Source organism: Crotalus tigris, unplaced genomic scaffold (genome assembly GCF_016545835.1).
Source record: "Crotalus tigris isolate CLP2741 ecotype Arizona unplaced genomic scaffold, ASM1654583v1 scf7180000017952.28453644438:3035480, whole genome shotgun sequence".
Taxonomy (NCBI): Eukaryota; Metazoa; Chordata; class Lepidosauria; order Squamata; family Viperidae; genus Crotalus; species Crotalus tigris.
Window position 1 is genome coordinate 1,125,862 of NW_024096741.1, and position 116,215 is coordinate 1,242,076.

Sequence of the window (116,215 nt, forward strand, 5' to 3'; positions counted from 1 at the left end):
AAACATTTCTTTCCTTCAAGTATATTAAAATGGCAATTTTGGAAAGAGATCATTTGCTTTAGTAAGGTCAAGCAAGGGTTTGATTTTGTAACATCCCATTCTTACTTTCCAGATGTGGTCACCTCTGACAGTTCCTTCAGCCTACAGAAAAAATAGACAGTTCAACTATATTTTCAACATCAGAGCCAAAGAAGTTAAAGAAAACCCAAGCTATTCTATTTTACCATTTTATTTCAGGGCATAATGCCATAGCTAGCATCTATAAGTACATTTTAGTAACTAAGTTATATGGAGTAAAGTTATATATAATCAAATTTAAGCACAAAGCAACTTAGGAAAAAGCATGAAAAAATCAAAAAGATGTAGAAAAGTGTTGTAAAACAGGAAAGAAAATGCAAAGAGAGAAAGAGAAATGAATACATACATACATACATACTTGCATACATGAGAAAATTGAGAGCAAGGGCTAAATGTTAATATTTAGCTCAATGGTTCTCAACCTATGGTCCGTGGACCTTTGTGGGGGTACAATGTCATCACAGGGGGTGCAAAGGCTTGAAGAAATGATTTAAATCTTGAATTAAGTCTTGAAGGTCTGTAGCCATGCTCCATGGCTACAAAAGGTATTTAAAGGGGATCCATGATGAAGAAAAGGTTGAGAATCATTGCTTTAGCTTCCATAACTTTATTATATATTAAAACAGAAAGAGACCAATTTCAGAAATATGTCAGAGGTGGTTTATCAGACTGAGGACTTTTAAGCTGTCCATTTATCTGGCTGCTATAAGGTTCATTTGGCATGGTAATAGGTGCTCATTATGAGCATTTTAACTTTTGATTTATTTTTTTCTCAGATTGGAGAGAAATGTAAATCTGTATCCTCCATATTGAAAACCTGCAGGTGCAGTTTGAGATGCATGTAACTAATTTCACCATCATCTAAGAATACTCTGACTAAAATTTCTTCTTTAATTATGTACTATCTTGAAGAAAATTGTCCTTAATTATGCATAAGTATATTTTTGAAATGTCCTGAATTTAAAAGTTACACCACCGGAAAACAATTATTCAAGCTCATATCATTCAGCTCACTATTTTATTTTCCTTATTTCATGATGTCTTTTTTTTTAAAAAAAAATCATTCCATAATTCATGGACAGAAATATATTTATTGATAATCCCTTGTTGAATAGTTGAGCAATGATTAATCAATGCATAGATTCAAAACAAAAACTAAAGTTTTGTTTTCTGGTTTGCTGTAATGACATACTAAATTTAAGGTTAGGTTACTTCTAATTAAGTGGTTATCTGCTTATGTTTTAATTGCTTCACTGCTTAATTGGTAAACATAAAACTAATTAGTGGCACCTTTCTTATGGATCCAAAATCAAGAAGACAGAGAAAACAAAAGTCTCTTCCTCCACTGTTACTTGCTCATGGGAAAAATGTTTTCTAAACTGGCATTAGACCAGCTGACACTTTTAGTTGAGTTAGCTTGAAAGAAATGAGCTTCTGTCTATATGAAAAATTCTTGCCTATGGTATACAATTTTTTAGAATGAACAGATCTGTATTTATCAAAATTATTATGGATAAGATGAATCACAAACTTTAAATCAGATATTTGATATTTGTTTGGCTTGTTAAATGAGTACACTGATCAACATTCAACCTCACTAAGTAAAAACCTAGAAAGTTAACAATATAATAATAAAAACAAAAGGAATAAAAGATGGGAAAATCAGGCAACAACAATAGACAGACTTACACAATGCAGAAATTGCAGTGGGCAAGCGAGATAAACCAAAACCATCCCCCCTCCCTCAGTCCATGGAAAAATTGTCTTTCATAAAACCGGTCTCTGTGCTAAAAAGGTTGGGAATGGCTGCTATAGGAGATAGCATAAGATGTAACCAATAATTATGCACTATGCCACCATAAATATAAAAAATGGCAGAATTGAAAAGTGTCATGATTGATTCACATGGTAATAATTGATATACCTGGTAATAATGTTATTTAATTGATTCCAAGAAGTGTATTATAGTTTTGCATAAGAGATTAAGGTTGAAATTCTCTAACTACATGCAGATTTGACAGTAAACCTTGTTAAATTGAATGGGGTTAAGATCTGAAATCTAGAGAACAGGAGATCATTTATTCCACCGAAGCAGATGTTTATAGCTCAGCATCACAATCCATACTGAACTGATATCCCATTGCTTCATTTTGGTAAGGACAATAATTCTTTATCACTCCAATAATTCCAGCAAAAGAAAACCAATAGTTTCCACTTTAAAAAATAACAAGTGGTATAAATCAGTATAAAGAAAATTTTTATCCCTATTTATATAGGCTAGGTGCAATGCCTTACTAGTAAATTTAAAAAGGTGTATAATTTGTATAGACAGTTACTATTGTTAATAAATATGCTGATGTTGATATATAACAAACAGCACAATAATATGAAGAAAATGGATGCTTCTGCTGATCAAAATCCCTTCTGACTGTTTTTTGGGTGTTTTTTTGTTTGTTTGTTTTTTGACAACTTAGTTGTGGCAGCAGCTTAAGGAAAAAACAGTTCCTTGGACTTTCATAGTTTCAAGCCAACTATCAGGTTTTTTATTGTAGCCTGAGGGAAACCTGTGTCAGATCAAAGCAATAAAATATATCCCTTTTAAGTAAGTTAATTCCATCAGTCTTGTTTCTGTTGCCTTGATAGATTTAACTGGAAATATTAAGGCTTTTCCATTCCTGGCTACATGACTTACAAATCTATGAAGCCAAGTCCTTAAAACTGCCAGTGTAGTTTTAAACCATTACAATCCAGAAGCAGTAGTTCTGAATGCCTTCATATGGATGAAATTCTTGGTACATTGTCAGAAAATACTCTAAAATGTTTTGTCTTGGCCAAGGCAGAGGTGATGTTTGATTTTTTAAAATGGAAACAAAGAATACCCACATAAGATTCCAGTTCAGATGAGAATCACAGCAGCAACACTGAAAGATGGATAAATTTATTTATTCATTGGATTTATATCCCAGTGTTATCAAAGAAAGACTCTCAGCAACTCACAATAAAAACTTTCTTCCCATAGTGTTTTCAAATAAACTTTGATTGGCTATACTGAGATATTATGTTTGAATAGTAGATCATTTTAGATCCAGTATTTACTGCAATCACCTTATGAGGACATTCCTTTATAAGGCCATAAGTGGTGTGTGTGTGTGTGTGTGTGTGTGTGTATGCTCATCTGGGTATGTATGTGTGTGTGTGTGTGTGTGTGTGTGTGTGTGTGTGTGTATATATATATATATATATATATATATACACATACATACATACATACATACATACATACATACATACATACTGTTGAGTCTGTGGCGGGAAAACAGACACGAGAAGCAGCTGGAGTTCTCAGTTTCATTTATTCAGCGTTCAGCTTACAGGAAGATGGCTTCAGCCTCGCCCAAACGCCTCGCAGCCTCTTATATAGGCAACTCCCGGGTAAATGGGTTACTTTTCCCGCGCCAGCACCCGCGCATGCGCACGGCGCTGGCGACAGCCTGTCTGGTCCCGGGCAGCTTTGCACCTGCCCGGGACTGCCTGCAAACACCCGAGCCGTTTGCAAGGCTCGGGACATAACACCCCTTTCCCCCGGGCTAAAACTACTACCAACATACAACATTTATTTTATATGACATTTTGCTCCCCAGTGCTCCCACTGATTACTGGCTTTTGCCTTGCCAGCAATGTTATGTAATCTTCTAGGTACTTGGGAGATTTCTTTGCTCTCTGTGACCTTCTTAGCTCTGGGTTACTGGCATAAGTCCCCTGACTGGAGGGAGGCGTGAGCCTGTTCTCTCTATTGTGTCCTGGTGTCTTCCAAGGACTGTGCCCCGATGCCTGGCCTGCTTGCTTGCCCACCGGGCTCGTCAGGCCAGGGCTTCTGTTACTTTGTGACCTGGTTGACCTACCTAGCTGTAGACCCTCAGGCCCCTTGAAGTGATAGCCGCTGCTGGGCGTCTCTGTAGAACCTCCTAGGTCAGTCCAAGACCTGTCAGGAGGCTGTCCATTCCCTGAACCCCATTCTGTGTTCGGGCTCGTGTGGGTTTCTGTACTTTCCCAAAACTCAGGTGTTCCCTGATTTGTGCTAGGGTGTTGTAGTCGGGACTTGGTTCCTCGACTAGCTCTGTGTATGTTTGACCCCCTGTAGGATTTGGGGTAAGGTCAGGCCAACCTTGGGAATTGTGTGCCAGCTCTCTTGCGGGGAATGATTTGTTGGGATGCCCCCGGGTATCCTCCGTTGCTGGAGTGCTGTGTGATGTGTGTGGAAAGTGAGTATGCCCCCGGGGTGACTCCCTGGCTGGAGTAGGCGTGAGTGCCTGTTGTGTGGGTAAGCTCCATGACTTTCCTTTTCGGAGCAATTGCAGAACCTTGGGACGAGCCGTTTGTGGCTCCCTCAGTGGAGATGGGCAGTAGCTCTTGCCCTTCCCTTTGCTCCAAAGGGTCCCCCTCCCCCCCTGGAAAAGACCCAGGAGTCTCAGCAGAAAAGTCTCGCCTAGAGCGAAGTTGGTCGATGTGCCGACGCAGGACACGACCGTTGTCCAGGGCAACCTCGTAGGAGAGAGGACCTGTGATCCTGGACACAGAAGCGGGGACCCATGTATGACCAGGCCCGTAATTGCGAGCCCAAACCGGGGCACCCACAAGTAGTTGTCTAGGTGCCCTAGGATGTGAGGTAGATGAAGGCAGTCTGTCCGGATGCAACCGGTCAAGTCTAGTAGTAAGTTGGCGCCCCCAACGAAGTTCAGCTGGACTTCTCCCTGTAGAAGTGGACGGTGTGGTGCGATAAGAAAGGAGAAAGTCAGCCAACCTGTGATGCCAGTCCCCGTAGGTGAGTCTCTTCAAGGCGTCCTTTGCGATGCGCACCATGCGTTCAGCCATACCGTTGGTGGACGGGTGAAAAGGCGCAGACGTGGCATGACGAATCAGGTTTGCCTGTAAGAAAGCTTGGAATTCGGAGGAGGTGAATTGAGGGCCGTTGTCGGACACAATGACATCTGGCAGCCCGTGTGCAGCAAAAATCCCCCTCAGTACCTGAATAGTCTTTGCAGTGGTGGTGGATGAGACAGGCACAACCTCAAGCCATTTTGAATGGCTGTCAACAAGGACCAAGAAGAACTGGCCCTGAAAGGGCCCAGCGTAGTCAATGTGCACCCTAGACCATGGGGACTGTGTTTCCTCCCATCTATGCACAGGAGCTTGGGGCATCTCTGGGCGAGATCGTTGGCACAGGTGGCATGTGTGTACCTTAGCCTCAATATCTTTATCTAAAGCAGGCCACCACAAGTGGCTGCGTGCAAGAGCCTTCATACGAACAATGCCAGGATGACCCTCGTGGAGGGATTCTAAGACCCTAGTCCTCATTGAGGTGGGAATGACAACTCTGTTTCCCCAAAGCAGACAACCCTGAGAAAGGGACAGTTCGTTTCTTTTGGACCAGAAACTCTGAAACTCAGGACTAGGGCAGTGCTCAGGCCACCCGGACAGGACCCAGGAGCGGACACGTGAAAGTGTGTGATCTGTACCCGTTTCAGCGGTAACATCCCTGGCACTAAGAGGGAGCTCGGGCAAGGCTTGGATTGATAGAATGTTGACAGCTGGCGCGGGGTCAGCTTCTACTACTGGCAGAGGCAATCTACTGAGGCCATCAGCATGGCCCATTTCTTTCCCAGACTTGTGGAGTAATGAAAAATCATATGCAGACAAGAAAATAGACCACCTAAGCATTCTAGGGGAAATGATGTGGGGAGTCTGCTTACGTGTGGTAAACAGTCCCAGCAGAGGCTTATGGTCAGTGAAGACCGTGAAATGCCTGCCATATAGAAAATCGTGGAATTTTTTAATTCCAGCAACAACAGCCAGAGCCTCCCTGTCTATCTGAGCGTAGTTGCGCTCGGCAGAAGACAGTGTTCTGGAGTAGTATGCAATAGGAACCTGAGTTCCATCAGACCTGAGGTGACTCAGGACAGCTCCAACCCCGTAGGGGGACGCATCACAAGCGATGCACACAGGGAGAGACTCGTTGAAATGTGCAAGAACACTGTTAGAAGTGAGCAAGGCCTTGACTTCTTTAAAGCAAGCCTCATGCGCTTGTGACCACAGCCACACAGCCTGTTTGTCTAGTAGCCTGTGAAGAGGCTCAGCTACACTAGCTTTATGTGGAAGAAAAGAATTGTAGAAATTCAGGAGGCCTAGGAAGGCCTGAAGTTCGGCCTTAGACTTTGGCCTGGGTGCTTCTAAAATAGCAGTTAGTTTGGATTCAGCAGGATGAATCCCAGCAGCATCAATTTTGAATCCCAGAAATTCAGTAGAAGGCACCCCAATCTGGCATTTGTCTTTTCTGAGCTTGAGGCCTGATTTCCTGAATCTTAACAGGACAGCCCTAAGCCTTTCAGCTAGAATGTGTGTGGAGTCTCCTGCAATCAAGACATCGTCAAAGTAGGGGCAGACCCCTGGTATACCTCGTAGTGTGTTTTCCATTACGCTTTGGAAAATCCCAGGAGCGACATTTCACTCCAAACTGTAGCCTTTTTACTTTAAAGGCTCCCCTGTGGGTCACAATGGTCTGAGCTATGGCAGCATCATCATCAACAGGCAGCTGTTGATATGCTTGAGCTAGGTCAAGCTTTGCAAAAACACGCCCCCCCTTGAGAGAGGCCAGGATGTGACTGACCACAGGAACAGGATAGGCATGTTGCTGCAATGCCTTATTGAGTGTGCATTTGTAATCAGCACAAATGCGAATGTCCCCATTTGCCTTTAGAGGCGTGACAATGGGGGTCTCCCACGGGCTGGAATCAACAGGTTCTAGGATTCCCTGTTGGATTAGTTTGTCTAGTTCAGTGTCAATCTTACTTTTTAAAGCAAAAGGGACCCTTCTTGCTTTAATCCTAATGGGAGTGACAGTGGGGTCTAGCTTTAAGGACACAGGTGGTCCTTTGAATGTGCCCAGCTGGGGGCTGAAAACATCTGCAAATTCTTTGCAGACTTCCTGTAGGTCGAGTGTTTGTAAGCTGTTGAGTCCTGTGACGTGTATCCCCAGGGCCTCAAACCAATCGAGTCCTATGAGACTCGTTCGTTCACCCCCTACTACTAATAAGTCTAGTGGACCTTCAAAACTCTTGTATTGCACGTTAAGGGTGGCCTCCCCCTTAACACACACTCTTGAGTTCTGAAAATCTGTTAATACAATATCAGAAGGCCTTAACTTGGCCTTAGACCCACTTCTGGAACAAATCTTCCTAAATGTATGCAATGAAATGATGGACAGGGCAGACCCTGTGTCTAGTTCCATAGATAATGGAACCCCTTGTAGCTTCACGTTGAGTGACAGCTTTTTCTTCATGGGCTTGTGTGTGCCTGTTCTACAGATGCTTCTTCGCGAAGCGCAAAAACCTACCCTATTCTGGCTGGGGAATCTGGTACCCTTCAGGCGTTCTTCTTGGGGTTGTGCCTTTCGTCGGCCCAGGCACACAGCTGCAATGTGCCCTTGTTTACCGCATGCCCGGCAGGTAGCGGAGCGGAACTTGCAGTCGGTTCTCCTGTGGCGACCTCCACAGCCGATGCACTTGAGCGGAGCCGAAGAGCTTCCCTTCTGGTTCTCTTCCCTCGCGGGGTGTAGACGGTCGACTTCCTCGTCCGGATCCTCCTCGGAGTTTCGTCGGACGTCTTCCTGGTGCACGGACGCACCCTCTGCACTGTTTCTGATCGGCCGCATGTTTTTGACGGCGCCGCCTGCTGCTTCTTCTGCGGTGACTTCCCTTAAGGCGTCTTGGAAGGATAATTCTTCCTTTGCGAAAAGTCTCTGTTGTAGCTCGTGATGCCTTAACCCGCACACGAATCGGTCCCTCAGTCGTTCCTCGAGGTCCTTGAACTCGCAGGGCTTGGCGGCCTTCCGTAACGCGGCGATGTATTCCTTGGCTGACTCACCGGACCGTTGATCCCTTTGTTCGAAGGTGTGGCGCCATGAGATAACGGACACCTTGGGGTGGAAGTGCTCCTTCAGCAGCTTCTTCAGGTCTGCGTAGCTTACAGACTCTACTGGGACAGGTGCTGCAAGGTTTTCTGCGATTTCGAAGGCGTCTTGGCCGCAAACGCAAAGCAGGGTGGCCGCCTTCAAGCTATCTTCCCTCACTTGGTTTGCCTTGAAGTAGTTCTCCATTCTGGATACGTAGGACTCCCACCGCTCTGGATGTGAGACGTCGAATTCCGAAAGCCTTCCGATTTTCGCCATCTTCGGATCTTCAGGAGACGGGTCTATCAGCCAGCCTACCCCCGAATGCGCACCGGATTGGCGGGCAGCTGCCGAGTCGACACCGTTCCTCTTTCGCCGCTCAGGACTCCTTGGGTAAGCTTACACTTCTTCCTTTCCAGGTAGTGCAAGGCATCCCACCTTCGTCGCCAGTGTTGAGTCCGTGGCGGGAAAACAGACACGAGAAGCAGCTGGAGTTCTCAGTTTCATTTATTCAGCGTTCAGCTTACAGGAAGATGGCTTCAGCCTCGCCCAAACGCCTCGCAGCCTCTTATATAGGCAACTCCCGGGTAAATGGGTTACTTTTCCCGCGCCAGCACCCGCGCATGCGCACGGCGCTGGCGACAGCCTGTCTGGTCCCGGGCAGCTTTGCACCTGCCCGGGACTGCCTGCAAACGCCCGAGCCGTTTGCAAGGCTCGGGACATAACACATACATACATACATATATACAGTGGTGGGATTCAAATATGAGAACAACCAGTTCTTTGTGAGGATGCTGCTTCCGGAAGTCCACTCTGGGCTTGGGCAAAAAAAATTAGCTACCAGTTCTGCCGAACTGGTGCAAACTGGCTGAATCCCACCACTGGTACATATACACATGCAATATATGTATTGACAACTGATTATTTTGGTTATCCTGGTATTGTAAGTCATAACAAAAATATTTAATGATTGAAAAGTTGATGTTTTTTGGATTTGATTATACTGTAGATAAGGGATGGGATATGGAATGAAGAGATACCCTGTTTAACTTTATAAATTAAATTGGTTTATACTGGCTGAGATGAAAGTTGAAAGTCACTTCTTTATATAATTTTTTTCTTTTTCTTTGTTCTTTCTTTCCCTTTTTTCTTCGTTCCTGCATTTTTTATTCTTTCTTCCCATTCTCTTTTCTTTTTCTGTTTCCTTTATATTAGTTTTTACTATTGTAATTTACATTCTTAATACAATAATATTTTATTTCATAAAATAAAATTAGAAAAATAGAGATAGATAGATAGATAGATAGATAGATAGATAGATAGATAGATAGATAGATAGATACGTTTAAGTCAAATCTGACCCACTAGAGTGGGGAGGCAATGAATGTTGTGGGTCCCATCCCCTAAGGAGATGCTTCTGGAAGCAGGGCTTTCTCCATGGTAGCTCCCTCTCTCTAAAACATTATTCTCCCAGAGTTTAGACTTGGCCCCACTCTACCTCTCTCTCTAAAACATTATTCTCCCAGAGTTTAGACTTGGCCCCACTCTACCTCTCTTTCAGAAGGTGCTGAAGACCTGGTTCTGCCAGTGGGCCTGGGAACCCGGAGCAGAATATAACCTGGCAAATGGATAGTTTAATGTGTGTTGTTGCTGGGGTGGGGGATGGGGGTTGTTACATTATTGTATTATTTTCCTCTTATTATTTTATTTTTATAGGGTGTTTTTCTACTTATGTAAGCCACCTTGAATCGGCCTGTGCAAGCAGGCAGCAATGCAAATTTTCTAAATAAATAAATAAATAAAACACATTAACAGTATGAATAAATTCTGTTTTCATATTGTGCCTAACATAATTGCCTAACATCCAGTGACAACTGCAAGTGGTGGTATATGGGAACAAAGTCAGCAAGATGATAGTTGAAGCGCTCTGATACAAGGCTCATCCTGTTATATGCATACCAGAATCAAAAGGTACTACCATGCTTCCATTTATTTATATTTAAGTATATCTGAAAAAAACATATTATTAAAAAAATCAGACATTCCCTTCAGGCTACCTTTTCACAAATTTTATATGCACCTAAGAAAACTAATTCAAATTGCTTACTTGGTTTGAAGACCGTCAATGTGGAGTAATGCATCCAATTGGTCATAGTTCAGCTTTTGAAAACCTATGGTGATATTGCAAAAATGTGCTTACAAAAGAATTGTTTACAAGAAAACTATATTTAAAAAGGAGGAATGATTGAGCTAAACTATAAGTAACTATATGGACCTTAGCAAATATTGTTACTATCAAAGCTGCAGAAGTTGAGAAAATAATAGCCGAACTATTGAAAACCCTGTAAGATAATGACATTAATCTGCTAGTTGTGGCCTGTAAATAAGTATGTAAAATTCAGCAATGGCCAAAAGCCAGTAAAATATTATTAACCTATGGACAGACTTAATTATAGTTTCAACTGGGAAACTATTACCATCCTGAACTAAATACATAAACACCTTTTACATACTGTGCAACAGAGATAATCAATAAGCCAAAAAGGGAACAAAAAGACCAAAACACCTTCCCACCAGCAATACCCAGATGAGATAGAAATAAGATAGAAAAATGTGGGTTAGACAATATCACCACCAGATGGATTCGTAGCTGGCTGACTGGCCATACTCAGCATGTGGTCCTCAATTGCATCTACATGGAGGGAAGTGTGTAGTGGGTTGCCCCAGGGCTCTGTTCTGGGCCCAGTGCTCTTCAACATCTTCATCAACAATTTGGATGAGGGGATAGATAGGGAACTCATCAAATTTGCAGATGACACCAAGCTGGCAGGAATAGCCAACACTCCAGAAGACAGGTTTAAGATACAGAAGGATCGTGACAGACTTGAACACTGGGCATTATCTAACAAAATGAAATTCAATGGTGAAAAAAGTAAGGTTCTACATTTAGGCAAGAAAAACCAAATGCACAGGTATAGTATGGGTGGTACCTTGCTCAATAGTAGTAACTGTGAGAAGGATCTTGGAGTCCTAGTGGATAATCACTTAAATATGAGCCAGCAGTGTGCTGCAGCTACCCAAAAAGCCAACCCAGTGCTAGGCGGCATTAACAGAGGGATAGAATCAAGATCATGTGAAGTGTTAATAGCACTTTACAAAGTCTTGGTAAGGCAACACTTGGAATACTGCATCCAGTTTTGGTCACCACAATGTAAAAAAGATGTTGAGATTCTACAAAGAGTACAAAGAAGAGCAACAAAGATGATTAGGGGACTGGAGGCTAAAACATATAAGGAATGGTTGCTGTAATTGGGCATGAAGAGAAGGACTAGGGGTGACATGATAGCAGTGTTCCAATATCTCAGGGGCTGCCACAAAGAAGAGGAAGTCAAGCTATTCTCCAAAACGTCTGAAGGCAGGACAAGAAGCAACAGATGGAAATTAATCAAGGAGAGAAGCAACCTAGAACTAAGGAGAAACTTCCTGACAGAACAATTAACCAGTGGAACAACCTGCCTCCAGAAGCAGTGAATGCTCCAACAGTGGAAGTTTTTAAGAAGAGACTGGACAGCCATTTGTCTAAATGGTATAGGGTTTCCTATCTGAGCAGGGGTTTGGACTAGATGACTTTCAAGATCCTTTCCAACTTTGTTATTGTTATTGTTATTATTGTTATTGTTATGAGCATAGATTAACTCCAATATAAATATGAGAACAACAATCAAGAAGTAAACAATACCCAATCAAGGAACTGCCAAACAAGCTAACAGTAAACAAAGAACCAAAGAACCTTCAAGACCACTCCCACAAACACTGATAGGGCAAGCCACTAGAATATAAACTGACAGTAAACCCAACTCATTAGCACTGATGATGTTATCTAGTTTGGGTAATAAAATGTCTGCAAGAAAATAACTAAGCTCAGAGAGTATCGAGTACCCCTCATTTCAACCCTGAACTACAAATATTCTTTATCAGAATAAATAAATGGTTGAATATGTAATTCTCTAACAATCTTTTTTCCTTCACTTAATATACATATAACATTACTGATCTAGAACTTTTTAATATGCAATGCAAATACTAGCTATTAGGGGTGTGCAGAACTTCAAAGCTATGATGAAGCTTTGAATAATGCACAACCCCCTGAGCATCTGCCCACTTCCAAGCAGCCAAGTACAGTGGCTGTACACATCACAACACAGAAAGTACCTTCTGCACAGGGACAACCAATACACAGAAGCTTATTTCTTTGAAGCAAGGCCACATATTTTATTCATCTATCTATACATTCATACATATAAAATATTTCTGTACTTTTTTATTTTAAAAATTTGGTTGATAGTTAAAAAAAGGTAATTAAAGCTTTACAACACAAAAGCATTTAATAAAATAAGAAAGTCAAAATAAGGAATAAGATATAGTATCAGCAGAAGGTTAAAAATCATAGCAGCACTATTATCAAAAAAATATTTAGTAGTATGAAAATATATTTGCCAGGCATCAAAAAGATAATAGAGATGGTTCCAGACATATCCTGTCTGAATGGGCAGTCTAAGACTGGGATCATTACCAAACACATCCAAGGAAGTCCTCAGTCTCATATCAGCCAATGGCAGGAATATCTAGGGAATGTCCAAAATCCATTATTGAAACCTCATCCCTTTTTACATGTGTGTCACCTGTAAAAAGAGACAAGGGTTTGCTCCCATGCTGCAGCCCCATCTCCAGCCTTCTCTGTCAATGGTATCACACCCTTAAATGGTGGCATTTTCCCAACTTTCTCTCAGCAGCGATAATCTACCTGAGCATCCAAAGCAGTTCCAGTGGCAAAACTAGTAAGGTGACCAACCGTCCTCCTTTAGGGAGGACAGTCCTCCTTTTGTAAGTTCTGTCCTCCCTCAAAAAGTGTCCTCCTTCATGTCCTCCTTTTCAATATTTGAAGACTAATCTACAGGGCTTTTTTTTCCCCTCATAGAACACTCAGAACGGCATTCCAGCACCTTTTTTTGATGGGGTTTTTTTTTCAACTTTTGCATGAGCTGTGCTACTCCCACTATTGGCTTTCCAAAGCCAATAGGAATTGCTGCTGAGTGCACCAAAACACCCGGCTGGCAAACTTTGCACATGCAAGTTGTCTGTATTGTTGTTGCAATGAATAAAATGTTTCTTTTATTTACGATATTTTTTTCTTCAATTTATTTGTGTCCTCCTTTTCATTGTAAAAAAGTTGGTCACTTTAAAACTAGGCCTAAAATTTCATTGAAATTGATCTAGAAAACCTAGTTCAGCCAAAAGGATCTGGGTAGATTTGATCAGCTATGATATGTTCAAGCATCTTGTTGGCCAACCATCTTTAACATGTATCTTTACCAACTCAAGCCAACTGAGAGACAATATGATTCGGGAAGATTAGATGTAATCAGTGATTTTTTTTCTAAAAAAAAAAAAAAAGTGCCGGAACTCACACACATCATACAACCCGCCTTGCCTACCCTACAAGGTTCCATGCCAAAAAGGTGCCGGAACTCCGTTCTGGGCATTCTATGAGAAAAAAAGCCCTGGATGTAATAAACCATAAGTGATATGGTGGATTACTTCATTTGTTCATTTTTATATGGCTTAGAAATAGATTATATATTGGACTGGAGACAGACAAAAGAAACAGATTTCCTTCCTTCAAGATGTGAATAGAACGGTATGAAAGGATGTGGATAAAATAGAAAAGTAAATGTACAGGTTTCCCCTGTCCAGCCATGTCCAGCTCTAGGGGGAGTGTTATGTCTCGAGCCTTGCAAACGGGCTCGGGGCATTTGCAGGCAGTCCCGGGCAGGTGCAAGCTGCCCGGGACCAGACAGGCTGTCGCCAGCGCCTGTGCGCATGCGCGGGTGCTGGCGCGGGAAAAGTAACACTTGACCCGGGAATTGCCTATATAAGAAGCTGGGAGCTTTTGGGCATTGCTGAAGCCTTCACCTATAAGCTGAACACAGAATAAAAGAAAACCTGAGAACTACAACTGCTTCTCGTGTCTGCTTTTCGCCAAGGACTCAACACTGGCGACGAGGATGGGATGCCTTACATCGTCTGGAAAGGAAGAGGTGTAAGCTTACCCAAGTGAGTCCTGAGTGGCGGAACGGAGTTGACTCAGAAGCTACCCGCCAATCCAGTGCGCATTCGGGGGTAGGCTGGCTGATAGACCCGTCTCCAGAAGATGGCAAAGGTTGGAAGGCTTTCGGAGTTCGACGTCTCACATCCAGAGCGGTGGGACTCCTACGTAGCCAGGGTGGAAAACTACCTCAAGGTGAACCAAGTGAGGGAAGATAGCTTGAAGGCTGCCACCCTGCTTTGTGTCTGCGGCCAAGACGCCTTCGAAATCGCAGAGAACCTTGCAGCACCTGTTCCATTAGAGTCTGTCAGCTACACAGATCTAAAGAAGCTATTGAAGGAGCACTTCCAGCCCAAGATGTCCGTCATCGCATGGCGCCACACCTTCAAGCAGAGGGATCAACGATCCGGAGAGTCGGCCAAAGAGTACATCGCCGCATTGAGGAAGGCCGCCAAGCACTGCAAGTTCAAGGACCTCGAAAACGACTGAGGGACCGATTCGTGTGCGGCTTAAGGCATCGAGATTTACAACAGAGGCTTTTCGCCAAAGAAGACTTGTCCTTCCAAGATGCCTTAAGAGAGGTCACCACAGAAGAAGCAGCAGGCGGCACCGTCAAGAACATGCGGCCGATCAAGAACAGTCCAGATGTTGCATCCGTGCACCAAGAGGATGTCCAAGGGAACTCCGAGGAGAATCCGGACGAGGAAGTCGACCGCCTCCACCCCGCAAAAGAAGGGAATCAGAAAGGAAGCTCTTCAGTTCCCCTCAAGTGCATCGGTTGTGGAGGTCGCCACAGGAGAATCGACTGCAAGTTCCGCTCCACTATCTGCCGGGCGTGCGGAAAGCAAGGACATATTGCAGCTGTGTGTCTGGGCCGACAAAAGGTACAACCTCAGGAAGAACTGCGCCTGAAAGGTACCAGGGTCCCCAGCCAGAATAGGGTAGGTTTTTGCGCTTCGCGAAGGAGCATCTTCAGGACAGGCACACACAAGCCCATCAAGAAAAAGCTGTCACTCAAGGTGAAGCTACAAGGGGTTCCATTAACTATGGAACTAGACACGGGGTCTGCCCTTTCAATCATATCCTTACATACATTTAGGAAGATTTGTTCCGGCAGTGGAACTCAGGCTAAATTAAGGCCTTCTGACATTGTGTTAACAGACTTTCAAAATTCGAGAGTGTGTGTTAAGGGGGAGGCCACCCTTAACGTACAGTATAAGAATTTTGAAGGTCCACTAGACCTATTAGTAGTAGGGGGTGAACGAACGAGTCTCATAGGACTCGATTGGTTTGAAGCCTTGGGGATACACGTCACGGGGCTCAACAGCTTACAAACACTCGACCTACAGGAAGTCTTCAAAGAATTTGCAGATGTCTTCAGCCCCCAGCTGGGCACATTCAAGGGACCCCCTGTGTCCTTAAAACTAGACCCCACTGTCACTCTCATTAGAATTAAAGCAAGAAGGGTCCCTTTTGCTTTAAAGAGTAAAATTGACACTGAGTTAGACAAACTGATCCAACAGGGAATTCTAGAACCTGTTGATTCCAGCCCTTGGAAGACCCCCATTGTCACGCCTCTAAAGGCAAATGGGGACATTCGCATTTGTGCTGACTACAAATGCACTCTTAATAAGGCATTGCAGCAACATGCCTATCCTGTTCCTGTGATCAGTCATATTCTGGCCTCCCTCAAGGGGGGGGGCGTTTTTGCAAAGCTTGACCTAGCTCAAGCGTATCAACAGCTGCCTGTTGATGATGATGCTGCTATAGCTCAGACTATTGTGACCCACAGGGGAGCCTTTAAGGTAAAAAGGCTACAGTTTGGAGTGAATGTTGCTCCTGGGATTTTCCAAAGCGTAATGGAAAACACACTACGGGGCATACCGGGGGTTTGCCCCTACTTTGATGATGTCTTAATTGCAGGAGACTCCACACACATTCTAGCTGAAAGGCTAAGGGCTGTTCTGTTAAGGTTCAGGAAAACAGGCCTCAAGCTCAAAAAAGACAAATGCAAAATTGGGGTGCCTTCTACTGAATTTCTGGGATTCAAAATTGATGCTGCTGGGATTCACCCTGCTGAATCCAAACTAACTGCCATTTTAGAAGCACCTAGGCCAAAGTCTAAGGCCGAACTTCAGGCCTTTCTGGGCCTCCTGAATTTCTACAATTCCTTTCTTCCACATAAAGCTAGTGTAGCTGAGCCTCTTCACAGGCTATTAGACAAACAAGCAGTGTGGCAGTGGTCACAAACACATGAGGCTAGTTTCAATGAGGTCAAGGCCTTACTCACTTCTAACAGTGTACTTGCACACTTCAATGAGTCCCTTCCTGTGTGCATCGCTTGTGATGCTTCCCCTTACGGGGTAGGAGCCGTCCTGAGCCACCTCAGGTCTGATGGAACTCAGGTTCCTGTTGCATATTACTCCAGAACACTGTCTTCTGCTGAGCGCAACTACGCTCAGATAGACAGGGAGGCTCTGGCTGTTGTTGCTGGAATTAAAAAATTCCATGATTTTTTGTATGGCAGGCATTTCACGGTCTTCACTGACCATAAGCCTCTGCTGGGACTGTTTACCACACGTAAACAAACTCCCCAAATCATTTCCCCTAGAATGCTTAGGTGGTCTATTTTTCTGTCTGCATATGATTTTTCCTTACTCCACAAGCCTGGGAAAGAAATGGGCCATGCTGATGGCCTCAGTAGATTGCCCCTGCCAGTAGTAGAAGCTGACCCTGCGCCAGCTGTCAACATTCTATCCATCCAAGCCTTGCCCGAGTCCCCTCTGAATGCCAGGGATTTGCCGCTGAAACAGGCACAGATCACACACTTTCACGTGTCCTTTCTTGGGTTTTGTCTGGATGGCCTGAGCACTGCCCTAGTCCTGAGTTTCAGAGTTTCTGGTCCAAAAGGAACGAGTTGTCCACTTCTCAGGGTTGTCTGCTTTGGGGAAACAGAGTTGTCATTCCCACCTCAATGAGGACTAGGATCTTAGAGTCCCTCCACGAGGGTCATCCTGGCATTGTTCGCATGAAGGCCCTTGCGCGCAGCCACTTGTGGTGGCCTGGTTTAGATAAGGACATTGAGGCTAAGGTGCATGCATGCCACCTGTGCCAGCGCTCTCGCCCAGAGATGCCCCAAGCTCCTGTGCATAGATGGGAGGATACACAGTCCCCATGGTCTAGGGTGCACATTGACTACGCTGGGCCCTTTCAGGGCCAGTTCTTCTTGGTCCTCGTTGACAGTCATTCAAAATGGCTTGAGGTTGTACCTGTCTCATCCACCACCACTGCAAAGACTATCCAGGTACTGAGGGTGATTTTTGCTGCACACGGGCTCCCAGATGTCATCGTGTCTGACAACGGCCCTCAATTTACTTCCTCCGAATTCCAAGCTTTCTTACAGGCTAACATGATTCGTCATGCCACGTCTGTACCCTTCCACCCATCCACCAACGGTATGGCTAAACGCATGGTCCGCATCACAAAGGACGCCTTGAAAAGACTCACCTATGGGGACTGGCATCACAGGTTGGCTGACTTTCTCCTTTCTTACTGTACCACACCGTCCACTTCTACAGGGAGAAGCCCAGCTGAACTTCGCTGTGGGCGCAAACTTACTACGAAGCTTGACCGGTTGCATCTGGACAGACTGCCTTCATCTACCTCACATCCTAGGGCACCTAGACAACTACTTGTGGGTGCCCCGGTTTGGACTTGCAATTACGGGCCTGGTCATACATGGGTCCCCGCTTCTATTTCCAGGGTCACAGGTCCTCTATCCTATGAGGTAGCCCTGGACAACGGTCGTGTCCTGCGCCGGCACATCGACCAACTCCGCCTAGGCGGGATCTTCCAGCTGAGACTCCTGGATCTTTTCCAGGTGGGGAGGGGGACCCTTTGGAGCAAAGGGAAGGGCACGAGCTGCTGCCCACCTCCAATGATGGAGCCACAAACGGCCCATTCCAAGATTCCGCGAGTGCCCCAAACAGGAATTCATGGGGCTTACCCAATCATCAGGCATTCACGCCTACTCCAGCCAGGGAGTCACCCTGGGGGCACAATCACTATCCATCTACACCACACAGCACTCCAGTCAGGGAGGATACCCGGGAGCGTCCCAATAAAGCATACCCCGCAAGAGAGCTGGCACATAATCCCCAGAGTTGGCCTGACCTTACCCCAAGTCCTACAGGGGGTCAAACATACAGGGAGGTGGTCGAGGAACCAAGTCCCGACCATAACACCTCTAGCCCAAATCAGGGAGTAACTGAGTTTTGGGAAGGCACAGAAACCCACACAAGCCCGGACACAGAACGGGGCTTAGGGGATGGACAGCCTCCTGACAGGTCTTGGACGGACCTAGGAGGTTCTACAGAGACGCCCAGCAGTGGCTATCACTTCAAGGGGCCCGAGGGCCTACAGCTAGGCGGGTCAACCAGGTCACAAAGTGACAGAAGCCCTGGCCTGACGAGCCCGGTGGGCAAGCAAGCAGGCCAGGCATTGGGGCACAGTCCTTGGAAGGCACCAAGGCATGATAAGGAGAACAGGCTCACGTCTCCCCTCAGTCAGGAACACCTGTCAGAAACCCAGAGCTGAGAAGGTCACAGAGAGCAAGGAAATCTCCTACGTACTTAGAGGATTACATAACATTGCTGGCTAAACAAAAGCCAGCAAACAGTAGGAGCACTGGGGAATAGAACATTGCATCAAGAAACAATTGTATGTTGGTAGTAGTCTTAGCCCGGGGGAAAGGGGTGTTATGTCCCCAGCCTTGCAAATGGGCTCGGGGCGTTTGCAGGCAGTCCCGGGCAGGTGCAAGCTGCCAGGGACCAGACAGGCTGTCGCCAGCGCCTGTGCGCATGCACGGGTGCTGGCACGGGAAAAGTAACACATTGACCCGGGAATTGCCTATATAAGAAGCTGGGAGCTTTTTGGCGTTGCTGAAGCCTTCACCTGTAAGCTGAACACAGAATAAAAGAAAACCTGAGAACTACAACTGCTTCTCGTGTCTGCTTTTCGCCAAGGACTCAACAGGGAGGTACTCATCTTAGCCAAGGGAGCCAGTGTTTTCCATGATCATATGATCAGCAAGTAATGGGAGCTCACCCCATCGCACAGCGCTTGGGTCTTTCCACCTGACAAGCTCAGCATCTTCAACCACTGAGCCACCATGTCTCCTTGGATAAACAATAAACACTATTTATTGAACACGTTGATATTATCTAAAAGGATAGAATTCAAATAGCGTGGAAAGTTACAAGGTTGTCAATTTTAATAGCTTATCAAAAACAGTCCAGTGAAAGGGTCACATGGTGATTTACTTTCTTTCTTTATGTAGTGTAAATTACTCAACATATATACTCTGTAGCCTTGTTTTATTTCCAGCTCTCTCCTGCAAGTTTGGCACTCCAGCAATCCCTTTATACATTCCAAAAATATATATACTTGCATCTAGCTCCAATTATTTTGGTTTCTTATTTAAGTGAGCATTTTTCTCACAACAGTGGCAAGGGGCAAGAAACACTGTGACTGATCAAACCCACTCACCTGGTTCACATCTAAAATTCCATATGAAAACAAATTGAACTTTGAAACGTATACAAGTTGAACTGCCATAATTAGAGATTCAGTTGTGAAAATTATATCAGTTTTGCCCTCAACATGTTTAACCCCATGTTACAACAAGTTGCCAAAGGTGCTATAAAATGTGATATTTTGAAGATTTCAAATGCCATTCAGCATAACTCCAATAGATGATAGTGAGATAGTGATAGTGAGAAGACACAACAGCAGAACAAAGAATTGATGTTATGCCCTTTACTTTGTTACACAGTAGAATCAGTAGTGAGCTCTTAGTACTCATTACTGATGATGAGTACTGATGAGCTCTCCTGATTTGCTACACTGCTGTTAAGTGAGATGTTTAATAAAAGGGCTGAAAAAGCCCTATACCATTCTCAGATATGATCATGTCAACTGCCTTGACCATCTCTATATTCCATAGGGAAGTGAAACTATTGACAGACTGCATATCTACTGTCTGGAAAATCCCCCAGAGCCTTCTGAAGTCCACAGAAATCCAGTAACTTCTAAGGACAGTCCATTTCGTTAGGTCTCCCACTTTTCTAGAAAGGAATAGTACCGTAAATCTGAATCCCAACTGCAAGTGTGTGTGTGTGTGTGTGTATTGTGTGTTGTGTGTATTTATGTTTTGTGTATTTGTGTGTGAAAGAATGTTTGTGTGACTTGTTAGGTGCATTGACTTTCATGACTGTGAAATCCTGAGTAGCCCTAATTAAATCTGTTCCCGCATAGATATTGAACTATTGCAGAATTAAATTCTAAATATTCACAATAGCAGTTTCACAACCATCTCTGCCAGCTTCAGTAAGGAGATTGAAAGACAGTAGGATGATAAAGCAGAAGTAGAATTCCCTCCCTTGTCTGAGTACAGATTGCAAGATACATATCCCCTAAATTGGTCTTTGTATGGATCAGGGACTGTGTTCAACTCTTCACAAGGAAAAGACTTTACCACCATTGCATAAAGCATCAAGATGAAGCACTTTCTCTAAACTACTATAAAATATAACTATTCTCTCAAGTGAGAATTTTAGCTTTCTGAAAATGTTAACTGTTTTCTCATTCCATGAGTTCATGTGAAAGATCATTGACCTTTCCTAGGGATTATATTTTTGCCATGAAATAATATATTAATTCAATTATAAACATTTTCCTATGACAGATAGAGATGTTCATAATTCGTATTTGAGCAGCACTGACATTCAGAGTCCTGGATGTTTGCATTTTCAACACTATATGCAGTTTGGAAATAGAAGTTTTGCACATGGATAAACAAAACAATCTTTTGGAACAATACAGTCTATCCCTCAGTGTTAAACTCAATTTGCAAAGATCCATTTGGATTCCTTTGTACTGTGAACAGAACATTATTGTGGATACAGTACCTGAAGATGAATAACTTTATGCTTCTGTGTCCAAAGAAGGGAGGATTGAATGTGACATGTTGAAAGAAAGGTTTTGGGAAGCATGGAAGACTAAATTGGCGCAGATGCTTAATTGCCTCAGGTGCTCTGGGCACACAGCAGGCATCTTAATGAAGCAATACTTGCAGAGCCTTTGGATTTTTGCAACACATTTGGCTGCCTCAAATTATTGCCGAAAATAATTCAGTCTATAAATGATACAGAATGATTGCCAGCAATGCGTCACTGAAGGTGCAAATGCACATTTAAAAAAAAAAATAGGAAGAAGACAGACTGAAAGAGCTTCACCCTTCTTCCTGCGCTGTCAAAAATTCTTGTTCAAAATATGTAATCTCAAAATTACTTTTGGCAGGGGCAGGTTGCTAATGTTAAAACTAACATTTCCTATTCGTATTCACAATTCCTCACTAGGAACAAATTAAATTCATTTTAATTCCAGTAGATTAGTTTTATAGTCTAATCCTTCTTAGCAGCTCCGTCTTGACAGATGGAAAGCTATAGCATCTCATCATAGATTTTATGTTTTCATAGGGCTTTTCTGAATAAAAAAATGTATTTGATGATTGCCCAGTTCACTTTTAACAAAAATTGGCTCTTAACTGAGTCCACTGAGTGTCTGCTCAGAGTATAAGTAAATACTACTCTTGCCAAAGGGCACTATTAGAACTAAACCCTAAATAGCCCAAAGAGTCTATAAATCATTTACAATTGTCAGTGAATCATCTCCCTCCCAAATCATATCCTAAGGATAATGAGCAAACAGTAAGAATAATGTTATAATGAACTAAAAAATGAATGGAAAATGCAACAACTTCCCATATACAAATCCTAAATACATACCTGTTTCTACATTGATTTAATACTTATGAATCATTTTCTTAAAAGACCACTATTTATACATATATGTACTGTAACAGTCTCGATTTCTCTGGCGGTCTTCAAATGTGTTGGACAATTCCTATATACAGTATGCAATTATTTAGGTGTACACAAATATAAACAGAACTAAAAAGCAGTGATAAAGCCTATTAAAGGCTTCTAAAAAGCAAGATTGGTAATATTAGTGGTTTTATGTATTATAGAAAAAATGGGCTTAAATAGACAGTTTGTATCATAGAGAAAATAAGATGACAATGCTTGGGAAGTATCCTATGAACGATTGAGTCAAATCTAATTTCATAGAATAGTACGATACTGTAAACCTTTGCAAAAAGACTGGAATTTTCCAGGTGATAATCCATGTATTATGATAAGTCTTTAAACTTCTTCCTTAGTATATGCCATGTTCCATTTCAGCCTTTTAGGGCTCTTCCCTACAATAATATTAACATGCATTCTTCTAGTCCTTAAATCAGAAGAAAAATATGCTGTCAAATTGCTGTGCTGATTTTTTTTATCTTATCTATTTATATCCCCCCCCTTTATGGATTACTGCCTTGTCGTGGCGAAGGGGCTTGCGTAACTCAATGAAGCTATAAGCTATGCCGTGCAGGGCCACCCAAGACGGACAGATCATAGCAGAGAGTTCAGACAAAATGTGATCCACTGGAGAAGGAAATGGCAAACCACTCCAGTATCTTTGCCATGAAAACCCCATGGACAGTACTAAAAGGCAAAAAGATATGACACTGGAAGATGAGCCCCTCAGGTCGGAAGGTGTCCAATATGCTACTGGGGAAGAGCGGAGGGCTAGTACTAGTAGCGCCAGAAAGAATGAAGCGACTGGGCCAAAGCCGAAAGGACGCTCAGCTGTGGATATATCTGGTGGTGAAAGGAAAGTCCGATGCTGTAAAGATTTTTTATCCATAGGAACCTGGAATGTAAGATCCATGAATCAAGGCAAGCTAGACGTAGTCAAAAAAGAGGTGACAAGACTGAACATCGACATCTTAGGAATCAGCGAACTAAAATGGACAGGAATGGGTGAATTTAACTCAGATGACCATCAGGTATACTACTGTGGGCAAGAATCCCTCAGAAGAAATGGAGTAGCCTTCATAGTCAATAAAAGAATAGGAAAAGCAATACTGGGATACAATCCCCAAAATGAAAGAATGATCTCAATTCGAATCCAAGGCAAACCATTCAATATCACAATAATCCAAATCTATGCCCCAACCACTGGTGCTGAAGAGGATGAAATTGACCGTTTCTATGAAGCCCTACAGCACCTTATAGAATTAACACCCAAAAATGATGTCCTTATCATCATGGGGGATTGGAATGCTAAGGTAGGAAGCCAAAAGATAACCGGAATAACAGGCAAGTTTGGTCTTGGAGTACAAAATGAAGCAGGGCACAGGCTAATAGAATTTTGTCAAGAGAATACGATGGTCATAACAAACACTCTTTTCCAACCACCCAAGAGACGGCTCTACACATGGACATCACCAGACGGTCAACATAGAAATCAGATTGACTATGTGCTCTGCAGCCAAAGATGGAGAAGCTCTATACAGTCAGTAAAAACAAGACCAGGAGCTGACTGTGGCTCAGATCATGAGCTTCTCGTTGCAAAATTTAGGCTTAAATTGAAAAAGTAGGGAAAAGCACTGGGCCACTCAGGTATGAACTAAATCATATTCCTGATGAATATACAGTAGAGGTGACATTTAGATTTAAGGAACTGGATCTGATAGACAGAGTGCCTGAAGAACTATGGATGGAAGTTCGCAACATTGTACAAGAGGTAGCAGCTAAAACCATCCCAAAGAAAAAGAAATGCAAGAAAGCAAAATGGCTGTCTGAGGAAGCTTTGCAAATAGCTGAGGAAAGAAAGGAAGCGAAAGGCAAAGGAGAAAGAGAAAGATACACCCAATTGAATGCAGAATTCCAGAGAGTAGCTAGAAGAGATAAGAATGCCTTCTTAAATGAACAGTGCAAAGAAATAGAAGAAAACAACAGAATAGGGAGGACCAGAGATCTCTTCAAGAAAATTGGAGATATGAAGGGAACGTTTCATACAAAGATGGGCAGGATAAAGGACCAAAATGGCAGAGACCTAACAGAGGCAGAAGAGATTAAGAAGAGATGGCAAAACTACACAGAAGAACTATACAAGAATGAGCTTAACATCCCAGATAACCACAATGAGATGGTCATTGACCTCGAACCAGACATCCTAGAATGTGAAGTGAAATGGGCCTTAGAAAATCTGAGCAACAACAAAGCTAGTGGATGTGACAGTATTCCAGCTGAGTTATTCAAAATCTTAAAAGACAAAGCAGTAAAAGTGCTACACTCAATTTGCCAGCAAATTTGGAAAACTCAACAATGGCCACAGGATTGGAAAAGGTCAGTTTACATTCCAATTCCAAAGAAAGGCAATGCCAAAGAATGTTCAAACTATCGCACCATTGCACTCAATTCACATGCTAGTAAAGTTATGCTTAAAATCCTACAAGCTAGACTCCAGCAGTATGTGGATCGAGAACTACCAGAAGTACAGGCAGGATTTCAAAGAGGCAGAGGAACTAGAGATCAAATTGCCAACATACGCTGGATCATGGAGAAAGCTAGGGAGTTCCAGAAAAAACATCTACTTCTGCTTCATTGACTATGCTAAAGCCTTTGATTGTGTGGATCACAACAAATTGTGGCAAGTTCTTAAAGAGATGGAGTACCAGACCATCTCATTTGTCTCTTGAGAAACTTATATGCGGGTCAAGAAGCAACAGTGAGAACTGGACACGGAACCACTGATTGGTTCAAAATTGGAAAAGGAGTCCGGCAAGGCTGTATACTGTCGCCCTGCCTATTTAACTTATATGCAGAGCACATCATGAAAAAGGCAGGGCTAGATGAATCAAAAGTTGGAATTAAGATTGCCGGGAGAAATATGAACAACCTAAGATATGCAGATGATACCACTCTAATGGCAGAAAGTGAAGAGGAACTAAAGAGCCTCTTGATGCGGGTGAAGAAGGAGAGTGCAAAAGTTGGCTTGAAACTCAACATTAAGAAAACCAAAATCATGGCATTCAGCCCTCTCAATTCCTGGCAAATAGATGGGGAAGAAATGGAGGTAGTGACAGATTTTATTTTTCTGGGCTCCAAGATCACCTCAGATGGGGGCTGCAGCCAAGAAATTAAAAGACGCTTGCTCCTGGGGAGGAAAGCTATGGCAAATCTAGACAGCATTCTAAAAAGCAGAATAATGCGTATAGTCCAGGCCATGGTTTTCCCAGTTGCAATGTATGGCTGTGAAAGTTGGACCATAAGAAAGGCTGAGTGCAAAAGAATTGAGGCCTTTGAACTATGGTGCTGGAGAAGACTCCTGTGAGTCCCCTGGACTGCAAGGTGATCAAACCGATCAGTCCTAGAAGAGATCAACCCTGACTGCTTTTTAGAAGGCCAAATCCTAAAGTTGAAACTCAAGTACTTTGGCCACCTCATGAGAAGGAAGGACTCACTGGAGAAGAGCCTAATGCTGGGAAAGATTGAGGGCAATAGAAGAAGGGGACGACAGAGAATGAGATGGTTGGATGGAGTCACTGAAGCAGTAAGTGTGAATTTAAATGGACTCCAGAAGATGGTAGAGGACAGGAAGACCTGGAGGAATGTTGTCCATGGGGTCGCGATGGGTCGGACACGACTTCGCAATTAACAACAACAACAAATTTATATCCCACCTTACTATTTTAACAAAACTGAAGGTAGTGAACATATCCAATATACCTCTCTCTGCCTATTTCCCCCACAACAACAACCCTGTGAGATGGGTTGGCAAAGAATGATCACTTCAAAGTTACCAACTGGCTTTCATGAGTGGCTTTCAAGGCAGGACCTGAACTCTGGCTGGCTTCCTACTGACTTTGCTTGCCAGAAATCAGCTTAAAAAGTCACAAATGGTAATCACATGACCTTGGGATTCTGCAATCATCATAAATACATGACATTTGCCAAGCACCCAACTTTTGATCATTTCAGTGCTTTGTAACTTTGAATGATCACTAAACAAATGGTTGTAAATCAAGGTCTATCTGTAATAAATGCACTTGCTATCTTCTCTCTAATCAAACATGTTAATTTTGCAATTTCTGTGAATTCTGTCATCTTTACTAACCATTCCTCCATTGTGGATATTTCAGAATCTTTCCATCTTTGTGCATATAGCAATCTCGCTGCAATACCAGGTACAAAAACAATCTCCCACAAGTCTTTTCCCATTGACTAAACAAGAAAAATTCTGGTTTCATATGTATATTAATCTTTATATTTTTATATCACTGCACTGTATGTATTTGTATCCAGAATTTTCTAGCCTTTTTACAAGTCCACCATGCATAGCAAAGAAGGAAACAGGTTCTTTGAATAGTAAAAAAAGCATAATAGTAAAAAAATATATAGGAATCCTAGTTACAAGAAACTACTTTTTGACAGAAGCAGGTGAGAACTCGATGCAATTCCTTTGGAACAGAATCAGCAGCATGTAACTGGCACAACTGAGCTTTCTTTTCCAGTTCAATTGTCTTTTTGAAGCTGTACTGTTCAGAAGTACTTATCCTGTTTTTTAAAGAAAAATATAAAATCCTTTCAGAAGAATACTAAACCCATGTTTAACAATGTGGTCCAGCACTTTTTCAAAAGTGCTATCTATAAGGACCCTGGTGAGAATTTGGTGAGAACTGCAAAATACTGGTGAGAACTGGAAGATGTGTTTCTGGAAACAGGTACATGGTCTATTCGCATTTCAAGGCCAAATTAAAAGTAGTGCCCAGTGACAGGAAGGAAAGACACATCCTTCCAGGAAGTAGCTAAATTTTGCTGGGCAAATGCCAATGTCCAACTGTACCATCATGAAAATTGTCAGTAAAGTGACATAGATTAATTAATTAATTAATTAATTAAATTTATTGCCTGCCAACTCCACATCATTCTTCTACTAGTCTTGGGGAAAGAGAAAAATGGAAGCCCTATATATGAATGTAAGGCACTTCCACTGTGAACTGAGGATGAACCATAGGCTATATCATGAGGATGTGACCTTGAAAAAATAGCTAATGAGGCCTCTTCACAATTAGTGCAACATAAGGATAAGCCAACAGCTTCTTTTAATTAATTTACAAAGCAATTTAGAACAATATATAACAAAGCACAAGCTCAAACAATATATAAATTTCCAAGAATATTTCCAGGTCTCCATAGAGAAACCTATTTAGAAAAAGTAAACAATGATGGCTTTATATGAAAATATTTGTGCCTGCTAAATTGATATTTTGTGGTTAGTCATGCACTTGATGGCAATTCTGTTTTGAGAGGATCCATCATATCGCTTGAGATTTTCATACACACCTAACTTGCCTAAAAGTATAGATCCCAGTATGGCTGATGGATTGGTGTAGCCTCGCAGGTCACAAATTGAACAAATTATTTCCTTGAATGTATTGAATAATAGCTTTGCTATTTCCCAAGGTAAAGATCACAGAAAAACAATCAATGATATTAGAGTTATCTGATCCCAGTGTACCTTCTCAATAATCTTTAAGAAAATACTGCATTTTGAGTACGACTCCATAAATCTCAAAGTTCTGTAACAAACTTTAAGAAGAAACAAAAACATACCAGTTAGCATTTTTAGATGTATGGGAAGAGAAAAATGTGATGCTGTTTTCTTCTGAAGTAATCCTAGTAGAATCTTAGCTGAAATTCTAAGAATTTTGAAGTATTTATGCATGAAGTCACAAAAGAGAAAATGAAGGCATAATCATTTGAAGTATAGAGGCAGTCAATAGTCTTATTAACAGTGCAAAATATGCACTGCATGTCAAAATGCAGAAGAGAATTATTCTCACATTCATTTTCAAAGATCTTTTCAAAGACATTTTTTCCACATTAAACAAATCCTACGGCATCTAATAATTAAATCTTTTATTGCAGCCAATGCTTGTTTGTATAGATATACTGTTAGTTAGGACTAGACAACACATCAGATTTAAAGGCAAAATGTGGTCCAGAAAGGCTGGGAAATGAAGCTAGCAAAGTTTCAGAAAGGTAGAGTGCAGATTTTCAATCAGTATATAAAACAATAATGAGTCATGAAATATATGAGCTTGCCTGACATATACAATCAGGTTCCAGTCACGGATGAAAACATGTTTTGATCCTAAGCTTACCATGGTTGCTTGCCATCCTCATACATTTGAGATGGCCAGTTTACATACATACATACATACATACATACATACATACATACATACATACATACATGTCTTTTACCTTGGATCCCAGCCACATAAACAACAGCATAGGATTATACAGCATACAGTATCTGTTGCTTATACAGTACAAAATTCAAAACATTTACACCTTCAATATAACATAATGAAAAGTTGTTGACTATGTGTCACAACTCAGTTATAGCTGCTTGCATATGTCCAGCCTTTGCTTATAGCCAGCTCTTCAGGGGCAATAAGAAGAGTAACTATAGTGCCATCTTGGCCACCATCTTGAATTTGTGACATTCCCCACCTTCCCCAAAAAATGCCCTTGTAGTCTCTGCTTACTTTAATTTCTATGTGAGTTGTACCTCATATTCTAGACTTTCCTTTTCAATAGTACTAAACTTCCAACCTTTTTTGGAATACTAGTTTAGCAGGATGTTAAATTGATCTAACTTAGCATTTATTTCCCATCTGGAAAAGCATGCAAATGGTTAGCATGTTTGCCTCCAAATCCTTTTGATTCCAATTTAAACACATCCAAACTGATCAAGACTGTTTTGATTTTTTTTCCAATAGCACAATATTATGATCATAGGATGTGTGCCTATGTCATAGTATAGAAAATTGACAATTGACCATCACTTTCCTTTTCTGCCCAACAGTTCAGTGAGAACAGTCAGATAGCCAGTGATGGCTTGTTGGCCAGTGATTCAAAGCTTTCTCTTAGCCTTTCAGGTCTTTCCAGAAAATTCTCACAAAAATTAAACAACATACGTTTCTAATGTTCTCCATGATAGTAATATGCCAGCAATTCAACATTTGGGTTCTTTTACCAAGACATGAAAGCTTGCAACTTCAGCAGATTTTAGGGCCTGTGTAGCACTGAGGTAGGGCCCCAGAAATTGATAATTTTAGCATATTTTTTCTGTTTTGATATTATCAATCAGAGTAACTCTTGTGGCTCCCTTTTTCTGTTTTCTTAAAGGGTCACTAATGTTATCGAGCCCATCAAGGTGTGATTTCCTGAGAAACATTGTAAAATTTCACATTGTTAAATAAAATATTCTAAGTATGTGATAGACAAGAAAGAACTATTTTGTGTCAGTAATTGCTACTCCATTTCACCTCAAATAATCTGTGGCTATTCCTCCTTTCATCTTAATTATTACCTAGTAAAAAGTGTTCTTCAAGTAATTCATATGGTGACAATTAAATGATCACCTCTTGAAAATTGCTTTGACTTTCAGTTAACCTCCTATAATTCACTTTTTTGTTGATAATATGAAATTGTTGCAAGAAAAATATATGCAGCAAAATAAAAAATAATGATATTTTTCTTCTCAGATAAATAATCAGAACATTATCTGATGAAGATGAAATTCAGTTTCCGTAGACATAAAACTTTACTGTTTCTTTCATGGATGAAATGTTTGCTATTTGAATTCCTTATGTGGCTTTAATTCTATAACTGCCTTTCAGGTGTTTTTAGTAACAAAAGCAAAGGGGCATAAATTCTCATAGAATGATGGATTAATGAAATAATTGTTTCCTTTGAATTTTATCTTTGACCAATGAATGATAGTAAGCAGAAGAGCACACAGATAAAAGCTATGGATAAATACTTTTTAAATTAGAAATTATGAGATTTATTTCAGAAGTGCATGTTAGTAATGAACAATTTGGCCCACATAAAAGCATAGATAATAGTTTTAAAGGATATGAGATATCCTACACCATTACCTTGAAAATGGAAAGATGAATGCTATTGGAGTCATAAATGTCATTTCTATCTTTCGTTTCCTCTTTCTTCTCCTCACTCTCAGTACTCTGAGAACATTTGGAAGTAAGCATTGAGGAACATTAAGACCTAACCATTTTTCTCCCTGAAATTCTATTTGGAATATGTTTCCCTGCAATCTGCCATACTTCCTCACACTTAAGGGGTTTAAGTTAATTAGTAATTCTGCTGAAGAAAAAAAACAGATTCTCTGCCTCAGAGTTCATCTTTTCTTGTAAAATACATGCTCTTTGGAAATTTAAACCACTTGCACACACATATAAACATAGAGATACTTTCTTCATTATTAATAAAGAGGTTTAGTAATGCTGTTGCTTCCATTATTTACGATTTTTTTCTCCGTAATGGACATGGTCATTTTTTAAAATTATGGAAGAAAAGTTGAGGAAACATAGGAAGATTAGACCAAGGAGATTATACCACCTGCAACTGTTTGAAAGTCTATGAAAGAGAGAACACATTTGCACAGTTAACACATTTGTCTTCTGAAAGGCAAGGTTAGAAAGGGAAAAAACGAATCATAAGAAATCCTGCTTTCCAAATGTTCAATAGTCAAAGGTAATTTCATTCAAGGAAAACAGAGACAAATAATCCACAACATGTAGTCATATATTCCCATTTGGAAGCCATCTAGCATCCTATACATCATTCTACTATTTCACCCATGATTCACTATGGGATAGAAAGGGAAAGCACAGCCTATGAAGTTAGAGTGTTGGAGGTTGCTCTAAGGCAGTGTTTCTCAACCTTGACCATTTTAAGGCATGTGGACTTCAACTTCCAACTTCAATGCTGGCTGTGGAATTCTGGGAGTTGAAGTCCACATGCCTTAAAATGGTCAAGGTTGAGAAAAACTGCTCTAAGGCTAGCCATGTTTGATTTTCACTATGATTTCTTCAATATGCTATACTGTTATCAGTTAAGACATTAGCCATACTCACAAACTGAGCAATTTTATATTCTGTGGTTTGCAAGAGACAGTGATGGGTTCATTTAATACTTTACGTATAGGAGATATGTAATAATAAATGCATACGGTTTTGGTATAGTTTCAAAAATGTGCACAGCCATATAAATCCCTTATCACAAAGTCTTTTAAGTTACATGGGATACTGTTGTACTATGATTTAGAGTAGACAAACAGAGACAGAGAATGCTGTATACTGCAAATGCAGGCAAAGACTATTTACGGTATGTCATCAGCTAAATATTTTAAAAATGAAAAAGGCTTGGTTTAAAAGGCAACAATTTAATTCTCAGATTTTTAAAAAAAATAGTAAATATTTGTGAATTCAGTTAAAAATATTGAGGATGGTAGAAAGTTCAGAGGCATGCATGAACTTTTTTCATGCATATATCTTAAATCTAACATGGAAATTTAGTATTAAGCTACATCAGACTAATTACCAGTGGCAGATATAGAGGTGGTATGGCTGGGCCTAGACCAGGGGTAGACAACCTTGGCTCTTTTATGACTCATGGACTTCAATTCCCAGAATTCCTGAGCCAGCATAACTGGCTCAGGAATTCTGGGAGTTGAAGTCCATGAGTCTAAAAGAGCCAAGGTTGCCTATCCCTGGCCTAGACCAATGCTTCAACAGGGTGCAAAATTATATTTGCTACCACCTGTTTTACCTTCATAAAAAACATTTCATTTTAATAAGGACAATAGTTTCAATTGTGCAATTTTGAACAATAAGTTTCAATTTTCTAGACACGAGCTTAATGTTTATAAACTGGCTTCCCAGAAGACTCACTGACACAATATGTGTTTCTTTATTATAGTCAAAAATGAAATCTTATCTGATCAACCAATACCTATTGGTTACCTACTCTACCTATTTATACCAGTTATATTGTGCACTAGACCACATAAGATAGAAAGAATGGAAGGGAAGGAGGGAGAGTTTGGATACAACTCTTCCAGTTGCTTGATAAAGATTGGATCTGCAGGCAATGTGGCAATATTCTATACTGAGATAAGTCTTCTTTTCACTGCTTCATCCAGAAACATGTCAAGTGGAAGATATGAATTAATGGCAGACTCCTTTGATGATCACAAAGGAACACTTGGGTATAGTTAAAGATTTACTCTATTTCCCCTCTTTTTCTATCACTCTTCTGATCTTTGTTTTATATCATTACAGATCTCAGCCACTTCCTTTTTTCTCAAGTAAACTATTCTTTGTACAAAGCAAATGCTCTATGATTCTCTTCCAGGTAGGATATAGGTAGCTATATGTAGCGCTAGCTCTCACCTATCTCTAGAATTTATAAAGTGTAAATAAATCTCTTTTTCTTATTATTATAAAACCTGCCTTGCTCTCTCACAGATTCTTGCTCTCACAAAGATGCAAATACTTCAGCCTCCAACAAAAAATTTCAAAAAAACCCTTTCTATGTGACTGAAATATGAACAGAGGACCAATGCCTTGTACATAGTCAAATTGTTCATAATTCAAACTAACTATAACAACTTACCAGAATTTCAGGCATTCTAGTTCTGTCTGCAGACACCAAAGATGGAACATGGAATTTCTGCATCTGTTGATAGTCGTTCCATACAACACTGATTTAGGGAGAATTATTATTACTTTAAGCATTTTCATCCTGGTTATTGTAGATATGGAATAGCTATGCAGAGCTGAAGAAAAAGCAGTGGATATGTAATAAATGAATATGCAAGCATAATCTGAGATGTTCCAATGTTTTTAAATGCTCTTCTGTAATCTATTTTAAAATAAATTAGCATAAACTTTTGCTGCTTCTGATCTTCAGAACTGATTTTAACTACTTTAAGATTATATCTTTCCTTACTTTCTTTAACTTTAGCAATCTGAAGAGAAGGTGCTTCAAAAAGGGAGGGAATGATTAACCAAGGTAATGAGAAAACAACCTTAGATTTACCTGTGGCTGTAATTATGAGCCTGTTCTACATGCTAAGAAGAATCCTTAAAGTAATTTGTTTTGTATACTTGATTATTCTGTCTTGCTATATATACTTTACTCCTTATCTGGCTTTAACTTCATCTTATTTAAAACATTTCTTAAAATGAAAGACTCTCTTTTATAAATTGGTGTTTTTCAGATGTGTGCCTGATCAATAAATTAAAACATCTTTCCTAATATGGAGTTGTCCAAGGATACTGGCCTTCTACCACCATCATTTCTGAATGCATGCCCAAAAATATATTTTCTTGCCAAGAAATATGAGACCCAAAGTCCAACACTTCTAGAAGCATCAGTTGGAAAAGAATGCTCTGTTTGTCTGATCTAACTTCCTGAAGTTTCTATAATGCTGAAAGGAGAAAGCTGAGGTTCATTTTACAAAGAGATCTAACAAAAAAGATCAAGCTTGAGGTAACTTTGCAACTTACTATATGATGGGCAAGGAAGGACACAATAGATTAGCAGATTTGGAAAACTGTGCATTAGAGAAATGATTTTCCCCTCAAATCAAGCTTTTTAGCAACCGGTGCTTATTTCCAGTTCATCCTACCAGCGGTTTCTATCCATGATTAGAACAGCATCAGGGAAAGCTGAACTTTGGTACTGTCAATTGTCTCTAAAAATCCCATAGTTGAGACTTTTAATACTTCTTTATTGAATAGATTGAGGGAACTCATTTATAAATGACCTGTCCAGTTCCAAATGCAGTACTATCATTATATACAATTTTCTGTTCTACCAAAGGGGCTTTAACGCAAATCTATTGTGGCAAAAAAACTATTGCCATCTTCATTTTAGCTCTTTCCATTAGAAAATTACCTTGTGGAGTAATTGTGCCCTAAAGGTTAATGAACATTCATTACAGTGAAGTAAATGGATAATGAAAAGACAAAATGAGCTTTTAGCTCATGAATTTAAGAGAAGAAATTGGGACTTCTGCATTGGAAGCATTACAATTACATGAGGTGTTGAAAGCAATTTTTGGGTGGAAGCATATTATTCATGAATGGAAAAATTCTGAAAACTGTACAGTCCTACTGCTTATCTGTAGTCACACCTTGCCACTTCAATTAAAATTTTAATAAACCAATATTACTGGACTTTTAACACTGCTGAAAATCTGTGTTACATATAACTTTTCAGAATAGATTTATTGTTTTGCTTCCAGTTTACAAGCTGTTATTATAAGAAATAATTTAGGGATGAGATTTGGCACAGAAAGATACTCATTTGCATTCAGGAAGTTATTAAAAATAATTTACTACATTTTCCAGATGTATTATTGAAAAAGTGCTCCATCTGCAGGCTAAGCCAAGTTTATAAAATTACTATGGACAAAGAAGAGGAAAAGAAAAAGTAACAAGAGCAGGAAATAAGATTAATAATTTAAGAAAAAGCAATTTGAATGACTGTCTTGATTTGTCTTAATTTGAGTTTTCTAACACTCCCCATTATGCCTGTCAAATCCCTGTTCCTAATTAGATTTTAGATCAGGATTGTCTTTCTTGGGGATTTTCATGGTAAAACATGGGCAAGCATTTGTCAAGTCATTCTCTGAAGGCTGCCTTATCAGTTAATATAGTAGCAAATGCTAAAATCAGATTACATTTCTTTTTAATGGTCTGAAAAATGTGTACTTAGTATGCTTCTTCTGCTGTTTTAGCCTCCTCTCATCCATAGTTTTTAAATGCATCAAAGCTGCGAATTATACAAAAAGACTAGAAAGTAAGACCTTTTGAACATAATAAGATATATATTTGTAGTTAAATATGTTCAATATTAGAAATCTACCATATAAGAACCATTTGAATTCATTTCTACTCCTACCCCTCATCCCCCAGTATTCTGGTAACATGCATTTTGTAATTCTTCATAAATATAGAACAATTCTCTGTTCTCTAGAGAAACACAGAAACTATAAGTTGTTTGATGTCTACTGAAGTTTAAGATACTTGCATGTACTAAATGAATGAAATCTTATTAAAGTCTGGCTTCAAGGACAGCACCTTAAATAATTATTTTGCATTGAATAGTTACAATTTTTACTATGCATACATTGCAAAAAAAAGCATGCAATATGTCAAAGTAGACAACAAAAGCTCTCGAAAATACATTTATGAGATTGCAAAAATATATTACGCATATTTCCATGAATGTGATAAGGTTTGAGGTTTGTAGCTAGCTGAGATATCAGATCCTAAAGTGTGCCTACATTAATTGAGCCTGCAGACACTTGCCTTCTGCCCCAATGGTTCCCTGACTCAAGTTTTTTTCATTTAAGATTATTTTATTTAAAAATAAATGGAAATTTTGCATTGCTGCTCTCCTCATGCACCTCCTCAGAAAATAAACAAGGTAAGCAGCCGCAGTGCAAAATATATGTGGAAATGAGCTCACTAGCAAATAAAACAAATCCCTGAATGTTGATCAGAGAGTAGTAGGGAGCATTCTGGGGACTCCACTAGGTGATGTCTCCCTCTGAGAAATGTTCAGAAGGTCCCTTTGTGAACTGACAAGTTCCTGGGTTGTGGCAGCTCTATTAGTCTTCCTATGAGGACAGCTCATGTATAATGATTGAATTCCTCCACTACCTGAAAAGGAAACAACTGCTTGAATAAATATATAGATGTATCTGAGCAAAGAACCTCAGTCGTAGTAACTGAAAGTCAAGAAATGGGCATATTACAATGGCATTCATATCCAAAGAAGCCAGTGACCCAGTGACAGTTGCCTCATGGGATGGAAAGTATAATTCTATTACATTTATTGAGCATATTAAAGGAGAAAAATAAACTGTTACCCAATTTATAAAGAAAACTATGGAGGTACATAATATGTGGAGAGTTATCTACATTGGTCGATAAAGTAATGTCCCAAGCTTGACTTATCACCAAAGAAATATCCAGAATTGTGTGGAACAAATAAAGATTCATCAGTTTTATTATAATGCCATACAACATTAGAAGAAAATCTAATGTAAATAGCGAACTATTTTTTATAAGAACAAGAAATTACATTATTTATTAATAACACATAATAAAGGTGATGACTGTATCAGTTTATCCTAAGCATCAGATACATAGAAATAAGCTGGCCTTGAATCATTTAGATAATAAGGTTCTACACAACTTTATCAAGTGTAAAGTGTAGTACCAAAGCTATTCTTAAAGTGAAGGCATAGTTAGCCTGATACCACTGCAGCATGTGCAGTCATACCACTGCAACCTGTTTTAGGCATTTGGGAGTTGTCCACCATATCGATGAGAAGCTCAGCCATATCATCACTCTGAGACACTAAGTCAGTGGTTCTCAATCTGTGGGTCGGGACCCCATTTGGGTTCGAACAACCATTTCACGGGGGTCGCCAAACAACGCAGTCCGCCATTTTTTCCCCCTTTTCCTTAGCTGTGCTACTCCCTTTTATTCTATTGGCTTTTGAAAGCCAATAGAATAGACTCTCTTGAATAGAGTCTAATTCTATTGGCTTTCAAAAGCCAATAGGAATTGTCCAGGCTGTCTCTGCCCTGCTGAGCCTGCCAAAAGTCCCATTCTGCAAACGGTGCTGCACCAGTTGAGTAGTCCTCGACTTACGACCGGGTGAGTAGTCCTCGACTTATGACCGGTTGGGGGTCGCGGCATTAAAAAGGTTGAGAACCACTGCACTAAGTGAATGGGACCTTGGCAGAATAACTAGCCATCACTTTCTCTTACTCAATGGAGTCTGAGGAGAGGGAAGGACGCTTAGTCCATTATTAGTCCTGCCTTTTAATTAACCTTCCTAATGTACTACCCTTCCTTAGGCAACCACCCCCAAAGGATTGAGAATTATTGGAGCAGCAGGAGTTAAATATGACTTAAGAACATGTTTATTCAATATTTTAATTTAGCACATATGAAAGAGCTCATCCTGAGGAATTTACAAACTATTTTCCAGTTCACAAAAATTTGTCCAAGTTTGAAATTCCTGTGGTAGATTTATTCTTCTTGTGGATTCAATGCTTGTATTATCAGTATTTTTCTGCTTCAAATTATCATTGCAGAGTTGGAAGGGACCTTGTAGGTCAGTGGTGGCGAGCCTATAGCACGGGTGCCAGAGGCAGCACTCAGAGCCCTTATTGTGGGCACGTGCGCCATCGCCCCAGTCCTAGGCCTTCAGCTAGGTTTTATAAAAACTTTTCACTTTAGGTCTCTGCCACCGTGTACAAAAAAAAAAGTTCAATCAATCAGTCAATTTCAACTTCTCACAGGGGAAAAAAAAATCTTGCAAAGTTGGAATTGATTGATTGAACTTTTTAGTCCCACCCAGTCTGCTGTTACCACTGCAGCCATGCCCACCCAATGGGCCACACCCACCCGGCACCCAACGATGCATAAGTGGGTTTTAGGTTGCAGTTTGGGCACTCAGTCTCTAAAAGGTTCACCATCACTATTGTAGGTCATCTAATCCAAACCCCTGCTCAGGCAGGAAACCCTATACCATTTCAGACAAATGGTTGTCCAACCCCTTAGATATTGGAACACTACTATCATGTCACCCCTTGTCCTTCTCTTCATTAAACTAGAAATACCCAATTCCAGCAGCTGTTCCTTATATATTTTAGCCTCCAGTCCCCTAATCATCTTTGTTGCTCTTCTCTGTACTCTTTCTTGGCTGTGTTGTAGGAACCATGGACTACATAGTCTTCTAATAGATTTATTTTCTAGTGAAGATTTATATAAATAAAACCAGTTACCACAACCAGCTAAATGTGTTCTGAATTCTGCAACTGAAGATTGCATTTTATCACATTGTATTCCCCTAACAGTAAATACTGGAATGCAAACTGTATTTCTTAAAGATTTTCCAGAAATTTATAATTATGAATTGTTCATTTTCTTGCAAATCAGTGTATTAAAAGTTCCAAAATGTTTTTCAAGAACTTACAGTCCAATCCTAAGCATAAAGACAGAAGTTATTTTGACACACTTAGAAATGTAGCTTTAGTATTCATTTAATCAACTATACATAAACATATTTCAAAAAAGTAAGATCAGAAATACAACCTTTGCAGCCCATCCAAAGTATAGCTATGTCACATTTCCCTAGTCTCAAAGACTGACATAAATCACTGATGCAGAAAGATCTCTTCTCCACAAAACCAGTTAAGCTCCACCTATCCATGTCAAACTGACATCTGCTAAGCCATTGTGATGAGGGAGTAGAAACACACACACACACAAACACACACACACACAGAGAGAGAGAGAGAGAGAGAGAGAGAGAGAGAGAGAGAGAGAGAGAAAGAGAGAGAGAGAGAGAGAGAGAGAGAGAGAGCAGTGCAACACCACTATAAGCAAAAGTAATGCACATCAGATCTGAGTCTTTTTTCAGAAGAACGATGGGACCAAGTAAAATGTGAGTTTTGTGATAAAAATGGTGGCTTGGAGCTCATGAAGAAAGTAAGCAATAAAGTGCATCAGGCAGACTCTCAAGAAATGTCCATTGGACAAAAATCATTTAAATAAAATAAAACAAGATTATAACAAACTGTGAAGGACAGCAAAAGATTATAAAACTATTCAGAATCAGGACACTCTTCACCAATGTAACTGAGGCTTAATTTACATTTCCTTACTCCTATAATGTGTGTGTGTTTATCCCAGATTTTTTTTTCTCTATATAATAAGTATGGGAAAAAATTAATCAGTCTTCTGCAAAGCAAAGTGCATCCATTTATATCTGTAAACCCATTAAAGAGCTAGAAAAACATATAAGACAGCCCAGAGTAGAAAAATTATAAAACATATTATCTTAGCAAAACTAGCAGAAATTGTAATGAAGTAATATAGGATAGAGTATTTTTTAAAAGGAAATTGCAGGATATATTTTAGCTAATAAAATAACAATTGCTTGGCATTCATTTCTCCAGAGGTTTAGTCTGGAGAGTAAAAAAAAAAAAAAAAGGTTAAAATAGCTGCTGTGCTCTGGAGAAAGCAACAGTGGTAAAGAATCTGAGTATCATATGCCATTTTTTGAGTTCCATTATGTCTAATAACTAAACCTGAATTTAAACTAAAAAAGTCATTCTTTAGAATTTTTATAAAGTTTCTCAGATATCCAGTTATGTCTGATAAAAAGAGAAAAAGGATTAAATGCGACCACTACACAGCCACTATTAAATAGTGAGACTATTTTTTTTTTTTAGTTATCTTGCTGCTGTTAAGACTACAGTTGTAAAAATACTTAAACAGCAAAGAAGCCTCATTAAACACAGGGGGTCCTACATCTAAATAAATATGCAAAGATTTTGAAAATGCTGCAAGCTTTCAAAGATAATGTGTCTGTTAATCATTTTGTTCTTTTGTTTTGGGGAAAAATAGAAAAAAAATCAGCATTGTTTTCCCGCTAGAATGTAAAATAGCTAAGCCTGACTCAGAGATCATCCCAACATTTAACATTCTTCATTACTTGGGGGATATGTGGCATTTCAGATGAAGTTGGGCAATTAAATGAAGACTTGAACATGAGGAGGCAGCTTTGTACAAAAAGTTTGTTTGTACAAATAACATAACTATACCTCTTAATTTTTGTCTTGTTTTATCAAACAGACTTTTCATCCTTTATTCAATTCTTATTTCTTCTAGAGATTTATTCCACAAATGTTAACTAAAAATACCAAGAATAGAATATGGACATCATCTCCATTTTAAAGAGAGGTAATATAATACTTGTATTCAGGGTATCTGAGGAACCATCTTGCCCTGATGGGATAAATACCCCACTCATTCCAGCAGAAAGGACCCACCTTTCATTTCTAGAAGGGCAGTCCCTAAGAAAGCAATAGCTTTTTTTCCCAATTGTCTGTTAATTGTCATTATGTTTTATCATGCTTTAGTAGTTGTACAAAATTAGACCAGATACATACTGATCCTCAATCTGTACGTTGAATTTAAGCTGATAAACTGGCAGATTAATCCTATTTTAACATATGCATTAAGTCAGCAAATCAGAAGTCAACAAGGTCATGTAGTGGACACAAGATAACTTTATCAGACAGAATCTGCTATCTTGTGACATCTTTTTACAACTCCTAGTCTGTCAATATCTGCTGCTTTAAAGTAGCTGTTTTACTTTGCTTACTGATCCATTGTTTAGGCTGTGGATTATGGCAACAGCTTAAACAATGGATAAACAAATGGGGATGATGAAGAATTCTCTGTTTCCACTCTTTTTCATTTCCTTTTCCATCAGTGGGGCTCATTATTGTCGGTGTCTGAATGGACTGGGACAAATAAATGTCTCTGTTTTGAAACTGGTTGTATAGGATGACTTACTTTAAGAATAAAAACTCCATCATACTGCCTTCCTATACTTGTCAAACATGAACAGCTTTTAGTTAGTAGTTATACTGGCCAGAGTCAGCATTGTTAAGAAGCTAATTGGATACAGACCAGCCACCTTGCCTCCTGCAACATTAATCTTCTTACTTAACAGTAGGTCAGGATATTCAATTAATTGAAGTGCTTTTGGTGTGTTCACTAGATGAGAAATATAGCTAAATAGCTATTGGGTATAAAAGACCACCAAATAGGGAGGCAGGTTAATCACTTGCTACACAGACATAGTTCAGGGGAAAAAATGAAAGAAAAGGTGATGGAACAAGTTATTTCATTTGTAAGAGCCTATCAGGTTCATTATGATCTGATTATTGTTTTTGAATGGAAACTCAGATGGTTTTCAAAAGATTAATTTTATTAGTCGCAGTCTAAACCAATATAACATTCACTAGTCATAAATGTCAGTAATTATTAACAAGTCCCCCAAAACATTTCCTATTAATATCTATTACATTGATTTCTCATGCATTTTAAATATGCATGAGACACAGTACAGAGTGTCATATTAGAAGAAAGCTAAAACTTCAAGGGCAGAGGGGACTTCATTTAAGTTCATCAAAACTCTGCACAAAACAGTGCCTCTCTTATAATTCTGTGTTATGCTACAGAGATATTGCATTTTTAAAAAATCAAGACAATATGTTCCAAGAAAATTCATTAACATATGTTCCTCATAAAAAGAATGTGCATTTACATACACACAGAAGCAACACTCTTAGCTCACCCAGTCTCTACCTGAATTTACTATTACTGCTTCTGCTTCCTCCATTTAAATTTCAAATTCATTGGAAACTGCTGATTCCTCTAACCATGTCAGGATGGCAATCTCTGGGAGACATGAGAAATAATGCTTTCCAAAATTCTGGCTATTCCCATATACAGATAGTCCTTGAGTTACAACCACAATTGAGCCCTAAATTTCCATGCTAAATAACAATTTGTTAAGTGAGTTTTACCCCATTTTATGACCTTTCTTCCTAAAGTTGCTAAGTGAATCACTGCAGGTGTTAAGTTAGTAACAAGGTTGTTAAGTGAATCTGGCTTCTCTATTGATTGCTTGTCAGACGTTTGCAAAAGATGAACACATAGCCTCAGGACACTGCAACCATCATAAATATGAGATAGTTACCAAACATCTGAATTATGATCATATGACCACAAAGATGCCACAAATGGTCGTAAGTGAGAAAAAGTCATAGGTCACTTTTTTCCAATGCCACTGTAACTTTGAACAGCCATTAAACAAACTGTTGTAAGTCAAGGACTACCTGTCTAGAGCCCCTCCAAATATAACAAATGTGGATAAAATTCATCATACATATACTGCAGATGAGAACTATTTTGCAGATAGAATACAAGACTTCTATCTTTGATTTGATATCTTCATGTAGGATTTTATAAACATAAATCATTTTGAATGAGCTTTATCTTCTTAAGTGATAAGCCAGCACAGTGAAGTTTGGGCTATATTATTCTTCTCAAACTGGGTAATTAAACTGTAGCAAAAGAATTTATATAGTTTTAACATAGTTTATGTTGGATTGTATTAATCTTTAATCTGAAATATTCAAACTATATAATTACAACCCAAGTTTACAAATTTTCCTTTCTTAGAGGCACATGTATCAGAATAACAAAACAAAATAATTCTAATGAATTCATGTAGTCTATTATTATGGAGACCCAAAATTATTGACTACTTTCCTTTATTCACTTTATCTCAATGCATTTTTAATTAAAACTTTATCTGCACAATACCACAAATTGATGCTGAGCAATACTGTAATACTACAGCAAAAAGATATGCAAAATAATTGGGCATCCATTGGTTGTTGTTTTTTTTTATTATTCTAAAATCTCAAAGCACATTTTCAGGATAAATCTATAAGTAATACCACAATTAAAAGAAAAAGAAAAAAAGAAACTATGCCAAGAAAAGCAATCACTTGGATAGGCTATCTTTGCAGGAGATTATGACGTACTCTACAAAACTAAGCTCTGATTAAACATCTAATTGGTTTGAATAATACTGGTCAGAAAAGTTAAATGCCTTTAGCATTTAATTACAAATGACCACAGTTTTTACAGATCTCTGTGAACAAATATGTTCAGTAAATTAAAACGAAAATTCACCAAAGTGCTACCCAAATTAGCAGAGGAAAATGTGAACGAGAACTCTCTAGAGCCATCATCACAGCCTTCACTGGTAGGTATCTGATTGCATTTTTTTGATATTATATTTGTTTCTGGAGAAGACTTCTACTGGATATTATCATTCACAGACTTTTACAAATGTTTGCTAATTGAATTAGAATACAACTTTAGCCGAGCTTATTTTATACAGCTTATTCAGAAATAAATTCCCCTGAACTGAATGAAAATTATTTGAAGACTTTTAATACCAGATATAGTCTTGATTGACATTATATTGATTGTTGTTGTTGTTATAGCTGTTGTTATAGATATAGCTATCTGCCTCCAAATGTTGATTTCTAATAAACTCTAATAAAGAAAATTCAACTTCATATGAGTCTTCCTAATAGCATAGATTGCTTTGTAACAATAAAATGTGGCAAAATTGTTTCTTCTATGTAATTATTAAAATCCTGACAAATCTTACTTTAGTGTCATAACTGTTGTTGAAAAGAGGTTAGGCATTACTTAGCTAGATTTCATTTGGGTACAATATGTTTGGATGCAGTAACAGCATAAGCCATCCTGTAGGGAAGCAAGTTAGCCCAACTGTTTCCCTAATGCAGTTAGTGTTTGTTATTTTTATTTTTGTTGATGTTTGTGTTTGATTTAATTTTATGCTAGCTATCCAGAGTCATGTTTTGTAAGCAAGGCAGCCCTATAAATGGACTAAATAAACAAATAAATGCTATGACAGAATAATTAAGCTGTTGCATTCACATTTTAATGTAATCTTACCCTCTTTGTTGTCATTGTTGGCAATGATAATGATTTCATTGTGTTTGCACACAAAAGTAAAAAAAAGGTCAAGCAAACCAAAAAGGGGGGGGGGACACCAGGAATATATTTCATTAAATATGATACAAACTTGTACACTGGCCAACTCCTAGTGACAAAATATTATTTAGTCCAATATTTTAGACAGATCATGCAATCCTAATCATAATAAGACCGTTTTTTACATTTCATTGACAGCCAGTTTATAATCAACAAGTAGATATAGGTCATTGAATCTAAAATTAGTGTCATTATCTTTTCTATACTAAAGGTGTTTGAGTTTGAGGTTGTTCTTGTTGGTTTTGCTAAACTCCATGTTAATTGGCAAATCTCTAGTCTTTCAAATCCCAAATTTTTGGTAGGTACTTCAACATCATACCTATTAATTGACTGATAAATTAATCAAAAAATGGCATAAATTACATGGTAAGTTTCTGCTTCCTATTTTCAAATTTCAATACGGTGTAGCTAACAACTAATCTTTCTTAAACCTTATCTGAAAGTCTACAATATATGAAAAGAAATAATTTGTTGATTAATGCAGATTATAAAAAATATTTTACATTTTGAAAACCCTTTATTAACAGATTTGGTAAAAAAAAATATCCCACATCACCAATCTAAGCTCTTGTACATAATTAATATGTACCTTAAATATCCTATTTATTTAAAAACACCATAAGCTTAAAATCATTTAAAACATATACTATTATTAACAGTAGTTCAGCAACTTTAGTTTTTGCATATATATTGAACCAAACAGTGAAATCAAATTATATTTTAAATGAAAATATTGCAATTTTGCCATTTCCTCTTTCAGCAACTCAAATTACCAGAACCAACTAACAATTATATGAATTTTTAAATTGCAGTTTTCTCAAAATGTAACTTTCTCGTATGAATAGATCAGAATTATGCTTCACTGACAAAGAAATAATTCAATTTTTATATTGCATCTTAATCTGATTAATTAAAAAAAAGGAAAGCCACATTTGACCAAAATTGGCTTAATATTTTTTTAACCATATCAAGGGTCTTTTCTACATCTAGTCAAATCACACTGCTAACTTCAACTTTTCTTAATGTGTATTTGGAATATTAATTAATATTTTAATATTATCAAACACTTGTTGATCTTTTAGAACTCCAGACAGTAAGAAATCATTGGTAGTATGATTTGTAATCTGCATGCTAGTTGGTTCTCAATATCTTGGCATTAGCATTTAACAAGGAAATCAGTTAAGGGCTTCTATAATCAATAGCATATTTAAATCATTTATGTAAACCTGAAAAAAAGGAGAAGAAACTATTAAAAATCATAATTGTAAGCCTCAAAAGGCACTGAATCAAAGAAATGCACTATTATAGCATTCAATGGATAACAGTCAGGAGCTCTTCCTATTGCAGGATCCAATCTGGGTCACAGGGACCAGACGTTTAGTCTCCCAGCTTATGGACTCATACTGGAGCCCATCCTCAAGGAATTTCTCTCTCTCTCTAGCAGAACATTAGAGAGAAGCTCTAGCTCTCCCTGTATTTGTAGATATGTTGGACTCAATTATTTCTTGGTGAGATAAAGTAGACAGATTCATTGAGGGGATTTTTTGGTTAGGTACATTTGACTCAGTATTATGCAATTAAGTATAATTTTAAAAAAGAGATGTTGATCTATTAAATAAGGCACATGCTTTGCCCTGAAATTTTTAATATTATAAATCATTTTAGTACTAATATTAGAAATAATATTATTTTGTAGTAACTGTTTCAAATGGAAGGCCAGTAATTTATCAACTTTTTAACCTTGCTCCTAATGTCTAATTCAGTGAATATTTTAATAATAATAATAATAATAAAGTTGGAAGGGATCTTGGAGGTCATCTAGTCCAACCCCCTGCTCAGGAAGGAAACTCTATACCATTTCGGACAAATGGCTGTCCAGTCTCTTCTTAAAAACTTCCAGTGTTGGAGCATTCACCGCTTCTGGAGGCAGATTGTTCCACTGGTTAATTGTTCTAACTGTCAGGAAGTTTCTCCTTAGTTCTAGGTTACTTCTCTCCTTGATTAGTTTCCATCCGTTGCTTCTTGTCCTGCCTTCAGGGCTTTGGAGAATAGCTTCACTCCCTCTTCTTTATGGCAGACCCTGAGATATTGGAACACTGTATTGAAGCTAGTTTCCTTTTCAGCACTCATAAAAACTTTACTTACTGAGGAAAAAGCAATTAGTGCAATGGCATTTGAATTTATCTTAAACATCAAGATCTGAAGCTGACAGTCCTGTTTCATAAATTTATAATGTAAAGTTTTTACTTCGTTTAACAGCTTTCCTTATTGTTGCTTTAAAGGAATCTTAGATTAATTTAAAGGATTATTCAACTACTTATAAATTTAATAAGAAGCTAAAGAGTAGCATTTGTATCCTTTGTTATAACAATCAAGACAATTTGGATTGCTGTAAATCTGGTAGACCAGCTATACAAACCAAAGAGCCATAAAACAACTTGATTAACTGTACCACTAGGATGAACCAAAAAAAAAAAAAAAATGTAGTTAGCTCTGAGCTGTTCCTCTTAATTGCTTCCTTGTGAGCAAAGGAAGCTGTGCTTCTGTTGGTTAAAGTCATTTAATTAAGGCTGTAATCCCAAACAGGCTTATGAAATGGATAACTTTATTGGAAGGAAGAGAGCATATTTCCCAATAAATGTGTTTATTGTTACTATCTAAAAGTATGGAAAGCATCTGATGGCCTATCTACTCCCAAATGTGAGATAAAACTGATTGCCAAACTCCATAAAAATTTACCCTGATATTAATTTAACCATAAGCCTTAATAAATTCTAACCCAACCCTAACTTTACCCTACTCCTTACTCTAGTGCTTATTTCCAACTATATCACAAACCTAAGATTATTATACTTAAATGTAACATAAAGGTTACCATTAATTTTTGACTATATATTACTTTTAACCATACAATTAGATTTAAACCATCAAAACTCACTCATTAATTAAATTCCATTACAATCCATTACATTAAACATTATCATAAATCTCTTACCATTAATAACATAAACTTTAATAAAAATATTTACCTTTTATCACTAATCCTTGAAAATATATATTTATGTGTTCATTAAGAACTGACATTGACTTGATACATAATCAATCAGTCAAGTCACACTAAACAATAATATAAACCTAAGACTACTGCAATAAATTTTAACATAGAAAAATGAGTTCTAACTTTCCCCAGATATTTTAGTTTTAATATATGTATATGCTAACCTAACGTGCAATCCAAATAGCATAAATCTAATAAGCCAGTTTCCTAATTCCAGCCCCCCAATATAATTATAAATCTCAAGCATATCCCTAATCGTAAGTATGGTAATACCAATATAAAGATTTACCCAACTCTTTTCCTCCAATACTCATTCCAAACCATAATACAAACCCATAATATAAATCTAGGACAGTGATGGCAAACCTTTTAGAGACAAAGTTCCCAAACTGCAACCCAAAACCCACTTATTTATCACCAGGGGCCAGGTGGGCATGGCTGTGGTGTCATGGCAGACTGGGTGGGTGTGGCCAAGGTGGGCATGGTCACCTCAATGTTGCTCATGGGGAGGGATGCCTAGGGGGGCTGGGCAGGGTTGGGGAAGATCCAGGGGATCTCTGGCAGATGGGGTGGTGGACAGGAGACTCATTCTGCAGAGTGAGGCAAGGCCAGGCAGAGCAGGGGTGCCATTGTCCCAGGGCAAGGCGAGGCAGGGGCCGGGGCGGCTTCTGCCTAACACCATTGCCCCCCCGCACATAGAGGCCAGCGAACACATGGGGCTGACAGCCTGCCATCCCCTCAACCGGTGCACTCTGGGGTTCTGCAGCCCACACCAGCAGTTCAGAGAAGTTGCTCTGAGCTGGATGGATAGCCGACAGCTGAGGAGGCAATGCAGTGGGTCATGCCCAGGAAAAGGAGAGTGTGCAAGGCTAGAAGGGATGGGATGGAGGGGAGGGAAACCAGCCGTGCTGGGATGCATCCAGCCATGTGGGACCTTGGTGAGTTAGTGGGCACCTGGTTGAAGAGTTGCCATCTCTGGGGCATGGTGCGCATGCCCACAGAGAGGGCTCTGAGTGCCGCCTCTGGCACGCGTGCCATATGTTCGTCACCACTGACCTAGGACCACCACAAAACTAACCAACTTGTCCAGTGTTAACACTGACAGTAAACATTACCATCAGACACAAAGAAGATTAACTTTAATCCTAATTTCACCCTTACACCAATACAAATGTTTAGCCTAGCATTTACTACATCACTAATTCTCAGTGATAATCAATTTTTTCTTAAATAATCCATACATTATTCAAATAAGATTAAATGGCCAAACTAGACATAACTAGATAACCCATGACCCATTGGGTAAATGCTTCAGAGATACATCCTTACCTAAATAGAAAAACAGAATGACCGTGAGCATGGGGGGGGGGGAATCAGTGAGAGCAGGAGTTAGTTCAATCTTCATATGGCTTCTGCACTGAGTTTCCTGGAGGGAAGCTGGCAGTCAGCATCAAAAATTACCCTCCTTTCCTCCTTCCTTCCATCCATCCCTCCCTCATTCCATCCTTTCCATCAGACAGGTAAGTGGCTGCCACCAGGTGTGGGAGGGAGCAAGGAAGTGTGTAGTGGCTGGTGCAGAACAAACACAAAGGGACTAGACCAGGGGTCAGCAACCTTAAACAGTCAAACAGCCATTTGGACCCATTTTACCAGAGAAAAGAAAACACTGAGAGCTGCAAAACTTGTGCGCACACACACATGAGGAGGGGAGCTTGATTGAAGAGTTTAATTAAAAAGAAATAGAGGCTGCTGTGCATGAGTTTTCTCTCTCTCCCTCTCTCTCTCTCCTTCTCTTTGATTCCCTCCCTCTCACTCCCCCCTCTCTCTCCCTCTCTCCAATCTTCTGCTCACCTGGCAAGCTGGCTTCTTCATGCTGTTCTCCGACAAGCTGACACACATTCTTATTGGGCTGGCTCTCTCTTGCCCTTGATCTGCCAGTCATCTTCCCCCACTCAGTGTGTGTGTGTGTGTGTGTGTGAGAGAGAGAGAGAGAGAGAGAGAGAGAGAGAGAGCTGCTGCTTTCTGCTTTCTACTGCTTCCTGCTGAGACACAGCAAAGGCAGGAGCCCTGCCCAATAAGCTTGTCAGCTTGTCCGAGAACAATGTGAGACCACTCTCCTTTTCACACACACACACACACACACACACACAGAGAGAGAGAGAGAGAGAGAGAGAGAGAGAGAGAGAGAAGGGAAGCGCAAGTGCCTCTTTCTGTCTATGTCTGTCTCTCTGCAAATGGCAGAGCCACAGGAGAAGGCTCAAAGAGCCACATGGGATCTGGATTGCCGACCCATGGACTAGACCATTTCTCCACTGACTTTTTCCCTGCAAGCTTCCCACAAGCAAAGTCTGCTAATGGACAGGTGAGAATGTGCATAAGAGTGTCAGTAATCCTATCCGTTTCTTTTGGCTTTCCCTTTGCCTTGTAAGAACCTGTCATGGAGCACTGAAAATGAGATCATGGGATGACAGCAGCCACACAATAGCACTAAAGTGGCCAAAAATATATATATCAAATTTTATTTCCTTGGGAGTAGAGAGATCCAATATTCTGTAAATTATCCCATTTGAAGTACCTTCCTTGACAAAGCTTTGACCTATGATGCAGCTTTCCTTTTTAATAGTTACAAATATCCAACAGAAATGAGAGCTTTAATAGTATACAGATAAGGAATAGACAGAGATATGAATATTTGTCTTACTTTATAGAGGTGTTCTGTCTCATGAAACCTAGCAAACATGCTTCTCCCTCAGCATCAAGATAGATGCTCTTACTTTGAATCTTTCCTCATGTTCTTTTGTGTTCCCAACTGCCTCTTCCAAGTGCAGTTAGCCTTAGGGGAGAAGAAAAGGCTTTTGCTTAGAAGCCTTGGGGCATGTGAAGATTCACAGGATAAACAGGACCAGCCTTAAGCATTTTGTTGCTTGAGGCAAAGGACAAATATCACATTCTACTTTCCAGATGGACAAAACAGGTGGAGTGCCACTTAATCTTACCTCAGTCAGGGCAATGGAAGAAGACTTTCTTTACAGCTAAAGGCAGCAGATCACTAAAGGCAGAGGGGAATTGCCAGGCAGATGCCCTCACCCATAAGATATCTACTATCTGAGACAACTGATTAATTCTAGCAAACACCTATAAATAAATATTACTGAAAAACTAAATATTTCTGTCACCTCCAGTCTTTCTATTTTATTCCTCTACCCAATTCCATAGCAACTTGGCATTTAAAAATCAATGACAGGAAATCCATCACAAATGTTGATACGGGAAAGCTGTTGGTCTTATCAGTCATTGAAAAAAGAAAAAAATGCTCCCAACTCTGACTTATCTTGTAATACATAGCATAAAAGTCAGTCTCTGTTACCAATATGCTTCTTATATATCAATAAAATGGGGCAATATCTTCCTCATTGGAGTCAGTTATCTTTTCCAAGCCCTTTACCAGCTTTATTTCAATGAAATAAAGAAACATGTTGGATTTCTTTTGTCCCTGTGTTTCTACATTTCCCTCCTCATTTTTATTTGTTTAATTAATTGATTCATAGTCTTGGACCAAGAGAACAATAAAAACTTACATAAGTCCAATGACGCAAATAGCAATAGAATGAATCTGGTTATAAGAGGCAAAAAGAAAAGTAACAGAAACTTTATTGTTGTGAGCTGCCCAGAGTTGTGTTTTAAGATGGAGAGGCCATAACAATCGTTTAAATAAATAAACACATTTTACACCAACAATAATTTGTTTCATAGGAATTGGTCCAATCTTATGAAATCCAGTGTCTTCTGATTATAATAGTGAACATTTTCATAACTTTTATGGAGAGCATAAATCAATTCAATAAGCAATGTAAATTCTATATATTCAGCTATATAGATAGGCAAATTATAGATTACAGGTTATTTTTTTTAAAAAAACTTGTTTACTGTGCTGGAATGATGATTTTATTCAAAATTTATTATCTGTGCATATACCCTGAGTACTTTTGTTATCTTTCGGGCAGGAAAAAAATAAGAAAAATGATGTTGAAAATGGGAACTTGAAAAAAGAAGAAGAAAACATGGCACAATCAGTCCCCAAGCAACGAAGTGAGTAATATAAACTGAGAGCTGGAAAAAAAAGGTGTAATGTGTTAATTATGCATGGACATGTAGATTTGTTGACAATAGCACAGAAGTGGTTGACACTGCTTTCTTTCTTGATATTTTGTCAACTTCCTAGACTAGAACTAAAATCCTGAGATTTCTCAGTAGTTTTGTACCTAAGTGCTGAATAGATTCTACTTAGTAGGGTTTTTTTTTTTATTAGCCAAGCTATAAAAGGTGTTCCATCTATTCTACCTATGTTGAACTGTTGCTACATTAAGAACATAAAACACGTAAGCAATGAGCTGCTGGATCAGACCCCTGGCCCATCTTTTCCACCGATCTGTTTTCACAGTGGCCAAGCAACTGCATAGGTAATCCCACTAGTCTCCCAGGTGATGACCTATGTAGGCCGTCACATTGTCATTAAGGTAATAGCTATTAATTCCCAAGACTTCCATTCATTAAGTAGTTATAAGTATAATTTTACAGAACCGTTGGAGCTATTTATGCAGAATTTAATTATTTGAAAACACTAGCAGTTTAAAACTATGGAGATTGCATTATTGAAATAATGAACAGTCCCCATTCAGTAAAGGATGAAGGTTTTTAAAAGCAAAGGTATATTTTCCTATGTTACAAACATTTATTTCAGAGTTGTTTATTGCAGATCAGTTCAAGCAAGCCTCTTATGATGATGGCAGTCCTTTGGTTTTTGGTATTTTGGGGCATGTTGTTTTATGGGGCTTGTCTTCTGATTGGTTGTATTCTCTTTTTTATTTTTGGTATTTTCTTTTTACTTCTCTTTAATTGTAAACTGCCAAGAATAATTTGGAGCTGGAATATTTCAAAATGGAAATATTGAATTAAATATTAAATGTAATGAAACCTAAAATTTTATTTTAAGGCCTTTTTTGTGGAGGGGAGACAGAATGTGATTTTTCTTAATTATTTTCTTCTTTGTGTTTATTTGGACAGTAAGTGTGCAATATCTTTCAAATCTTGTAAAGTTTTAGCATCCAGGAATATTGACATAAATCTTTGTTTCCAGCTTTGAAAGTTTGCAGGCACATTTGGTTATTAGTGAATACCTGGTTACATTTTTATCTCAAATCACATAAGACACTGTGGAATAATTCACATTTGAAACTAGCAAAGATGTTTTGGTGGGAATATTTAGGTTAAACCAGAAATAAACTATTTAAATCAATTGATTTCTAATGGTCGTTTTAAAGTTTTTTAAAAGATTGTTTGTTGTCTATAGCCTATCTACAATATTTGCTTTGCAATATATATAATTCAAGCATGTATTCAGTCTAGCAGTCTGAAATCCCTATAGTTTGACTTCCTGACAAAATGCCATACTTGAACAGAATCATCAACTAAATTTTAAGGAATAATAAAAAGCAAAATGAAAGCTAGTCATAAATCTGAATTGTGGAATGAAAAGTTGGAATATCCAATTTTGGAGTTTACAGATATGAAATACATTTCTTGTGATTTAAAAAAATAAAATTAATTCATCAGAAAATATTTCATGTTTCTTGGACCTTAAAAATGTTATGTTGGTGTTACAAGAAATATGAAGGTTCTAAAAAATAAATGTATTGTTGACTTGGATTCCAATTACTACAATTAAGTACTTATTTCTGAAATATTAGAGTATAGTATTATATTTTATGTAATAATTAAGCTACTACTAAAATATAGAAACTATTATCTCACAGATTCTTGGCTTTCTAAAAATTAGGACATGGAAAAGAAGATAGTTTTATATAACTAGAAAGAAATTTATTGTCTTGATTTTTTTTTAAAGGATCTAGGATACGAGTTTGTTATCTATTTTTGAATAGTCTTTTGTCCTAAAATACAGAAGGTGATGTAATGTGTTCCTATAAAATTTAGATTAAGGATAAGATTAAGGATTATTTTTTTAATTTAATATCTATATATTATCTAGATTTTTTCCTGTTAATTAGAATTTAGGCAAGCTGGCTTTTGTTTGTTATTTTTTGTTAGATTATATTTATTCGTTCATTTTTTATTTGTTTTGGTCAGGTTTGATTCATTTGAATTACTAACTTTTTTCTGTTTTGTTTTCTTTTTTACTTTATAATCTTTATAATTCTTCCTCTTGGTCTTATAGGGTTTTTTCCTTTATTTTCTTTTTGATGTTTCACCATTAAGGGTATTTTTTAAAAATAAAAAGTAACCAAACAAGTAAAAAGTCTTTTAGGGAGAGGAAATTGTTGGATGTTCTACCCTGTGTAACAGCAGAAAGCTAATACCATGGAGTTCAAAATATGTAAGGCTCTAGCTAAAAAAAATATGGAAAACAGAAGGTATCATCTAATGAAATAATATGGTTGACTAAAGAAGTGTAGTCTATTTCTGATCTTCATGAATCTGTATGGAAAGATGAAGCAGATTGGAAGGTGTATTCTATATTAGCCTACACAACAATGCATGTGCAACAGTTTTTGCACTGCATATCAATCCTATTTAATTAGAAGGGCCCTGAACCTTTTAGAGACTCATAAAATAGGAAGGCAGTATCCATACAACTAGAACTCTATAATTGCTGAAATACAATATAAAATGACTTAGAAGGAAAAGGTTATTATGCTAATATTCTTGAACAGCTGAAAAGCATGAACATGCTTATACTATATAGCTACATTGTCCCTGAAATGACCTTGTGGTTAGAAAAATTGTTCTTAAGGCAATTAAAATGAGCACAACTCTGTTATAAACATTTCACATATACTAAGCCTATTTTCTGAAAACCACATCAAAAATGGTCTTATATAGAAGATATTACAATGACATAATCATTGAATAGAACAATGTTTGATTGAATGTACCTATATAACAACAAACTGAAGGAGTGAATATTTATCGTGATGTGTGCTACTACGTTCCAGTGAGCAAGGACTGGTATTATAGAATTCAGGCCAGAAACAACAAGTACCAGGAATATTGCTTGTCCAGATTTCATGCCATCTTCAATAAAATGAATTGACAATCTCCACAAAGCAGATCAGCCTTGATATTCATTAAAAGATAAAAGGACATGAAAGTAAGAGCATTATAGGTTTGATCAATAACCCGATTTCTTTCTTCTCCTTAAAAGAAAGCCCTTAAGATAAACAAATCAAAACTGTAGAGAAGTATAAGAAGATATTTGTTGTCCCAGGAAGACAAATGTTAAACCATAACGGGTTTCAATTTGTAGCCTTGAAGGATGCACCAGCTGAGTCAAAACTATTCCAAATATTGTTGAAAATCTCAATATTGGCAGAAGGGGGGGATTGTGGCTATTTTGAGGGAGTTTCACCTCTAAGCTTCTTTTTTGTTGCTGGAAACTGTAAAGATTGAATGGGTCTAAATGAAATTATTATTTAGAAGCCAGAATAATTTCATGTGAATGACCATACCATCAAACAAAGCAGGAATGTGTATCTTTTGTGTGATAAAGTCATGATTCACGTGGTCATTACTACCCTCAGAGATGTCATGGATCTGAACACCTTTTTATACTGCTGTAATATTGTAAATGAAGATATAACAAACTTGGCTAGAGACAAAGAATTAGAGTAATTATTCAACATTGTCATCCTTTAGCCAACTTGATGTGAAACTGGGGGAATCAGTTAAAAAGTCAATGGAGTAACAGCTGTGGCCTCTTTAAGACTTTCACAGAATTTCTAAGCACAATAAAAATACATTAGTGATAGAGCTCTTTCTTGAACTGTTTTACAAAGACAGTCCTTGAGAACATGATTTATTTGATTTAAAAAAAAACAATGAGAGATTAATTAGAAAATCCAACCTGACAACTGACAACTGAAAATTAGATCTACCATACCATCTCCATACTGACCTGACTTTTTTCAAGAAGAAACTGCTGCTAATTATGTAGATGTGAAAATTAAAGCAATAAGTAACAGATATTTTCTGTTTAATGTCAGATAATGCACACAGCAATTACAAATTGCAAATTTTGGTGCCCTGGCCGCTGTCTTTTCAAAGAAGTGAGAGTAGCCTCTGGTGTCCAATTAAGCTACACCATTGTCTGTTTGCAGCCAGTTCAAAATACACAATAGGTCAAGTGAATATGAATGTGTTAGCATTTTGAAAGAGAGTCACATCAACAACCAAGAAAATCTGTTTTGGGGTCAACTAACCAAACAAGTAATTATAGTTATGACTGATAAGTACTCTCTTAGAAGATATTTACAATAAAAATAATTTTAAGTATTCTAACATGGGGAATAGACGTCGACAGAGTCATTTCAGCCCAGTTCTTTAGATGGAAATGATGTAAAAGCACACATAAAACTGGCAAAAACATGAAATATAGATCTCTTTTAGTTAATTAGAAGAAATATGTTGGAAGCCATATTTTATTTGCATTTCATCTGTCTTCAGACCAAAAATGCAGGGTTCCAGGTTTTTTTTATTAAGATAGGAGACTTGAGAAGAGAATTTCATTTTGTCAGAACCCAGCCACCTAGTCAATATATGTAGTACACATATGACAAAATGATAGAATAAGTCACAGACAAAATTTCTTTCACTTCTTTGATACTGCTATGTTCTAAATATTTTCTTTCATGTGATGAACTATTCAAAGAAAGGCTGCTACAAAAATTGTAGGTCTGATAGGCAATAGCCAATCCCTTACCTGCTTGGACAATGCTGGTTGGTTACCTGTCAAACAGAGCACAATGACCCAGATGAGGAGGAAGGATCCAGACTATGTTCTTACGCCTAAAACCAACATGATTTTTTAAGGTAGCAAGATGAATTTTGACCCAGATAAATAATAAGCCATATTCTATATCTGTGTGCACTGATTTAGTAACAACAGATCAAACAGTGATCTGACTTGTAAACAATACATTTATAATAAAAGTATATCAAAGCCTGTTCATATTCATTTCATTCAACCCAAGTAAAGGAATAGCTACTGAACAGGTTTACTATTGAAGTAAACCATAATATTTGATAGAATGTGGCTCTTGCCTGTGATATCTCATTGTTTAATTTTGCAAAAGCCACACTTTCTGACATGTAATAAATAAATATCAAAGTGTGTTGTATTTTCAAAAATGTGAGATGGCTTATATGGAAAAAATAGAATCAAGTCTGTCAATGTAAATGTAACTAATTGCTACCAGTAAAAATACTCAGAACTTGATGGGAGAAATAAACTAAAATAAGGACTGTAACAGGATTGATGATAAGGCAAATCCAAATGAATGGAAAGAAAAGAAATGTATTAATATAATGATTATTTTTAGGAATATTGGAAAAAATATATACTAAATTGTCAGTTATTAAAATATTAAGAATTGTATTAAAGCAATGTTTGCAGAAAATGATGTTTTTAGGGAAAGAGGAAAGTAAACAAAATTAATATATGAAATACAGACTATAGAAATTAATTGTTAAGGACTGTTTTTACAAATGTAACCCAGACACCACACTGTTTACCAACTATTGAATGACTTATGTTTGTGTAAAAAACTAATAAAAATTATAATCAAAGTGTGTTGTGTTTAGAAAGGGTACTTCATGGCCCATAAAACACTTCCAGCAGCCATAAAACATTGTGCCGGCACATTATTTCATTATGCATGCTTAGCAAATGGTTCACATTTATGACTGGTTATCTAGGGCCCTGTGATCATGTGATTGCCATTTACAATCTTTTCTGCCAGCTTCCCCAGAAAGTCAATAGGTAAATGGCAGAGAAAGTTGCAAGCAGAAGGGATGGAGAGGTGCTGAAATCCTTCTGCAGGCTGCAGGAATAGAGCTTGATTCCTGAAGATTCTGTCCCCGAAAAGCTGAAATCACTTAACAGGCAGCTCTTTCACCTCATCTTAAAGACCCTGGAGATCACTTAATGACAGCAACCTGTAGCGCTGGGATTACAATCACTGAGTGAGGCAGTCACATGGGCATCTTGCTTAACAACTGCTTCATTCAACCCCAGTCCCAATTTTGGTCCTTAAGCAAGGACCATCTGTAAACTGGAAATTCCCACAGTATTTTTCCAACAATATGATATAGAAAGATGTTGAGAATATTTTGAAAGAAAAGGTCATCTAACCATTCAGGCCATTTATACTGATGGTTTCACTATACATAAAATCTTGTTAAAAATAAGCAAGAATTTACAAGTAAAAATTTGAAATTAAGGAAATGAAGCATCTCAGAGTCACTTATATGATGAATGCTAACATGTTTTATCTTTTTGAAGCAAAATAGTGATCGAGTCAAAAAAGACATTTCTATTCAGTTTTAGCAAATGAAATATTGATATAGGATCCTATACTGAGATATATTCTAAGATGTTTTTTCTCATGCAATTTATACTTTGTTCAATTTATTATATGAAATACCTGAAGTACTGTATAGTTTTCTAGTTTTATCACTTTGGGCTAAATATAGATGATTGGATATAAGGACATAATTTTCTACACCAAAGGAATGCCTGAGCAATTTTGATTTTATTTTTTTGCCATTTTATAAAATAAACATGTGCATTAAATACTCAATTACCAATGTTCACATATACAAAATAGGTATTTGATTTAGAAGTGGAAAGAAAATGTAATCGCTGTAATTAAAGACTCTAATATTACTTCTGAAAAATATGGTGGCTTGCTATTGATTTGCTTTCAGACCAAATGTGAAATCCTGTAATTACTTTTAAAGGCCTTCACAATTTGGATCTGAGTCGTGTAAGACATTGCTTTCTTCTGCATGATCCGCTACGTTCATTAAGGCAGATGTTCTCAATTCCCCAGGAACTCATAAGCAACTGGGATGGGAAAGATTGAATTTTTTTCTTAAAGCTAATCAAATTTGCACAGGCAAAGTAGAAACGTTATTAAAAATTATTCCTTTGTTGCCTTAGGAGGCCCATGTTAGGCTTGGGCAAGCAAAGCAGAACCAAGAATAGTTTTTTTTATGGCAATCTTCCTTTTTTTTTTGCTAGTCTGATCAGCTTTAAGAAATATTATAGTCAAAATTGGAACACTGTCAAAACCTGATGCCAATTTATCTAAATAATCACAATGAGTGAAATGCAAAACTTGGTCTGCTTAGAATTTCCCTTTTGCTGCTCTAGCACATCAGAATAGCTGAAGCTTTTGTATTTGATGGGATGGTGGGGAAACATAAAGACGGACTTTAATTATGTAAAGTAATTCTCCCGATTCTCCCCCTCTCAACATGACTTCAGAAACAGGCTCTTAATTAAGACGGCTTTGCCAGTGGGTCTCGTCATCTCAGAGGATGAGAAGAAAGTGATTCAGAATCTTAGAACATGTCAGGTACAAATGATGGGATTTAGAAAGAAGCAGCAAGAAAGTGCTCAGTTCCACTTAGACTGAATGCTCTCTGAGCTTGGTTGTTTTCTTGCAGATGTTTCATTTATCCATGGAACACTTTACCTAGTTTGGGTAATGAAACATCTTCAAGAGACCAGTCAAGCTCAGAAAGTACCAAGGACCCCTCATTTCAACCCTGACTTACAAATATTCTCCTTTATTAATGTGCCATCATAGTAAGCAAATTGCAACTTCTAAAAATTGTTGTAATTTTACAACATGGAATATCTGTGTCAGGGACCATAGTAACTTGGCTGACTCTGAGGGCATTGCCAGTGCTTCTCTGCCTCAAAAATCAAGTTCTTTTGATTAAAAAAAGATTAAATAAAGGGCTGAAGAGATTACTGTAATGTTAAGGAGGGAAGAGGAATAATGAGTTTGTTTGTGATTGCTGTAAAGAGAGAAGTCACTTCTTTAACTTTTTCTTAAACTGCATTCTTTTTTTCTTTTCTTTTTTCTTGATATATTTAAGTTATGATTTTAAAAAAATAATTAAAAAAAGAAATCTCTTGGACTGATCTGTAGTGAAAAATATCAAAGAAATGGCCTCCAGCCTTCTGAAGCCTCCAAGTCAAGAAAAGAGCAGGAGAGATAGCATTAAATTCCAACATAAATTTTGTCCTAGACTACTTTTTTTTTGTTTAGATACCAAGGAGGAAAGCAGTGGAAAACTTGATTGTAAAATCTGTAGTCTCTAGTAGTCCTTCATAGGAAAATCTGCTTTTCTTGCATGCTTTCCTGTTCAGACTAGGAACATAAAAGTTATTCCAAAGATGCATTCAGCCATTGTAAAATTGCCAGTTTCCAAAAACTTCTAAGAGACACATTATTCAAATAAATCCTGTGAGGTGTGAGAGGCTTATCAAATTATTTTTAGAACAGGTAGGACAATACAATAGATGCTAAAAAAGCTTCAGCCTTTCTCAAACTCTGGAATTCAAAGGCATAAAGCAATACTGACCTGTAATTTGATAAAACTGCAACATAGGCTCCTTTAAAAAAAAATTCTAACATATTATTTGTTTCAAATCAATGTTTGTTTGGACTGGGCACCATCTCAAATAACTCCAGTATGAACAACAGGAATGAACATAAGATTAATTAAGTCCTATGAATCTAAAAGTCTTATTTATGACTTGACTGTTTCTTATAATCCCAAGCAAATTAAAAATCACAGTTTACAATAAAGGGTGCAGATTTATGCATTAAGAATACACTGCCAGTACACTTTCCTATAATCATTTTGCTTTAAGATTATATTATATCTCCTTTATGCAGTGCATGTTTTATAGGAATACAGATGAAATACCAACTAAGAGGAACTAGACAAATTAATTATTGCAGAATAGCTAAATGTCATTCAAAGGACATTTTCTCAATAATTTAGTTAAATACTCTCTTCCTCAAATTTGCATTTTACACCTATATTATCATCTGCATTGTTTAAAGCTACTGTAGAAATAATGAGCTGAAAGGAAACTAGTAACAAATATATAACAAGCAAATACAAATCATAGATAAAGGACAGGCAAAGAGAAAATATTAAAACTGTAGTATATGTGATCTTAAGGAGAAACAAACATTTTAAATATTGGAATTCTATTCAGAATGACATTTGTACCAATGAAAATAACTTTTAGAAAAAATACTGTTAAGATAGCTAATAAATGCTGATGACATTTGAATAATGTAAACTCATAACCTACTTGGAAAGAAAGAACAATCAAGAAACAAATAAACCAGGAGTCTTCAAACTTTGGCCTTTTGTGACTAGTGGACTTCAACTCCCAGAATTCCTCAGCCAGGCACACTGGCTGAGGAATTCTGGGAGTTGAAGTCCACAAGTCATAAAAGGGCCAAGTTTGAAGACCCCTGAAATAAAGAATGTGGTAAATTTACAAAGAGTGCAGAGAAGAGCGACAAAGATGAATAAGGGGTCTATGATGAATGGCTGAGGGAACTAGATATGTCTAGTTTTCTAGGACTAGGGATGACATGATAACAATATTCCAATACTTGAGGGGGTGTCATAGAGAACAGGGGGTCAACCTATTTTCCCAAGCATCTGAAGACATGAGAAGAAGTAATGGATGAAAGGTCATAAATAAAAGGTCCATCCTACAACTACAGACAATTTGACATGGTGTTGATCCATGCACTACAATTCTCTTTTCCTTCTGTGCTATTATTGGTTGAACATTTTTTTAATTCTTTGAAACTATGGATCAACTGATTAACATTAGGTGGCAGCAAAGAATTACAATTTATATGGCTCTTAGCTACCATCTAGTGATTATTCAGATTGTGCAGCTATTAAATAAGTGATGCTGATGAGCTGGATTTTGAGAAAGAATCAAGCCATGGGGATAAATATGGAAGGGGTAAACTTACTTTAAGAACATAATATAAGAAAAGAAAATGGTGTGCTGACACTCCTGGGAACACCGGTCATCAAGAAAAGAATTTGTCATTTTGAATTCAGTTTCAGTTGTAAGTATTAAGACTAGTCAATTTAGGGCTTTACACTTGGTGACAAATTTTACCAATCCATTTACAAAAGAAATAAAGTGTGAAAATCAGGATTCCTGATCTCTTTCAGAGGAGGATTGAGAGGTAGGAGAACAACTTAAAGAATGATTGAAATGTGGAGTGTCCTATAAAGACCAGAGGAATCAATCTGAACCATCAGACTGAGGATAAAGAAGTTGTTATTTCAGGCTGCACATCAATAAACCCTACACTTCCCACACAAACTTTGAAGGTAAATTAAGAGGCAAAATAGCACTTCCAAAACTAAACACCAAAACCTACTTTTAATTCTCAGATGTGGGTGATGAGATACATGGGGTAGCATGCATATATTTCCTCTGGAAATAATTAGCAGACCATCCTCATATCTAGGCAAAGGATTTGTGCAGATGTGCCTACAGAGCTGGAACCTGGATTTCATCTAATCCAGACCTCTGCAGAGTATAGTATATAATGCAGATTATATAAAGCAGAGCATATAATGCAGGCTACAACTGCATCATTTCTGACATATGATTATGGAGTTAATATGTAATAAATCTTTAATAAGTGAAGGGAACCATTACCTCCCAAGATAGTTTGTCTCATTGTCAAAAAAATCTCACTTTTAGAAACATTGATTGAAGTTGACATAAAATCTACTATGCTTCAGTTTTCATCAATTATTTTATCCCTTTCTCCTGGAGCAAACTAAATATATCCATCCATATTCTGCTTACGTATGTGAGAGAATGGGATATAATGTAGATAGAGATAGATTTCCAGCAGGGAGGGAGTACATGACAGAGGAATAAGAGGCAACTCAGATCAGATGTTATTATATGTGAAAGAAGGATGGTAAAGACAGCCTCTCCCTAAGAGTTTACAGAATATTTTGTAAATACAGATACCATAGTAGAGTCATCAGTTTGGCAACATATTGTCTATAGGTGTGAAAACAATAAAGAACTCAGCTTGGAAGAATCACCATGTGTTATTCTTGGTTTTGGGCCTGACACACAGAGAGAGATTTATAATCTCTATTTTAAAAAAAAATGCAGCTCCACCTTTGGTTCCTCTTTTGAAATATTTATTCTACATTAACTGTGAATGACAGGCATTTGTAGGAAGCAAATGGGGAAGAAGGAATTCAGTTGTTGTGGGAAGAAGAGGCAACAAAATCTATAACTGACTTAGTATAAATCTGCCTGGGAATTTCTCTTCTCAGTTTCAAGATTATGTTTTAATCACTAATTAGTTTTCAAGATCCTTTCTGAAATATGTATGATTCTCATTTCTTGGGTTTCCCAGCTCCATGGGGCTTGCCAATATTGGAGCATAAAGCTTATGGAAAACAAAAACCAATTCTTCCTTCCAAATGCCTCATGATACAAGGACTACAGACACTTCTCTCTGGGCATCGACTATGCAGAAAAAAGAGAGTTATTGTGAGTTGATTTATCAGCATTCAGTACTACCTTCCTCTATCATTATGTTCTCAGCTTCTACCATTTTTCAGCAGAGGATCTTGTTCCAAGAACTTGACCTGGAACAGTTCTTTGACCAGCTGCCTGAAGGTTTTTTTTTTTAAAAAAAAAATGATGAACCTTCTCTGTTTCCTCAGGAAAACTCCACAACAATAATCTGTCATTACCCCTCAAAATATCCTTCTTTTTGTTTTTGTTTTTTGCTTATTTAGATTCTGCCCTAAAGCTGTTGGCTCTCGTTTGAAATGCTAAGTACAAACATATAGTTTACTCTCTATAATCCAATACTCCCAATTCTAAACCTACATTAGAAATGGCAGAGAATAATGCAAAGAGTATTCCAACATATCAGGAGCTCCCTAGATTGAAAAACTCTAGAAGAGACAAGCAACAAATGTTTAGCATCTGCAATACCTAATGCTGTTATTTGTGGGTTTAAGTTACTCTTCTAGCTATATTTTCCCTGTTGCTGTTCTTTGGTTTTTAAGACTTAATGTTCTGAGTGCAAGAACATGCATGCATAATATATTTTATTAATTATTTGATTCTAGATGAAGCAAGAACTCCAGAACGAGAACCTGAGCTTTCTAAGGCTGAACAACCAATGGCATCAAAGAAACCAACTCAGAAGGATGAGGCACAGCCAGACAGGGGGAAGGGAGAGACCACAGTGTGAGTAGCAAAAATGATGGCACTTCATTCATAAAAATTTTCTGTACCTAAACAGAGAATCAGAATGACCAACGGCAAAAAAGTAGTCAAAATGAAAGCCTCTTCCAACTTCCTGCTAACTTGACTGGGGCTGACCAACCATGGCAGTCAATGGTGAGAGTGCTCCACCTATAAAGGCCTAGCAACTCTGGAAAGATCACAACTTTACTAAATTTCAATCATATGAGAGTTATGGATACCAGATTTTGGGATGCATTCTGTAAGTTAGCCCATCTGAGGCACATTGGTTCAAAAATTGTTGCTCTGTGATAAAACTATTTCACCCAGTTAAAGGTTACAGACATAAGAGTTTTAGTAGTAGATAAGTAGTATATTCTATCTATCTATCCATCTATCTATCTATCTATCTATCTATCTATCTATCTATCCTATCCTATCTGTTGCATGTGTGTGTGTGTGTGTGTGTGTGTGTGTAAAACGTTAATAAGAATATATATATATATATATATATATTCATTCAATAATACACAATGGATCAATATGCCCAGGATTCGAATTTTCACAGTCATTATATATATATGTGTGTGTGTTTATATAAACTAGCTGGTGCTACTAGTGTTATGATAACTAGTACTCAAATATATACCAGTTCTCAACCTCTGCTTATGACTTTATATAAAGTCCAAAGAAAATGTTGCCTTTTTTCACCATTATCATCATAGGATGAAAAAAACTCAGTTTGTTATCTTGTCAAATGACTCACTCAACTTGTAATAGACAGAGTGATCACCTCAGAATAGCCTTGCACTCCATTAAAGAGGAAAAAATGACCCGCTTTTGGCTTCCATGTCAGTATTTCATTGTTTAAAATACACAAAAATACATTGTGTTAGGCATTAGCAAATAGCAGCAGACATAGCTGCAATTTGCCTGGTCACATCTGTCAGCTCTAAAAGTGGTTTGGCATATGTGAATGGCCTGTGTACTGAAAAAAAATGTTGATTGAGCAAATGAAAGTCTTTTAATGTCAATTTCCTAATAATTTAAATTAAGATTCACTCTGAGTCAGGCTTGTCTAGCAACCTGTTTTTTTCCCTTCTATCCTCTAATAACAGTACAATCATATCCCTATTAATAGCTTTTCAGGATATCTATATTTTGTCACTGGCAGCTTTTGAGTGATGCATACATAAATTTTCTTCAAAGTAAGAAGAACAAGATTAGCAGATCATTTTGTCACTACATATTAACAAGCTTCTAATCTCAGGAAATTAATCCAAAAAAGGCTCCTCTGCTAGCACAATAATTACTCTGACATTACACCAAGAGATTGTACAATGATAATGGTATATATAAGACAGGTAAAGAAAGGGAGAGGGAACTTCTGCAATACATTTAAACAGGATGTGAATCACATTGAAAAAAGAATGTATATGATGTAATTTTAATGAAAAAAGTAAAAACAAGTATATTCATTTATTTTCTTACTTAATTTAGAAACAAATTATACACTTATAGTCATTCTTCATAGCATACAAAGAGTGGGAAAAAAACAATGCAATCATGCAAACATTGATAAGTTGCAATATTAAGCTATAAAATTCAGATCAGATATTCTGATTCAACTGTTACTAGTTCAAATTTATACATATTAGAGATCCTCCAGCACTGTGTTGTAAATATAAGAGGAAAAGGTGTTTATAACATAGTATAGTATACAAAAAATCAGACAGAGCATTTTTAAGTCAGTACTAAAAAAAAGTTACTGAATGAAAACTTGGTGATATAAACTCTAGGGCTAATAAAAATATTTCTACATGAAGCAAATAGTTATACTATATTGCATACAGCAATGTGACAACCATCAAGATGGATAGCTTCAAAAAGGAATTGCACAGAACATACATAACACCATACTATATATGAACACCAACTAGCTGTTCAAAGACAGGATGAAACCTTAATCTCACAACACATGGACAGTTTCAACTGGGAAACTATTCACATCATAGACCAAGCCAAACTCAAAAATTCTAGAGAATTCCTGGAAGCTTGGCATTCAGACAAATCAGCCATCAATAGACACATAGATATAAATTACATTCATACACCATTCAAAAGAGGCAATAAAAAACCTAGAAAGGAAACAAAAATATTGTAGCATATCAACAACCCATACTCAGATAAGCAGGGATCATCACCAGACAAACAATCACCAGGCAAATTTTTGGAAGCAAACAATCAAGAACACTATAGTGATTATACAATTTCATAGAAATAAAATGATCTGTTGTTCTTATCCCAAGTAGAAAAGTGAATAAGTAATCATTAAGTCTATGCATTCTCTGGTACTGGAAATTTTCTAACTACCAGTTCTTGGGGAAAGTTTCATGTAGTAGTGAATGATGAAAGAGCAACCATGGGCAGCCACTTGCTGGAAGCAACCTAGATTACAAAGAGAGGGTAAGTGATGGTACTTGAAGGAAATTGACAATAAGCTGCATTCAGCCTGCTACTAACTTACTTATTAATTTGCAATTCCCCCCTCTCTTTGCTGATTAAGCAGAGAGTCTGCAGAAATAATAAAACACATAAAACATACCACTAAAACCATTATTCAGGAAAATAATTCTGTTTCATAAATGAGTTCTTGTGATGCTAACATTAAACTACTGATGTGGAATAATGGTTTGAATCATTTATCTTCATTATTTTTTACTGTATTTATTTTTATATGTGTGGATGATTACTTGTTCATTTGGTCCCTTGCAGACATTGGCCACCTTCAGCTCCTGAAGGGAAAGGGAAGGGAATATTAATCTAATCACATAATAGCTTAAGGAACATTAAGGAAATGCATTCTCTATAATAAATTATACTTATTTTGCAACTGGAGGCATTAGGTTTGGGGCCGACTACCAAAAAATATTGAATTCTATAGAAGAACATATCTGTTTCTGTTTCAAAATTTCTGAATCATAAAACATAGGAAAAGAAACTCAGGACATCAATGAGATCAATGAGATACTACCTCAGCAAGGAACAGGTTGAAAGGCTACCTATATGTCCTAACCTATTTAGTCACAGGATTAAATTGCTAGAAGAATTTTCTTGGGTCGTTTCTTGAGCCGGATTACAAATAAACACAAGAAGCAGTTGCTGGAAGTAGAGTAGTTTATTCAGCCATCCACAAACAATTGTTGAAGGTAACCTACAATATTAGGGATGCACTATTAGAGGTATATATTATGACAAGTGGGCTTTGATCCTGACATATGCAGATTGATGTTCCTGCCCTAGGCTTTGATTGTGAGGTGTATGTTTAGATGTGTTAGGATTGTTGCCCTGAGAATGTGTTAAGACTGGGAAGAACCTTCCCAGGTGTGGATTATTATGAGGGAGTCTGGCATCTTCCTTTATCTTCTAAGTGTTAGGACTGTATGTTTATTCAAGGGATGGAAGTTACTAAAGGAGGCCGGGTACAAATCAAAGGCTTTTAACTTCCAATGTCCTTTTCTATGTTCTCTTCTATTTAAATTCTAACAGTATATCATAAAAAGTTATGAAATAAGCACAAAAATTTTATATGTCACATTACTCCCCTTTTCAATTACTATTAATTCATACTAACACAGCTATTATGTATACAATATACCTTTCTTCAGGATTTTTTTTTTTAAAAAAATCTCCTTAGGGAATTAAACTCCTTAAAGATGAACGATCTTCAAAGCTTCAGAGTTATTTTCTGTATAACTGATCCAAATGAAAATCACATTTTTCAAGCTAATCCAAACTTCAAAAGTTCAAATATAGCAGGTTATAGTTGATATCTCCCAAATATAAAAATGGGAAATTGGAACAGAATCTGTCTGTGAAAATCTTTGGCTTATCTGGCCCAATTTAGCATAATTTATTTGAGTTATTCTAGGTTCAGTTGTAGTAAACTGGCTGATTGGTTGGTTGGAAAACCTGAAGCAATCATTTTAAATCAGTTACAAAACTTGTTAATTTGCAACAAAGCTTGTACTGATAGTTTTTGAGCTGCAATATGTCATACTCACCTTAGCTCCCATTTCATATTGGAACTAGCAATCAAAATCCTATGAATTTCAACTCAGAAATAATTTCTGTTATAAAACCACAAAAATTCTATGTTTATAATAACTGGAATAGCTACATTGCATTTCTTTCTCTTTTTATTTCTTCTTTCATTGTAGGAATCAGTGCTCAGTCATTGCAGGGTGCAAATATGGCTGACCGCCTTCACAGCGTTTATTCTTTTATACAGTTTTCCAAGCAGCAAAAGTTTAACATGGCAATATCATAGCAATAGCATTTCATTGGTTAAACTCCTTACCAATCCTTAAGAAGATATCAGCCAGGAGGCCCAGCCAGGGAGCAGTTTCTACCACATCCTGTTGATGTAACCTGGCTGATATCATGTGAACCAGGTGATATCATTGTATCAGTCTGGGGTAGTTTCCCACATTGCCATGGCGATGTGAATGGATGAGATCTTTTTAAAGAGAAGAGGCATGCAGGCGTTGGAAAGGCAGTTTGCTGCTCACGACCTCTACCTGGCCCCTATCTCTACATCTCATTCCCTTCCTCTATTGATTAATTCATTGTAAGCCTTCCCTATTGTATTCATAGCATAATATCTACAGTTTCAGAGGAATTTTTTAGTTTCTCAGGAACTAAAATAAAGAATAGACAGCAACTTTGTTGATCATTTTTTCATGATCAGTTTAGTTCAATTGGGCAATGCAACTCATCAGAATTGATGGATACATCTGTTTACTGTGTAACTGGGGCATCAACTTTGTCACCACTTTAGACTCCCTACTCCATCTAACTTTTTATGGTGTTTTTTTCAGAAATTAAAATAGTCTAAAGAAAAACTAGCATGTTGTGAGAGCTTATTTTTGATATTGGAAATAGTATGATGAATCATAATAGGAGCCATTATTTGCTTCATTCTCCGTGAATTTGCCTAACCCCTTGACTTCACTACTTTCCCATAAAAACTGCAGCTGAAAATTCTAGAAAAATATTCAAGAAACCTAGAAATAATTTAAATTGCACAGCCTTTTAACATTAATATTTTACCAATTTATAAAGGACTGCACTGGAAAATATATAGTATAGGTGGTACCTGTCTCAATAGTATTAATCGTAAGAGGGATCTTAGAGTCCTAGTGGACAATAACTTAAATATGGGACTGGAGGCTAAATTATATAAAGAATAGTTGCTGGAATTGGATATCTCTAGCTTAATGAAAAGAAGGTCTATGGATGACATGATAGCAGTGTTCCAATATCTAAGGGATTGCCACAAAGAAGAGGGAATCAACCTATTCTCCAAAGCATCTGAAGCCAAGACAAGAAGCAATGGATGGAAACCAACCAAGGATAAAAGCATTCTAGAACTAAAGAGAAATTTCTTTTATATTTATATTTATATCTATCTATCTATCTATCTATCTATCTATCTATCTATCTATATATATATATATACATATATATATACATATTGTTAATTTTCTAGTTTTACAGTCATAAGTACTTAATAAACAACATGTTGTCTGGGTCCATCAGTAATTCAGTGGTACATATTAACTTCTTTAATCTAGGTACAATATTACACCATCCAGTGCTTCCTCTCTTCTTCCGGTGTTATACATTTTCTATAGTAGGCAAATACAATTCTTATTGCTGTTAATACATAAACAATTGAATATCAGCATCTTTGTTACATTTTTCTAATATTATATATAATATCAATAGTGTCAGTTTAAAATATCTTTTCAAACCAAAACATATCTCAATTACATTTGCACTTAATATCCATTTGTTCAATCAATATCCTGTTTTCTCCACTTTTTTAAAAAAAATGATTTCCCATCAATAATCAAAGTATCTCTATTGCTTATAATTTTGATTATTTTCAATAATCAAAGTATCTCTATTGCTTATAATTTTCTCAAATATAATAAATTATATTTGGTCAACGAAAAGTTTCCCTTGTTCAAACCCTCTTAGCATTTTCATATTTCCCTACTCATACTCAAATGTAAAATTCTAGTTATAAATCCTATCTTTCTAGTTCTAATAACACTTCTATTTCTAACAATTATCTATTCTCTTAGCCATATTCAAACATTTCTTTAATAGCATGATATCCCATCTAATGGGTCATGACCTCTATTTTCTTTAATCTTACTCTAGCTTTCTTCCTTTGCCAACTAACTTTCCAGGTCAATGCCTTTGAATCATCAAGTAGTTCTTCCTCTATCTTTTTTCATATTGTTTGGAATAAGTAAGACAATTTGGTTAAAGTATTTTTGGAAGATTGCTCAGCTCATTGATATTAATTAAACAGCCTTCCTCCTTCTCCAATTTCCCACATTTCTCCTAATAGCTTTATCTTCCATTAGATCAGCTCTTCTTCCTTATCCTCAAGAGTGTTCTGAGATCTTGACAGGTAAGATATCTTTTCCATTTTTGGTATTATCACTACATCTTCTAATTCTTCATTTGACTGAGTCTGTTTGTTAATTCTTTCTTATAGGTCCTCCATCTTTGGATCTGCTTCCTCTAATTTTCTTTCAATTTTCTAGGTTACTAATTCCTTCTTTATAGTCATTTTCTCAATTTGTGGAATTAGATTAGAAAAGTGTTCTTTTATCTCCTTTGTGTTGTTTTTAGTCTCATCATGAGCTAAGGCAATTGTCTCTTGTATAATTTTAACATAGAAAGAATTTCCTTCTGAGTTTTGTCAACATTTTCTTGTTGATATGTCAAGCTAGGGACTTTGGAGATAAGAGTTAGAGATGATTTAAAGCTGAGTATGGAAGATCCATTTTGTTTTTATATGTGGTCTCTTTAGTCCAATTTATTTAGTGATTTTAAAAGTTTCAGTCAATTATTTGAGCTCCAAGTTATCCAGCCAGCCTACTAGTCCATCCTTAAGCCTTCCCTAAGCAAATATAAGCAAAATTCAAGCTTTTCTATCCAATGAAAAACATGTCATTTCTGTCCAGAGAGAAAAAAAGCAATTAAAAGTTGTTCATCAGTCAAAGATTTATAATCCAAAGTATTCCATCATCTCAACCCATAATGCATGTTTCTTCTACAGGTAATTAGCTCCACGGCACAGCTCTAAAAATCAGCTAGTATTTACATTTGTGGTCCAGGCAGGCCTGTTTCAAAATAGTTTATCATCTCTGCCACACAGATCAGCAACCCTTTTTCCCTTTTCCCAGCTGCAGTCTAGAAAAGTGAAAGTTTCCACACCAAATTCTTATCTGGGTGTGGGCTTCAAGCCAAGTTTCCCTTAAATATAAGAAATTGTAGTGCTGTGGTTTGCCACTAGATGTCACTGATGCCGACTTCCAGATTTTAAAGTCCAAATTTATATTACAAGCTTTTCAAGTCTCTTTTTTATTACAAAAAAAATCTCAAAAGTGTCTTTAGTCCCCACATTTCAAAGCTATATATATTGATTCCAAATTAATCTTGTAATTTTCTCTATTTTTCCCTCAAGCAATTAATTCGTCAATGAAGGTCCCCTCCTTCTTCATCACCTCTCCAGGATGACTTTTGACCCTTTTTAGGGTCCCCAGTGGGGTGAAATCAAATACAGAAGATGGGGCCCTGTCTTCCTGCATCCGTCGCACTGCGATGGCAAACCGGAAGGCCTAAAGAGAAATTTCTTGACAGTTAGAACAATTAATCAGTGGAACTACTTGCCTCCAGAAGTTGTAGATGCTTCAACACTGGAAGTTTTTAAGAATAGATTCGACAACCATTTGTCTGAAATGGTACAGGTTTGCAATAGTAACAAATATCTGTAGGTCAAGTGTAGGATGAGGGTGAAGGTTCATTCTCCGAGCTGGTGGGCTGGTTTCAGTGAAAGTCTTGTGATGGGTCTTGTGATGGGGAGGTTACATCAGGTCAGGGTCACTGGGAAGTGACTCACTCGAAACACCACTCCTGAAGCCCTTATAAACAGAAGAACACTGACATTGATATCCCCTAAGCTCTGCTGAAGATGTTACCTAGCCTGGTAATGAAATTTTTGGAAACCAACCCACAAGCTCGGTGAATGAATCTTCATCCTCATGGTATAGAGTTTCCTCTCTGAGCAGGGGGTTGGACTAGAAGACCTCATAGTACCTTCCAACTCTGTTATTCTGTTATAAACTGCCTCAATCACCAAAGTAAGTTTAGGTAATGTGCAATGAACTAATGAATACATTTTAAAAGCAAAAGCAAACCAATCAGAAAAGCTGCAATAAACTTCACATTGGGAAAAACAGCATAAATCAAATAAGGATTAAAATTCAGGGTCATAAATCACCCTGCAAACACCATTAACCGCAGATAAATAATTATGTTTTACTACACTTATTTCCACAATTAGGCCTTAATACAGACTCCTACATGTGTTTGGCTGAATTTACTGCCTTTCTTTCAGCATCTTTTTGCAATCCTTTATCTTTGAAAAGAAGACACATGGGGAGAGGCAATCCTGTCTCAGCCACCATCACTCTCTTTTCCCAAGGTCTCAATCAAATTGCTTATCAGAGCCTGTTCCACGCCAAAGAGTAAAAAACAGAGAGTCAGGTAAATACAAGTTGAAAGTCTTTATTGCCATGTCATAAAGTTCCTGAGAGTAATCAGAGATAGCTAGCCAGAGTTTTAAGACTTGCAAGAGACTGAGTGTAGGTCAAAGAGCCAGAATGACAGGAACAGAGGTCCAGAGATCAAGAGTTGTGCTTAATGGCTCTTCTTACCACCCCAGGTGCTGGAATGAACTGAATTAGGGCCATTGCTTTCTTCTCCTCTCAAGAATCCTCTCAAAGATCATGCTTTGATCAGGAGCTGATGATGTGCTCTTGAATTAGGCACCCTACCAGGCAGTTTATATAAAGGATAGGAACAACAGTCCAGCAGAGCATGATAAAACAGACTGAGAATTCACTTAACAGGTGACTTAAAGCTAACAGATCATGAATGAAGCATCCTGGATAATCTTAAAGAGATCACTTTTAACGTATTGCAGCATGAGCTTTGTGGACTGCAACTCCTTTTGTGAGATGCATGTAGCAAATAATACACATGCATTTTGTGGGTGGGTAAAAAAAAAATATTTTCTCCTTACAAGAAATAAGGTCAAAAAGGTAAACAAGACATGAAAAAGCAGATTTCTATGCAAATCACATATTATTGCAAGAATCAATTACAGGAATAAAAGATTGAATCAGCAGGGATGTAACCTACTAGGGATTAATAAGCATTGAAAGATAAATAAATAAAGATAAAAACAAAGAACTTTCAAAAGAACAATTATTACTTTTTTAAATGAGGTTGATATTTTCAGTATCCACTGAGTCCAAATTTCAGGGTCAGAGTAGATAAGATGGCAATCTAAAATTTTGCATTGATATGTTTTCCCTTATGGAATACACAGTGGGGTTAGGTACAGGCCGCAGTGAAGGATTATAAATTGTGTAGGTCTGCATTAGAAGATGCCTTTTGATCTGAAGCTTTACTGTGATGGATAGTTTGCTTTAGCCTGCCATAATTTAGCCTCACTCAAGAATAACTATGACATTGTTTAGGCACATAATCAGAGCTATTAAATAAGCAATTAATTATGCTATTAATCTCTGTGCCTTCATTAATTATAACAAAGAGGAATCCCTAAGAGAATCACCTAATAAAATGAACATTGCATCCATCTAAATTCAGCTTATCTGTTGGAGCATGAAACAAGTTTTAAGTGGCTGTGTTAAAGTTGTGATGGTACAAAAGAAAAGCGAAAAAATGAGCACACTATGACAAATTAAGGAGATGGTTATAGTCAAGCATAATATGGCAAAGATTTGCTAGTACCCTTTTTGTTATGTAAAGTTTATTTTTCAAAATCTAATTGTTTGTGAATGTATGTGAATATATGTGAATATATGTTTCCTTTTCCGGATTTAATATTTGGGGAGGGAGTTCCAGACAAGAGATAACAGGTTGACAATTAAAAATAGGAGAAATTCTGTTATGTGATTAGGGCAAATTTTAAAGAAGATTTTACAATTACATTGCCTTAATCTTATTTTAGGACTTATTTTAAATTTCATACTTCTTTACACAAAATAGCAAGAAGCTAAACTGATGACTTCTTTAGATCATGGTTAAAGGGAACTTTCAGGCCCTGTATAGGGAAATGTAATTTGGAAACAAACAAAAAAGTACCATGGGAATCTTCCATTAGAAGGCTGCTATCCTAAATGCTGAAATCAAATAGGATTGCAAACTCCTGGAATCAAATGTTGTTATATCTGGATAGGACTCTTCCTCAAAAAAGATGAAGGAGGAGTGAAGCAGAATGAAGAAAATACTTTTCTAGATAGCCCCTTTTTCAGTAAAACTCTGAAAATAAATTTACTCAGGCCAATTAGTAATCAAATAGTATCTCCAACTAAAATGGGGGCATTTAGATAAAAAGGATGAAGAATCCAATCCCTTTTCATGATATTTCAATGGACTCATGCTATTTTGTATGGACTTCTCAAGAAGGAAGGAAGAGAGAGTAATGTAAACTCTTCCCAGAAATGTTATTTAACCGTTTCTTTTATTCTTTTGTCCTGAAAGTTTTTAAGGAATATTATAAACAGGAATTGAAAATTCAGCACTTGTCATATTATAGCATATGTGCTCCATATAGTGTCTACTATACGAATCAAAATTCAATAATTTAAATAATAATTTCAGGAAATGCTGAATTGTTGAAAGATGATCACAATTCAAGTGTTTTGGTGCCCTCATTTGAAATTTTGTGAGATTTGGGGAAAATATGACAACTCACAATATTTCATGATCTTCTGGAATCTTTGTCATCTTTGTCTTTAATTTTTCTCTTATTTTATTTTTGAACACTCCAAGATTCACTGATTAGTAGAGGATGTTAGAGCCCAAGTTGGAAACCATTGGTGTACATCATTGCTGACTTACTAGCAAACCTAATTAGGAAGCAATAAAATTCACCTATTGTTTATAAAAAGGCTTTTAATTAATGTTGTAGGAAATTTCACTGAATAAAATTCATCCAAATATTAATGAAAATGCATGATTGTTGGAAATGGCATTATTAGATTACAGAATCATATTAAATATTTTTCAATGCTACCAACAGCTGATTATAAAAAGAAATGTCTCAACAGTTCTACAAGTGTCCATATTTATTTTTATCTGTATAAAAAAAGGCAAAGGTTTCCCCTGTCCACTCATACCTTAGGGGTGCTCATCTCCATTTCTTAGCTGAGGGAGCCAGCATTTTCTGTGGTCATGCAGTCAGCATGAACACTGTTACAATCCCATTGAAGTGGTATCTATTTATCTACTCATGTTTGCATGCTTTTGAACTGCTAGGTGGGCAGGAGATGGGGCAGGTAAGGAGAGCTCACCCACTCACATGGTCCTCAGTTTTCAGCTGATAAGCTCAGGATCTTTAACCACTGAGCCATTGCATCCTTTAATCTGTATAAAAAGGAGAATACAAATGAATAGCTTATACTTCCTCTCACAAACATGCTGGATATTATTTCCCTTGGTTGTTATGGGCAACTTCCTTCTTTAGAGAAGAACCTGGGGAGACAGAAATCATAAATAAACCTATCTACCAGCAACATATGAAAAAAGTAAGCAAACAAAAGGACTGATCATGATTTTATAGAAATACCGTATATGCCGGCGTATAAGGCGACCCAGTGTATAAGACAACCCCCGTCTTCGGCGCCGAGTCGCATGCCTAGAAAGTCATCTTATATGCCGGAAACTACCAGTATTTCCGGCGTATAAGACGACTCGGCGTATAAGACAACCCCCGACTTCAGTGCCAATTTTAACCCTTGCGAAAGTCATCTTATACACCGGAATATATGGTAATTTTAACAAACATGAGGGATTTGTGTCATCTATTGTGATGAGATTTTTCTTTTTAAATGTTCAAAGTTAGAACAACACTTTTGCTTATTCCTTTTTGTGTTTAGGTTTGTAGGCCTTTGAGATTATTTTTAAGCTCTAAGTATTTAGTAACTAAAGGCAATCTCTCAAGTTCATGAACCATTTTTGTTTTAAGTGAATATGTTAGAAATATTTAAATTAAATGCAGACTCTCTTTTGTAGCTGCTTTTTAGCAGTACTTCACTTATGTCCCAATAGATTTCTTTTCATGTGAGGAGTGAATGAAGGTCAGGAGAATGTACAACCTTATTGCAGGCTCAGCACATTTTAATGTATTTTAGGCAACTGAAATTCATATCATAAATCAAAAAATCAGTTATTCAGAAGAATTCATTTTTGTTGAAGGGCTGTGTCTTATCTCATCAGAAGTGAGTTATTAAATATCAGGGCAGTATTAAAATTGAATAATGAAGTAGCGCCCCTTGGCTGTTTTGAAGGGCTAGCTAATTTAGTTGTGTTAGTCAGTGAAGGAGTGGGTGTTCGTTTTCAGAATATTTGACAAAACTCTGTATAAGCCTCCCATACTAATCTCTCCAAGTGCTCATGTGGACATGGTTTGCAACTGGATATCTTGTGCTAACCAGTTTAATAGGATGCAGAGTTTTTAGGGCAGTTAATAAACTGCATTCTGAGAGAGTCAGGATGCTTCCACAGATACAAAGATTCTGCAAAGGTTCTCTAAAAGGCATCACACTTCCAGCAGTTGAGACATAATCCTTTTTTCCTGATTTGAGCTATGATACATTCCTGAGCCCAGATACATTCCTGAGCCCAGTAATTACTCTCTTACATTTTGCTTAGAGCAGCACCAGAGCTGTACAGAAGACCCTGCAGAATCAGCTAGCCAGGATTGTTCTCCAGAGATCTTCAAAAAGACATCAAGAAAGGAAGGCCTGGGTTAGAGAGGAGACCTTCTGTCAGCCCTCCCAGGTAAACCAGACATGACTAGATGAACTAAATCTACTTTATTGTAAGGCTACATTAACAGAATCTTGCAAGTCTGAAAGTATGAACTTCCTACAATTACTTTTAATTGCTTGCTTCGTTAGGGCATGTCCTTTCTAAGTTTCTTTCTCTGACTATTAATCCACTGGGAGCTTTTATCTCTTTTGTCTGATTGTTTCCTAAGTAGCATCTCCTTCTCTTATTCCCCAAGGTCATTGAAATATTCCATTTACAACTTCAGACAGTACTGAAAAAGATCTTTATAGGGATGTCTTGCTATAAAGCAATCACACGCACATCCAATACTCTAGTTTCCTAGTCTGCACCCCACAGAAATTTGTGGTGACAAAAACTCACCTTAAGAAATAAGTCAATGCAATTAGACAAGTCCAACTAGTTTCTTTATTAAGCTGATCACTGGACTCCTAACCAGGAAGAGCCAAGAGCTATAAGACTAATTAGCACAGATCCTATACATGTGTGCAAAGAATTAAAGGGAATATAGAGTAATTGGATAATTACTTTGAAATTTAGATTAAATTTGCTGATGGTATTACTGAAGCAAGCAGAATAGCTTATAACAGCAGTTCTCAAACATTTTGGTGTCAGGAATCCTTTACATTCTGAAAAAATGATTGAGGATCCCAAAAAGTTTTAATTTATGTGGGTTGTATCTATTTATATTTACTGTATTAGAAATTAAAACTGAGACATTTTAAAATATTTATTTGACATCATAAACCTCCTGACAGTTCCCAGACCACACTTTGAGAACCAGTAGCTTATAGTATATAGACATTAACTCATCAGAGACACAGAAGCCATGCAGAGTGTCCCTATTTTATTAGTGCAATAACATTATTGACATTATGAACTAGGTAGTGTGAACAAGGTAAAGCTAATTAATTTATTATCTGCATCCTTTTAGATGATCAGAATTGTGGGAGTATCTGGTCTGAAGGTGAAAGTCAGTCAGTCAGGATGTTATGCCAAAAAGGGAATGAATAAATTAGAATGTATATTGAGATCTTCAAAGCTCTGATTACACTGCAGTTGACCTCATTTTACAGTATCTGCACTGGGGGTGGAGGGGTGAGCTATATATTTACTCAAGTTAGTTCTTTCTAACTATGTTGCTGCCATGCTTAGCAAGGCAGGTCAAACAAAGCACCTTTCTAATATAATTTTTAAGTTCAGAGAGTTTTACCTACTCCAACAATAGATTTTTATCCCTCCTATCCTTTAGGACAGGGCTTTTCAACCAGTGGTATGGGTACCACCTGTGGTACATTGGCACCTGGCCAGTGGTATGCGACCATCCTAGAAAAGTGGGGGAGGGGAATGAGCTGAACCAGTGGCAGCACCGCACAAGCCTGAGTGAAAGATGGCTGGAGCTGCAGGGCTGTCAGGGCTCAGCGGAAACGCCAGGATCAGCGCCAGGCTCCAGCACCAATCAGTTGGAAAGCAGCACTGATCCTGGCACTTCTGCTGAGCCCAGAAGAAGTGCCAATCAGCTGGAATGTTGCAACATCTCCAGGGTCTTGTGTTTTACATTCAGATGCTTGGCAACTGATTCATATTTATGATGGTTACAGTGTACCGGGGTCATGTGAAGTGATCAAACCCTGCTGCAACCACCCAGCAGATGGGGAGAATAAAAACCAAACATCCACCTCCCACCCCTGCTGCCAATTCTCAACAGAAATGCTCACAACAATGAAAACCTTGGACAGGAGGAAGAGCGCCGCTGGGTGGGCAGGCAGGTGTCTTTCTCGGCAGTGTCTTGGGGGCACTTTTTTCAGTGCCATTGTAACTTCGAACAGTCACTAAGCGAACTGTTGTAAGTCAAGGACTATCTGTACTTTATCACTTTTTTTCCTTTTGGGGGGGGTCATCAAGTTTTTGACACCTTGCTAGGCGACTAGTGGTACTCGGATGTTGCCATATCCTAAAAGTGGTACAATGGGTGAAAAGGTTGAAAAGCCCTGCTTTAGGAGCTCTAGTTGACGCATATGACGCTTCGTCCTTTAATTTTATGCTCACAATCACCCTATCAAGTATGTAAGAGTGAGATATGGCGACTAGACTTTTTGCTTTTTGTGTGAATGAGGATAATAATGTTCAGGGTACTGGAAATTAAGTTTTATGCATGATATTTGAGAGAAGTAGGTATCTTTGACTTTGGGAAAGGGTAACCAAGAAGATACATTTTTCATCAAGAGGCCTTAACATTCCTGTGAACAAGACACATAAAAGATAATACTGCATGTATGAGTTAGAAAAACACACACACACACACGTATATATATGTTAAGTCAGAAACTGGACTGCCACCTGCTGAGGATGTTTTGTTGGTAACTTTACATTAGCCATCTAAATGGCCCCTTTCGTGAAATGTGTAGAGCCAGATATTAGGGCAGCATAAAAGATTCAAACTGTATTTCTGAAAATGAATTGAATTAAAAAATAGAGGTACAATTCACTTCTTTAAAAAATGATCCAAATGTGCAAACAGATAATTGCAGTCTTAATTTTCCAGTTTATGATTCATAAACTGGCAGTGAGAAACAATGATTTATGTTCCTAGCATACCAGCAGAAAGAAAAGACAAAAGTAATAGTGATATCCTGGTACCTTTGAATGCAGCTGATGTCAAGTGTGCGTTATTTGAATCAGTGGCCAGTTATTTTTCATGCAATGTTTAATTTGGCCTGTTTAGGCTTATTGGATGAAAAAGAAAAGCTGAAATGTTGTACATTGAATAATGAGAGGATAGAATTTTGGCTGCTGCCTGTAACTATGTAAGAATGAGCAATGGTCCACATAATTTATGGTATAAAGAAATTGGTTCTTCAGCATAGCCAAAGGTACAAATCTATTGGCAGGCTACACTGTACCACTCAATCATATGTTTCCTATACAGAGTAAGCAACATCTCTAAGCTTCTATTTCTGCAGCGTCTGCTGTTTTAATAATCAAATTATTCCACTACTCAAGATAAAGGACCATCTGTGTTTTTGCTAGATGCTTTTCATTTGATCTAAAGACATGGATGTAGTCATATTTTTCAAAGATCTTAATCATTGTCCTATCACTTGCACCTCCATAAACAGCCCAGAAAATAAACCACTGGAAGTCATTATCAATGAATATGCACAAATACAGCTGCAAGACATGATCCAAAAAATGCGAGAAAGAACAGCTATTTATAAGGAAAAGGTGACTAATCCAGTAATCTCTTCACCTGAAGTCAGTCCAACTGCATGTAAGTTGTGAAAGCTGTATCCTTTTAACTTACATTGTGTTACGAGCAGTGGTGGGATTCAGGCAGTTCGCACCACTTCGGCAGAACCGGTAACTAATTTTTTGTTGCCCAGGCCCAGAATGGACTTTCGGAAGTGGCATCCACACAGAGAACCAGTTGTTCACATATTTGAATCCCACCACTGGTCATGAGTGGCTTGAAGATAATGAATTGGGATTGTGAGCCAGGTTCTCCATCTGGTTTAATTCTAGGGTATTACCATCCTGGTCAGATATTTATCTACCTTGTCATTTTTATAGTTTATCCAATGCTTGACAAGAGTCTTAATTATTCAGCCTCAAAGAAATATCAGTATCAGTATAATTAGTATATAGTAAGCTGCCTGTATTTTTCTGGGTCACAAGTATTTAGCTCGGTAAAATAGTGTTCTTCAAAAGTTTCAGTAGGCCTGTGATCCCAACTTGAAATACTGAATTTACTTCCAAGAACACCCACAGCATGGAAATACATAGGGTAGCAGGATATTTTGAGAAGAAGACAATCCTGCATACAGGCAATCCTCAACGTGCAACCATTCATTTAGTCCCTGAAAAAAAGTGACATGCCCATTTTTCTACACTTATGACTGTTGCAGCATCTCCATGGTTACATGATCAAAATTTGGGCACTTGGTGACTGGCCCTGTGTGCACTGACCTGGAATCATGTGATCACCATTTGTGACTTTCCCAGCCAGTTTCCTATCGGCAAAGTTAATGGGGGAAATCAGATTCATTTAACAACCACATGATTCCCTAACAACTGTGGTGATTCACTTAATAATTGTAGCAAAAAAAGCTCATAAAATGGGGCACAATTCACTTAACAACTGCATTGCTTTACAAAGGAAATTTTGAGATCAATTGAGGTCGTAAGTCAAGAACTAACTGTATTTGCGGTTTCCACCAGGTGAAGGGTGTGAAGGTTGCTTATTAATTGTTGTTTGTCTTTTGATTTGTCTCTTTCTCTGTTTATTTTTCCATTTTTGATTCCCAGAGTCACAATGTTCAAGCTGGAAAACCACATAAACTGTAAAAATATTTTTTAAATCATGATTGAAAGTGAAGATATATTTGCCCAGTCAACCTATTATGACATTCAGAGAATATTTTCAGTAAAATACAAGTATATAAGTTTTGGTGCACTAAAATAACTTCCCTATTTACCATCCTGCTCATTTAGTTATTAATAATTCAAATGCATTTTTATGTTGAATAGTTTCATTCCACCAAAGTAAGATGTGAATCTTATCTGAAATCAATATTCATCATATTTAACAATTGGGAGAATAAATATATATCTCTTTCCAAAAAAGAGAACAAGAAGTATATCTGTAGTATATTCTATAGTTCAGTGAAAATTTAATTAACTGAATTTAAAAGACACAAAATATATAGAGGAAAATTGAGGTTATAATGTCATATCTCTTTTTGTAATTTTGTAAAAAGAAAAAAAATAGAAGCCTAAACTTTAAAATGCTGTTTAAATGTTTCAGTGTTTTTACTCCTGAAGCATTATTCACACAGTTCACACAAAAAAATATATTGTTCTGCCTTTTATTCAGGTACACCTAGGTAGAAATTAGCCCCTGTACATGGCATAGAGACCAGATGTTCAGGAGAAAATTTTATAAACACTTTGAAAAATGTAAGGACACATTACAATTTAACTTACCTCTAATCAGAAGCTGATTAGTCATCAGTACTCAGAAAAATTCTTTTGGAGTTCAACACTAAAGTTAATACTTCTTTTATCATGAAGCTACATGACACAATTGCAGGTACTCTTTATTTAATGTCTGCCTTGAACAGTGACCATTCAGTTATGACAGTGATGAAAAAGTAACTTCAGACTAATCCTCGCATTTATGACCATTGCAGTTCTGTAAAGCAAAGAAAAACTGAAGTAAGTAAGTAAGCACAATCATGGTTTCACTTAGCATCTGCTTCACTTAACAACTGAGTTGTCAGTTTCAATTGTAGTCACAAAATAAGGATCACCTCTGTAGTTTCAGTGAAACTGGTACATTTGAGAAAGTAGCATTAACTTTCTGACTCTCTAAAATTTGTTTAGCACCCCAAAAGCAGGCCCCAGCCCCTGATGCCAAAGAAGAAAAGAAAGAGGAAAAGAAAGAAGAAAGTAAACCTGAGGAGAAGCCAAGTTCTACAGTAAAGAAGCAATCCATGAAAGAATATATGAAAAAATTTGAACTGCCAGAAACCATAGATGCATTCACAGGTAGTAAGTCCAATTCTTCTGGTTAGAATAAGGTGACCAACTTTTTTACAATGAAAAGGAGGACACAAATAAATTGAAGAAAAAAATATCGTAAATAAAAGAAACATTTTATTCATTGTAACAATAATACAAACAACTTGCATGTGCAAAGTTTGCCAGCCGGGTGTTTTGGCGCGCTCAGCAGCAATTCCTATTGGCTTTCGAAAGCCAATAGTGGGAGTAGCACAGCTCATGCAAAAGTTGAAAAAAAAACCATCAAAAAAAGGTGCTGGAACGCCATTCTGAGCGTTCTATGAGGGGGGAAAAAAGCCCTGCAGATTAGTCTTCAAATATCGAAAAGGAGGACATGAAGGAGGACACTTTTTGAGGGAGGACAGAACTTACAAAAGGAGGACTGTCCTCCCTAAAGGAGGACAGTTGGTCACCTTAGTTAGAAGGAAGTGCTCTGGAGATAGTGAAATTCTCAGTGATTATCTCCAGATATGTAAAAATCTTTGCAGACATCAAGTGTTATTGCACTATAGATAAGTAAGCATGTTTTTCTCTTTTGATAACTTAGACTAATTATTAGCTCTCCCTGAAATATGGAATCTATTAATTGTTTGAAGATAGTGACTGAAGATGAGCCTTCTAAAAATAACTTTAGTATACAGGTTAACAAATAAACTATGCATCAGTTATCAGACTGCAATTAAACATAGCAAATTATGATAATTTCCTCAGGTGTTTCATTTATTTTTCTCAAGAAATGCATTCCCAAATCCCAATGATAGTAATTTAAGCAAGCATATTATTTTTCTTTTCCAGATCATCGCTATATAATGTGGTTATTCTTAGTTACTGTTGCTTATAATTGGAACTGCTGGTTCATCCCACTGCGATTAGTATTCCCAGTTCAAACATCAAGCAACACAGTATACTGGATTGCTGTAGACATCTTAAGTGACATCTGCTACATCTGTGATCTCTTGTTATTTCAGCCTCGAGTACAATTTGTAAAAGGGGGAGATATAATAGTAAGTAAAAGAAGAAGAAGAACTGAGAACCCTGAAGCATAGTGGGTTGGGTTGATGTTTCTTACCAGAAAACATTAGATTCAAAAGCTCACTCAATGATGAAGTTCAATGTTATTTGGGGGATTAGAACAGAGTGCCTTTTGTGTTACAAGCAGAACCCAGAAAATCATTGGAGGGCATCTATTACTATTGGTACTATCTTTGTGTTGTTTTGCCACAAGTCACTGCAGTTCTATTTGCAGGTCTTTCTATTTTGTGATTTCCCCCAGTTCATTCCTTCTGTTCTGCAGTCTCCAGATACCACTACATCCACTATCCAGACATTTTTGTCTTTCTTACTTACAAGTGTTATGTCTGGTGTGTCTGCTTGAATTCCAAAATCCAAGAACACTTTAATTTCTTCATTTTCTATTACTTTGTCTATGGCCTCACCAGCTCCTGCCTAAAGGCGAATTTCTTGCAGATAGATGAATTCTGATTTGTTACTGACCCCGAGGATCTACTTTTCTAATCTGAAAGGGAATATTTATATGTGTTCAACAGGATATAAATGGGCAAAAAAAAAAAATTCCTCAAAGCTACAATGCAGAAAAAAGAAGATGTCTGCCTGTTAGTGCAGGCTGCCAGTGTTATTACTGAGTACACCCAATCCAAACTCAAGAATGATTTTCCATTTGTAAAAAAAAAAAAATTCAGAATAACAATAATATTAACACTGCATTATTAGCTGTGATAACTATTTTAGTTTAATAGTGCCAGGTCCAAGCCTAAAGGTGACACAGTGAAATTGAATCGGATCCAATTCTTTATTTGTTTACACCTAATGCAGTGGTTCTCAACCTTTTTAATGCTGCGACCCCAACCAGTCGTAAGTCGAGGACTACTCAACCAGTCGTAAGTCGAGGACTACTCAATTGGTGCAGCACCGTTTGCAGAACGGGACTTTTGCAGGGCTCAGCAAGGCAAAGACAGCCTGGACAATTCCTATTGGCTTTTGAAAGCCAATAGAATTAGACTCTATTCAAGAGTCTATTCTTTCAAAAGCCAATAGAATAAAAGGGAGTAGCGCAGCTAAGGAAAAGGGGGAAAAAATGGCGGACTGCGTTGTTTGGCGACCCCCGTGAAATGGTGGTTTGACCCCAAATGGGGTCCCGACCCACAGGTTGAGAACCACGGACCTAATGGATAGAATCTTGCTAAACCTTCCAACCTAAATAGATACGGTACTAAATCTATAACCCTCTACCCTAATAGATGTGTCCTGAGGGATTCTGAGCCGTGGCTACCCTGAACTTTTTCCCCTGCTTCCTCATCTAGCTTGGGACTGCAAAGGCTCTTAATTTGGTCTTCTCTCTAATGAAAGGTGCTGCCAAGACTCTCCTCCACTGTTTCTCCAAGTGCTCATTCCATCACAAACAGGAAGCATCGTTTGTTAATAAACTAGCCTGGAACTTTCTGCTGAATAGCTTTTTTTTACAATAATATTGTAATTATTATATTGTCATAATTGCTATTATGTAAACCAATGTTTCGCAACCCCAGCAACTTTAACAGGTATGGACTCTTAAAACTGGCTGGGAGAATTCTGGAATTTGAAGTCCATACCTGAAATATTGCTGAGTTTGAGACATGCTAATATTTAATCTGCCTTTCTTAGTAGTATCTTGGCTGAGAGCTCTTGGTTACCTTCTTTCCTGATTCCTCTTTAAGTTCTTTCTCCTAGCCACTGGCTAGTATCACATTTTCCTACAGCTCTTACATGCTAGAAACCAGGACTGCAATGTAAAACTTTCAATTTGGCCACTGAGTCTTTTAAACCCCATCAACTTCCTTTAAACCCCATCAACTCAAGAACAATCCTGTTCATTTTCAGTCAAGAAGACAGTTCCAATCATGCAATCAGTTCTTTTAAAATGCACATGGAAGGCTACAGTTATAAGCCAGTGTTGCCAAGTGAGAGAAGCCTAGATTTATTTGTAGAGTTCTTTTAAACTTCTCTGATAAGGAGATAGCACGGTTTCCCATGGAGAACAACTTAAAAATAAACAACTAAGCATTCTTAATAGATGCAATGCTGACAGTTCTAATGCTAATGAGAGCACATCTATCCAGTTTCCTAAATGAAACCGTTTGTACAATAGCATTACTTCCAATGGCTTATCCCTGCTACAATTGCTACCAATAGATTTCAGCAAAGATTGATTACAATAATCATTACATTTTTCCTTAAAAAAATATAACAAAACCCAAAATAAAAAAGTGTGTATTTAAAATGAGGCTGAAGATTTCTCATCCAAAACCATGCATTTTATTCTCTATTTTTCTTCTAGTCTGTTTTTCATATTTTGTTTTGAAAAAGGTCCTCTTCTGACAGCATTTCAGCAGAATGATCTTTTTTTTTCTCCTCCCTGTTCAGCATATACGTTATCTAAGTCTCATTAAGAGCATGTAGTCCATGTATTCTTACAGAACATCTCCAGTTTAATGCCCTGTATCTCCAGGGCTGAGAAAGACAGGCTTAAAACATTGAAAGGCACTTAGCAACAGTATAGGCAATACTGAATTAATTGTTTCCTACTTAGGTACCTGTGGAAGGAAATTCTGATGTTTCCATATTACTCAATATTTCAATATTACTCAAAATCTAAGAACAAGTAATGCATCAAGGGAAAGCCTTAATAGTGGTTGAAATCACACTTGTTTTATATTTCTAGGTGTTTTAAATAATGTGCTGATTCCTAAATGTTGTTATTTGAAGGAATCTATGCCATAATTATAACGCCTTAGTCTCAATATTGTCTCAGGATTTCTGACAACTTAAGCTGGCAGTTAGATAATTTTCAAAGTTTCGTTCAAATCTATAATCAGGTTTAGGAGTTCTAGACAAGGTCTCTGCTGAGAGAGAAATTGAGACTGCATAAAGCAACCAAATGAGCTTTTCAATAAAGTCCCTGTGAATACGGGTAGTACTCAACTTATGAACACAACTGAGCCCAAAATTTCTGTAGCTAAGTAAGACATTTGTTAAGTGAGTTTTGCCCCATTTTACAATCTTGCTTGCTGCAGTTGTTAAGTGAGTTTGTCCCCCATTTTATGGCCTTTCTTGCCACAGTTGTTAAGTGAGTCACTTAAGTTGTTAAGTTAGTAACATGATTATTAAGTAAATATGGCTTCCCATTGACTTTGCTTGTCAGAAAGTGACAAAAGGTACTGTCATGGTTCCGAAAGATGAAACTCTTCAAAAGAACTTCGAGGCATTGTTTACCTTAAAGAATTTTTTATTTGAGAAACAAAGTATCGGCACTACATAGCTGAAACCAAAAACTAAATTCCCCTCCCCTGGATACAAAGTAACAAAGCACAATTCCCTCCTCCAATAAACAGTCATAAATATCATTCCCCAACTAGCTTGAAGCAAGGGGTTTCTCCCCAGCTCTCCAGCCCCCAAAACTCTATCAACTCTGGACCCAATGACCTTGGGTTTCCATGGCTGAAGTATTATTGTTATGACTAGCTGGACTTTCATCCCCATTCCCCCTCCCAGCATCAACTAACTCTAAAAGCAATAGATAAAATGACTGCATTTCATCTGTTGTCAAACCAAGAACATCTGATGTTAGCAGCATTGACAGGTACACTACAATCATCATAAATATGAGTCAGTTGCCAAGAGTCTGAATTTTGATCACATGACCATGGGGATGCCACAAAAGTCATAAGTGTGAAAAAAATCACTTTTTTCAGTGCTGTTGTAACTTTGAATGGTCACTAAATGAACTGTTGTAAGTCAAGGATTACTTGTAATTTAAGACCCATTGTTTTCAACAGAGCTAAGATGTAGCTGATTATTGGGCTGCAATATACTTTTGAGAGTACCTCCAGAAAATTTCTATCTATATTCTTTAGATAAGTAACTTTGGAGTGTTTAAATAATATAAATATATATTATATTTTGTAAGTGATTATGATGTGATCCTTTACCATTTACTAATTCTCATATGTTATTAAGGTTATTGAATTTGATTGTCTCCTCTTTCTGTTTCTACTTTTAGACAGATAAAGTAGAAATAAAAAAGTCCTACCGGAATTCATTAAAATTTCGGGTAAGTGAGATGAGTAAATTGGGTAAGCTTGATAAGGTATCAGTTACTCTAATTCATTTGAGAGACTATGGTTTTATTATTATATATATATATATATATATTTAATATGGCAATCGATAATAAGTTTTTCATAAGTTTTAATTATTGAATTTTTATATGTGATCAAATACACATTTTCAACCCATCCATTGCATAAATGAAATATTTCCCTTAGTTCTTTTATTTACAGTGGTGATATGTAAAGACTTCAATAAGAATTTTAAGGAGAATTTTACTGATTTTTTTCACAACTTTCTGATGGGAAAAGGCAGCTGTCTTATGTTTGAACTATCCTGAATGCAGCATCCTTGCTGCTCTGTTTTATTCACCGTTAAAGATTATACTTCAGAATGAAGTGTGGGAAGTGTACAATTATCTTGGTTCTTTCTTTTAATTTTCTAATTAAACATAGTATCCTTTTGAACCAACTATAGAGAATGGCAGTCATTCTCCTTTTTCTATGTCCAGTTATTAAAAAATGCTGATGTGGGGGAGAGATTGAGTCCAAAATCCCTGGTTTGTTGGGTGGTGCAAAGCTGCTGAGAGACAGTATGCATTGTCATGGCTGCAAATATGAATACACAGATAATACTCAGTTGTATATCTCAAGTGATGCTATCGAGATATTGTCCCAATATCTAGTTGTCACAGTACCCAGAAATTGTCAAGATCTGGATGGAGATGTTGAGGCTTAGACTGAACCCTAACAAGACTGAGTAGCTGTGAAGTCATGGATTATGTGTTCTGAAAATTTTCCCACTGTAGTTTTGAATGAAGTTGCACTTCCACAGAAACTACAACTGGTTCAGAATGAAGTCAACCAGCAGAATAGCTTGCCTCCAGAAATCGTGGGTGCTCCATCACCGGATATTTTTAAGAAGAGAATAGACCAGGCATGTCAAACTCGCGACATCATGTGATGTTGTGCGACGTATTATGACTTTTTCCCCGTTGCCGGCAATGGGGTGGGCGCAGTTTCGGCATGACGCATCCAGCCTACAGGCTGGCAGTTTGACATGCCTGGACTAGACAATCACCTATCTGAGATGGTATAGGTTCTCCTGCTTGAGCAGGGGTCTGGACTAGAAGACCTCCAAAGTTCTTTCCAGCTATACTCTATTTAAGTTATAGGTGTCCCTTTTTATGCCTGTGTAACATTCTGCTATGCAAGCTGCCATGATTACCAATAGGTTTCTGAGTACAATTTAAGATGATGGTGATTTCCTAGTAAGCCTATATGGCAGAGGGCCTAGTTATTTGAGAGACTGTGTTTAACCATTAGTTCTGCCAGTCCCAAAGGAGTTAGTAAAACTGGGTCCCATCTATTAATATCACTTTATAGGACCCAGGAGACCTCCTATCTCTGCCACAGTGCCTGTCCTCTAAACCAGTATCCCCCTGGAAGTAAAACTATCATATACTGTTTTTCTTCAAATAACTCCTGATGACCTTTTTGTTTCCACAGCCTTTAGGCTGGGACAGGGTGTGTATCTACTATAAGACTGATTTTGTACATCTCTAGTTTATGGATATTCCCCCTGTTTGTGTTTTCTAGTAGACATTGTTCTACTGATTTGAACTGCACTGTTTTTAATTTTGTATGTTGCACAGAGTCATGAATCAGTACCCTAAGTAAGAATAAACAGACTAAAACAAAAATATATCAATAAATAAAATATTTAAATCAATGGTTTACAAATAATGAAACAATTATTAGCTGGAAAAAGAAATCAAAATATTTCAAAAATCAACTGATTTCTATTTTGGCATTCGGGAACATACTTAACTGCCAAAGGAAAACAAAGGAAAGACATAGGGGTGGTAAGGAAGGAACGGTGCCTAAATAAAAAGGCAGTCACTGGGAGAACAACCCATAGAGGAACCAGTCAGTGTGGCTTGTCTTTCCTGCATGAGTGAAAGCTCATAGCCAAACAGTGGCCATAGTCCAGATTGGTGCCAGCTTGGCCCCAATGCCACTCCACTGGATTACAGACTGAAATTTCTGAAACCAGTTTAAGAAATATCTGTGGGAAGCATGGGAGTCAAATGGGGTAGGCTGTAATGCAGAAGCCCCTTATTCTGTCATTGATCTCTAGAAATGGAATAGACTAAAACCAACCAGAATACTTTGCTAAATTTTACCTGTAGGCCGAAGAAATAGCCTTACTCAGTGAAGGTGAAATAGGCGGTACCTAAACTTGACAAATGAATAAAATAAATTAATAAATTAAAACATTATAAACGTAGATCATTCCGGGTTTCTGTTGACATCTTGCAAATATAGACACATTACATCATTATTGATGTGTTCATTTTCTTAGCAACCATCTGGATTAGACGTCAAAAACCAGAAGTCCCTATTTGTGTAAAATTGTGAATGTTTTCAGTAGAAACAAGTAATAATGAGGATAATTTATTCTTCCTACTTTGCTTCTCAATTAGACACATTTCTGACAAATATTCAGAACTCAATAAGCCAAATTAAATTTGAGTAACTTTTAATACAAGTATCAGACTAATATTAATTTAAGCAAGACTAACTGAATTGTTTGTTTCACCAGCTTGATTTATTTTCAGTAATTCCATTTGATGTTTTATGTGTTATATTTGGAATCAGTGCAATATTTAGAGTAAACAGGATGATGAAGGTAAGAAGAGATGATCTATTATTATTCTTAATCCTAGGATAAAATTCATGCCTCTTATAGTTCATTGATCACATTAGGGATGAGGTGGTTTCAAAATAAAAACATGCCACACACTTTCTGACTATACATTTCAAATATTTTTCTTGCAGCGGGGGGGAAACATTCATTTCTTTCAGTTCTGGATGAGTAGCTCTTTTAAAAGCTTATACACTAAAGTTGGACACTAGACTAGGAGACATTTGTTTTATGAATTAACACTAGTGTAAATTTGCAATCAGTATTAATGTAATTGTAGGCAAGTTTATCTAAAAATAGGTCTCACTGTGTTCAATTAGATTTACACTTATACAAAGACATTCTTTTTAAGCTAGAGTTTTTCAACCCTGTGAACTTTAAGATGTGTGGACCTCATGCTGACTGGGGAATTTTGGGAGTTGAAGTCCACATATCTTAAATTTGAAAAGGTTGAGAAACACTACGTTAGGTTAATTGGTAGATTTGGAATGCGGACCACATTTTGTTCCTTTTAAGAACTGCCTATTTACAAAATTATTGCTGAGAAATTTGTGTCCCAGAATGCTTTCTACAAATCTATTTATCTCTGATTTTCATTGTTTGCCTGTTTGTGTTTTGACGAGGGAATGAAGATGCATGTGGGTATAACCACTTATTATTTTTATTTTCTTAGAACGCCTGTGGGTCCCAAAACTATTTCTGTAAAGTATGATAACTATGGCTGATAATGCATATCTGCAATATATCAGTCTCCTTTAAAAATAAATAGATAAATAAATCTTTGAAAAGCAACAGGAAGGATAGGCATGGACATCCTCAGAAGAGGTCAAAGGGAAATTTATATATGTAAGATGATTTCATTATGTAAATGCTGCAAATTAAGTACTTATTCATGAAGTACTTTTTTGGGGGGAGAGGTATCCTGACTTATGATCTGTTTATCTAATTTAATTTCAAATTAATGGATTAAAGATGCCCTTTAATTTGCAAAGTTTAAAAAGAAGTTATCCAGACAATTGTCTCCCTTTCAAAAAAGCCAATTATATAGAAATCAAGTAATGAATACATAATCAGCAAAACTTAGTCAAGAAAGTTTAGCTAACTGAATAAAATAAGACTGTCAAAAACACTGATTTGTTATCAGAAAAAAAATCATCACCTCCCACATAGAAAAGGGAACAGGTAGATAATTAATGCAAAAATGCATTTTAGAGCTGCCTTTGTTTTTTCTTGGTTTATGTTCAGCATCTCACATTCTTTGAATTCAATGACAAGTTAGAGGCAATGATGGATAAAGCATATATCTACAGGTATGTGTTACAAATGTTATAGTATCACATAGTACAGTGCTCAGAAATATTTTAGTATTTTGGGATGATGATTTTTTTTATCCTGTTAATATTAGAAGTAGTGGTTGTCAGTGTTGCTATTGACCATAATTAAGATTTCATAAGAGAAAGCAAACACAGGGGAAAAAATGCATCTTAGAACTTACATAAACATTGGTTCTTTCTTTCTTTCTTTCTTTCTTTCTTTCTTTCTTTCTTTTACAGGGTCATTCGAACTATTGGATACCTATTGTTTATCTTGCATATTAATGCATGCTTATACTACTGGGCTTCAACCTATCAAGGACTTGGGAGTACCAAATGGGTGTATGATGGCAAAGGAAACATGCAAGTGGTTTTGTGTTTGCCCCTGTAATCTTGATTAAATGCTAAACATTCATAAGTGTTTCCACTGGTAACTTTTACCTCCAGTTTTAATAGGAGTAAAATGTGTTTATTATATGGAAGACTAGTATAGTGAATGTTAGCATTCTGCTTGTTTTATCAGTCAATGCTAATTATTTCTTTGATGGTTTCATCTTTTTCCTCAGTCATTTAGCTATCACATGGGTCTATAAATTAAACTGACATTGTGTAAAGAAACCTTGAATGATATGGAAGTTTCCACTTGGATAAGATCAAAGAAGTCCAATTGTAGTAAATAATACATCACTCAGATCATAAGAGACAATATCTTTCCTTTTAAGAGGCTTCACAGGATTGAATTCTACCATTTCTTTATTTATGGTGAAGGTTATATGCAAACGTGTTCTAAAAAAAAATGTCCTGTGAAAGATAACTGTATTTATTGTAATTATCTGCTTGAAGTGACTAGGGAAGAGGTGCCATTGTTATGTCCTGAGCCTGCAAAAGCAGGCTCGGGATGTTGCATTGGTCCCGGGCATTCCAAAAGCTGCCCGAGACCAGACTGAGCGGCGCCAGCCTTGTGCACATGCTCAAGGCATGAAAACGCTCTGTTCCTATTGGTTGACACTGTCCGGGCTTCTGACCATATAAAAAGGCCTGTGTGCCTTTTGTTTTTGCTTGGTTGTTGTAGAAGGAGAATAAAGTGTTTGTTCAGCATCGCCATGTGTCTTCATCATTCGCACGCGAACGAAGGATTTAACACTGGCGATGAGGATGGGATCCTTTGCAAGCTGAAACAAAAGATTTAAGGACTTACCCAGGAAGTCCTGAAGAGGGAAGAAGGCGTCTGAATCAGCGTCCCAGCCTGCCAGTACAGCGTCGCTGGAGGGTGAGCTGGACTAAAGGACCCTTTCCCCAAACAGTAGCTTGCAGAGGAAGCGAGTGGTGAAGGTTGTAAACTTTACGATGTTGAAGATTGGCCATTTGACTGATTTCGATGTCTCCCACCCAGAGAGATGGAATTCCTACATAGCACGGATGGAGAACTACTTCAGAGTAAATCAGATTAGAGAAAATGGCCTGAAGGCAGCAACTCTTTTGTGTGTCTGTGGACAAGAAGCTTTTGACATCACAGAAAATCTGGTGGCCCCTGCACCTCTGGACTCAGTAACATATGCTGACTTGAAGAAAATGTTGAAGGAACACTTCCAGCTGAAGTTATCCGTCATTGCTTGGAGACACACATTCGAGCAGAGAGACCAGAGGCCAGGTGAATCTGCTGCAGACTTTATTGCGGCCTTAAGGCAAGCAGCCAGACCTTGTGAGTTCAAGGATCTGGAAGAGAGGCTGCGAGATCGCTTTGTCTGTGGTTTAAGGAGCAGAGACTTACAACAAAAGATTTTTGAAAAAGAAGATGTCTCCTTCCAAGATGTGTTGCAAGAGGTGGCAGCTGAGGAAACAGCAGGTGGGGCTGTGAAGGCCTTGCACCTTGCCAGGAATCCTCCAGACTCAGCTACCATCCATCAAGAGGATGCTCAAGAAGGATCAGAAGTGGATCCTGAAGAGGAGGTTGACAGACTTCACCAGCCAGCTGAGAGGAGGCAGAAGGGATGTCCGGTCAAGGCCCCAGCATCTCTACAATGCTTCGGGTGCGGAGGATGCCACAAGCAAGCTGACTGCAGGTTTCGCTCCGCCATTTGCAGGGCGTGTGGCAGGCAGGGCCACATTGCATCCATCTGTTTGGGTCACCAGAAGGTCCAACCTCAGGAAGAATTGCTTCAGAAAGGTACCAGGGTCCCCAGCCAAAACAGGGTGGGTTTCTGCGCATTGCACAGGAGCATTCTAAGAACAGGGACGCACAAGCCCCTTAAGAAGAAACTTTCCATTAATGTAAGGATGAAAGGGGTTCCCTTACTGATGGAGTTGGACACAGGGTCTGTTCTTTCCATTATTTCAATTAATACCTTTAAAAGGATTTGCAGCAGTAGTGGCCTTCGAGTTAAACTCAGGCCATCGAATCTAATACTCACTGATTTTCAAAATTCTATGGTGTGTGTTAAGGGGGAGGCCACCCTTAGGGTACAGTATAAGGATTTTGAAGGTTCCCTAGATGTGGTGGTTGTTGAGGGTGAACGTACGAGTCTTATTGGTCTCGATTGGTTCGAGGCTCTGGGAATCCAGGTAACTGGGCTGCACAGCTTGCAAATGCTGGGCCTTGCAGAGGTTTGCAAGAAGTTTGCAGATGTGTTTAGTTCAGAGCTAGGATCCTACAAAGGGCCTCCCATTTCGCTATGGTTAGACCCAACTATCACGCCCATCAGGGTTAAGCCTAGGAGGGTACCTTTCACCCTCAAAGGTAAGATTGATGCTGAGCTGGACAAATTGCTTCAGCAGGGCATTCTAGAACCTGTGGATTCTAGTCCATGGGAAACCCCCATAGTAATGCCTCTAAAGGCTAATGGGGAAATACGTATATATGCAGACTATAAGTGCACACTGAATAAGGCGCTGCAACAGCATGCTTATCCAGTGCCTGTGGTAAGTCATATTCTGGCCTCCCTCAAGGGGGGGGGGCGCATTTTTGCAAAACTTGACCTGGCACAGGCCTATCAACAGCTACCTGTTGATGAGGCAGCTGTAGAGGCCCAGACTATTGTAACTCACAGGGTGGCCTTCAAGGTCAAAAAACTGCAATTTGGGGTAAATGTAGCCTCTGGCATATTCCAAAGTGTCATGGAGAGCACACTTTGAGGTATTCCTGGGGTCTGTCCCTACTTCGATGATGTCCTCATCGCTGGGGAATCATCTCAAAATTTAGCAGAAAGGTTAAGGCTGTCTTGCTTTGTTTTCGAAAAGCAGACCTTAAGCTAAAGCAGAATAAATGCAAGATAGGAGTTACTTCCACTGACTTCTTAGGTTTCAGGATTGATGCCCAAGGCATTCACCCTGCTGAAGCTAAACTACAAGCTATTCAACAGGCCCCAAGCCCCAAGTCCAAGAATGAGCTGCAAGCCTTCTTGGGGCTATTAAATTTTTACCATGCATTTCTCCCACATAAAGCTGCAGTGGCAGAGCCGTTACACAGGCTCTTAGACAAGTAGTCTCCTTGGCATGGACTAAAGTCCATGACAAGAGTTTCAATGAGGTTAAGGCCTTGCTCAATTCTAATGCTGTTTTGGCGCATTTCAATGAGCAACTGCCTATTTGCATCGTATGCGATGCATCTCCTTATGGGATGGGGGCTGTACTTAGCCATCTGAAGGCTGATGGGACACAGGCCCCTGTGGCCTATTACTCAAGGACTCTGTGTTCTGCAGAGCAAAATTACGCTCAAATTGACAGAGAAGCCTTGGCCATAGTGGCTGGCATAAAGAAATTTCATGATTTCTTATATGGCCGCCATTTCACAGTCTATACTGACTATAAGCCTCTGCTGGGTTTGTTTACCACTAACAAACAGACCCCAGATATCATTTCTCCTCATATGCTGAGATGCTCCATTTTCCTGTCAGCATATGACTACACTTTAATTCACAAACCTGGAAATGAAATGGGTCATGCAGATGGCCTGAGCAGATTACCTCTGAACCAATTAGAGCCAGATCTTGCTCCAGCCATTAATATTCTTTCCATTCAAGAGTTGCCTGAGTCTCCCCTCAGTGCTAGGGATGTGGCTGTAGAAACTGCCACTGATCACACGCTTACACACGTGCTGACATGGGTGTTGTCAGGATGGCCTGACAAGTGCCCAGATACTGAGTTCCAAAGCTTCTGGCACAAGAAGCATGAGTTTTCCACTTTCAAGGATTGCCTGTTATGGGGTAGCAGTGTAGTGATCCCAGCCTCATTGATGTCTAGAATCTTAATCTCTCTGCATGAGGGACATCCTGGTATAGTCAGGATGAAAGCGCTTGCATGCAGCCATCTTTGGTGGCCTGGACTCGATAAAGCCATCGGGGCCTAGGTGCAGAGGTGCCAATTGTGCCAACAGTAATGGCCTGAAATGCCTTAGGCCCCAGTACATAGGTGGGAGGAAACTCAAACCCCATGGTCTAGGGTGCATATAGATTATGCTGGGCCTTTTCGGGGGCAATTCTTCATGGTTGTTGTTGATAGCCATTCCAAGTGGCTAGAGGTTGTTGCTGTTTCTTCCACTACTACTGCCAGGACCATCCAGGTGTTGAGAGGAATTTTTGCATCATACGGTCTTCCAGATGTTCTGGTTTCAGATAATGGCCTTCAATTTACATCTTCTGAGTTCCAGGCTTTCCTTCAAGCCAACCTGATCCGGCATGCAACGTCGGCTCCTTTCCATCCATCCTCCAACGGACTGGCAGAGAGAATGGTGCGCACTACCAAAGATGCTCTCAAGAAACTGACTTACGGTAACTGGCATCACAGGTTAGCAGATTTCCTTCTTGCACACCGCACCACACCATGCACAGCCATAGGGAAGAGCCCTGCTGAACTCCGCTGGGGTCGCTGCCTCATTACTAAACTGGACAGGCTGCACCCTGACTGGGTGGCTTCACAGGTGTCACAACCGCAGGCACCTAGGAGACTCCAGGTGGGCGATCTGGTTTGGGCAAGAAACTATGGGCCTGGACATCTCTGGGTCACAGCTGTGGTCTGCAAGGTCTCTGGGCCGTTGTCATACGAAGTTGCCTTGGGTGACAGCCGCATTCTTCGCAGACACATAGACCAACTGCGTTGGAGACTAGACTCTCACCCTTCCGCTCCTGGCTCTGCTCTGGGGGGGGGACCATAATATGCATTCTGGGTCACAAGTTCCCAGGCCTAACAGGCCCTCACCAGCTGCTGCTGAGGCCATTGGGATTCATCTCAAGGTTCCGCAAGTGCTCCAAACAAGAATTCACTGGATAGGGGGTCATCCCACACATCCATAATTACTCCAGACATGGAGTCACACCAGAAGTATCCACAGTATTCACATATGTCAGATTATGCTCCAGACAGGGAGACTGACCACATAAATCACACACAGCCATAGAAAGGGAATTCCATCAAGGAAATTGCTCCCAAGAGGAAGTCACCAGCTAGGGGGGTTGCTATGGAGGCGGCTCCTGACTCTGGCACCTCTGGCACATGCTTAGAGCCAACAGAGTACTGGGGCACTTCCGCTACCCAGGCCTCTCCATATGCTGGCCTTGGGCTCGAGGGACAGTGTTCCCAAGAGGGGTCCATTGTGGACTCCGGGATTTCCACCCCTCCAAGGTATGCTGGCTTGGTCCAGCCAATCAGCAGCTGGGTGGGTCAACCGGGTACTTGGGGCAGCAAAGTTCTGGCCTGCCTAGCCTGATAGGCGAGCAGGTAGGCCAGGCACCCTCACCAGGGTCACCTGGATATTTAGGGCAGCAACGTCCTGGTCTGCCTAGCCTAGTAGGCGAACAGGTGGGCCAGGCAATCTCTCCAGGCCTTAGAAGGTCGCAGCGGGCCAAGTGCCCACCCAAACATCTGAGAGACTTTGTGAGGTTGCTGTCAAATCATGAGGGACCTTCTTATGACGCCCCTAAATGAAGGGAGTAATTCGGGGTTAGATTATTTTGCATTATTTTGATTTTGGATACATTTATTTATGTTAATAAATATTGAAGGGGTTTGCCTGTGTGCAGACTCGAGTATTCCACATTTTTTGCATTTGAATAATGCAGCTGTATGTCACTCTTCCCAGTGCACGATGTACTTGTGTGTACGTGAAGTATGTTCCATCTAGGGGGAAGGGGTGTTGTGTCCTGAACCTGCAAAAGCAGGCTCAGGACGTTGCATTGATCCAGGGCATTCCAAAAGCTGCCCGGGACCAGACAGAGCGACGCCAGCCTTGTGCACATGCGCAAGGCATGAAAACGCTCTGTTCCTATTGGTTGACACTGTCTGGGCTTCTGGCCATATAAAAAGGCCTGCGTGCCTTTTGTTTTTGCTTGGTTGTTGTAGAAGGAGAACAAAGTGTTTGTTCAGCATCGCCATGTGTCTTCAACATTCGCACGCGAACGAAGGACTCAACAGCCATATTATACACAAATTCACAGAAAGAAAACTGAAACAAATGGGTGGGTGGGATGAAGTGAGGATAACATGCTCTGAAGTATATATTTCTAAGAAAGTGAATAGTTACTATGAAATGTCCAAGGACAGCTGTGCCCTACAGACCTGTGCCCTAGAGTCTACAAATGTCAGACATTTGGAGCAGATCAAACTATTCTGAAAATTCAGTAAAAGCATCCACAATGCAGAGCCCTCAGCTGAAGAAATGAAGATCTTAGAAACCATGCTTGTACAACACCCTGGGAGAACACTCAAGTAATATAAACACACAGGATGCCATTTTGTGGAGAATAAAGAAGATGACCTTGGCAGAGATAAGCAAGATCCATTTTGAAAGCAACACTGTGAGCAGCGGGACTAAAGCTCAAAGCTAATCTGAGGGAAGAAGCAAACAAACAGCTAAGATAAACACCTCCTTAGGTTCAGGAAATTTAGTTTCACAGAAATGTGAGGGGAGAATGGAGAAGTGAGAAGTAAAGCACAATTAGATTTGCAAGATCAGCTCTGCAGTATAGATCAACTTGGAGAAGTCTAAAACTACCAGATCCAGAGAAATAATACAATTCTGAAGTTCCCTGGATCCAAAGATTTATAGTCTTTATTTCTGAATTGAGTAGTACTTCCTCAGGTACAGCAGGTATATCATTTGGGGGTCTTTTTGCATTCACATCTGCTTCTAATTCATCAGGTAATAGACATGACTAGAGGACTTTTCTACAGGACATGGCCCAGGTCCTATTGACTAAGAAGTGTCAGCTGACAGGAAGGAACCATTTCTGCCATGATGCCCACCTTGTGGAACACCATGCCACCTGAGATTAGACTAGCCCTGATCCTGCTGGCTTGTTACAAGGCCCTCAAACCTTGGCTTTGTATCCAGGTGTAGGGCCTTGAGTGTGCAATGTAGCCTGTCTCTTGGCTTTGTTGGGAATTGTTTTATGATGCTCAGCTGCTGTGTGTTTTTATTTTTATATTGTGTATTTTATCTATATTGTTGTACGCCTCCTACAGTCACATTTGTGACATGAGTAGCTATATAATTAAATTAAATTAAATTAAATTAGCATCTGTTTCTGAATTGAGAGACCCTACTCACAATAATTCATGTGTTAGTTGCTAGCTGACTTGATTACTATAATACACCCTACATATGGCTGCCCTTGAAGCTACAATTGGTCCAGAATGCAGCAGAGTGAGTAGTCTGGGCACTTTGCTACACACCCACATAGTACCTCTGACCCTTGAGCTGCACTGGTTACCAGTATCTGGGTGCAATTCAAGGCGCTGGTCATAACATACTGTATAAAGTTCCACAAAGCACAGAGCTCAGGTACTTGCAGGACCACCTGCCTCATAGTCTTTGCTCATCTAGCAGGAACAACATGGTGTAGTTCCCTTCAATTAGGAAATTATCTTGCGGGAACTAGGAGTTGTGTCTTCTCACTGGCTACATTCACACAGCATGCAAACCAATAACAGTTTCTTTGATTATATGATCACAGTCTGATTTATAAACTTAAAGTTTATGGCTTAGCATGTTGCAGTATTGATTTAACAAGTTATGATTAAAACAATTTTTGGCTTTGTATGTGTGTCAACTCAGTCACAGTGTGACTTGGGCAATTTCCTAAGAGCTTATCCAGAAGAATGCAGGTTGATTTTGAAACAAATCTGGAACCACGGCTTAGAAGCCAATTTGAAAGCATGGCTTAGTTTCATTAATAAATCCAGGAATAAATCCCTTTCTTGTCTTAGTCAATTTAAATTTTGTTCTACAAAAAATCCTAGATCCATGTAACTGACTAGAACATATCTGCACAGTTGTATGCACAGTGCCAGATTTGTACAACTAGACAGCTACTTTTATAGGGCACACAATTTCTTATTTACTCTTTATCTAGATAAAATAGTGGCAAAAATCTCTGTACTTCATTACCTAATTATTATTTCTATGATTAATTGCTTTAGAAAAAAGGCATTACTCCTTATTCTGAACATTAATCAGTACAACCATCTGTAGAAAAATAATGATATCAGTAATTGTTTTATATCTACAGGTATCTAAGATGTTACTACTGGGCTGTTCGCACTTTGATTACTATTGGTGGACTACCAGAACCAGTCACTTTGTTTGAAATAATCTTTCAGCTTATGAATTATTTCTCAGGCGTCTTTGTATTCTCCAGTTTGATTGGCCAGGTAAACAAAAATATTATTGTGTTACTGTATTTGCCTCATTTATATAGATATTCCATCAATTCCTGTAGCCTTCCAACTTGGTAATGACCACAGTGCAGTCTGAACTTCATCTTCTAGTATTAGGGTTTCTTGTATATATGGACTATCCTCCAAGTTATCTTGGACTTCATCCTTCCATTCTTATTGATCTTCTTTGAAATACTTATTGACATCCTTTAGCACAGAGTTCCCAACCAGGGGTACTCACAAACTTGAGTTTAGAAATTTCAAAATTATAGTGTATATGCATAATTTGTTGCCATTATTTTGAACTTTTGTAAAGGGTGCAAGAATATATCAGAAGTGTTCTAGGGGTGCGGGATATAGAAAAGGTTGGGAACTGCTGCTTTAGCATGCCAAACTGAGATTTGAACAAGCTTGTCAGTCCCAAGATCTTTGTTTTTCCAGGTCTGTTTCCATCTTCAATATCTTTACAAAAGTTGTGTAATACTGCTTCTTGTCTCTTCTAAAAGTGGTTGAAATACTTTGTTCCTTCCTAAAATCCTTGCCTTTCTTTGATGATGTCCTGTGGACAATAAATAGAACAGCACAACTGGCTGATACTATGCCTGTGGCAGGATAAGTATTTTAAGGAATAAAGGCTATTCATTATTATTCCATTTTATCATAAGAGATAAAGAATTTTGGGCCACTACAGTTTCCTACTAGTTCAAAAAGTGGTGAACAACATTTTAGTTTGGTTATGAAAAAGAGATCTTACTTGCAATACATATGCTTTGCATGCAGATTTCAGGTTAAATCCAAAATAAAAAGGGGAAGGTTGTGGAAATAAATACTGTCAAAATAGAAAATCCTGAGTTCAGATAGAAAATAATCAGTTTTATGACAGATCTCTATGTTCCATTTATTAAATAACCTTCTTTTCAACTAGTGAATTAGCTGTTAAAATATATTTAAAGGTAAAATATTAATATTGTAACCTGGAAAAGCCAATACAAACTACATAGACAGCAATTTGTATTCACATCAAAAAAAATTAAGTTAGCAACAACCTATTATAATATAACATGTAATGATAATGGCTGATGTTTGCAGATGCATGATATTATTGGAGCAGCAACAGCAGGGCAAAATTATTATCGTGCCTCTATGGATGATACAATTAATTACATGAATACTAATACAATTCCATGGCTTGTTCAGAATCGTGTTCGAACATGGTATGAGTATACGTGGGATTCACAAGGAATGCTAGGTAAAATTCAGAATGTTTCATTTTTCCAAGTCCGCTTTGGTTTGATTGAAAAGGAATAGAAAGTTGGCACAAACATGCTGAAATTAGGTATATCTAGTTCAATGAAAAGACGGACTAGGGGTGACATGATAGCAGTATTCCAATATCTCAGGGGTTGCCACAAAAAAGAGGGGTTGCCACAAAGCGCCTGAAGGCAGGACAAGAAGCAATGGATGGAAACTAATCAAGAAGAGAAACAACCTACAGTAGTGGCCAAAATTGTGGAAACCTTTTGGGAAAAGTGTACAGTAGAAATGCCACCTTTGGTTAAGTTTCCACCTATTTTGCTTCTAATTTCTTTATAACTGTAGCCTTGTTCACTTAATAATACTATTTTACATCGTTTTCTGGGTGACCAGTCATCTCTTTGCACCATTACTGTAATTTTATTATGTTTTACAAGTTCACTAAATGAAAGAACACAAAAAAACCCAACCAATGATAGCAATTACATAACACACTGACAAATGTCCTCCTCTCAGCTTTAACACATGACATCAATAACTGAATCCTACTGTGACCTTATTGGCTCATTGCCAAAACAAGATGACACCTGATTGGCTCTCTAAATACTCATACTCATTGGCTACATCAGATGAAGGAAAGCTACCTGATATCAACCTAAGCAAGTTGTGCTTCCTTTTGGCTATAATTTTTCATAGAATACAGTACAGATAATTGAACAAACTTTGTTGCATTTCATTCTTGATCTTTCCATTGATATATAATTTTATGGTACTACTCAAAAAAAAGTGTTGTTATTTGCCATCAAACCTCAAAAATACACTTTTCCCAAAAGGTTTTCACAATTTTAGCCACTACTCTAGAACTAAGAAGAAATTTCCTGACAGTTAGAACAATTAACCAGTGGAACAACCTGCCTCCAGAAGTGGTGAATGCTCCAACACTGGAAGTTTTTAAAAAGAGACTGGACAGCCATTTGTCTGTAATGGTTATAGGGTTTCCTGCCTGAGCAGGGGGTTGGACTAGATGACCTCCAAGGTCCCTTGAGTAGTACCTTCCAACTTTATTATTATTATTATTATTATTATTATTATTATTATTATTATTATTATTTAAACAACCTAGTTCAGATGATATGATGAATTACCATTATTTCAAATCACTTGGGGGTGGGGGGGAGTATGTCATTTTTCAGTGTAAGCCAATAGCATAAACCCACTTTTATCATTTTGTCTTGCAGATGAATCAGAATTACTGGAGCAAATGCCTGGAAAAATGCATTTAGACATTGCAACTGATATCAATTTTGCTATTGTCCGCAAAATTGATTTGTTCAAAGTCAGTAGAACTTTGTGTAATGTACCAACTAACATTGGCAAGATTTTTTTTTTTTTGTAAAGCAAGCCATTATAGCAAGCGTGTTCAATTTGTAGGACAACAGATATAATCAAATTGCAGCAATTACTATGGGCTTGATGAGGATCGTCAGGTTCTTACTAGTGGCTTAATAAGAACAATCTATAGAAGTTCTACAAATACATTTAATCATCAGAGTGAGATATTGCAGTTATTATGTTGGTCCATCATATGAAGTTATGACACTGATGGTACTAGAATCATGTAAGATGCTGATCCATCCAGAAGATTTAGTAAAGCAAAGACCTGCCTAATTCATCCCACATAGCAAACAGTTATTTCCTGAACTCTTCCCATTCCATCTGTTTCTTTATGTTGACTTAGATTAAGATAGGAAAGCTGCAAGATACATAGAAATAGTGACTGAGCTTGATCTAATAGCAGATTTGGAATTACTAGAGAACAATGCTTCTCTGTGTCCTAGCTGTTCTCCAACATTTAAACTTCATTCTCACAAAAAATAACTGCAAAAGTAAAATTTTTGTCAATGTTTTACTTTAGCTGCTTGTGGGTCTCATGCAATAGTTACCACACACACAAAAACTTAATTAATAGAAAATGAGAGCCAAAAGTTTATAGGCCAAATATTTTGCATCTTTTTTTTTTCCTGATAGGAGTCTCTTGTGAGCAAATTATGTCTTTAATTTTTTCAAACAATTGTATTTTTCCTCTTTTGAGGAGTTTTTGCTCCATTTGTATTCCATGTTAAACTTTTGTAATCCATAATCAGGCAAAAAATTTGAAAAGATCAATACCCCTATGGCACCAATTTCATTATCATCTTTTTCCAGTTTTTGTTGCATCTGTTGTGATTTTTTGTGTAGTTTCTTCTGAGTACTCCATTTGCATCACCTCCAATTCTCCTTTAAATCTTTCTTAAAAACAGTGAGCATAGATGGAATTCCAGCACTGCCAGCAGCTCAACTCCCTATCTGACTGCAAAAACTTCCTGTTTCTGCAGTTTACTCATCAGGAGCTGCTGTCCGGAATGCACATGGAAATCTCACAATCTGTATTTGATCCAGGGAGATTATTCAAGCCAGAATTCATCTTCCAACAAGTGTTCTCAGCTATGATATCTCTTTGCTCCTTTAGAGGCATTAGCCCACCAAATTTCCCCATCAGAAGCTGCCCTCTGTTTAGTATTGCTGATAGAATTTCACTTAAATGTATTCCTGAAAGAGGTTTTTTTCCCCCTTTTAAATAGGAATGTGACTCCCAAATGATATGCGACATACTGCTGAGGTTGAAATCCATTGTGTATTTACCTGGCGATTTTGTGTGCAAAAAGGTGACTCAATCTATTTGTTTTAAAAATCAAAACAAATAAGTTCTGCTGTAGATCAAAAATGATATTTGAACAATATTAATATTAAAATTAGATACCATACATACTGTATACAATACAATGCATGATCGTCACCATATGTTCTCAGATTTTTTACTTGCTCCAGAGAATATAGATTTTTTTTTACTTACAGGATAATTTTTTAAAAAGGATATGAATGTATACTATTTAAATGTGAATTATATATTGGCACACCATTACAAGTGAAATATTGAATGCACAATTTGCACATAAACACTCTATAATACCCAGGAGAACATATGAGGCTGAGGTATAAAACTTTGTCACTTGCCATATGAAAAACAAAATGGAGATACAGATATGCTGTGTTCTGCCAAGAATAATCAGTACTGATATTCATGCATTCAGTAGCTCAGCAGTTTCCTAACTCTGGCTCTGGTTCCATGAAAAATTACTATTCACCTGCTTGGCACAGAGAAGCTTCAATTGATGCCAATGGAAGCATATTTCTAAGAGCAAATAGCAGCTTTGGGAAGATAATTTTTACTGGGATGCCAGCATATTAGAAAAATATAATAATTTCTTAGCCAGCATGGTAGAGTCCCAATTCACAGGTATTCCATAGCTGCTATTTTCAGAGCATAACACATATGTTAAACATTTAACTCCATTGGGCACTAAAGGAATGTTCAAGGTATTGGATCACCCTAACTATATATATGATAGAAATGTCCCAGTTGCATGCTATTTTTCTTTTATACCGCACTCAATTACTTTGATTGGAATATATATACATATACAGTTCTATTTGTCCAGGTATAATTGGCTTCATTTGGATGCTAATCAGCTCAGCTCACAAATGAGCTGGTAAATATGCAAGAAACAGCAGATGCTTTGGTTGGTTGATTATTCTTGATTTCCCCTTTGAAATTATGCAAATGATCATTAGGAAAATACTTAAAATGCTGATTTACTTTTGAGTGTGAATTGTTTCATTTGTTTGCTTTGTTATTCCTGTTCTTGCTTTGAACACTGAAAGAAGGGTTTCCTGCCCGAGCAGGGGGTTGGACTAGATGACCTCCAAGGTCCCTTCCAACTTTACTACTATTATTATTATTATAGAAGGTGAATTTAAACAGATATTTATTGCAGACTGCCATCTATTAGTAAAAGGTTGATTCACTCAATTAGAATAACCTCCATGAAGGTTAATCTTCCCAGTTAACAAGAAACTATAAAAGGGGGATATCAAATTAATTCATATTTCTTAAAACAGAGAATTTCTTTAGAGTTAGACAATGCATGTTTAGACTTAAAGGCAAGGTACAAATGTTAAACTTCAGAGCCACCAATTTTTCCATATGGCAGAAAAAAATACCACATTAATTTTCCTGGACAGCTCAGCAGCTTTCAGTATCTGAAAAGAATGAACTGGTTAGTCCTTTTGACAGTCAGAAAGGTACCTCCTACTCAGCTTCACATCTCTTTCTACAGTGTAGTCATTAGCTTCATTTTATTTAGGTTATCCTAACTCACCTGCAAAAGTCCATATTAGATACCAGTAATCTAACAGCCATCCATGTATTTGCAACCCAGACATAATAGCCCTCAGGTAACTGCATTTGTAAGTAATTCTTCATTTCCCACTATAATTAAATTAACTTAATTTTTAAAAAAAGAAAAAAATCTCAGATGCATGCATCTTCAGGAAAGCAAAATATAACATTAAATGTATAACACAGGCTAGTAGAAGAAAAGAATAGACCAACTCACGAAAAGAATGCTGAAAGCAGATTACAAAGTAATAGTAATTAAACCAAGTACCTATGACAGTAGAGGGGAAATCTTATCTGCTTCTTATAGAAAAATGTTTGGGTCCATTGCAGTATAATGTCTTCTAGGTTCAACAGTTCTAAATTGGTCAAAGATACTGAAAGCTGCTGAGCTATCCAAGAAAATTCATGTGGTATTGTATTTCTATAGATTACCATAGATAATCCAATTTAGAAATCCAGAATAGTCTCAGTCCTCACCTAAAGTTATAATGAATAACTAAGATAGCATCTAAAATAACCTTTGGAAAAAGATGAATTGCCTTACCACATAAAAGAAAGTTGTTTTGTTAGCCAATACTGTAGAGCACTGTTTCTCAATCTTGGGAACTTTAGGACATGTGGACTTCAACTCCCAGAATTTCACAACCAGCATGATTCTGGAAGTTGAATCTCTCACATCTTAACATTCCCAAGCTTGAAAAACAATACTGTGGAGAGAAGGAATTCAGTTTGTGGGAAGCTCACCAAGTTGAAAATGGGATTTTATGTCAACTATTATTCCTCTTCAGATACCATCCAACATAATTGGATATGATGAATAATATGTTTTTTGCCCCATCATGTGCATACAGGGAGAAATTGGTAGAGAAATGTATATCATTAAACAAGGTGAAGTTCAAGTACTTGGAGGTCCTGATGGCACTAAAGTCCTGGTCACCTTGAGAGCAGGAGCTGTATTTGGAGAAATCAGGTACTCTTCTTTGTTCATCTTGTGAATTTTTCAGAGAGCTAAACAAATGCCTATTTTAATAAATTATTATAAGAATATCGATTCCAGGGAGGAACTGTGTCTGCCATCACAGATCAGTGCAAGTAAGAGTTTCCCCCTACTATCTGATGGTAATCAAGATATAAAGTTCTTGACTGAGTTCCTCCTGTCTTTAATCTGTAAGCAACATCTTCCACCATCTTTTTCCATTTTGCTTTGACTAATTTGGTCTGTGTGTGCATTAGCATAATGGGCAGAGTTATTGCAGAAACTGAGGGTCCTAGCCTCCATCAAGGTAACCAGCCAAATATTACTCAGAAAACTGCAGAAAGGTTCTGAGAAGCAATTGATGTCAGAAGACGATGAAATCTGAACATCTATGCACTAATTCTGAGAAATATAGCACACTTCATCTCCTTGTAATCATCTCACTATTCTTATTAATCTGAAAGTTATCATAACTTTTAAGAACTGAGATTATAAAGGAGCATTATGCAAGAGCCCCTATACTGATTTCTGTGAAAGTGAATTAACTTAATCCTTGCATATGTTTTTACTTCCTGGAACATTTCATCCCATTCTAATCAAATCCCCCCACAAAAAAATATTAGTACCATTTGGCATTTATGATTTTTCTGTGTCAGCATTAGGAATGAGTCAGAACAGGTTTTCTAATAATACTAACCAGTAGAAATCAGATCAGGCTGTAAATTGTCCCTGTACACTTATAATACTTATAAAAAACTATAAAAGGATGTCATGTGTCTTATTTGAAGTAATATTTCGCCTGTGTATAACTTCAGTAAATATGTCCCTTTTTATTTTGTATAGGAGTATATGCATTTGCATGGACTCTGACTTGTTTGTACTAGTTCTCGTATTATACAGAATAACTGGAATCTAACAGGATTTTTCCTATTTATTTTTTATTTATTTAAATTTAGCTTAATTACCCAATTCTGATGGACATTGGGTAGCACACAAAACCAATAAATCCATAAAAACAGATAAAACGTAAACACTTTTTAATGTCTATTCCATCTGATATAATGAGGTAAGGTAAGGCAAGGCAAGGTAAGGCAAGGTAGATAAGATAAGATAAGATGATAAGATAAGATAAGATAAGATAAGATAAGATAACCTTTATTGTCATTTTTTTTACTGTGGGCACAACGGCAAACATCAAAAATGAAATTTAGTTGCCCGCTCTCAAAGTGAAACACATGACACACACCTAAACATACTCTGAACAACATATGTATAGACCCACACCCATACAAATATGTAGCAGATAAATATTAAATACTGTCCATCTTGAATATATAATGGAAGGAGGAAGCTTGAGCATTCACAAGGTTAATGCTGTATGGAATGAAACTATGGCTGAATCTGGATGTTCTGCTATGGATACCACAAAGCCTCCCTCCAGAAGGTAACAAGGAAAACAGGTCATGAAGAGGATGTGTAGTGTCCCAGATACTCTTAATAACAGATTGTTTATCTGTTTTGTCTGGTAATGGCTCCCCAATTCTTGAGCAGAAATCTTTTTCTTCTAAAGAGCATGCAGATGAACTCAGATTTTAAGCATTTATTTTTATGTTATTTATTTTTCATGTTTTTGAAAAGCCCACTCCCTCAGAGCATATTGTGTATCACTGGCTATGGCCCTTCCTATAAATTTTAAGTTAAAGATGGTACTTCCAATTATGTTGAGATAATTCCCAGACGATCTTATTGAGAGTTCCGGTGTATCTGACAGCATTAAGGTGGATAGTTTGGATCCATTTTATTTTGCAATAAAATAAAAAATAAATGGAATCAGAACAATATACCAACAAGGTAATTAGAGACCAGTAATAGGTTCTTATTCACAACGATATTCTTTAATTCCAGTTATCTTATCCCTTTTACCTTCTTTCAAATGTCTTATCTTAATGAGATCAGATTGTGATGTCTTTCCAATAGGCTGAACGTAAATTGCTTTTCATGTAAAGTGGTTTCACATGCAAGAATAAAGAACTACCAGGCTTAATTTAGATTTGTGTGCACAAATAATTCAGGTTTGATCTAATACTTTCCAAAATGATTTTTTTTACTCCAATATTCTACTAACAACAGTGAACTTTGAATAGCCCTGATTTATATGAATAACTCACAGATTAAGGAAGTGGGACATTTGTAGATCTTGGCTTCTCTAAATGCAGTTACTTTTTCCCTCTTTTGTTGCATGTCTTATACGGTGCTTTGTTTGATTGATGGATAATTTATATTTATGAATGAATGATGTAAGCAAAAAGAGAAAGGAGTTTCCTACCAACTACTAATTGCTGATAGTGGTAGCTAGCCTCCAAAAAAGATGGTCTACTCCAAAGAATGCTAGCTCTCTGCTTCCCATCATTCAATGCTAAATTCAAGGCTAGAAATAGCTCAGGTTAAACCCCGATGAATAGCTCATGTGAAGAACATCAGAGAGAACTGGAACAGAGAAGATCCCATTTGAGGATATAACATTTTTTCACAATTTTTTATTTTTATTCAAAACAATAAACTATAAAATACAAAAAAGTACAAAAACAAAAAATAACAAGACTACACAAAAAGAGTAAAAATAAAAAAATAAAAAACCAAAACAGACATATAGATAAATTGTCCCCCTTAGTTGAATACTGATAAATATGTTTCTAAGATAATAACTCCACTTACCTTGCAAAGCAGACACACAATTTATAAATGTCTAGAATAGTATTTACCCAACCCAGTTAGCCTGATATTTATCCACTATATGGAAACAGTTAATAAGTAAAACCAACAGCTAAATTAAACTTTAAAACCCTCTATTAACAGTCTATTTATTGTATTTCACATGCAGAAAGTCTACATGGCTTCTGGTCTATCATAGGTCACCTTAGTTATTGTCTCTGGTCCATCCATGATCAAATATCTTGATTAATTCTTAATAATGAGGCTTTTCCTTAAGATATTAATAATAGTAATAGTAGTAAAGTTGGAAGAGACCTTGGAGGTCATCTAGTCCAACCCCCTGCTCAGGCAGGAAACCCTACACCATTTCGGACAAATGGCTGTCCAGTCTCTTCTTAAAAACTTCCAGTGTTGGAGCATTTACTGCTTCTGGAGGCAAGCTGTTCCACTGATTAATTGTTCACACTGTCAGGAAGTTTCTCCTTAGTTCTAGGTTGCTTCTCTCCTTTATTAGTTTCCACCCGTTGCTTCTTGTCCTGCCTTCAGGTGCTTTGGAAAATAGCTTAATTCCCTCTTCTTTATGGCAGCCCCTGAGATATTTGAATACTGCTATCATGTCCCCCCTTGTCCTTCTCTTCGTTAAACTAGACATACCCAATTCTCGCAACCGTTCCTTATATGTTTTAGCCTCCAGTCCCCTAATCATCTTTGTTGCTCTTCTCTGTACTCTTTCTAGAGTCTCAACATCTTTTGTACATCGTGGTGACCAAAACTGGATGCAGTATTCCAAGTGTGGCCTTTTTTCTAACAATTGGATTTTATTCCCCAAAATCATAAGTTCCTGTTGTATATATCTTCACAGAATTTGTTGTACAGAAAAGTGTCCTGTAAATTGTAACATAACATCTCTTAACATTTGTTTTCCGATTGAGTATGATAAATCCATTCCCCAGTTCTCCTCAATCTTCTTGAAAAGGTTGAGCTCATAACTGATCAAGTCTATCAACTTTGAGTCTTTAAAATCTAAGCCTTTCTCAGCGGCCTTTTGCCAACTTGCATTTTCCAAGTCCAGCTCACCTTTCGGGTCTGCCGGCAGAAAATTACATCCCAATCCGTCAGATTGTAAAAGTATGGTATTCTGTTTCCCCTATGTTCCCAATACGTCTATCTTGATATCTCTGGATGTAGCATTTTCAAACATTGAAAGTATCAGAAAAAGTTCGGAGAATAGATATTCTTCATCTCCATAAAACACAGACTAAAGAATAAGACATTTGACCTGCTAAATAATTTATTCAAATTAAAGATCAGCAATATACTCAAAGTGTAAGATAAGCTGTTTATAGGATGGCTAACTAGAAACAGAGGCATTCCTGTTTGTTTTGCTCTTTCAGTCTATTAGCAGCCAGTGGAGGAAATCGGCGAACTGCGAATGTGATCGCTCATGGATTTGCCAATCTTTTTATTCTTGACAAGAAGACATTGAATGAAATCCTGGTGTCCTATCCTGAATCTGAAAGGCACTTGAGAAAAAAGGGAAAGTATGTGTTTTTTATGTCTATGTGTACAAAAAATGTTTCTGTGCTAAGTGCTATAATACATTAATGATTATAGTCACAGTATTTTAAAGAAGAGTTATGATTAGTGCTGGAAGAGAGACAATCCATGATTAATATGTCAAAAACTATAGCTCTAAACCTAGTTCTTCAAAGTTGATAAATCTAAAGCCATGTGGACTTCAGCTCCCAAAGTTCTAAAGCCAAAATGCTGGATGGGGAATTTTGAGAGTAGAAGTCTGTACATCTTAAAGTTGCCAAGTTAAAAAAAATATCATTCTAAACAAAAGGTTTTAAGTTACTGTTTTTTTAGAGATTCTTACTAAGCAAAGTAGGATCATATTCTGAGTAATATTAAGAAACTCACTTTTGACACACATTTTTTCACCTCAAAATATAGCCTTAGAACAGTGGTTCTCAACCTTTTTAATGCGGCGACCCCCAACCGGTCGTAAGTCGAGGACTACTCAACCGGTCGTAAGTCGAGGACTACTCAACTGGTGCAGCACCGTTTGCAGAATGGGACTTTTGGCGGGCTCAGCAGGGCAGAGACAGCCTGGACAATTCCTATTGGCTTTTGAAAGCCAATAGAATTGGACTCTATTCAAGAGAGTCTATTCTATTGGCTTTCAAAAGCCAATAGAATAAAAGGGAGTAGCACAGCTAAGGAGGAAAAAATGGCAGACTGCGTTGTTTGGCGACCCCCGTGAAATGGTCGTTCGAGCCCAAATGGGGTCCCGACCCACAGGTTGAGAACTACTGCCTTAGAACAAGAGAGATTATACTTCTTGCTAGATACTTCAGGTTTTCTTTTACTACTTCTAGTCTGTTTCAAGTATGTTAATTTTATTTATTTATTACAGTTTCAAACTGCCTAAGAACTGCATTTTTGGATGGTATAGGTTTTTAAAAAATATAAATTTAAGTATCCATCTTTCAAACTAAATGGATTATTTCCAAGCTTCAGTAATAATGCACAAATTGTCTACCATACACATATTAAAAGAATCCATGTAAAATACTCTTTTAATGAAGTATAAAATAGAAAATTATTAGATTCATTTAACATATGGCACACAGTATCACAAAAATCCACACATGCTAGACACATAATGCACTCTTGATAGCCTAGAATGCTAGTTCATTCTGTTCAGAATTTACATGCCTATCCTTTATCTGGAATAGCTAACATTCTGTGGTGATACCCTTAACACCATGAAAGAGAAACATCCCTGGTCCTTAGGAAGGACTTGATAGATAGGCAAAAATGCCAAATCCAGTCTAAACCAGCTAGCTGACTGTGCAATGAACTGCCATAATAATAACTGACAATGGAAAAAGGAGAAGACAACCATATTCTCTTCACTTGGAAACAAGGGAGAGATAAAGTAAAATTTTAAATGTTAAAAATAATGGAAACAAAGACAGGGCATAAGATGGGGCCCAAGTGTCCAGCAGAAGTTGCTGTATTTCATTGACTAATTGGGAATATAAGATTGGAAGACTTAATGGGGAGTAGAATAATTATTAAGAATCATTTGATGCTATAATTGATTACTTTTCCCACTCTCTTTTTTTCTACAATCTAGAGCACTTATGAAGAAGGCAGGAAAATCTGCTGGACCACCACCACCATCTGTAAAGGGCCTAGCTCTACTTTTGGCTAAAGAGGAAGCGCCTAAGATGCTCAAAGCATTGACTGGAGGGAAAGGAGGTATTTTAGCCGTAATTAACAGGGTGAAAAAAGCGAACGAGGCCTTGGTATGTATCTTCCATGGTGCTAATGCAGTGTAAAATAAGAAAGGTAGAAAATGGGTCAAATTGAAGTAACACCTGAAATTCAGGACACTAGCAATTAGTAAAAAATAATTTCAGAAATTAATTTTGCAACTATATTTACAGGTTGAAGAGCATGTTTTATACATGACACCTGAAATTTTCTTTGAATATAAAACTAATTGTGTGGCCTAATTTGCTTTGAATATAAAACTTATTTTGTAGTCTACAAGAAAAGATTTTGAAAGAGGTTGATCTCAGTGTAAAACTACATTCTAGATAAATACCTTACTGGTGCTATAGAAACTTTCAGTTATACCAGTGAAAAATGTTTGAATATTTCCACAAGATTTAGAGATATTGGGAAATGTGCAAATGGATATAGAAGAGACTAAGTAATTAAATATTTTTTAATTATTCTGGTAGAAAGAAATGATGTATTAGAGATGTTTTATGGTCAAATTCACTTCTGGGAAATTCTGAGACTATTTATGTAGCAACCTCTTGTCTTAGTAGTTAGCAGAATTTGTGAAGGATTCCAGGTGCTACATCAATCAGTCAATCATTTACTGTACTCTATGACCAGAAAACCACTTTGAAGTGAGAATGAGTTGTCTACTAACTATGCTTGGATGATTGTGTTCCTTGAGTCACTATGGATAAAGCTGTGAAGTTACACTTAGATTCAATTAACCATTCTTATTTAATACATTTAGTCTATATTTATATGAAAAATATGGAGGAGGAATAAGCAGGAAAAGGAGTAAAAAAACATGGAAAGATGATAGAAAAAGATCGGTCAACATTTATTTATTTTTTTAGAAAGAACTTGAAGCCAAAGAACAAGCAAAGAAAGAGAATGAGGAAAAAGAAAAGGCAGAAAAAAAGAAGACAGAAAATGTCAAACCAAGTCTACAGGAAAAAAAACCAACTCAAGAGCTCATGATTAAAATCCAAGAAACCAAAGCAGAGTCAAGTGCTCCAAAAGAAGAGGCAGTCACACAAAGTTCACCGCAACCATCACTGCTCAAAGGCATCAATAAACAGTCCCTTGTCATTAGCATGACTCCTTCAAATGTATCAGGGGAAGGAGAGATCCTTACTGTTGAAGTCAAAGACAAAAAAGCAACATAACCAGTGGATGTTTTTACTGCATATATGTGACATCTCAAGCACTGTGCAGCTCTCAGATTATCTTCTTGTTCAAAAGTGTAGCTCATCTCAGGTTTCTTTGTATGTTCTATAAACATAAATAAAAAGGCTAGTGGAGAGTTAGTGGTACTGCATTCATTGTAAGTTATAAGGCAGTGGTGGCGAACCTATGGCACAGGTGCCAGAGGCGGCACTCAGAGCCCTCTCTGTGGGCACACATGCTGTAGCCCCAGTCCTAGGCCTTCAGCTGTGTTTTATAAAACATTTTCGCTTTAGGCCTCCACCGCCGTGTACAAAAAACAAAAAGGTTCAATCAGTCAATTTCAACTTCTTGCGGGGAAAAAAATCTTGCAAAGTTGGAATTGATTGATTGAACTTTTTAGTCCCACCCAGTCTGCTGTTACCACCGCAGCCATGCCCACCTAATGGGCCACACCCACCCAATGGGCCACACCCACCCAGCACTCGACAATGCATAAGTGGGTTTTGGGTTGCAATTTTGGCACTCAGTCACTAAAAGGTTCACCATCACTGTTGTAAGGAGAATATCAACTATATGTCCTCAAAAATAATTTGAAAGTACAAAATTTGATCATTGTCCTTCTGATTACTGGTCAAATAATTTACAATCTTTTCACTTCATTCTCTAGTCCAGGATGGCTGGCTGGTTTAAAATATAACCTAATACTAATTTATACTTATTTGGGATTGTTCAGACTCAGAGCTGAAGCAGAAATGACCATGTTTCTGGATTTCTATGATATGCTGGGTCTTTCAGTGACCCAGTCAGGTGCATGCTGCCCTTTGCCCTTTGCAAATATATGCTGCAAATCTACCCTTTTAAAAATAAATATCTGATTTAAAAAAAAATAAAAGTATAGTTTTGGGGGTAAATGATGACCTTCCAGAATTACCCATCATATTTTTCATTTTACCTCCATAACAGCATGTAAGTCTCACTCATCCTGCTGCTGTTGGGAATTTCAATTCTTTTTCCCAAATCTCGGACTGTATCTGGTAATTAGGTTGATCTTGAAATCAAGTGTTCCAATGATGATGCGTGAAATGTTATTCATCTCATTGGAAGATGTGAGACCTTGAAGCAATCTTAAGAGAATTTTTTCCTAGGGTCCATTTTTTTTGAGAGGAAAAAGTTTCATATATCTGACCAGGAAGTTTAGACTGTGCTATGATCAGCAAACATATTATCTAGAAGAGACAACTAAAAATAAGTTGTGGTGGATTGTGTTTAAGCGTGCGCCAATACTCATTCAAAAATAAAGGCCACTAATTACAATAAAACACGCTTCCAGATAACATAGCAGTGGTTTTTAACCTGTGGTCTGTGGATTCCTGGGGAGGCCACAATGTTGTCACAGAGGATGTGTAAAGGCATGATGCAGTCTAGTGCTTTAAATCTTGAGTTAAAAGTCTTGGTGGTCTGTGGCCACAAAAGGTATTTAAAGGGGTTCTATGATGAAGAAAAAATTGAGAACAGTGACATAGAGGGTTCCAATCTAATAATATTTATGTCAGTATGTGTCTTACTGTATCTATTTTTAATTTAGCATTTAAAATGTGTAGATTTTCCAAGATTTATAGAAGCAGTAGCTATGAGCACAACAAATACAGAAACACTGAGCTTAGAGGTCACTGTTTACTGTTAGTCTCACTTAAAATTGTACTTTGGTTTCTACAAATCTCTTACTTACATAGAATACTAAACAAAAATAACATATTTAAACTCCAGGGAGAACATATACCAGTGAAGCCATGCAACTAAAAACCTTAGAAAAGAAAAGACTTCTAAAGGTTCTTTGGCTGCATCTTCTTAATGATTGCCACAGGTTTGAAAATTATGCAGTGTGTGCTGGCAAATATAGCATGAAAACATGCCAATGCCCAGAAGCAAGGGACTGACAAGGCATTTCCCAAGGATCACAAGTAGCATAAATAAAATACGCAATATAAGATTTGCACAATTATCCAAAATAGTTTAATTGATGCAGACTGCAAACTAGCCTATTTGACATGAAAATTTAGCTTTTTGGCTAATTTTAAACCCCAAAAGCTTCCTTGTAATATTCAGAAAATGTATTATGATAAGAGGAGCTAGATTTTGCCATGCAAAACAGGAAAATGACATTTGTACTCAAGGATTTTGGCTTTGAATATTTTAGATTATAAACTGCCACATTATTATGTACTTTTGCTTGTCTAACTCCATGAGGACATTGACAATAATTTATAAGTAGCAACAATAAAGACCATTGGGTTGGTTTGTAACTCAACAAACATTGTAAAAGTTCTTTGAAAAGGATATCTGGAAACTGATAAGAAAAATGGTTCTTTCTTTCTAATGGTACCTCAAGTGTAAATTCTTTAGGAGGCAATAAAATATAGTGTTATTATTTAAACAATTGTTAGCCTCCATGACTATAATTTATTTTACTTTAGAAAGTGCTGGATAATTGGGTTAACATTGTTCTATGTATTATTAAATAAAATTTCTTTTCAGAATTATTTTGTCAACTTAGACATTTTAACATCATTTGCTATCTGTTGACCTTTGCTTCAGAATCAATGGAGAAGCTAGCAGTGAAATCGCAAATAATGTCTCACTTAGTGACCTTGATAGAAGTGAAGTTCTAAGTCTATCATGGTCATGTGATATCTTTCTTAATGACTATATCATTTAGTGAGGGAACTGCTGGCCACAATTGTGGGTTGTTGAGCAAGGACTAGTTGTATATATGACTTCTCATAGTTTGAGAGAAACATCTATCTTTCAGCATTCAATAAAGACATTTTTTCTACTTGTACAGGACATAGTTTTAAACTGACAAGATTTAAATATACAGAGATAGATAGATAGATAGATAGATAGATAGATAGATAGATAGATAGATAGATAGATAGATAGATAATAAAGTCCAGAAACAAGTCGATCACCAAGAGAAATGATAAGAGTTTAATAACCGAGCTTTCGTTGGGAATCATCCAACATCATCACTTCCCGTCAGAAGGAAGCAGACGAACCCCAGAGGATGGATCGGGACACCCCCTGCGGCCAGCAGATTATTGGGGATGAACTCGTTATGATGCCAGCGATGGAAGATCGGAAGATGGAGGGGAGTGATCTTGGGAATAGTGGTGGGGATGCCCTCCCAACGAACCTGATGCCGAGAGTACCAAGCTGGAATCGACTTGGATGTTGGAGCAAGCATGGGTTACAAGACCAACAGAGGAGGGGAAGTGTAGTGCCGACCCCCCTCCACAACACAACACCACTCCCGGACAGAGCCTGAACGTTGAGTTGACGGCCAGCCAGTTGGAACGGGGGGATTTCCCGATGGGTGGGGGTAGACGGGGGGTCGGTTTACAATGCACGGAACACCAGTGCACTGTTACCCATGCGAGGAGACATCTGTATGGACACGTGAGGAGACATCTGGATGGATGAAAAGGATGGTGGGGGGAGGGAAAGGTAGTGTCAGTGACACGGGACTGGTAATTATTGAGGAGGATAGTGAGGTGGAGGGTAAGAAGG

General features: G+C 37.7%; 1 protein-coding gene across 6 annotated transcripts; it reads left to right on the forward strand.

Moving 5' to 3' along the window:
• Positions 1 to 42,450: 42,450 nt before the first annotated feature.
• On the forward strand, positions 42,451 to 112,935 carry CNGB3 (cyclic nucleotide gated channel subunit beta 3). 6 transcript variants are annotated; one of them, XM_039345443.1, is made up of 18 exons: positions 42,451 to 42,629; positions 50,516 to 50,600; positions 62,547 to 62,667; positions 78,750 to 78,901; positions 81,013 to 81,177; positions 81,985 to 82,193; positions 86,246 to 86,296; positions 88,897 to 88,983; positions 90,244 to 90,308; positions 90,552 to 90,674; positions 98,813 to 98,954; positions 100,050 to 100,209; positions 101,453 to 101,550; positions 102,836 to 102,919; positions 105,345 to 105,463; positions 109,576 to 109,722; positions 111,327 to 111,498; positions 112,336 to 112,935. In XM_039345443.1, exons 1-18 carry the CDS (start codon positions 42,528 to 42,530, stop codon positions 112,645 to 112,647), a joined length of 2,394 nt encoding a protein of 797 aa, XP_039201377.1. In that variant the 5' UTR covers positions 42,451 to 42,527; the 3' UTR covers positions 112,648 to 112,935. The 6 variants fall into 6 exon arrangements, with proteins under 6 accessions (XP_039201377.1, XP_039201380.1, XP_039201378.1 ...); XM_039345446.1 differs by having other exon boundaries at positions 111,327 to 111,451; positions 112,336 to 112,479; XM_039345444.1 differs by lacking the exon at positions 88,897 to 88,983.
• Positions 112,936 to 116,215: the final 3,280 nt, after the last annotated feature.

What these genes read in the sequence shown, in the direction of transcription:
- CNGB3 (XM_039345443.1), top strand. Translation starts at nt 42,528, where the DNA reads ATGTTCAGTAAATTAAAACGAAAATTCACCAAAGTGCTACCCAAATTA. An exon ending in GGGAAGGGAGAGACCACAGT is followed by an intron (nt 62,668 to 78,749) that starts GTGAGTAGCAAA and finishes CTCCATAAACAG; the next exon opens with CCCAGAAAATAAACCACTGG. An exon ending in CACTTGAGAAAAAAGGGAAA is followed by an intron (nt 109,723 to 111,326) that starts GTATGTGTTTTT and finishes TCTACAATCTAG; the next exon opens with AGCACTTATGAAGAAGGCAG.